This window comes from Biomphalaria glabrata, chromosome 2 (assembly GCF_947242115.1).
Source record: "Biomphalaria glabrata chromosome 2, xgBioGlab47.1, whole genome shotgun sequence".
Taxonomy (NCBI): domain Eukaryota; kingdom Metazoa; phylum Mollusca; class Gastropoda; family Planorbidae; genus Biomphalaria; species Biomphalaria glabrata.
Genome location: NC_074712.1, coordinates 19,699,045 through 19,820,940, shown reverse-complemented (window position 1 = coordinate 19,820,940; position 121,896 = coordinate 19,699,045). Strand labels below are relative to the sequence as shown.

The 121,896-nt window shown below is 36.5% G+C and overlaps 6 protein-coding genes across 10 annotated transcripts in view; 3 read left to right on the top strand and 3 right to left on the bottom strand.

Annotated features, from left to right (window-relative positions):
* Nucleotides 1-7,290: 7,290 nt before the first annotated feature.
* On the top strand, nucleotides 7,291-7,914 carry LOC106070315 (uncharacterized). The gene has a single exon (XM_056021114.1). It carries the CDS (start codon nucleotides 7,291-7,293, stop codon nucleotides 7,912-7,914), a length of 624 nt encoding a protein of 207 aa, XP_055877089.1.
* A 3,495-nt stretch (nucleotides 7,915-11,409) lies between these two features.
* LOC106055562 (centrosomal protein 20-like) lies at nucleotides 11,410-17,254 on the bottom strand. Its single transcript, XM_013211865.2, has 5 exons — nucleotides 16,944-17,254; nucleotides 14,232-14,429; nucleotides 13,784-13,868; nucleotides 12,827-12,957; nucleotides 11,410-11,989 (listed from the first exon to the last, which is right to left on the bottom strand). The coding sequence occupies exons 1-5, from the start codon at nucleotides 16,969-16,971 to the stop codon at nucleotides 11,937-11,939; spliced, it is 495 nt and encodes a 164-aa protein (XP_013067319.2). The 5' UTR covers nucleotides 16,972-17,254; the 3' UTR covers nucleotides 11,410-11,936.
* Nucleotides 17,255-19,998: 2,744 nt separating this feature from the next.
* Nucleotides 19,999-31,287, bottom strand: LOC129924517 (essential MCU regulator, mitochondrial-like). Its single transcript, XM_056019598.1, has 3 exons — nucleotides 31,105-31,287; nucleotides 21,932-22,050; nucleotides 19,999-20,245 (listed from the first exon to the last, which is right to left on the bottom strand). The coding sequence occupies exons 1-2, from the start codon at nucleotides 31,270-31,272 to the stop codon at nucleotides 21,940-21,942; spliced, it is 279 nt and encodes a 92-aa protein (XP_055875573.1). The 5' UTR covers nucleotides 31,273-31,287; the 3' UTR covers nucleotides 19,999-20,245; nucleotides 21,932-21,939.
* Nucleotides 31,288-40,484: 9,197 nt separating this feature from the next.
* Nucleotides 40,485-67,818, top strand: LOC106050105 ((E3-independent) E2 ubiquitin-conjugating enzyme UBE2O-like). Its single transcript, XM_013208611.2, has 20 exons — nucleotides 40,485-40,745; nucleotides 47,531-47,704; nucleotides 49,117-49,214; nucleotides 49,358-49,418; nucleotides 50,157-50,318; nucleotides 50,404-50,519; nucleotides 50,853-51,051; nucleotides 52,968-53,267; nucleotides 54,014-54,116; nucleotides 54,211-54,316; nucleotides 55,079-55,199; nucleotides 55,785-55,916; nucleotides 56,154-56,263; nucleotides 56,356-57,608; nucleotides 58,338-58,438; nucleotides 59,024-59,086; nucleotides 59,373-59,540; nucleotides 63,766-63,859; nucleotides 64,543-64,744; nucleotides 65,851-67,818. Exons 1-20 carry the CDS (start codon nucleotides 40,533-40,535, stop codon nucleotides 66,434-66,436), a joined length of 4,362 nt encoding a protein of 1,453 aa, XP_013064065.2. The 5' UTR covers nucleotides 40,485-40,532; the 3' UTR covers nucleotides 66,437-67,818.
* Nucleotides 67,819-72,649: 4,831 nt separating this feature from the next.
* LOC106071156 (uncharacterized) lies at nucleotides 72,650-102,816 on the bottom strand. Of its 2 annotated transcripts, none has more exons than XM_056019596.1 (14): nucleotides 102,653-102,816; nucleotides 100,174-100,402; nucleotides 93,655-93,778; nucleotides 92,465-92,563; nucleotides 90,446-90,511; nucleotides 85,575-85,640; nucleotides 85,274-85,365; nucleotides 84,062-84,159; nucleotides 81,334-81,521; nucleotides 80,425-80,499; nucleotides 79,386-79,505; nucleotides 78,007-78,138; nucleotides 77,442-77,572; nucleotides 72,650-75,644 (listed from the first exon to the last, which is right to left on the bottom strand). In XM_056019596.1, the coding sequence occupies exons 2-14, from the start codon at nucleotides 100,272-100,274 to the stop codon at nucleotides 75,536-75,538; spliced, it is 1,401 nt and encodes a 466-aa protein (XP_055875571.1). In that variant the 5' UTR covers nucleotides 100,275-100,402; nucleotides 102,653-102,816; the 3' UTR covers nucleotides 72,650-75,535. The 2 variants fall into 2 exon arrangements, with proteins under 2 accessions (XP_055875571.1, XP_055875572.1); XM_056019597.1 differs by having other exon boundaries at nucleotides 102,657-102,816.
* Nucleotides 102,817-106,598: 3,782 nt separating this feature from the next.
* LOC106055865 (uncharacterized) overlaps nucleotides 106,599-121,896 on the top strand; it is a 133,379-nt gene continuing 118,081 nt past the window's right edge. For 2 of the 4 annotated variants that reach the window (XR_008776469.1, XM_056019591.1), the window contains exons 1-8: nucleotides 106,610-106,711; nucleotides 107,615-107,686; nucleotides 108,716-108,846; nucleotides 109,353-109,447; nucleotides 113,810-113,968; nucleotides 115,508-115,648; nucleotides 118,402-118,451; nucleotides 120,278-120,400. Coding sequence is in view for 1 of the 4 variants with exons in the window: in XM_056019591.1 (XP_055875566.1) it covers nucleotides 107,641-107,686; nucleotides 108,716-108,846; nucleotides 109,353-109,447; nucleotides 113,810-113,968; nucleotides 115,508-115,648; nucleotides 118,402-118,451; nucleotides 120,278-120,400 (745 nt within the window). In the remaining 3 variants the exon portion in view is untranslated. Of the gene's footprint in view, nucleotides 106,716-107,614; nucleotides 107,687-108,715; nucleotides 108,847-109,352; nucleotides 109,448-113,809; nucleotides 113,969-115,507; nucleotides 115,649-118,401; nucleotides 118,452-120,277; nucleotides 120,401-121,896 lie in introns of all 4 variants that reach the window. The other 2 variants (XR_008776467.1, XR_008776468.1) reach the window with 2 other exon arrangements.

Genomic DNA, 121,896 nt, shown 5'->3' with positions numbered 1-121,896 from the left:
AACCCGCACTTTCATAGGATCTGTGCTAATTCTAGGTGTATAAATTATTAAATTGAACCATTTTATAACTTACAACATATTTCCCGCGGCCTCCTGTCGATTTACTAGGAGCTCCTTGAAATCTCCTGAAATTGCAAAATATACGAAAAAGTCCTGGAAATATCCAGAAATTATTAAAATCTTTTGAAATCTCATACAAATCAACTGAAATATATAGACAAAAATTGTCATTTGGGGTGCCATTCAATATGGAAAACGCCTATGCATTAGCCGTAATTGTGTAATCTGGTGAAAAAAGCTTCTCGCGCCTCAAACTAATGAAGAATTACTTGAGGTCAACAATTTTCGTAGATAGATTGAAAAATTTGGTAATTCTTGCTATTGAGCGTGATCTATGTCGGTAATAAAGTTTTTTTGACATACTGTATGACTTCGCTACACGCAAGGCTCGTAAAGTAGTTATGTACGTAGTAAAGTATGAATGAAATGCGAAGACGAATTTATTTTCTAATACAAATTCCTAAATTTCACTTATTATCCGTATCCTTACCCAAACTTGGCCCCGCGAAATCCGTTTCGCATAGGGCCCCACAACGGTTGAGTCCGGCCCTGCTATTTAGTGACGGGTGAATACAGAGTAAATTACTTGTTCTCCTCCCCCCTTCCTCTTTTTTTTTTAGCCGCTAAAACTACGTTGGGTAGAAATAAAAAAAAAAAAAGAGTGATCTTTCCATGAATTCTTGGTCACAACGGTTAAGTCCGGCCCTGCTATTTTGTGACGGGTGAATACTACTTGTTCCCCCCCCCCTTTTCCGTTTTTTTTTTCGAAGGATAACTCTATCCGTCCGACTTGCAGAAATAAAAGAGTGATCTTTCCTTTACTTCTTCTTCTTGTCCAAACTGTTGAGCCATGAAGAGAATTATATATAGAGATAGTCAACCCACGGCGTAAGATACGCCGCTATTTTGCAGATTTGGCATTAGGCCACTGCAACCTATGCGACCATAGTGGCCCCCACACTTTCATAGGACCCGCACTTTTATAGGATTCGAGCTAATTCAGGGTGTATAAATTGTTAAATTAAACCATTTGATAATTTAAAACAGATTTTTCGCGCCCTCCATGTCGAATTACCAGGAGCTCCTGGAAATCTGCCGAAATTGCAAAATATACGAAAAGTCCTTAAAATATACGGAAATATATGGACAAAAATTATCATTTTGGGGTGTAATTCAATATGGAAAACGCCAATCCTACGCGCTAAATAAAAAAGACATTATGCATTAGCCGTAATTGTGTAATCTGGTGATAGAAGCTTCTCGCACCTCAGACTAATGAAGAATTACTAGAGTTCAACAATTCTCAAAGATAGATTGAAACATTTGGTAATTCTTGCTATTGAGCGTGATCTATTTAGGAAATAGAATTATTATGATATACTTTATGACTTTGCTACACGCAAAGCTCGTAAAGTAATTCTGTACGTAGTAAAGAATGAATTAAATGCATAGACGAATTTTGTTTTTCGTATACAAACTCTTAAATTTCACTTATTATCCTCTTCCCTACCCAAACTTACCCCCGCAAAATCCACAATGGTTAATTCCGGCGCTGCTATTTAATGACGGGTGAATATACATAGTTGATTACTTGTTCTCTTGCCACGACTTCTTAGTCACAATGGTTAAATCCGGCGCTGCTATTTAGTGTTTGTAAAATGTTTGTTTGTAAAATGTTTTACATGTTTCGGATGTTCCTTCAGAGTTGAAGATAGTTTACTTCCTAGTCCAAACCTCCGCAGGACGAAGGAGGATGGGAGGGGGCAGGGTTTGATAAATCCAAACGACAGTCCAGCGCGCAAACCGCACGACCAGGCAGCCATCCGTAGTGACGGGTGAATACTACTTGTTCTCCCCGCCCCTTCTTGTTTTTTCGTGGGATAACTCTATCCGCAGAAATAAAAGAGTGATCTTTCCTTTTCTTCTTCTTCTTCTCGCCCAAACTCTTGAGCCATGAAGAGAATTATATATAAAGATAGATATTCAACTAATTTTGTTCACAACTTATGATTTATCCATAAAAATAGGACCCCCCCCCCTTTTTCAGAGGGCTAGAGTGGGGAGGGCAGTACATGTATCGCCACTGAATCGGCCAAGATATCAGAAGGGGAGCGACATAATATCAAATTTATATATTAATTAAAATAATTATTTCACAAACTATTATTTCTCCATAAAAGTAGGACCGCCCCCCCTCTCAAAGGGTTTAGGTGGGAAGGGCAGTAGAGGTATTCGCCCCCCCCCCCAATCGGTCAACAGGGGAACGACATAATATAAAGATCGGTAAAAAAAAATCCATAGCAAGTTTTAATCATATAGACACTTAATTGATTCTGTTAGCAAGCTGTGATTTCTACAAATAAATTGGACCACCCCACCACTAGAAAGTTTACGGGGGGGGGGGGGTCGGGATTGATGACATTGCCCCCTCCCGACCCCACCAAATCGGCCAACATACTACAAGGGGGGGCGAAATAATTTAAAAATAGGTCAGTATACAAATTGTGTGAATTCTATACTAAAATTCGTCCGCCCCCCCCCCCTTCGGATCGCTCCTACCGCCCCCCCCCCTGGATCCGCCAGTGATCCCTTATCAGTGTTCCATGAAGAATTCTCTTTTAGGTTGGCACCTCTGCAACAATGCCGCCCTCTAATTAATAACAAGAATCTTCTAAGGAATGTTGATATCCTCAAAACTGTCTGTGAGGTAATCACCACCCATTCAGCTGATAGCGTGGTTTGGTATATTGGTGTCTTATTTACCTGTCATTATCTCCAAACGTAGGGTTTCATGTTTTGTTCATTTTCACTGATAACACCCCCTCTGGCACAGTATCCAATGAGGCATCACTATCTAGAGAAATAGGCAAACGTCAGGTTAAGGCCAACAGCTCTGTTGAGACGAAATCGGTCTTTCCGCCTACCCAGCTAACGTGTGTATGGATCTGAGACCTGGGTGTTCTGCAGGAGGGAGCTGAAGCTCCTCTAACGCTTTTAATAGAGATCCCTGCGCATACGCTGGCAAGACTACACGTTCTGCTGGAAGCGGGTGTAGGGTTCCACGACAATTCGTTCACTGACATTTCGTTCACCGACAGATCGTTCACGACTTTTCTTTCACACGACAGTTCGTTCACCAGACATTTCGTTCACCCGACAATTTGTTCACGCGACTATTCGTTCACCCGACATTTCGCTCACCGACAACTTGCTCACAGATAACTTTCTTACCGACAGTTGGTTTACGACAAATCGTTCACTGGATAGTAACATATTGTTAATATTATATATTCTCGTTGCGTGTTTAATTTGTTTGCATTGAAACTTTTGTAGCCATTATTTCCACACAAAAACCAGTTTCCTTATTAATTTGTTGTTGTTTTTTTTTTGTTAATTCTTTATTCATTGTTTACTTTATAGTGAAAATGTCCAATAGGTATGTTAAGTTTGGTGAAAAAATGTAAACAAATAAATAAATAAATAAAATAAATAAATAAATAAAATAAATAAATATTTAAAAAATATTCAGATAACAAACAAAAACTTTCACCAATGTTTTGCAAAGGCGTAGATGAATGTAAAAAAAAAACAACCAATGACTTGTCAATGAACCATTTCTCCTTTTATAAGCTCTGTAGGTTTTAACTAGAGTATCCAGCTGAAGATAAAGAGTGTTGACCATAACGGCATGATGGAACAGGTATGTTAATTAAACATCTGAACCGCTATTAAGAAGATAAGCAAATGTGGGTGAGGTGAACAAGACTACATAACGGACATGAGTGTAAAAGAAGGCCGACATGATGAAAGTAAAAATTTTGCCTATCGTTCAGTGACGGCCCATTACAAATTTTCAGCTAGCTTGTTGTCAGATCGCATTTTTAGCGGCCCCCGAAAGGGGAAAAGACGCTATTATTTTGATGTGGAATGTCTGTCCGTCCGTCCCGTTTAGATCTCGCAAACTAGAAAAGATAGTGAAAATCCGATAGCATAATATTTTAGACCATTCAGAGTTCTGACGCAACGGCTACTTTTTTCTTTTCTGAAAGTGAAAAATCTAATTTTTAAAATCACTTATACAAGCAGTTTTTCATAAAAATACACCACTTTTACAACTATTCACTATTAATAGTTACAAACACGGGAGGCTCCTTAATAGGGGAGATGAGAATCTATTATATTTTTAACAAATTTATGCAAACAGTTTTAGATTTTTTGTGAACATTTTTTTTTTACATTTGTATTGCTAAGTTAAGTAAGTTCTGTTATAATTACTACTACATTTAAACAAAACAAAAAAAAAAAAGAGAAAAAATCTATTTTGTATGCATATAAGTTGAACATAATTTAAAACAGCAATTGATACGTAGTTTTTCATATTATCGTGTGAAAATTAATGATGGCACATTGAACTAAAATTATTATTTTTTTTTACGGAAATGTTTTTTTCTTGAGGAATAATAGATTGTCCCTTTACAAAACAATTAGAGCAATTATATATTTATTATAAGATATTAGTTAGGCCAGGTTCACATCTAACTTCACATTCACTTTCACCTATCCTTTGGTCTGTGGACCGCTGGGGCACCACACAAGATCCGTCAACCTTCTTTCTCTATTCTTCTCTGTCCTTTGTCTTTGATAGAATTTCATTCTGATGTTCTTTCTGAAAATATTGAAACCTGCCTTTTTTACCTGTCTAGGTGGACCACTTCGGGGGCCGAAATTGAGTTTGTGTCACATATGGTCCTCATTAACAAAGAATTAACAAATAAAAAAAATTAACAAAGAAACTCAGATTACGCCCGATATCAAGCAAATGTTTTTGTTTCATAGCTTTATATGCAATAAAACAAAATATTTAAATGTAAAAAAAAAAAAAGCGGAGCAATAAAAGTTTATATAAACATTTTAATGGGTTTATTCAAATATTGTGTGTTTCTTATGAAATGGGAGACAATACGAACCAATTATAAGGAGTTCTTTCCTTTGCCTCCCCTTGAATTTCATTACGCAACGAGTTTCCGGCCGACGGTCTCGTCCGAGATAAGAGCGAGGCGAGGAAGGCACTCGTTGTCAGTAGGACGAGAAGGGGGTAGGTGGTGGGACCTTAACTGTATTACGCAAAAATCAGGCCGCCAGCCGACGCCAAACAATGAAGCAAAGGGGCGAATCTCTCCACCCCCTGCTACTTAAAGGCCCCATTCATCGAAAGGAGTTTTTGAATGGGCCCAGGACGGGGTAGGAAATTATAAATTGGCCCCGCACTACTATCCGGTTCCTCATGCGGGCCCCTAACTCAGCCCGGGCCTGAACAGGTAGCTTTGCTGGCTGGGTGTTCTCCCCCCCCCCCCTTCCCACGGTCCCTTAAGTTACGTGGGGTAGAAATAAATAAAATAGTGATCTTTCCATGACTTTTTGGTCCCAATGGTTAAGTCCGGTCCTGCTATTTAGTGACGGCTGAATACTACTTGTTCTCTCCCCCCCCCCTCTTTTTTTTTCGTGGAGTAACTCAAGTCCGACTTGCAGAAATAAAAGAGTGATCTTTCTGGTGCATTAATGTGAATTATGCAACCAATTATAGTGCTATGAAGCAATGTGAATAAATTGCAAGACAGGACCACATTAATGTGAATTATGAAACCAATTATAGTACTATGAAGCAATGTGAATAAATTGCAAGACAGGACCACATTAATGTGAATTATGAAACCAATTATAGTACAGTGTAGTGTGAACTGTGAAGCAATGTGGATATATTGCAAGACAGGACCACAAAGTAGATAGAAAATCACATTGGAATACAAAATTCCCCTTATGGACCATGCGGTCTATAGGGCAGATGATGTAAAGGTCATCTGTTTCTGTGGCCTACGGTTAACTAGGGTGTCATGTGGCCAGCATAACGACCAACTGCCTTTACTTTTCTCAACTTATGTCAGGCTGGCTGGACTCAGAGGCGCCCTAAAGATGCCGAAATTCAAAATCGCAGACATTAGAATATACATCTTTTGAAACTATTTCATTTGGCTTTAAAAAAAAAAAAAACAACCAACAAAAAAAACAACCAAAAAAAACATGCTTTATTAATAATTTTATTCCCCACAGCAATGTTAGCAAACTGTAAAGCCATAACCATGAAACACATTTTAAAATATCAGCATAGATCGACTAATATTAGAGACACAGGCAGTTCATCAACATATGAAGAACGTAAGACGAAGGTAGGCCTAAATCAAACCGGCTTCAATGTTTTTCTTGAACAGCGTACTTTGATGTTTGTGCTATTGGTGTTTTATTTGCTCGCTGGACCATGACCAGATAAAGCAATAGGCCTATTTTACCATTAGTAAGAATTATGCTGATCTTTGCTCAATGTAAACACATTTAACGAGTTAGTTGGCTTTGGACATTGCATAAAATTATCACTATTTACTTTATAAAGCATCCACATTACCTATAAGAATTTAATTACTCCTATAAACCAATGCTTGGTGAGCCAGTTGTTAGTAAACCATTTGTACAAAAGTAAAGTTCCCCTTTCAGACCTATCGGGAAGATGATGTAAAGGTCGTCTGTTTCTGTGGCCCACGTTTAACGAGAGTGTCATGTGGCCAGCACAACGACCACTCGCCTTTATGTTTCCCCAACTAAAACCAGGTACCCATTAGAGCTAGGTTGACTCAGAGGCGCCCTAATGATCCTGAAAGTAAAAATCTTAGTCTTCGCCAGGTTCGGAAGCAAAGCGCTTAACCGCTCAGCCACCACGTCTCCAAAACCAATAGTAGTGGAAACCATTTGTCATGAACCAGATGTCGGTTGAACCATTTGTCGTGAACCAGATGTCGGTTGAACCATTTGTCATGAACCAGATGTCGGTTGAACCATTTGTCGTGAACCAGATGTCGGTTGAACCATTTGTCGTGAACCAGATGTCGGTTGAACCATTTGTCGTGAACCAGATGTCGGTTGAACCATTTGTCGTGAACCAGATGTCGGATGAACCATTTGCCGTGAACCAGATGTCGGCTGAACCATTTGTCGTGAACCAGATGTCGGTTGAACCATTTGTCGTGAACCAGATGTCGGTTGAACCATTTGTCGTGAACCAGATGTCAGTTAAACCATTTGTCGTGAACCAGATATCGGTTAAACCATTTGTCGTGAACCAGATGTCGGTTTAACCAATGTCGTGAACCAGATGTCGGTTTAACCAATGTCGTGAAACAGATGTCGGCTGAAACATTAGTCATGAACAAGATGTCTGTTGAACCATTTGTCGTGAACCAGATGTCGGTTGAACCATTTGTCATGAACCAGATATCAGTTGAACCATTTGTCGTGAACCAGATGTCGGTTGAACCATTTGTCGTGAACCAGATGTCGACTAAACCATTTGTCATGAACCAGATGTCGGTTGAACCATTTGTCGTGAACCAGATGTCGGTTGAACCATTTGTCGTGAACCAGATGTCGGTTGAACCATTTGTCGTGAACAAGATGTCAGTTGAACCATTTGTCATGAACCAAATGTCGGTTGAACCATTTGTCGTGAACCAGATGTCGGTTGAACCATTTGTCGTGAACCAGATGTCAGTTGAACCATTTGTTATGAACCAGATGTCGGTTAAACCATTTGTCGTGAACCAGATGTCGGTTGAACCATTTGTCATGAACCAGATGTCGGCTGAACCATTTGTCATGAACCAGATGTCGGTTAAACCATTTGTCATGAACCAGATGTCGGTTGAACCATTTGTCGTGAACCAGATGTCGGTTAAACCATTTGTCGTGAACCAGATGTCGGTTGAACGATTTGTCGTGAGCAGATGTCGACTGAACCATTTGTCATGAACCAGATGTCGGTTGAACCATTTATCGTGAACCAGATTTCGGTTAAACCATTTGTCGTGAACCAGATGTCAGTTAAACCATTTGTCGTGAACCAGATGTCGGTTGAACCATTTGTCGTGAACAAGATGTCAGTTTAACCATTTGTCATGAACCAAATGTCGGTTGAACCATTTGTCGTGAACCAGATGTTGGGCGAACCAGATGTCGGTTGAACCAGATGTGAACCAGATGTCGGTTGAACCATTTGTCCTGAACCAGATGTCAGTTGAACCATTTGTCATGTAATGTGTGATCAAATGTTGTTAGCTGAAAACTTGAACCATTTGTCGGGTACAATTAGTCGGTTGAACCATTTGGCTGTAAACTATTTGTCCTAACTCCCAGGCCCAGCTTATTGTGTATCATGGGATACTGTTTCTTATGCTCTTGTCAAGTCCAACATTGAAAGATGGACATGTGACCAATCTCAGACTTACAAAGCAAATTATTTGATACCCTGATTCACATACTAGGCTTTGTGTTGGGGTAACTGCAATGTATTTAAAGGCATGTCACTTTTATCTGGTTAATTAACAGAGAGATATCAAGCAAAATAAAAATAAAAAACTTTTTAAAAAAAGGTTATAGAAGGAGAAGAACGGAAAAATCACTGCCACATCTCTCTCAGTACTGCAAGCTTTAATTCCCTTTTAAAATAAAACACAATTAATTAATTACCACTAATTGATTAATTAGGCCTAATTGGTTTATGCTTTTTTTATTCATTCATGTATCGTCATCTACTATGAATAATTGTGAAAGAATATCACAGAATAGAAGAGCAAAGATTGTTCCCAGGCTTGTGTCCTAAAGGCAGAACACGAGCTCAGTGGCGTGATGATGCAGAGACAGATCTACAAAAAATAAAAGAGTCCGGGCAAGGAGATGCAAAGCCCAGGATAGATCAGAATAAAAGGATGTGTTAGAGAAGGCCAGAGCCCTCCTTCCATGGCTGCAGTGCCACTGGGATTGATGGATCGTTCACGGCTTCTTATTGAAATAGTTAGCCTCTTACATGAAATTGTGTTTAGATGCTTTTGTTTATTTGTTTTTTACGATCTATTCAAACATTTATTTTTGTGGATGTACTTTAGTGTTCTATTATATAGCTACTCCGTCGTCGAAGATGAGAACATTTCTCATTTCCTATGAACTCAAAGATGGCTATTAAGTCCAATTTCTGCTTTTAAAAGCTGGCCACGTAGGTGGCATGTGGGGTAAGTTGTGGGTCAAAGCAGATAAGCCTGCTGCTTCTCAGTTGTTGTTTTTTATTTAGCTTTTTATTTATTTTTTTTTAGCTGGCTTTGAGGTTAAAAACCCTTTTCAATATCTATGGCCTCCTTCAGTCGCAAAGCGATTATGGATTATCTCCTGGAAAGTTGAATGCCTGGGCATTACCTGTGGTCGGAACGATGTCGTCCACACATCAGTTCCCGCCTCTTCACGCTGCTGATGTATCGAAAGGAACGGCAGTGCCTATACAGTTTGGGGTCAGTGGCGTCGCAGGTTCTGTCAGGGTGTAGCACTGAGTGCTGCAAACTGCCGTAGGGTCGCCAGCTCCTGATTTTTCCTCAGGGTTGACTCCCGATCAAGCCTTTACTATGATTGGGTATAGCTGCAAGGCCACAGAGGTTTGAATTCAGAGTTTACTTTCTCCTAGGTGGGTAGCCAGCTATGGCTAACGAGCCCCTCCTGCCCGAAGCTTACTGTTAGTGAGAACAGTTCCGCCGAACTCAATATCTGAGCCACCCCGAAGTCCAGGTGTTGAACTGGTTGTTAGAGGCTATTTGAGACGCCATTAGGAAGCAGTTTAATTGTAGTGGAGTACTTATATCCTTTTCAATATAAAACTAAAGCAAACTACAGACATCAAACACTGAGTGTAAAGAAGAGGGTTTTAAGTAAAAAAAACAAAAAAAAAAAAACCCTCCTCTCTAGAGGATTAAGTTTAAAACCCCACTCCAGATGGTTTTGACGGTAAAACTCACCTTTTCGAAAAAAAATAAAATAAAGCAAACTACAATCGACAAAAAAAAATCCCACACCACTTCTAAAAAAAAAAACTTGCTACGCCCTTGACGAAGTCTATTTGATGCCAGTGCTTTGATCCGGGATGCATCCACGATGTCTTTTTTTTGTTGTGGTAACTGGATAAATGTATTTGTTACTGTCATTTTGTGGGCTGCGCACATTTCTAACAACAGTGCGTCTTCTAACTGAATGGGAACGTTGTAAAGACTTCATTGTTCCCACTCGAGTGTGTAGCGAATACCTAGTCTGTAGATATAGTTTTATTATATGGACAAGAACTCATGGAACCAGTTTTCTCTAAACAATTTGCCATGATTCCTGATAAGACTTTTCCACCTGCCTGTCCAGATTCTTCTTTTCGTCTCTTTAAATGAATAATTTTATATTCCAGAAGATATTCAAAGGTGAAAGAAGGGTAAAGGGTGATCTATTCAGCTGTATGGCCTCCTTCAGTCGCGAAGCAACTAAAGATCATCTCATACAAATGAGATGCTTGTGTATTAGCTAAGGTCGGAACGATGTCGCCCACACATCAGTGCCCCCCCTCCACACAAATGATGTGTCCAAAGGCAGGTGCCGATTCAGTTTGGGATCAGCTGTGAGGCAGGTTCTGACATGGTCTAGCACTAATTATTTTCAGGGTTGACTCCCGAAGTCATGTTTGGGTATAGCTATCTTTAGCACTTTTATTACAAAATCAAACTGACTTTTTTTTTTTTCAAGTTTATATCAAATCACTCTGTCTTTCTGGTAAAAATGTGTACACATTATTTCTGACAACACAAGAATCAATTAAAAAAAAACAGCTAATTAACTATTGGTAATTAATTATTTTGATTGTGCTTGCTATCTCAAACAAGGGAAAGAAATTGTACTTGATTGAGGTGGTGGTATAAGCTGAATTAGTCACCTTCATAGGTTGCCGCTTTAAAGTAAGTTTAAAAAACAATAGATAACTATACAATCTTCTGTTTTCATACACACCATGAAATTGTGCTAAACAAATATTTTAAAGAAATATTTCAAATTACAGAGATGTATTATTGTTAGTTTAGATCTAATAGAAATTTAATTACATGCTGATCAAAACTAATTGATACAATTACACTTTATATAAGCTTTTTATTTTTCTTTAAAGTATTCAATTTACAATGTCAAGAACAAGATCAAAGAAACACTAAAAGAATGAAATTTAGATCAAAATGTTAGAAAATGAAATTAATATTTTTCTAAAATAGCATTTACGTAATGAAAGCAATACTATCACTTTCTTTTAGCCTGTCATCTTTTTTAAAAAATCTTTGTAAAAATGTTTTCTTTTTAGTTTTCTATGAGCCCTACATTGTATAATGAAATTGTACTCATGTGAAATGTGAACAGAGAAGATGAAACATGATACATTTTAAACAAAATTTTGAGTATAAATGAAATTTTTAAAATTTATTTACATTTTAAATATCATTTACAATTCAGACTTCTTTATTATGAAATTTGGTATGTTTCATTCAGTTATACCCAAGTATACTTTCAATTTCAGAAGAGTGCATTCAGTTATACCCAAGTATACCTTCAGTTTCAGGAAAATGCATTCATTTATACCCAAGTATACCTTCAGTTCAGGAGAGTGCATTCAGTTATACCCAAGTATACCTTCAGTTCAGGAGAGTGCATTCAGTTATACCCAAGTATACTTTCAGTTCAGGAGAGTGCATTCAGTTATACCCAAGTATATCTTCAGTTCAGGAGAGTGCATTCAGTTATACCCAAGTATACCTTCAGTTCAGGAGAGTGCATTCAGTTATACCCAAGTGTACCTTCAGTTCCAGGAGAATGCATTCAATTTTTCCAACCATCACACCTACTTTCTATATGATCTAAAAGTTTGACTGCTCTGATTTTATAAGTGAATTTACATAATTGTACAAAAATAAATAAATGGTCCAATAATTATGCTATAATTTGCCTCCTTTCACTATTACAGCAACAGGTTCATCATTCTCTGATCCTTAAAAATAAAGGAAACAAAAATCTTATTAACAAAACAGAACAAAACAAGATTATATTTAATTATATTTGCAAGTGATAATGAAAAACAAAATAAAGAAGCATATCAGTAGAACTAGTCTCAAGCATTTTTATTGCAAATACTTTAAAGGAAAAGCTAACATTAAAATATTAAATTTTTGCAATAATCTCCACTTTTTACTATTCCTCTATTCAGCTTACAAATTCATCAACAAAACGGTGATAAAACCTGGTGGAATATGGACACAGGGCTCAAAATTGAACTAATATGATTTTCCTAGAAATTAGACTTTTAATGTATATCTTTGAGAAGAGAATTACTAGCTATTTGGCCACACTGAAAAAAACATGATGAAAATATGGTAACAATAAAGAGATACATTAAAACAATTATAAAAACCATTAAAAAAAAGGATTAAACCCAAAAATATAATCAGAAATTTATGGAGGGGAAAAGGCATGTTGGCTGAGTGGTCTTTCAAACCAAGGGGTAGCAGGTTTGAATCTCTATGAGACTGGGATCTTGAACTTCTGGATTTTCAGGATGCCCATGAGTCCACTCAACTCTAATGGGTACCTGACATTAGTTAGGGAAAGTAATGGCGGTTGGTTGTTGTGCTCTGGACACAAGACACCCAGACAACCTTTACATCATCTGCCCAAATTGGTATGAAAGAGGTACTTTCCTTTCCTTTATTACATTCATCACATCTCATAATTTTATTGCATACTTTCTTTATCATATTGATGTTCTACTGTTATAAGTTAAATAAACAGACACAAAAGGTTTTATAAAATGAGTGAGTTTGTGTATTACCATACTGAAGTGTGGCATTATACTGATGGCTGTTTCCTAGAACCTCAGTAACATGTGAAGGTTTCGATGCACTGAATCTATTTCCATTTTTACTTTCTTTATAATTGGCTACCAAACTGTACAGTAATGGCCTGTAATTTAATGCAAGATGTACCAATTTATACCAATTAAATCTTGAAAAATAACATTGGAGAAAAAGTCTTTGTTTTTAGTAGCTATGATAACTTTGCAAATGTAGTGTACACTTAGAACTAGTGTTATCTTCACCTTGTAATTTCAATAAAAAGACATTAGCAATGATTTCCAACAAATTTTTAAGTCAGAAAAAACAATATTAAGTGCTTAACTCATTGCTATAGCAGTAGTCTCTACTTTTTGGCAATGTATTAGTAAGTCAATTATGACATTGTTATAACACTGAGTCCCATTAGAAATTGCTATTTAGTGAACTTCTCAAAAGTCTCGGATAACAGATTTCCATTAAGAGTAATTAAACATTTAAATTAACAAACATTCAGAAACCTTTTATAAAAAATGCAAAGTACAATTTACTCTTGATAGTCCAATGATTACAGGACAATAGGAATGTCAGATTAACGGTATAAAATAAACAAAAGACAAAAAAGAAAGAGCTTTTTCAAATTGTGGATATTAGCTCCATATAAAGTCTACAGACTATTTTCTCAGAATGTCCTATTTTGTCACTATTTTCATAATGTTGTAAATGGTAAGTCACCCAATGCCATTATTTGAAAAATAGTGGTGGGAGTTTCACCACATTCATACCTCTTAATAATTCTCCATTATTCAGGAAGAGATAATGTTTTATGCTTAGGTTTGCCAATATTGCTTGCCATTATTCAAGACAAAAAAAAATTAACACTAAAAAATATTGCAGGTGAACTGTCATATATGGTAATCACAGAAGGACAGCATTGACTCAAATTATTTACTTACACTGATTTAGAAGGTGCATCTTCAACTACATTCAGTTCATTTCTTAGAAATTCTCTATCAAGAGGAACATGAGGAAGACCCGCTTCTGCAAATAGAAGTAAGCTTGTCAATATAAAACTTAATGTTCAGATGTTAAAGGGGTGGGCAAAATATGTGTATATAAATTTCTTTCATTTCATAATATTTCGGAGTAATACATTTAAAAAAATAATATATTACATCATCATAATCACACCCTCAATTGGTGAAGGGAAACAAAAAAGTTTTTTTTTTAGTTATTTCTATTGTTTAAAATATAATCCAAACTCTTAATTTGACGTCATTTACACCTCCCTGGCCCTTCAAATTAAGTGTATACATTTTATACTTTGATTTGAGCGGCATCAATTAATGAAAAGAAAAAGGTTATAGATATTTTAATAAACAAAATTTAAAGGAGGATGCATACCTGATATTAACACAGAATTTGTATATTTACATTTATTAAAGTCCAAAAATTCCCTAATTAATTCATATATGAGCACATTTTCACTATTCATCAACGGTTTTCTCTCTGATTGGTCATTTAAAGCTGTAAAGACTTCTGCTCTGATTCTGGCTTTAATCTCTCCAAGCACACCCCTGCTTTCTAAAGTATCTTTTAGAACTGTTGAAAAAACAAAGTAAAACTTGTAAATGGTCTTAAAATAAATTGGGCTCTAGCACCAAGTGATTTCTTGCATTTTGAGCTTCAAAAATGCATTCATCTAGTGTCTACAGCACACATTTCATCACAGTAAAAATAAAGCAAATCAAATAAAGAAAGGATGAATCGACATACAAATTATTTTGCCCTGTAGAACAATATTAAAGTGTGAGGTAGTTCACACAGATATAGGTCATTAATGAGCTTGATAGTCATAAGATCTTGTGTTAAGCAATACTTCCCATAGAGGGCCTATTGGTCATTCAAGAGACATTAAACAACCAAATTATTGTAAGACAATAATCAATGATAAAACATAGTAAGAACAAAAAAAAAACCTAGGTTAAACAATACCTAGGACTTATTCCTACTAAACGGACAACATAAAAATTAAAGCCATATAAATCTGTGCGTTAATATATATATATATATAGTCATTCACCCTAGACTACTAGGTTCATGGTAATTTCAGGCAAACCTACTCCATGGTGATGCAGGGTTTATTATTGATGAACTGTACAAGACTTTCCTATTTGTGTATGCAAGCACAGTATGTAAATTTATAATGCATTATAGTTTAGCTCTTGTGCAGAGTATACAACTTATAGCTATTTCTGATTTTAAATAGATCTAATTATTGCAAGAATAAGTTGAATCAAGCCCAAACCTAAAACTTCTTGGGTGCTGATTATAATTTACTTTTCACAAAAGAGTTTGAACAAAATATCTTCATAGACATACAATTATTACAAAATGACATCAAATTATTAATGGTTATCTTCTTCTTCTTCTAGCCAGCTTTATTGCTGCTGAGCTGTGAGCTCTTTTGCAGACTGTGCCAAGGAAAAATAGTGTGCTGTTTTCTTCAGTTGTTCAGCACTGCCGTACAGGGTGTTAGTTATGTTGGGCTGTAGTGGAAGTAGGGTGTGCCTAAGGTGGATTAGGAAGGGGCATTCAGAGAGGATATTGTTTACTGTTTCATAAGGGTGGGCGCATTGTCTACAAAGGGGGAGTTGTGTGGAATTTATTTTGTTCACATGGTAATTTAACAGAGGTGTGTGTCCTGTTCTTAGTTGGAAAATTGTAGATTGTTCTTTGCGGAGGAGGAAGTTAATACTGTCCAGTTTGTAAGGCATGGTAATTTCTTTGTACATGGCTCTGCCTGTGTTTCCTGATGCCCATTGGTTGAGCCACTTCTCTTTGTGATTGCTGACTAGCATTGACTTGGGGTGAGGTAGTTAACAGGTCTATCTGGTTGTTCCATAGATGATCCTGCCTTTGATAGTTTATCTGCCTTTTCATTTCCCATGATGCCAATGTGTCCAGAGATTTATTGTAGTGTGATATTGATTAATGGTTATAAGCATCTAATCTTTAATCATCAAGATGATCAATCTAGAATAGATTTATAACCATGACATGCTAAGTAATTTATAATGTAATATATTTAATAATCTACTAGATTTATCTTATAGTCATAATAGAATCTAGATAGATTTCTAGTCTTAAACTCTAAATTTAGTGCTAAACTATTATTATAAGTAGTATAATTATTATACTTATTTATAGATATATATAATGTACACCTATTACTACTACCACTAGATCTATAGATCTGTCTAAGTTTATTCTAGTAGTATTTTAATAGTTAACTCTATATCTAATTCATGTATAGGATATGCTAGATTATTTGAGTATATTATAATAAATAATAATATTATTTATAAATAGTATTATTATTATTATAATAAATGTAAATCTAGGAATAGAACAAAATTTGTTTACTTTATTCAATTTACTGTTACTTTTTTTTTAGAACTTCTATTTTATACTATAGCTTTAGTCAGATCTTGAAATATCTATATGGGAAGAGTGGTTAAGAGGCTAAGTACGCTTGAATTTGGCTACCTATGAAGGAGGCTCACGGTTCGACACCCGACTCAAGCAGAGTTGTGTTTACTGAGCGCCTAAAGGCAGCATGGAAATCCTTCTCCCAGATAACCCCTCCCCCTACTGGTACACAAATGAGCATGCTATAAGCATTAGTAGCGTTATAATATATATATATATATAATTATAAAAAACTTAAAATTAAAAGCTATAAATATAATTATAATAATTGTTGTCCTAGATAAAAAATAAACTAATGATAATACCAATGACTATAATTATAATATTATTATTACTAGGTCTAGATTAGATCATCATCTATTATCTAGAATAATGTAGATCTAATTATTCAAGAATAATCATAATTTAAGATCTATTATAATTATAATCTATAGTTTGTGTATAACTATAACTAGTTACTAATTAATTTTAATTCATCTAGATCTAGACTTTGCTTTTGACTTATAACTTTAACATAATCTACATGTAAATGATTAAGTCTATTGAATATTTAAATTTTTTTTGTTGTTGTTAAAGAGATGCTGTAGAAGTATAAAGAATTGAAATGATTAATACTAGATCTACCTTCCTTCAAGTCGTGACTTGACGCCATTTTGACGCTTTTAAAAGTTGTTGTTGGAGCTAGAAATATATAAAACAATAACTAGATCTCGGTTCAGCTACGAAAGAAAAAAAAAGATTTAGACGGCTATAAACCATTGACAGCATACTTGAGGTGATTTTAAAAAATATATGATGACGTTTGAAATAGATCTAAAAGTAAAAGCAGTTTAAAAAATATCGAGTTTGCAATCCTTAAGTCCCTGCCTAATGCTTTCCGCAACTTTCTAGTTTCTATTTAAACTGGACTTGCGGTACCGCCTACCGGGTATAGGGCCTACTAGATTGTCACTAGATTCGGCCTAACACGTCACATGGAATGCGTAGGACGTATATCTAGATTCAATTTATCTTCTGTAATTAATAAGAATATAGATCTATATATAATTCAGATATTTAGTTTACATAGCCTACTGAACTTTGATCATACTACATTACATTTTTAATTATATTATTGAAGAATGGGTCATCCTAAAAATGCAATTTCCTCACCACCCCCACAAATCAATAGCTTCGAGTATCTAAGAGCAGGTATTCAATAGTGAATGTGTGTCAAAGGAAATAGATAATTTAATTCTCTGGCTAAAACTAGTAGCGCTTTTCTTGCGACATCAAACGACAGTTAGCTTATTATGTTTTTCTACAGTCCGCCAAAACTTCAAGTCAATCACAAGCGGATCCAGAACTTTAAAGGGGGGGGGGGGGGGGAGGTTTTTTTCCAAACCCTAACCCTATGCATAAACGTGCGTACATCACACACACACATATATATATATATAAATAAAGCGGTGTTTCTCAACTTTGTGTGAAGAAAAAAAAAACTGTCATGTCGAGACCTTTCTCTTGATAGCTTGGGGGTCTGGGGGAGCGCTGTAAGCCTCCTCAGTGGGGTTCGGAGCAAAGCAATTTTTTAATTTTGATTCAAGCATAAATTATGAGCTATAGTCCCAAATTTATTTAACTAGAAAAATAGCAGATAGAGTAAAGGTTGGAAAAAGGCGACTAGGAAAAGAATGTTTGGGTTCAGAACTCATCTCAATCGTTACTCTTCTACTGAATACTTAGGCTATAATTGTTTGACAGCTACACTGAAAAGGGCTTTGCAATTATCCCATGATGGAAATGACAGCATTCTTTTTTTTTTTTTTTGGCAAGCTCTAATGTTAAAATAGGTCCCCTCGCCCCGCCCAAGTCATAAGGCCCTCATAGGCATAAAGAAAAATACCTGGCAGCAAATAACTCCATAAAGACAGCTGGAGAACTATTACAAAGGTCATAGGAAATACACCTGAGACCAAAGAAAAAGCTACAACTGAGGACAGGTGCAGCATAAGGGGCCGACAGACAAAATAACCTCTGGCAGACAAAATATGTAGGTCACAGCTGGTTCTGCATAGTCATGTAGCCTTCCGTAATATTCAGACCCTCTATGTAGCCTTCTCTTCAGACCATCTAAGTAGCCTTCATTAATATTCAGAACATCTGTGTCGGCTGGTATTTATAACCATGTGGTACTACACATTTCATTCAAGCAACCTAATGAAATACTATTTCTAATTTAGTGATGATAAATGTACTTTAATACCAAATTTATTAATATTTAGTAGTGTAACTGTAAAATAATTGTTGAATTTTTATTTTATACTAATCCTATTAATTTTTTTAGTCATTTAAAAAACTTGCATATGTTTTAAATAACCCATACACAGTGATATTTGGGGCTGAGTACATTTTATTGGGTAACTTCTGAAACATAACTTTTGTTTTTCAAGGTTTATTGTTAATGGGAACACACATATCTGGGAAGCATCATATCAATTGATGCATCACTTTTAAGGGAAGTTGCTAACAGTCTGGCTAGAGCCAGTATTGCTTTTGGATGCCTCCAAGCAAAACCTGGCAGAATAAATTGCTTCACCTCCCTACAGAAATCAGTGTCTACCAAACAGTGGTTCTTGACCGATCTTTTGACCCTTCTAAATGGATCTGAAACATGGGTACTATACAAACAGCAGGTTAGACATTTTTAACACTTTCACCCAAAGATGTCTGCACTCCATCATGGACATATGATGGCAAGACCATACAAATAGAAGCTGTTTTTTTGGGGGGTAAAAGCTGGTATGGACAGTACAAGAGGGACTGCTAATAGTTCAAGTTACCCTGTGCAGGTCACGTCTGCTATACAGAGGACAATTGTATATCAATGGCAATCTGTTTAAAGCTTTAACTGACAAGGAGAGCAGGCAACTTCCCAACAGCTGGAGATTTATTACAAAGGCAGCGGGATACTTTCTTCTTCTTCAACTGTCAGGTAGAGTTGAGCCCTCGGCTCTTGGAACTCTAGGCCAGCAAAAGTGAACAAGAGCTCCCTCTCACCGGCCTGAATGAGAGCAGTGTACACTGTTCTGTCTAGAACAGTGTGCACTGTTCTGTCTGACAGGTGGGTCAGACTCGCGGCAAGAGACAGCATACACTAAGACCCCCGCCACTTTCCTTTTCTATACCAGGCTAATTGTGCGGGACACGCCATTTATGTAACGGCCCCATGAGGAACAACGCCTGGATTGTGACAAGGTTGTGGGAGCTTTTTTACAACTCCGCACAGTGCAATGAGGATGCTCTCGCACCCCCACGTGAGTCTTGTTTTGCTACCCTTTAGCCTAATCGTTTCCTCTTACGATCGTTTCCACCCGGGCGCCACTATGAGGCAGGGTAGCATGCCCGGGCAGCGGGATACATATTTGAGACTTGAGACAAAGAGAAAATCGACTGCAGAGGACAGATGTAGACAGTGTAAAGAGAACATAAATCAACCAACATTGGACAATTGTTGTCTCTGCTGTAGTTCACAACTGGGACTGCATAGCTATGTGAGATACTGCACTCCATATTAATATTCAGACTTGAGGACATGACTTATTATTATTTCAACAACTAAGTTGTAATGTCTTTTTAAGTTTTTTGAAAATTGTTTATGTTTTTTTTGTTTTGTTGGTTAAAAAACAACAACAGAAAATGCATTTAGATGAATGTTTATTTTGAAAACCATTATTAAAAATATCTACAATAAACAGATCCTGAAATATAAAAGGGCGAAAGTACTCAGAAGTCTGTTTACAAATAACACCTACAAGAATGTGTGTAAATATTATAACCGATAGTGAAGTAAAAAACTTGTTTTAAAAAATTTTAATTTAAAAACAGGTATATAGGGAAAAAAAATCACAAATAAGGATAAATTTACATCTTGTGTTTCAATCATTCTGTAGAGAGAAAAAAAAATCAATTAATGTCAATGATAAGAAAAGTTTCTTTTGGAGGGGGGGGGGGGGGAGGAATTCAAATAATGTTATTCACTCATTCCTAAACCAATTTACTGATTTGTGATTTAATATAACACATCTCAAACCTACTACCTTATTGCTAGTCAAACATTTCTTACATATCATAATCAATTTTAAATATATACAAATATAAAAACTATTATTTTAAAAAATTATGAATTCCTTTAGAAATATCACATACCAGTATATAGATACCGCACATTGAAAGCAGGTTTTGATTGCCTTTTTTAAACTTAAGCAATAAATAGGTGAAGAGTTTTAAAAATTCACAACTCTACTCGACGTTTTTGAACTTACATGAACATATATCTGTGGTTTAATTTCAAAATATGTTATTGCTTTAAGCATGTATGTATTTTTGACATTCAGATTTTACTACCTTAATTTAGAGGTACATAAAATGTTCAGGACATAAAGAAGACATTACCTATAAATGCCAGGCAAAACACCTGAAACTAAGGTTAAGTGATAGGATAAAAACTGCACAAGATTATGACAAGAGCCATCAACATATATAACTTGATTTTCCTCAGAAGTGTAATGACTCAATAGTAAAACCCATAGAAGTTGGGTTTAATTGGGTATTTCCATAGTGACGCAACTGTGCCCTTATTTCTTTAATAAAGTGTTGTTTATTTAAAAGGCTGAATTATCTTATTCTATATTGTTTATACTGTTGGTGATTGGTATTTAAGAACTTGCAGATAACATCTCAAGTCAACAGATTGTACAACAGCTCCATCAACCACCCAACAGAAATGTTATCATCATCCCCATACAATAACACAGTGCCAAATATGGCTGCTACCTATTCAATCCCATAACGGCTGAAAACAACAGCTTAGCACTTGGTCTGCAATAGCCAATGAAATTAAAATCTCACTAGAGAGCTTACTGTAAAAAATAATTTGAAAAACAATGGTGGAAAATAATTTTAAAAATCATCCATAACTCTAAATCATGGCATCGAGTTGTAATGTTGAGTTCAAGATTATTAATTATTTTAAACGGGTGTTACTTAGCCCTATGGGGTGACTTTGTCTACTGAAAACTTTTAACTCTTTTCATCCTAACAAACGATACCAACGTTGATTCCACCAGAATGTGGTAAATAATTACGGAGAGAAAGAGTTAAAATGTGAAAAGCTTTAAAAAATTGTGATTCCTGAGTGGTTTCCCATGAATTTTCATCTAATTTTCAAAGAATATAAGTTAGTGTTTAGAAATCACAATATCTCTTTCCTGTAAGTAGCAAAACAAGGCAATAAACAAAATATTTATTTATTTATTTAACTCTTTTATTGAATATATGCAGGGATCCTTACTCATGTGTTTAAAATAAAAAGATGTAGGCCATATTTAATTTTAAAATGATTATATTTGGAAAATTTATAACAGTCAACCAGAGATTTCAGTGTGGCTAATTAGCTAGTAATTGTTTTCCCAAAGATATATACTGTCAAATTTGTAGGAGAATCGTTAAAGCTGTTTTTGAAATATGTTAAGCTCCACCCATGAAGAGTTTGCAAGCTTATAGGAATTGTTAAAAAAAAAAAAACAGTGGCTGAAACATTTTTAAAATCATTTCAAAATAAAATCACTTACATTCTAATCTAATCATCATCATCATCTGGTACAAACAGTTCATGCTCTTCTAGCCAGGCTGCAAATTCACGACTTAATGTTGCTCCTCCAAGTAAAAATGGTGTTATAGTTAAAGCTACCTGGAAAGAACAAAAAAATTGAAAAATGCATTTTAATTTTGTTTCAAATTGTTAAAGTAAAAAATATTTGGCAATGTTTCTTTCAAACTAAACTTGGTGTTAAGTACTATATTATTTGTAAATGTTCTTTATCTTCTGAACTATTGTTCGTACCATAGACCTGATACTCAGGTTTAATGACACAAATGATTTATTTATATAGAAGAACAGCTCATTTTTTAGCAACTGACATATTTTATTACACTTTTCACTCTTATTAAATCTATACTGCAGTTCCTGCTGCACACTATACACTTTTTTTGTCTAGTTGTGTTTAGTTGTCACTTGCTCCTGAGTTACCAGCTTGACCACTGGACCTGTGTTGTAAACTGTATTTTTTCTGTTCGTGGTCATGTGTCTTGGGGTACTCGGGAGAAGTGTGCCCTGCTCTGGAGATCTTTGGGCTAAGTATATCTTTAGTCATTATTCAGTTTTATATAATGTATTAATTAGTAGATATAGCCTCAAATGATTTCCAGGCAGTATATTTTACCCTGATGTTCTGCATCCTGGGGTACTCCCAAAGGGGACATATTTTTGTAGCCTTGTCTCTGAGGGATTCAACCTGTATTGAATCATCAGATGGACTTTACCGAACGGAGTCTATAGGTGGGATTCTATGAAGCTTGTAGGCTCATAGGTTTCCCTGAAGCTCATAGTTCATCATGACCCTTTTGTTTTTTGGGCTAAAAGTGGCTGTGTCAGCCTGAAGCCTGTAACCCCAGAGTGGCCAAAAGTGGTTGTGTTTCGACCTGAGGCCTGTGACCTTCAGTTGGCTGTGTAAGCCTGAAGTCTGCAATGTCTGCAACCCCAGAGTGGCCAAAAGTGGTCATGTGTTGACCTGAGGCCTGTGACCTTAACTTTTCTACACTGATGTGTGATTTCCAGAATGTGACGATAGTGTATATATTATATGACTAGGGCGGTGTGCCCAGGGCCGGTTTTAGGCCACTGCAACCGGCCCCGCGCTTTCATAGGCCCCGCGCTAATTCTATGTTAATTATTAAATTGCAAAATATTATTTACTTATTTACTTTTATATCGCAATTTCGTACTTAGTAAAGTATGAATAAAATGCAAAGTCGAATTTTTTTTCTCATACAAAATCTTAATTTTCACTTATTATCTTTATTCCCACCCGGACTAGGCCCCGAGCAATCAGTTTCGCATAGTATCCCGCAAGTGTTAGGACCGGCCCTGGGTGTGCCATACAATTTTTGAGTGTATCTTTTGTTTATTTTGTATTGAGAAGGCCAGTGAGTTGATGGCTATTTATTTACATAGTTGTAACATATGACTAGAGCGGTGTACCATACTATTTTTTTATGTGTATCTTTAGTTTATTTTGTATTGAGAAGGCCTGTGAGTTGATGGTCATTTATTTACACATTTATTTGACTTTTCTTTTGTAAATAAACTAACTGACTAAGGCACTAAGCCGTCCAGTCTAAGTCTAACTTACTAATGACTAAATTCTAAAAAAAGGCGACTATTCGTAGTAACTAGTAGTAAGTAGAAGTAGAGTAGAAGTAGAAGCCAGCTACTGACCTGAGCTAGATCTAGTTTAAAAATTGTTTAGTTTAGAGTAAAGTTTAGTCAATATACTAATATAGAATATAGACTCATTATAGAATATACTATATAGAGAATGTAGAGAGTAATAAAATAAATAATACTAAGACTAAGTATTTAGAGTGAATGAATAGTCAATAGCCTACCATACCGCCATCTATCGTAGATTTAGACTCTATAGATTCTAACTCAATGTCACTAAACTTCGCGGACTTTTAACGGCTGTGAGAGAATTATCTTCACTAGATTCTAGTGATTTAGCGTAAATCTAGAATCTAGCGTATTTCTAGAGCAATCTAGACATTAGATGTACCTGGATCTAGATCCTTAAATTAACTAAAATTCACGGAGTTTTCAGGTTAAGCGCGAATTATCTTCACTAGATCTAACTTAGATCTAAATCTAGATACTATTTCTAGCTAGATGAGAAGGATGTATCGTGAGAAGACTCAAAATTAAAGTACCGGTAGCAATTATACTTAAACACTGAATCATAATCTCCAAATACAAAATCTAATAAAATACTCAGAAAGACACAAAGATTAGATGATATACGGACTTTCCACGCGAAGTCACTCTTACTGTTACAAGAAAAAGATTTTCGGCGAGGGAGGGCCCGGAGGGGTGTAGCCTTCACATTAGGCTGCTAATTGCTCTAGTTATAGACAATAGTCACTACAGACTAGATCTAGCGCGTCTTCAGTAGTAACAGTGAAAGGAAAATAGTGCTAAGTGAAATGCTTGCTTGAGCCAAGGTCGTTTTCAATCACGAGGTCGCCCTTCACAAGTGGGTGAAAGGCGGTGTAGACGCGTCGTCACTGGTCAGCTCAATGTAACCGAAAAAAAAAAAAAAAATAAACACTAGGTATCGGGAGGGAAAGAACTCAAGGTCCAGTTTTAAAATTCAAGGTTTTTTCACCGTTTTTTACGAAATTCAAGGCTTTTACAAGGCCTAGAATTTAATATGAAATTCAAGGTGTTTTCCAGGTTTTCAAGGTGGCTACGAACCCTGTATTTCTCAATATACTATTATATTTTATTTTTGTGTGTGTTGGTGTAGATTGAGTTTGTTAAGGATTCATGTTTTTTTGTGGTCTATTGAATGTGACAAATTTTATTAAAATATTAAAAATCTGTTCTAATGTTGTTGTTTTTTTCTTATATATATATATATATATATATGTATGTGTGTGCGTGCGTGCGCGCTTGCGCGTGTGTTTTATATGAAATTATTGAGAGTTAAAAAATACTTAGCTTACCAGGTATCTTATTAATGGCAAAACAATTAATGAGGCATATTAATTCCACCCCCCCCCCCCCTCTTTTCTCATCTCATTCCAGACAGGTGACTAAACTAAGGTAGATTAACCAGTACTAGCATTTTAGTACATTTTAGTTTTGAAAACGATTTTAAGGCGGTAGAGGAGACAAGTGCACACTGATACAGTACCGCTAAAGCTTAAAATCCGTCAATGTGCACATTACTTAGCTAGTCTTTGGTTTGGGTTGGACATAGTTGGCGCATAAGCAAACATTAGAGTTGCATTAGAGAATAATCCATTTGGTTTATTGGCTTGACCACATAACAGACGTTGAACTCCTTGAGTTGTTACAGATAAACAGTACCCATGCCACAGCAACAATTGCGTGGGAGGGTCAACACAAACGTTACAAAGACACTTTTAAGAGTTCTCTCAAGGAGTGTGAGGGAAACGCTATATCTCTGGATTCTTTCTTATTGCCTGAGGCCGTGAGTGTCGTGTTTCATGATATGACGCAAGGAGCTTGGTAATCAACAAAGAACGTAGATCTAAGATTTAAAAAAAGGAAGGTGAGATAAGAAGCAGGCATATCTGCAGCAACCCATGCCATCTATGTGGTCGCTTTTTAAAAGAAAAAATGGACTTCAAAGCCATCTTCAAATTCATAGAAAATGGGAAATAATCTCATCTTCAGCTACGAAGGAGGAGCTAGCTAATCTGCTCATTAATTGATTAGCTACCGGTTACGTTAATGTGCAAAATCGACATTTTTCCTCTAGATATAGGCCTACTGTTCATATTAACTGTTTAGGTACCGTTAAGGTTAGGGTTAGGATAGAGTTAGGTTTATCTAGGTATGCAAGCTCCTGCAAATAACTATAAAATAATAATTTAATTTATTAAGTGCTGTTAACAAAGCACTATAAACCTTTGCAGAGCTGATTATTTTGTGTGTCAAAAGAGTTGAGTCAAAGATAATTACAACAACGTAGTATCTGGACAAGTGGATCCTGATAGTTGGTGATAAATACGAAATTAGTCGTATTCTAATTCTGTTCTAAAGTTGCTGCTCGGCGGTCTGTAAGTTCAACAAGAAAACAGCGCACACGTCCAAATACCCATATTGTTCATATCTCACAACCATCAAAGACATACCTCATTTACTAGGCGTCCCATTTTTGACCACTGGAGCAATACACCACAGGTGTGTTATATAAGTCACACTCATACAATACGCCACACACGCACACCAATTACCATTCACAAGAGGGGAGGGGAGTCATATATGGAAAATGAAAGAATGTCAAGAAGAGGGGAGGGAAGAGAAAGTGGCGAAAGAAAACTAAGTCTTACGGGGGGGGGGGGGGGGGAAACAGAAGTTAGCAAGACATCCAGGATGACGTAACATCCAGACGATGGCGTTTTCGGCTAGCGGCTCATGGGTGTCCCTCTTTGCTTTAACAGTGATAAGGGGAGGGAAGCTAAACGACCTCTGTGACCCGAGGCTGAGTCTGCCTTGGTCCAATGAATGGAAAACGGTGTGTGTGTGTATGTACAGTAGATGGACTGGGTGACAAACTCAGCTCTGCTATTAACATATGATTTTATTCTTTCTGACTCACAATCGACTGGTGTCTGGAAATATTTAAGCTCCCAGTAATTTAAGCACCCGGGACCGGGAAATCGGACACTTTTTGACAAGGCAGAAAATTAGGCACTCTTCAATAGAGACTTAATTTTAGAAGATAATTGATTTTTTTAGCGCATGTTTTATTCCGAAAATACCAACAATAACTAATTTTCAACAGAATGTTCATGAATCAAAAGAAAAGCTGACAAACGGAAAAAAAAGTACAATCACAAGAATGCGGGGGAAAATCACATTATATAATTTAGGCCTGCACATCAAAGGATTCTGTGGAGGGGAGGTAGAGATGATTTCCCGCTTAATGCTTCACATCCACCACCAACCCTTTAGATTAATTGTTAATATTATTATTTTTTAAATATATATTATGTCGCTACCTCTCTCTAATGTAAAATTCAGCCGCTCATAAGTCAGTAGTAAATGCAAAGTCAAGTTTGAGGGTGTGACAGGTGGGGAAATGTGACGTGTGTTTGGCACGTTTTATGTCTAGGGGATGATTATTTTTAATGCTATCACACCCCCACTTATCAGCATATGAATCGGGAGCAGACACGCAACGAGACAAAGCAATGAAAGATAGATACAAAAGTTAAAATAAAGGATATTTATTTACATGAATATACATATAATAATAAAAAGAGGGAGGGTTTGCATCTATCTCTAGTATATTCTATGTTTAATCATCACTCTTGCACATAATAAGAGAGTATGTCACTTTGTCCTCTGACTTAGCTGGTATTCCTGTTGATGTCGCAGCTGGCTGTGTCCTGGCTTGAGGTTCTGCAGCTGGGGGTGGCGCTCTAGCGGATAGAGGGACGCCGGCGATATAGCTCTTGTGGAGTCTCAGTCCCAAGTTCTAGTATCTGTAGTGGGCACAGTATGGCGGGTGGCCGGATACCGTGGGCACAAGGTTACTGCGGGCAGAGCTGATCTGCCGTGGGCAGTGTGAGTAACAGGATATGTCCAGTGAGTTGCAGAGGGTTGGCGTAGCTATGACGTCTCGCACAGATCTGACTCTATAGGGACGTCGCGCCTAATAGCTTGACAGGTGGGCTGTCGAATAGGCGGGCAATGCCGATAGCGCCAAGTAGTAGAGTTGGGTAGATCTCAGTAGGCAAATGCAGCGCTGAATAGCACTAAGCACAACTGCAGGTAAATGGATCGTTGATCCAGTAACTAGGCAATAGGTGATTCTTGATAGCAACTAGGCAAGTGCAGCGCTGATTAGCACTAAGCACATAGATAGGCCAGTAGGCAAATAGGCAGACACCTGAGGGAGGCTGCGGATAAATAAAGACAAGTTAGGACATGTCTCTCATACATCTTATCGATGCCCTCGACTGAGGTGCATTCGTCAGATTGGTAAAATTGCTTTAGAGCATAAAGGGGAGATGATGACAAATGGGATTTGGAAAATAGATGGCAGATAGTAGCAATATAGAAATGTACATAAAAGGGGAAATAATAGTCTCAAATAAACAACACAGGTGGATAGAGAAAGAAGGGGGGGGGGGAGAAGGGCGGTGGTCAGCGACCCAGACGATTTGTTTACATATGACCGTGGGTCGAGAACAATGGAGCGTGCTTGAATGTAGAGTGTGTCCGTTCAAGCGGGGTAACTCTTATAAGAGTAAAATGAGTAAAGCGGAGATAATTCATATATCTTCTCTAAACGCAGTATCAGTGCGCTAGTAAAATTATCACGGTTGTCAGCCGAGATAAAGGAATAACATAAGATGTACAAATATATACATGGTTGCATCAACGATCAATTGAGCAACCTAGCATTAATAGATTAATGCAATACTAAAATACAAACATAGCACATGTTTATGTTTTCTACTTACGCCAGTGAGAAATACACAATGCACTAATTAAATACAAATGAACTAAGCAAAATACACATGATAATATCCAATGGAAATAGCACAAAAGTAGTTAAGATGGAACTTGTGATTAAGTTCGGCTTACCACCAGGTATTCCTCTAGGAGGGAGAATAAATGATATAGTCCAGACTCGATCGACAGCGATAGAGGAGTGAAAGGGTCTGGCTTGATTTGAATCTACTTATATACAGGCCTGGAGAATGTGGGCGGACACAGGAAATGTCCAAGGCTAAGATTTATCTTACACGTGGGTGGATTTGACTCGAGGTGGGAGCCGCACCTTGGAATATCACGCGGTGTGTTAACCAGGGTAATCCCTTAGATCAAAGAGAGACGTGAGAGAAGGGGGGGAGAAGGATTAGCTTGCATTCAAACCAAGGTGGTGTCAACCGCGACCGTCAGTCAGACATCCGGCGGATAAGACAAAAGAGATAGTGTGATTATCTTTCCCCGATCAAGGGCAGATAAATGAAAGGACTGGCCTAGTTTTCTCCAAGGTGGTCAACTAAGTCTAGCCTGGAGGAGAAAAGGTGGTGCGGGTGGAGAATTCAGGGGTAGGATGGGGAAATAATTAAAATAAAATAAATAAATAATGAAAAATAATAATTAATGCTGTGATAATTTAGAGTGACTCTGACAGCGAGTTTTTGACTTGTCACAGAGGGTAGAGTATTGAATTTTACCATTTCAGCCCCCACCCCTTTTAAACGATAAAGCAAAAGATTCTGATGATTGATACAGAGTCGGATCGGTTGTGATGACGATAAATATAATCGCCTTATCCCCAACTACCTTAACCTTTAAGATGTGCTTGTGGAAGGGAAGGCAGAACAGAATGATAAATTAGCGCGTCAGATATTTACTGATTTACACAGCTAAAACCAACCTGACGGTAAATCTCCTCACATCTCAAACAAGACTAAACTAAGAATCTTTAACTCTATTGTCAAGGCTGTCCTATTGAATGGTTCGGAAACATGGAGAACAACTGAAGCGACAACAAAAATAGTACAGACCTTCATCAACAGATGCCTGAGAAATATCCTAAAAATACACTGGTACGACAAAGTAGAAAACACCAAACTGTGGGAGATGAGTGGGCAGAAAAATATAGAGGTGTAGATCTTAGAGAGGAAGTGGAGATGGATTGGTCACAAGAGAAAATGCCGATAGAGATCTAAAGACTGTTTTTGACAGTAGAAGTTCCCTGTAAGCAAGCACTGATAGTTACTTTCATTGGCCTACAGTGACAGGATTTCGCAATGCATCTGGCCCTATTCGCACCTTCCAGCACCTTCGACATGCCCTATTACAGTAAGACCTGGACTTCATCATTCTCTGGTCAATCTGTTTTTCCCGATCAAAGGATCCAGCTATACACACCCACCCCTCCCCTCCCAGCCCCATGCTGCAGTTTCACCCCTCCCCTGACCCCTCCCTGTCGCTCCCACATTTTCACCTCACAGCCCTGACCACCCTCCCAGCCCACTCCTGCTGTTTAACCCCACCCCTGACCCCTCCCAAAGTTTCAACCATTTCTTGAGCCAGTCAGTCAGTTTCAGTGACCTTGGTTACCTAGCCACATTCCTTGACTCTTGAGGCTAGATTAGAGAAGACAGTCATTTTACCTGGGATATTTCTATTAAATGAATAAATATTTATATATGAAATTCTTTTCTATAAGGACTTCAGTTGTTTATTGCATGTATCCTCAAGCACATTCTAGATACAATGCAACAAGTCTCATAACACACAACATTACACTAGACTAGTCCACTAGATTTAGGCTTAGATCTATTTAAATTCAACATTCATTTCAGCTTTATTGAAAAATGTTACAAGCTGTCAGCACCTTAAATCTTCATCAAATCATTTAAAATATAACTTCATAGATCTATACAATAATCCCATCATACATAGGGCAATACCCCTAAATCTATTTTAATTCAATTTCTATGGAAAAAAAAATAGGTACCTAAATTTACGCTTTATTAATGTCATTCCAATTTTAAATAATAATATTTTACCCCCCCCCCCCCATTCCTTTTTTTAAAGTACTACTTCTACTGCAATAGTAAATATTCCTATTATTTCTATTTGTTTTATTTTCTCTCTCTTGCAATCCGCTATAAGTTGGCGATATTTATATAGGTCTGTGAGTCTGCTCTACAGCGATTTAATTATATTATTTATATATGTTTTTATTTTCTCTCTCTTCGAGTATGGTTTCAGCTGGCGATATTAAAATCAACTAGGTTATCTCCCCCTGGAAATAATTTTTTTTAGCAATGATTCAGCGCTGAGACATCGCAAAAATCTGGCCAGTGGATGCCAGCTGCTGTCTAGAGATGTAAATACGCCAGCTAAAAAGCGGAAATTACCTTTAGTTTAGTTATAGTATTAACTTATAGTTATACTAAAGTTATAGTGATAAATACCATTATTAGTATTATTATTAATATTAATACTAATAATAGTAATACTAATAGTAATAGTAATAGAGTTTCATGTTTGTCCTAGAGACACTATTCACTATTGTCTATTGTCACAATTGTGTCACTCAAGTCACTGTGACTATCCTATCAGAATAAATTGAATAATGTTATAATCAGTACTATCACTAGAGTTAGAGATTGTAAATCTTACTTTGATAAGCCCAAACCGAACTTGTGTTGGTCTTGGAAGAAGTGCTCCACTTTCATTTTTGACCATTGTTCTCACAGGGTTTATTACGTTGTGCTGGCATAATCTATTAGCATCCAATATTAATTTGTGAGCTTGACTAGCCAGCAATCGAGAATTCATCGCAGCCATTGTTTATTTCTGTGACTGTAAATTAAAAACATTGTCAGATTTTTTTATCGAATGAAGTAAAGAATTTTTTTTTTACTGCTTCTAGATCTAGATCAGTGATGCCCAACGAAAAGATACGAAAACGAAATGAAATATGTATAGATCTAGAAGTCTGGATCTAGATCTACTTGAAATTATTTTATTATAAGAAACCATTTGATCTAGATCTAGAAATTAATTTAATGAATAATATATATGCCTTTTATTATTTTTTACGCGCCGGAAAATGGCTTCATTACATTTTTTTTAAACATTGTTATTTGTAACTTGCAGACTCGTTTTCATAAATATTTTGTTTTGTTCATTTAGTTCGCAATCTTAGAGTTTTCTTTCACTCAAGGGCCCGGGTACGCTGTTCTGCCTCATCGTGCACCCGGGTGGAAACGACCATTAGAGGAAGTGGTTAGGCTAAATGAATAGCACAACAAAACTCCCGTGGCGGTGTCCACGGGTTGGCGAGAGGTTTTTTTTTTTACTGTTTGACGCTCAAGCAGGTTTTTTTTTTCAAACTTAATAGAGCTCGAAGTGCCTTCGGCCACTAGCGGATCCAGAACTTTGGAGTGGGGGGGGGCGATTTTTTTCCAAACCCTAACGCCCAGTAAACCCTAACCCTATACATAAACGTGCGTATAGCGCACACACACACACACACACACATATATATATAAGAATAAATAAGCAGTATTTCTCAGTATTTTCATGCATTCTTCACTACAGAAACGCATTCTCCTGACATCTACAGCTCTTTATCCATCAGTGGAGTTCGGGGCGAAGCCCCGACGCCAAAAAGCGTTTTCTTGCATTTTTCACTGCAGAAACGCCTGCTTCTGACATCTACAGCTCACTATTCATCAGTGAGTTTCGGGGCGTAGCCCCGACGCATAAAGCGTTTTCATGCATTCTTCACTGAAGAAACGCATTTTCCTGACATCTACAACTCATTTTCAATCAGTTGAGTTCGGAGCGAAGCCCCGACGCCAAAAAAGCGTTTTCTTGCATTTTTCACTGCAGAAACGCCTGCTCCTGACATCTACAACTCACTATTCATCAAACGCATATAGCGTTTTCATGCATTCTTCACTGAAGAAACGCATTCTCCTGACATCTACAGCTCATTATTAATCAGTGGAGGTCGGGACGCCAAAAGCGTTTACTTGCATTCTTCACTGCAGAAACGTCTGCTCCTGACAACTACAGCTCACTATTCATCAGTGATTTTCGGGGCGAAGCCCCGACGCTAAAAGCGTTTTCTTGCATTCTTCGCTGAAGAAACGCATTCTCCTTACCTAAAGCTCATTATTCATCTTATTAAAAAAGGACCTTTTGAATAATGTTGTACTTGAAAAATATTCTAATTTGAATGTATACGCCCTTAATACATTGCAAATAAAACCGATTTGTTCCTTGAAAAGATCAGATACCCCACATATTTAGATTAAGGTTTTGAGGATCGCTGCCGAAAAAAAAATTCGATAAATAATATTCAATAAAATTCAAGCATAAATTGTGAGTTATAGTCCCAAATTTAACTAGAAAAATATTAGATTGAGTAAAGGCTAGAAAAAAGGCTACTCATCTCAATCGTGACTCTTATACTGAAAATTTTTGTTTGAATTCTTACTTTTCCAAAGCAAAGTCTTTCTTAAAATAATTATGATAAATTCATGTGAAATTACATAAACTCTGTCTGGAAATGGGAGGGGCGGTAGAATGAAAACGATTTATCCTCGCTGTGACAAGTCGGATTAAGATTTGGCCGTTTTGGGTGTCTAGGGGATTTTTATGGTTTGAGAATCCTTACTTGCACATATAAACTACAAGCACAGCGTTAAAATGCAGGCAACAAATACTATATTTAGATGCAAACTTATGTACAGTTTATTATACAAAATCAGATAATGAAAGGTGACATGCTGTACAGTTGCTAGTATGGGATCTAGCGTATTTACATATATAGGACTATCATCATCAGATGTTAGAACCAAGGGGTCTGAGTGTCATTAGGCTGCTTGCTTTGCTTTAGGTCCGGTGCTGCACTGATGAGACGGGTGTGGCTAGTACTGATGCTGTCTGCTGGTGGGCTGGTGTAGGGGATCCAGGCTCCGGTTGCAGTCCAACTTGTATGGTTGCAGAGCTAAGCTGCGTCTACCAATCAGTCAATCCAGTGACGAGTCTGTGGCTAGCGTTGTTACTTGGACTCTTGAACGATGAGTAGGACTGATGTCTACAGATCTGGTGTCAGCAAATCTGTTATCAGCTTTAGGTTGCTAAGATTTCAGGCGGATGTGGTCTATAGATAAAAGCTGCAACGATATGATGTATGCGTCGGTTTAGCCATAATGATAACACTGGGAGGTAGATGCCTTTCCGTGAAGGACATCTTCAGACTGATGTATAGAAACCATAAGCTAGTTTCATATTTATCAAAGGGACCTAACAAATGAATATAGTGTCCCATCAAGGGAGATAACAATAATAATGGGGACTCCCATAAAGGGAAATAACAAACAGTAACAAGTGATATATGATAAGTAATATAAGTGACGCTCACCAATCACGGTGAATAGCAAGTACATACATCACTAAGATAAATGAGATGAAAGGGAAAGGGGAGATCAACGTCTGATACTCGCCCGTGCTCTCACATAAGTAAACATAGAGCATAAGTAAATACATACTCAGTAATAAGACATGTTTACAGAGGTGTTTTGATAATTCCCTGCCAAGGAATTGATAATGATAATATATTGAAGGCTCGTGCTGAGCGCTAATATATCAGAGATAAATTAATAATGGTTAAAGAGCTAAATACATTTGGTAAGAATCGTTAATAAATTCTAGTCCAGATGGTTTGAAATTTAGCCACAAAAGTCATGATATAAAATATAAGTATACAGTAATCTAATTAGATTATCCATGATAAGAATGCACAAATAAGTACGGTACACAAATAATGTAGTAATAAATGCACAAATATATATTTACATTACTAAGTAAAATGGTTCTCAAGCACTTTACTAAGTTACATACCACCAATCCAAGTGAAATAAGGGAATGAAAATAGTCTAGAGCTCAAGCAAGAGATAGATGTGCTCCCTGTGGGCTCTCCAGCGTGAATGAGATCGGACGATGAAGTTTGTCCATATACACGTGGATAGAAAGATGGGGGGGGGGGGGTGAGTGGCGGGAGATAAGTGCAAAGGTGGTCTAGACTATCTGGCGTCTTTGACAAAGAGATCCTCGCTTGACCGTGACGGCGTTTCCGGGAGATAGACACCGCGCGAAGGCGCGAGTTGAAAGTCCAGGGAGTTCGCCAGGTGGTCAGAGGATAGAAAGGATGGGGGTATCAGAGCTCGGCTGGATCAAAGGAGATTATACCTTGATAATGGCTAATGTTTGACGAACAGCGTTGCCCGAGGCGTTGAGTTGAATGGGCACTTTGAAGTGACCAGCCGCTCCCGGAAGGGGGGGGGGTCAACGGATGTTTGCCACGATAGATGGAGGGAGTGTACTCTTGTCAAGAGTCTAGTGTGACGCGTGTCAAGGTGGGAATAGTAAAGTGTGACATCGATGCCAAAGGGGTGGGGTTGGATTGGAGGGGTGGTGGCTGTGTTTTTAGCGCTTGATTGGCTAAATTAATAAAAGTGATGATTAATAGCGAGTAAATAAATTAATTAAATGCTTAGACCTGAGTGATACCTCGAGTGAGCTAAAACGGTTCGTCACACTCGCTCCTTTTTATAATTTCTGCTAATGATTGTGTGAGCGTGCGACCCCAGGTCTATTTGTTATCTATTTTTATCTGTATTTCGATCTATTTGCTTTATATAGGCCAGGCTAGAATAATTTAATCTAGTGTCTTTTCTTCTTGCATAGGTCAGTGCTGTGTGTTTGTAGTTTCCGCTATTTATAACTTCTGCTAGTTTTAGTCTTTTTCTGTTATTTGTGTTTTGCTCGTAGAGGAAAAGTAGTTTTAAAAATAGTTAACTAGCTTTAGAGTTGTTGGCACTGTTTCCATTTCTTTGTCCCTGATTAGTTCTATGTATTTTTGTCTTTAGCGCTTAGGTTAGGTTAGTAGTTATTTTCTGATTTCAGTCTAAGTGCTAGTCTAGAAGCTGTATAGGGTCCCTGTACGAGTTTAGAACATAAATATCTTTCTTCTTCCTTTTGGTATTTTTGTAAGATTTAAATTTTAAGGTTCTCGTTTTTATGCTGTTTAGTTTGGTATATAATGTTGTGTAGTCCGTGTCTTTAGTAATTTTCTAGATTTTATTATAGCGTACGGCTAGGTACAAATTAGGGGAATCAGTAGTCCAGTTTAGTTTTAGGTAATTAGCGTGACGTCATGCTCTCCGATATGTTCGCGCTGACCAGTTATAGCTGGCTCCAGAACCACGTTGAGCCCTCTTTTGTCTTGACCAGTGGTCAGTGCCGACAGTAGTGCCGGTGTAGAGTTAATTGTGTGTAGTGTAATTTCAGCTGGGACCGCCTGCTATCCTTACTGCAGTACTGCTGTTGTTAGTCTACTGCCTGTAGGCTGTTGTTAGTCTACTGCCATTAGACTGCCATTAGTCTGCCATTAGTCTGCCATCGCCTCCCTGTACCTTTTTTTGTTATATTTTATTAATTCTAAGCTTAGGTCTAGGGTAGTAATAGTTAGATAGTTGGTTTGGTTAGTCTGTTAGTGTTTGTAGATTTAGAGGGTTTTAGTTAGTTGCTGAGTTCAGTTGTAGTGCTAGTGTAGCTCTATATGTTATATTTTATTATTGATTTATTTGTGTGTGTAAATAAAGTTTCTTTTTGTTTTATTTATCCTAAAGTAAAAGTTTCGTTATTGCTTTCTTTTAGTTAGCTAGATTAGTTTAGTTTAGTTCAATTGTGCTGTCTGGTTGCTTAGGCGACTCTAGCCCCTTGGTCGCAGACCGAGGTGCACAGATTGGGCCCACCCGGTAGAGCTACCACCTGCCTACTGTTGCTAATGAATTTAATGTTGAGCAGCAGAAGAGAATAGGCCACCACAGCTCGCGCCTGCCTGACCTGCTCACAATTGCATTTGGCATTAAAGAATAAGGGTGGGGCCACTCGATACGAGAATTTAATTTATAGCATATATAAATTATATTAGTGGCTGATTTTTTTTTTTACATTTTGTAATTTCTTAACTATAATACAAAAAGAAAGAGTATTGCTTTGTCCGATGAGGGAAAGAAGATGGCAAGTATCGCCCCTGCCACCTTTTTCTTTTTATATTTACTAATCATAAAATTTGAGATTAGAGTGTGGTGCGACATAATATAAAAAATGGTCTCACATATTAATTATATAAAAATTCAACTATTTTTGTTCACAAACTATGATTCCTCCATAAAAATATGACCGCCAGTACATGCAATCGCCCCCCCCCCCCTTTTACCCCACCGAATCGGCCAAGATACCTGAAGGAGAGCGACATAATATCAAATTTATATATCAATGCAACTAATCTTGCTCACAAACTATGATTTCTCCATAAAAGTAGGACCGCCCCCCCCACTCAAAGGGATTAGTTGGGAAGGGCAGTAGAGGTTTCGCCCCCCCCCACACCAATCGGACAACAGGGGAACGACATAATATAAAGATCGGTTAAAATATCAATAACAAGTTTTAATCATATAGATATTTAATTGATTCTTTTGGCAAGCTGTGATTTCTACAAATAAATTGGACCGCCCCCCCACTCAAAAGTTTATGGTTGGGGGGGGGGCGGATTGATGCTATCGCCCCCTCCCGACCCCACCTAATCGGCCAACATACTAGATGGGGGGGGGCGAAATAATCTAAAAATAGTTTGAAATATAAATAATTAGTATATATTATAAACATAAGTAATAAATTCGTATACAAATTGTGTGACTTCTATACTAAAGCTCGTCCGCCCCCCCCCCCTTCGGGGGGGGGGGGTCGGCCGAGTGGGGGGGGGGCGATCGCCCCTACCGCCCCCCCCCTGGATCCGCCAGTGCCTTCGGCTCAGCTCTTCGGTCTGCAAGGGTCTTTATTTCAATATATTTGCAGTTGCGCGGGTCGGGCGAGATTTCACGACGGAATCAACAACAAAAAAAAAAAGCTAGCTGTAGCATTCATACTCTCCTGCCTTGACTACTGCAACGCCATTCTAGCAACTAGCAGGTATTTCTGATGACAAAATCGCCAAACTGCAGCACGAATAGTGCCACTGAAAACAAGACGAGATTCCTCTACAGCTCTCTTGCACACACCCCATTATTTGGCTTCATGTGAAAGCAAGTATTAACTACAAGGTGGCCACACGTCATCAGTGCATCTACAATAAAAAAAAAATGCCCTTGTACCTTAGTGAACTGATCATTCCATATTTCCTCAAAGAACACTGCGCTCCATGCGCTTCTAGAATCTAGTGAGTTCTACTTTTCTCCCTCAAAAGTTACGGTTTGTGGGATTTTTCAAAACACGGACCAAAGATTTGGAACTCGATCACTCCCCATTGATCTCAGACACACAATAAAATGCTTCACTATTGCATTCAAGAAGAACATTAAGACATCTGTTCAAAACCTTTCTAGATTAGTTTGTAGGCTAATTTTAGCTCTAGTGTTAATGTTTGTAATGTTATCACAGCTCATTGAACCTACATTATGTTTGTTAACAGCCTCTATAAATTAAATTATTATTATTAAATATTTCCATCGATCATCCAATCTCAAGGTATAGTTTTAACCATGATTTAACAATATTTTTATCTCAAAACAAGAATGACGTCATATTTGTTTTATAATGCCGTTTAATTGTTTTTTTTTTAAACAACCATACTTTCTACTTTCTTTATAAAACAAATATAATGGTTTATTATCATGTTCCACAAAAAATAAACATCCTTTCATTTTTCCTGGTAGATTCTACATTCAGTCACATTCTAAACAACAAATGTTAAAGGTTATGGTACCAATCGATCAGACAAAATTGTGGCCCTACCCCTAATCATCTAATGTTGATCAAGAAACATGTTTCAATCTTGTCTTTTGGAGGGGGAGTTTTTACACTTTGTACTGGCGTTTAATTTGGTGGGCCGTATGGAACCACGTCGCGGACCGGATCTGGCCCGCGGGCGTAGGCCCTATATTGGGCATCACTGATCTAGATCTTGTCTATAATTTATATATAGTTCCTGGTATACTATTTAGTATAGATGTAATAAAACGGGACCTCAAATCAGTGAACATCAATACTGACCATTCGGAAGACATAGCTCTAGACCGCACCAGACGGGAGAGACAGTGACCAAGAAAGCTATGGACAGCGAAAGAACATGGGCCTCATTTATCATTAAAATATTACCTACAATAAACAAAATTAAAGAAAAAAAAAACAGTCACTAAATTCCATCCATCACCCCCTGCTGGGGGGGGGGGTGAACACCAGATAAATAATTATTATTATGTAATCTATCTTTTCTTATCTTATAAATTACAGACTTAATGATAGGCATAGCCTACATCTACGTCGCACGGTTACGTTGTTGTTTACTATAGATAGAATTTAAGTACAATTAGGATAGGAAGATGACTTATTGTTTAAATCTACATATATCATGGGCGTAGCCAGGATTTTTTTCGGGGGTGGTGGATGGTTGGGGGGATTTCTCCCCCCCCCCCGGCAAAAAAATGTGTGTGCGCGTGCGTGTGTGTACATAATTAATCTTTCTTTCGGAAGACGTTTATTGTACCCTAGAATAGGTTCTTTCTGGAGTTAGTGGAAAAATTGTAAAGTCCCCACCATTGCCATTGAGTTCCCTCAGCGCGGGGCTCCGCCAAGCACTATTTCTGGTATTGAAAGCCGACAAAATGCATATTCTGAGGTATCTACAGTGCTTTATCCTGCTATTCAAACGTTTTATTTCAAAAACCTAATGTGCTATTCTTACTGACTTAGATCCTCCCGCGTCGTTCGTCGCATTGGGCGGCAAGCTGCTTCCACAAAAACCTGTCACTGGCAATGTCTGAAGCCTCTTCCCACCTGCTATGAGGACCTACGTGAAAGTGTGGCGCCAAGTTGTACTAAGATGTCCTTGTTTGCGCTCTCCTCGTAATGGCCTCCATGTCATCGCAACTCATTATGCGTAATTCATTTGTCGGAGAACATGTCCCGCAAACCTCACGCGACGCTCTGTCACATCCTTAGGCCTACTAAGGGGTCGACTCCTAGTTCGGCATAGGATTTCCTTGATTGAGACCCGATCTCTATAAAATCCATCTTAGCCATCTTTGTTGAGCCACATTTAGTCTTTTTCGATTTCGGCAGATGATTATCTTATCTTATCTTATATAATACAGACTTTACTTCAAAAAAAAAAAAAAAAAGAAGATGATGACATCCAACGCGTCATGCATTCAGTCATGCATATTAACCAATGGCTTAAATTCTGCCATGTCACTGGTTTTCCTAGCTAGCTCAGGCAACCCATTCCATGCTCTAATAGCACTAGGGAAGAAGGAGTAGACACCTATTTGTACAAATTTGTCATAGCACTTTATTAATGGAGTGTGTAATTTGCTTTTTTTTTATATTGAAGAGGTATTTTTTTTTAGCTCTAAACCCCGCTGGAGGGGGGTTTTAAACACAAAAACCCTCTTGGCTACGCTCATAGAATCTGGTGACTGATGTATGGATAGTTTTATCGAAAATTTCGGAGGGGGTTTTGAAATCGAAATCTTCCATAGCTATGCTCTTGGAATTAGGGAATGGCCGTTTGCATTCTTTTTATTTTTTGGTTTTGTTTAGAGAAGTGGGGAATTTGACTGCAAACTCCCCTGGTAGGGGAGTTTAAACTCAAAACCCCTTTGGCTACGCCGGGGCAAGTGATGGTTTAGTGTTAAAATCTCACTTAAAATTAAAAAAATCAAAGCAAAAAATCAGTCACTAAATTCCGATCCCCCCTGCGGGGGGAGATATATCATTGGGGGGATCCCCCCTCCCTAGCTACGTCCATGCTATATATACGTCTTCTTCTTGAATTAACGTCTGTAATAAGATAAGACGTTTTTTTTTGTTTTTTTTTTTTGTAATTTTATTGTTTTCTTCGTAGGTTTATTATTCAACGTCTAGTTTTGATTATTTAATGACCTTTTTTGCGATTGTATTTGTGTTTTTCTAAAAAGTTGGACTGACAATAGCTTTCCACCAATCAATCCATCCATCCTGCAACCAGTATGGCTACGTGCAACCTTTTTGAGGAAGATGAAGTTTACATTGAAAATCAAGGCAAAGGAATAAGCTTCGGACTAGTTTTAGAAAACGGTGATTTTTTCAGTAGCAGCGACGAAGATGAAGCCGATAATAAAATAGATGAACGGATTCAGAAAGGAACTGTTAGGGTTGCTTGGCATCCAACAGGCAAAGAAACAGTTGTAGCCGAAAATAAGGTTCGGTTATTTAGAATCTATTCTAGACTCTGACTAGATTCTTGATCTAATTAATCTAATTAAATTTATTTTTTTCGAGATATCTATTCTAGATTCAGACCTAGGCCTAGATAGATGAAATAGATCTAGTCAAATCTAGTCTAGATATCATACATTTAATATATTACTAATGATAACTAACATCACAGTTTAAGTTTAATGAGTTTATAGATTCTATTTATAGTTTATAAACAATAATTAAAAACAAATCAATAAATAAAAACATATCAAAGTGAATCAATCAATGAATTTTCAGATAGGTCTAGATCTATATACTATAATATAGATATCTAGATCTATTTATACTATTTTACTATAAGTATAATATATTTAATTTTAATATTATGTAGATCTAAATCTAATATCATCTATGACTATATTCTATATATTCAATATTGGATTGTGCTTGAGGGTTTCCTGATCTGATACTGTGCAGTGTGATACTTTCACACTTTGAATTTGATAGGGAGAAAACAAATACAAACTAATCTAGATTCTAGAGAGATTATTGATTATAATAATAATTATTTCTATCTAAATAATCTAATTCTAGACTGTCACTATAGTCTATACTACTATTACTATAGATTATAGATCTAGATGTAACTGTAGTTTTATATTCTATATAATATTCTATTTTTAATCATTAATGGCTCTCTCTGAATCAACATGACAACACCAAGAACAGTAAATTGAGTAAAATCAGGTGTAGTTACAGGCCTTCCTCAACTTCAAGAAACAATCTTTGCCCACAACAGTGTTTATATTTTACATAAATGACCCACTAGAATGACTAGATCTAGGCCTGGCATTCTAAAACTCCAGGCAAAGTGAGCAATGATTTCTCCATTTCTTACTTTGACTAGAACTGCTTCGGGCTATGTGTGAAATGTAAATTTATCGCAGTAGTATTTCTTTCTTTTTTGTTCACATAGTCAAAATAATTAAATCTTTTAATTTCTCATTTTAGTTGAGTTATAAAAAACTAAGCAATTTTATATTTACTAATGTGTATTATTACTATTTTTAAATATGATTAGTTGAGTTAAAGAATTATGTAATTAATTGAAACTTGAAATTGCACCTAGCATCTAGGGTATAAAAGACATAGGCCTACAAAGTTATTTTTAGTCTTAAGAAATCTTGTATATATTCTTTTGTAATTTTTTTTATACTTATTATTTAATTTATAAATATTTTTCTAATAAAGACATTTTGTATTTTGAAAATGGCTCCTTTTTGTCTTGGAAGGCAATGGATGTGCCCAGATGAGTCACTGGTTTTGGTTTCGTCTTGAAACAGGGCAGAATCTGGTGTGGCTAATCAAGCTATTTCTAGAGCGGAAGACTTTGCCACTATTCGTGCATGTGTATGCATCTGATTCAGGGTGGCTTTCTTTTTTTCCTCTTGATTAAGGCCGCTTCGCTTCTTTTGCTCTCAGCGAGGATTGTCCCAGCACGCACAGTCTGTCTCCATGCACTTTGGTCTTTGGCTATTTCTTCCCACGTACTTTCGTTGATATCTGTGGCTCTCATGTCTCGCTTGCAGACATCTCTATAGGTTAGTCTTGGGTGGCCCTTGGGTCTGACTCTCTCCACAAGCTCAGCATATAAGATATCTTTCGGGATTCTACCTTCTGGCATGTGGGTGACATGTCCGAGCCAGCGTAGTCTTCTTTGTGTCAGGAGAGCATACATGCTGTTCATATTGGCCAATCTCAAAACTTCCTGATTGGAGACATGGTCCTTCCAAGAGATGCGCATCATGCGTCTCAGGCAGCGCAAGTGGAAACTATTCAATCTGTGCTCTTGGTACATGTATGTTGACCAGCCAGTCAGTTAGGTGCTGATCCTTCACAGCCTGCCTGCTCTAATGGGTGTTTAGAGCTTAGTTTAAAACGACTAGTAGGCTGGAAACTTGCACCAAGCAACAAAAGAAGAAAAATTAACATGAAAAAGAAAATCCCTGTCATGCGACTGGCCACATGGAATGTCAGGACAGTGTGTCCTGGTCTCACTGATGATCTTAGGCAGGTTGACGACGCAAGGAACACGGCAGTCACAAATAACGAGCTGAAAAGGCTACACGTTGATATTACAGTCCTGCAAGAAACCTAACTGGCTGAAAATGACATGCTCCGCGAGGCTGACTACACTTTCTTTTGGAAAGGGAAAGCACAGGATGAGACTCAATACATGGTGTGGGCTTTGCTGTCAAGAACAGTTTTCTTCCCATGAGAGTCCCTCCAGTTGGTGGCTCGGAAATGCTACTAAGCATAAGTATGTTGACAGTATCTGGAAAAGTCACTCTAATTAGTGCCTATCCCCCACATTATGTTCGCTTCAGGAGGACAAAGACAAGTTCTAAGAAGATCTCAAAGAAGCCATTTGCGAACATTCCTCAAAAAGAGCTTATATATGATCCTTCTAGGTGATTTCAATGCCAGAGTAGGATCAGATCATACTACCTGGCCAGACTGCCTTGGGCTTTTTGGAATCGTAAGGATGAATGATAACGGACAAAGACTGCTTGAATTCTGCACATACCATAAGCTCTGCATTACCAACACATACTTCAGAACTAAACCACAGCACTGTGTCTCATGGAGGCACCCTAGGTCTGGGTACCAGCACCGGTTGGATATGATACTGACACGAAACCCTAACACGAAAAATGGAAATATACTGCTGACACGTAGCTGCCAAAGCGCAGATTATGATACTGATCATTTTATACTTTGCCTTACATAGAACTAGTCATTCTATAGAATGCCTAGTCATACTATAACTAGAATGGAACATGAAATATAGCTAGTGTCCATATACATCAGGCTCATAAAAGTATTGTACCGATATCCATTAAAGCGGGCTATCTTAAGCACTTATAATAGCATAAAGAAATTATCTTCCCTGAACATCCATGGTAAATTCCCATGTCCCCAAAAATTGTAATTTAACACAATATTTTTGCACCCCCACTCTTAACAATCAGAAAGGACTAAAACTAAGTCAGTAAATTCATAAACTCAGTAAACATCTGTAGGCAGTGTCAACATTTTGTCTTAAAAGGGTAGGTTAATCCCTTCTGACTTATTTTGGACACACCTTTATAAGCTCAAATTTGATGGAGGAAACTGCTGCCCTGATCTCTCTGGATGAAAGAAGAGAAATAAAAATCCTTTCCCAATTCCCAATTCACTAAATTGGAAACCTTGGAGAGGCACCCACTCAGAACAAAAATCCACAAAACTGGCACAAAAAACCGTCTCAAAAGGACCAATTTCATACAGGAATCTCTAAACCTAAAAAAGAAACACCAACTTGAAAAAATTACTCTGGAATCCTCGATACACTATAATGAATCTCCACCCTGGGACGAAAGCCCTCTTCCTACTATAAGGGACCATATTGAAAACATAAAAAGAAAATCTGATTACAGACCAACAGAGCTCAAGGAAATAGTGAACTGTTTTCTACATACCAATTACCCTAGCAATCAGTGGATCAGAGTTTACACGGATGGCTCATCCCATAAAGCCACCACAAATGGAGGAGCTGGAATACTTATCGAATGGCCAGATGGAGGAAAACTAGAAAAATCCTTTGCAACTGGAGAGCTCTCTGACAGTCACAGAGCAGAAAGGGAAGCACTAGCACTAGCTGCTACCATGCTAGCAAATCATCCAAGTTCCCCTCACAGTCAGATTGTCTTTCTAACAGACGCAAAAACAACCCTCCAAAGCCTGCAAAACTCTGATTCCCCTTATATTAAAAACCTCAGAACAGCACTCACAAAGCTCAACCACAACAGCAAAAAAACTTATTAAATGGATACCAGCTCACATACAACTAGCTGGAAATGAGAAGGCTGACACACTCGCCAAGAGTGGGAGAACAAACTCACAAGTAAACTCTGCACTCTATCCAGAAGAAATGAAGAAATTAATTGTAGATAAAATAAATGAGAAATGGACGAGCTCTCATCCAAATCACAAGAAAGATGACGCTTACTATAAGCTATCCCGACAAGACCAACGTCTAATCTTTCGACTCAGGACCGGACACAACAGAATGCGACAACACATGTTCCGGAAGCTCAAAATTGGAACCAGTGAAATCTGCCCATGTGGAGTATCACCAGAAAATGCCGACCACGTCCTCCAAAACTGCTCTCTCTACCAAGAGGCCCGTATAAGACATTGGCCCCAAATCACCCCAATAGAAAGAAAACTATATGGAGAGCTCCCTGATTTGGAAACCACTGCGCAGTTCATCTCATGTATTGGTCTAGTCATATGAACACTCCAACATAACAATGAGAACGAAGAAGAAGAAGATGGACTAAACCAGTGATGCCCAAAGTACTGCCAACGGGCCAGATACGGCCCGAGACGTAATTCCCTCTGGTCCGCCGAAATGTTGGCACAATGTGTAGAAAATCCCCCCCCCTTTTTTCCAAAACTTAAAAGGTATAAAAATGTATCTTTTTTTTACGTTAGAGCCCTAGATTTTTCTCCTGATTGATTGGTTCAATGATATTTATTTATGAAATAGGTATCTGAGTGTAGAATGTACATTTTGTACCAAGAAAAGTGAACGGTTCTTTATTTTTTGTGGAACATGATTATAAGCTAACATATTTTTTTTTGTATAAAGAAATTGTGGCTATTTAAAAAACAAAAACATATAGCCGATATTATAAAACAAATATAACGGCATTCTTGGTTTGAGCCGCAAAAAGAAGATTGTTAAATTACGCCTAGAAATTGGAGGATTAATGGGAATATTTACCAAAAAGAGACAGGAGAATGACTCGGTTGTAAAGCTAGCTACAATGTTGCTCATATTCTAAGTAGAGGAATGAAGCCCAATGTTGCTGATATTTTAAGTAGAGAAATAAAGCCATCTTCTAACGCGGGGAAAAAAAAGATAAATTTCTAATATCCCATCTATGGGTTTCAGGTCAATGTCGTTTTTGTAGGCCTACGTTTTTGTTCATGTGGCCCACGACACGAGCGTCGGAAATAAAAATGGCCCACAGGTCGAATTAGGTTGGGTATCACTGGACTAAACAAATAAAGGGTGTTGTTCAGCTCTCTCTCTGGAGCTAACTCTGCACCACTAGAAAGTCAGTGTCACTTGGAATCCTCATATTATATTGAAAAAATAATTAAAAAATCAAACAATGCCAAAGGGTTTATTAAAAGAAATTTTTATATAAAATGCTATTTAACCATGGCAAGACCAACATTAGAATATATAGTATCTGTCTTATATTTGGGATCCCTTACCTTGAGAAAGCATAAACCAAAAAAAAAGGCGCTTTGGCTTCTAAACTGAGGGGTCTCTAGTATGAATCCAGATAAAGACTGTGATTTTGAACTTCAGGATTTTTATAACACCCCTGAGTCCACCCCAGCTCCAATGGGTATCTGGCATAGATTGGGGAAGTAATGGCTGTTGATCATAATGCTGGTCACATAACACACTCATTAACCTCGTTAACTGACTGTCATAGTAAATGACTTAATACCATTTACCTCCATAGATCAAAGGGCGTAAAAATCATAGATCAAAGGGCCTAAAAATAAAAGCATTCATTGTGCTAGATTTTTAAAAAAAATTCTTCACCTTGAAATTCAAGACGGTCAAAAGTATCTTTTCAATTCTATTCTCTTTGTGATATATGGCTCCTTTTGTCTCGAAAGGCAATGGATGCGCCCAAATGAGTCACTGGTTTTGGCTTAATCTTGAGACAGGGCAGAATCTGGTGTGGCTAATCAAGCCAATTCTAGAACTGCAGACTTTGCCACAATTCGTACATGTGTATGCCTCTGATTTAGGGCTAGCAGACAGGGCAGCTTTCTTTTTATCCCTCTTGATTAAAGCCGCTTCAATTCTTTTGTTCTCAGCAAGGGTTGTCCCAGCACCTAACTGACTGGGGGCTGCCCAGGTTGAGGCGGGCGGTAGCTGATCAGTGAGGCGCGAAGACCTCTCCCACCGTCAGAGACAACCCGTGGCGTCCATACATTACACCAATCAAGTTGGACTTATAACCCGTAACTGTTGTCTCCCGTGTTGTTTTAGCCGCTTTGCAGCAGCACCAGAGTTTCCTCTCCAGGGCGCATTCCTGGGCCTTGGATAAAGGGGTCATGGGTGGCCCATGCGTCATGATCCCACTCTCGACCTTGCTAATGTGATCCAAAGGAACGCATCGCATTACATTTGGCACCAACTCGGTTGCAGAAGCTGCCGGAGGGAATTTCGCAGCTGATACTCCCAACGCCTAAGGGGCTTCACTCCTGATTTCTCCCCGAGGTTGTCTCCTGAAGCCTTAGTACCGCAAGGCAGCGGGGGTTTGAAGTCAGAGTACCCCTCTCCTAGATGAACTGCCTTACTAGGCTGACGAGCTCCATCTGCCCGAAGCTCCCGGTTTTGTGGCGCCAGGTATCCGCCTTCACCCCTTCACCTGTTAGTAAGAGCAGTTTCGCCGGGCTTAATATCTAAGCCACACGAGCAGGCCAGGTGCTGGACTTAGCTGTCAGAGGCTATTTGAGACGCATGCCATTAGGAGTATTTTATAGACAATGGGAGCTTAACCCCATTGACACCCCTGGCCATGACAACCTTTGTGATACAGTAATATATATTCATATATTGAAAAAGGTAGTGTTTTGTTTTTTTAAACCCAGTAAATTGTATTTAGTAAATAAAATTTAGTAAAAACTCTTTATTGTTTGTGTTAAGGTTCATTTAGTTGACAGGTCACTTATGCCAGGAGACATTGTTCGGCATCTTATTCAAGGTCAAGAAACACAGTGTGGATTTGTAACTGATGTAGATATACGGTGTAATGTTCATGTTCTTCGCACCAATAAATATATCTACAACATCAATTCTAAGGATTTACAACCCATACAGGTAGATACACACAAAATACTAAATTACAAAGTATGTTGCAAATGTTGCTTTTTTTCAATGTTGTAAATTAATAAGATGTTCAAATATACATTATAAGATATAATAATGTTCAAATAGAACACATAAAATACATTTTTAGAAATTTTGCTTTTTGGTTTTTATTAAAGTAGTACAGAATCTTTTGATTTTAAGTGATTTCAATTATAAGCATAACTATAGTAATCCTTTTTTGTCTTTTAACTATAGATGTAAGTTTAACTAAAGTAGGAATTTGTAATATATTTGAACTGAAGCCCAAAAATCTTTTACAACTAGCTTTTTTTTCTTATTGAATGCAATTATGTTTATTTCAAACAAGTGCTATTTAAACTAATGCCAAGCACCATGACAATATATTGATTTTAAAGACATTTTCTTACTGAAAAATTTACATTATAACTAGTTACATAAAGCTAAAATAAAATCAAGATGTTTGAGAAAATACCCAAACCAATGTATGCATTATGAACAGACTATTAGAAAGTTCAAATTTTAATACATCTGTTGCACATAATTAGGTCCTTATATTATTCATAATTGGGGGGCAGGGGGGGGCTGTCACATTTTACTTACTTTATCTATAGTCAAGCAGATTGCTGTTACTAAATTATTGTGATGCTTTTCAAGAAAGATAATTTATATACTTTGTTAAAAACCTCAGAACAGCACTTACAAAGCTCAACAACAACAGCAAAAAAACTGTTATTCAATGGATACCAGCTCACATACAACTAGCAGGAAATGAGAAGGCTGACACACTCGCCAAGAGTGGGAGAACAAACTCACAAGTAAACTCTGCACTCTATCCAGAAGAAATGAAGAAATTAATTGTAGATAAAATAAATGAGAAATGGACGAGCTCTCATCCAAATCACAAGAAAGATGACGCTTACTATAAGCTATCCCGACAAGACCAACGTCTAATCTTTCGACTCAGGACCGGACACAACAGAATGCGACAACACATGTTCCGGAAGCTCAAAATTGGAACCAGTGAAATCTGCCCATGTGGAGTATCACCAGAAAATGCCGACCACGTCCTCCAAAACTGCTCTCTCTACCAAGAGGCCCGTATAAGACATTGGCCCCAAATCACCCCAATAGAAAGAAAACTATATGGAGAGCTCCCTGATTTGGAAACCACTGCGCAGTTCATCTCATGTATTGGTCTAGTCATATGAACACTCCAACATAACAATGAGAACGATGAAGAAGAAATATACTTTGTTAACCAAATCTCCTTCAAGGAGGCTGTTTTTTTTTGTTTTTTTTAACCTTTTCAACTGCATTATACCAGTTGTTTAAAATACCTGTCAAAATAGACGACATAACATTGGCTACTGATTTCATAAACTTTTTTTTTTTTCCTCAAGAAATTCTGCAGTGATCAGGAAGTGCTATTCAATTCCTGGCTTGGCAGAGTGGAAAATGTCAACTATGAGCTGGTTATTATCTTTCAGGATGGAGCAAAGTAAGATAGTTTTATATGTATGTCCCTTTTTATTTTCATTATACATACAGGTTGTTTTGTTAGAGTTGTTAAAATCCTTTTTGAATGTTGTTTGGTTTCATTATCTAGTGTACATTTTGTATCATTTCTCCTTCTACATCTAGGTGTCAAGTAGATGAGGATGACTTGTTTAACTTTGAAGATGTTAGTGATAAAAGGTCCAGGGTAAGGTTGCATTCTAGTTATTATTCTTTGACCAAAGTGGATACCTTTCTGTTTTTATACACACCTCTCTTAATTCACAGCAGTGATATTATTTTTAAGGGAGATCAAGGTGGTTTTGTCTGTATAGTTTTGTAATAGATTTAGTATTTGAATGAATTTTGTGTTCCTAATTTTAACCAGCTATCATTTATGTTAGATCCTAGTTGTTAGGTTGAGGATGGCTGCCTTGTTGATATCATGATAGCACCTAGTTCATTTATGTTAGATCCTAGTTGTTAGGTTGAGGAGGGCTGCATTGTTGAGTGGTAGCACTTTGGACAGACATTACGAAAGCCCCAAGTTCAATGAGGTTTAGGCCAGGGCATAGTTAAATGTTTATAAATGAAAGGGCATCTGAAAAGTAAAGTTTTGATGCATCTTAGTCTTTATCATTTCTTTAGCTGAAGTCTTGAATAATTTGGCAAAACAATTTAGCTACATACATTGTAATTATTAGTGAAATGTGCTGCTTATTTCAAAACTCTCGCTATCAATGTATTTATGAGTAATAAACATGTAGTTGGTTTGATATTGATATGGTTTGCATAATCTGGCCAACAACCCTAGAATTGCTCTCGTGAGCCTTTCAAAATCCTGCTTAGTTAAATAAGTGTGTGTGTTTAAGTTTTTGGACATTTTTATTTTATTTTAACAGTTGAATTGTTAGAGACTGAGATTGTATGTATTTGTCTTCCTCAGCATGGTGAATTTAGTTTCTGCCATCACTATCCTGGGCAAGAGTTGAAAGGTACAATGGATAACTTCAGTGATGCTAAGTGGCTTCACTCTACCCCACGTTACTGTAGCAGGGTGGCCAACAAAAAAGGAAAAACTTTCAATGTTCTTGTTACAGTAGAGAAGGTTAGTGGCTAGTTAAGTCTAGAAAATAAACATTGCCGTTATTAAAATGATCTAGTATTTTAGGGTTCTGTTTTGATTTTCTTAGATTGTCACTAAAAGTGTTGAAATCCAGTGGGTGTTTCGTGGTTATGAGAAAATGGATAATACCAGTGGGTCAGTTAATCCACCACCAAGATTTATTGAGGGAGAAAATGTTGAAAAGTGAGTCATTTTTATCAGACCTTTTTTTTTTAGTGTAGACATCATTTTAAATTAGACATAAGCTCATTTATTTATGTAAAATGTTTGTTTGTTTGTAAAATGTTTTACTTATTTCGGATGTTCCTTCAGAGTTGAAGATAATTACTTCCTAGTCCAAACCTCCCGCAGGACGGCGGGGGATGGGAGCGGGCAGGGTTTGAACCCGGGACCATCGATAAGTCCGAACGACAGTCCAGCGTGCAAACCGCACGACCAGGCAGCCATCCTATTTATTGTAGTAGTAATTGTTGCATTTACTCCCATAGAATATATTTATATTTGAACTTAATACAGGCTTCAAGTTTTGGATTGGTTTAGTCATTGTAACATCCAGATTGGTGACCGCATGAGATACACAATAAACAATGATGATGTTGTGTCGGATGTCACGCCCAGGAAAGCATTTGATCCAAAAATGACTTTAGTGAAAGATGCACCATTTAAGATAGACGAAGGACTAGATAACAAAAACCAAATTAGCTTAACAAGCACAGTAAGTTATATTTAGCATGTTGTGATATTTACATGTGTGTGTCTGTCTCCCCCACTTACTGTGTACTATTGTATATATGTTTGTGTGGCACTTATTTTCTTAGATAATATTTTATGTATTGATAATGCTTTTTTTTTTTTTTTTGCGATCTAAGACTTTATGGGGAAGATGAACTCAAGTTCACTTTTTTTTTAGACTTAGACATTTCCTGAACAAATTTGATGTACACATGAGAATTGCTTGCCTTGATAAGCCCCCTTTTCTATAGGATTTAGCTCATGACTTCTGTTGTCTGAACTGAAGCAGTTACTTGCTGAGTGTGTCATTGGCTAACACAAGGATTGTTTTCCAGTACTTTCCCTAACAAGATTGGATTTCCTTTTGGAGTCAGGTCAAATCAGAGACAACTGATCTTTTGGGTATAAAATTCTTAGTTTCTTGAAAGGGACTTAAATCCAAAAACTTACAGATCTGCAGCCAACAACAGAAATCCAAGTCATTTTGGTTAACTAATTTGATTATTTTGGTAAAGAATAAAGGCATTTTATTCCTGAGAACTCATGAACAAATATGATATATTTTACAATTATTTGTATTTCCCTCTGAGTAATGTGTTATGTTATTGGGTAATAATATCACTAACTAGAAGAAAATATAAATTTCAACTATTAGTTTAAAAAGTAAAGTTCCCCTTTCAGACCTTGCTATCTATAGGGCAGATGATGTTAAGGTCACTGTTTCTTTAAGACTATGACTGCTTTATTGATCCTTACGGAAATTTGTTGTGATTACAAGGACTCATTTCTCATATAAAGACAACACAACAGAAAAATACACATAAATACAACAGACAACATAAAGAGTTCATTCAGCGACTACACACAGGTATCTTGGTGCATTTCATGTTCCCTGATCAATGAGTGGTGGTGATAAGAGTCTGACCGAGTGAGGTTAATGAGCAGGGTGTTATGTGCACAACGACCAACCGCCTTTACTTATCCACAACTAATGACAGGTACTCATTAGAGTTGGGTGAATTCAGGGGTGCCCTAGGAATCGCAAAATTCAAAATCTTGGTCTTCACCGAGATTTGACCTTAGGTTTGGAAGACAAATGCTTAACCTTTCAGCCACTTCGCACCAAACTATAAATTAAATTAAAAAAAAAGTATTTTGCTAATCATATATATAGATCAGGACGTCAATGTCTTGAAATACATTATAGATTAGTGATTAGATCTACCACGAGATAGTATTGCTTTTTTATTTAGCATGCGCGAAGATTTAAATGTTTACAAGATTTTACTGATCTAAATAAAGTGGTCTTTTCTTTGCGTCAGTTTATCTGAAGTCTTCAAAATGATTGGGAATTAATTGATTAATTACTTCTAATTCATCTAGGCTGGATCTAGAACTAGAGATATTTTACGGTGTCAGGCACCTAAAATAGATTTAACGTAAATCTAGATTAGAATTAAGATTTAGCTCTAAATAGATCTAGATTATTCAAGATCTAGAATAATCTAGATTTAGATCTATGTATTTATATATATCTAAATCTTACTCTTGTCTAGATCTAGATGTGACCAGGTGTGTACTATTTATATTTAGAACTAATTTAGATCAAAGTACATCTAATTATAGATTTAGACTACTGACTAGGTCTAGAAGCTCAAGGCTCTAGATATCTTGTAAAAAGGTGAAATAGAGTTTACTTATGCTGTTATGTAGTAACCATTTGATAATATTCTGCAGATTGTAACATCCAATCTGCCAACTAATTTCCTTTTACCCAGCTAAGATACTGTCTTCTCCTGATCTGTGCATTGCACTTATTCATTTGTTAAATAAAAGAGGTGGTCATATGTGTGTGTCCAATAACTTGGTCATTTCTTGTCTATATTTAACTCCATTTAGAGTCACAATGGTGTAGAAAAGGAGTTGGACGAAACAGATGATGCTGACCTTGAAGATGATGACTTTGAGTCAGAGAGTGATGAGAAATTAGGTGCCTCAAGTGGTCGCAACACTGGAAGCAGAAAAAAGAAGAACCGTGGCCATAAAGGTGCACTGCGGCACAAACCTGGCAAGGTCAACCAGTCATCCAGGCTTACATGTGGCAAGAAGCGAATACAAAAAGAACGTTTGGTCAAACCGGATGAGACAGTGGAAGTTGAAGTAGAGTTTACCATGTCTTGGGTGACAGTCATGTGGCAGGTATTCTAAACAGTTTCCTCTAGCAACTATTTAAATATCTAATAGAGCTAAAAAAGAATTTAAGCCAAATAACTCATGTAGTATTCATTAACATTTCATATTAATGATCTCCAAACAAATTCAACAACATATGAAATATGACTCTTCACGATTGGGTTGTACTGCACTTGAGCTGATCATGACAAATTTGAAAAATGTATAAATAGATTAGTATAATAAGTAAATAACTCTCTGGGTTTGAGTTCTTATTTTTCAATTGTTAATTCAGCTCACACTTACACTGGTTTGAAAAGCAAAATTTCAAACTATTTTTACACCTAATTTTTAATAAATACAATTTAATATCTCTAAGCATACAACTTCATGCATCAAGTTTAACATTTATGGAAAAAAAACAGGTTGTCTTTTCATAAATAAACCTACATTTAATTTTGTCCTTAAAAAAAGTATGATTATATGCCTTTCAAGTTCAATCTATTTTTTATGCTCGTAAAATTTAAAGTTACCAAAAAGTTAAATAAGAAATCCCACAGAAATCACTTATAACTCAATACGCTGTCTTATTCTAAAATGGTTTTTCATTCTTTAACTTCAGAGTGTTTTAAACACTGCTTTAATTAAACTAAAAAAGAGATGTTTAAATGCTGTTATGACAAAATTTTGGTGTAGCTGTAGACGTACATAGGTTAGGGTTACATAGGTATCTTCGCTTCTCTGTGCTCTATGTTGTTTTTTTTAAATTTCAGGATGGATCAATAGAAAAAGACATACCATCTTTTCATTTGTTTCCTGTTCATCATTTAGATGATTTTGAGTTTTTTCCTGGGGATTTTGTTCTTTCTAATATAGGTAATAATGTTGATATTGTCATATTAGGTCCATGTTATAGTCAGAGAAATTTGAAAATAAATATCTTTGTTGATTTATTAAAATGTTCTGTCAGAATTAGCTGAACCAGTGGACTATGGCGTTGTGGTAAAAGCTGATCACCACGAAAGAACCTGCATTGTACATTGGTATAAGGCTTATGATATAGGCAAGGCAAACAAGTAAGTATAGTGTATGTTCCTGATCAATGATCATATAACTTTTAGTGTATGCTTATATACCACTAATAATTACGTGGCGAATATAAACATTACACAGACTAGCTACCAAATGTAATGACGTGTTTGTTATCAATAAGCTGAATTAGTCTCCTTAATATGTCACTGCTCTTAATGAAAACAAACAATATATAACTATGCAATCTTCTTTAGTCATAGGTGCCTCACTAGCTGAGTGGAAAGCTTGTTGGCCAGAGGAGACATGAGCCACAAGTTTGAATTCAGGTCATTCCCCCACTTTTTTTTAAAAATGCTTTTAAAAACCAGTTACGGTAAAATCCATAAAATCCATCAAGATATCTCCCCTGAGCTAAACAAAAAAAACAATAGGTAAAAATATTATTAATCATTGTTGTCGTTGTAGATTATTACAAATTGAATGACATGACTGATCCAGTTAAATATATACATCTACACTAAGTATATTTTTTTTTGTTTTTCTTGTTAGCTTTTTGTTTTAATTACTTTTTTTTTACCATGCTAATTTTTTCTTTTGAATGGTGAGGCACCTCATATGGTTCACCACAATACCCAGGGATACATTTGCCTCAGTTTGAGCTATGCTACTTTATATCTTTGTAATCCATAGCCACATTTATTCAGCAAGCCCGAACAACATTTTGCAAAGAGTTAACACCATTCACTGCTCCCAAAGCCACTTATTTGTTTTCAAACAGCATAATTACATTGATCTTTGTTTTCCAGGCCCACTCTGGTGGAGGGCAACAGTGAAATAAGTGTCTATGACATCAAAGATCACCCAGATTATAAATATCGCCCAGGACACAGTATAGTTCGTGTTGGTGGCTTTGAAAACACTGATCTGGTATGTGCAAAAAAAACCCAACAATTTCAAATCTTTTTTTTCAATGTATTGATGTTTAAAAACAATTTTTTGTACAATTATTTATTTATTTTTGGCTCTTGAAAACACTTAAAAATAATTTTCAAAAGTAAGCTCAGAGAGAACTATTGGACAATGAAAAGGAAGTTCATCATATTTAGAACACTTGTAATTTTGTTTAACTCAGTTTTTAGTCGGAAATGAAACAAGGCCTGCCTTTATCATATCTAAGTAAGCTTATCTTCATCTCAGTAAAAATTGCTTGATCTCAATAAGCATTGCTTGGCGCAACCATCTCTTGAAAAAGGGAAGTCTATAATGATTTTTTTTCTTTTAACCCTGCCTGTGATAAAAGGCTGTCCATCTTTACCATGGTGATTGTTGAGAAATAAGGGTAAGGAAGAAACAGAGTATTATGAAAACATTTTAAAGGTTCTATTATAAATCTTGTATTCTTTTTTTTATATTAAAGTTTCTTTCATTGTTACATCTTTTCACACATATGGCAAAATTAAGTTTATATCATAGCTCAGCATAACTGAATTGTAACAAAATTTATATTTTAAGGATGAAAATGAAACTCTGCAAACTATTGGACAAATTTTACAGTTGGATCCTAATGGTCACTTAATTATCAAGTGGGCAGATGGACGAGTCAGCCAACATTATCCACAAGAAATTTTTGTTGTCACTGATGAGGTAGGTATTCTAAAATTTACCTTGGCAAACAGTTTCGGCTTGTCAATGTTTCAGTTTTGTAGATTTTTTATCTGGCAGGTTTCCTTCTTCAAAGCTACCTAAATCCTTAAGCTCAAATTTGTCACTGTGTAGGTTTACAAATAGGAATAAATCATATTTCAACAGTTATTGCTATCAAGTTATATGTTTATAAAAGTCTTTTAGTTTGATACGAATTCATATATATTTTTTAACAAGGCTGAAAATGTTAGCGAAGACAGCTGGGATTCTGAAGAAGATTCTAATGATAGTTCTGAGACTTGGGAGACTGAATCAGAGCATGAAATTTTTGGAGAAGAAAGTGCGAAGTAAGCACAATACTTTTTTTAAAGTTACAAACATTAACATGTAGTGTTGAAAGAAAATAGAAATAAGTAATTTTGTGTGTGTTTGTTTTCAGGCTTGATCCAGAGGATGGTACATTGGATCAGGATATACTGTGTGAACATAAACAGGAGTTGGATTCTCTTCTGGGTCGAGCTGAGACTGCGTTGAGTAGACTTCAGAACCATTTGAACAATTTTGGTGTAGCTGTGCATTCCCCAGAGTGCTTTCATGATATTATACGAATCTATCGCAGTTGTCATGACTTAGACAAGATATTGCAGTCTTCCTTTTTTAATGACCCCGAGTTACAGTCTCTGATTTCTCAGGCTAAGGCTGAATTGAAACGGGATAAGGTGAACAAGTTTTCCAAACATCTTTCACTCTTGTTTGATACTTGGAGTAAGAACTTACCTCTTGGGTCAAATGACAATGTTGGCACTGTGGCTGTGGCTGGGAAAACAATTAAAGTTGGAATGCTGAAAGGGAAAGAGTTTGAGATTTCAATTGCTTTGCCTGTTGAAAAAGAGGCTAGTGCATCTCAGGGAAATGGCAGTGATCCTACTGAGGATTGCATTGCTGAAGGCAGTCTCAAGGCTGAGTCTGGAGCTTGTTCGCTGGAAGATACTTCTGCAGCCAACATCAAAAAGGAAATGAGTGAGCCAGCTTTAAGTAAAACAAGCAAGGAGTTAGAGTCTTCTAATAGGAGGTTATCAGATCCTTTTAGTGACCCCATTGCCACCAATGGTGCCAAGATCAAGAAGAAATATCAGGATGCTTTGGTTGGAGAAAACTGTGTTTCCAAAGCTTCCAAACGCACTAAGTCTGACAATTATGATGATTCTGGGCGTGAAGCTAAAAAGAGTCGGGATGAAACAAAGTGCGCCAATCTTATTGCTCAAGAGCTGTGTTCTTTAATATGTCAGAACCTCCAGAAACAGATCTTACGTATTCACGAAGAAGTGAACAAACGAACAAACAGGCTGTTGTCCTCTAGTAAAGCAAACAAACAGGATGCGCAGACATCACCTTTGGTCAATGGTGAGGTTAACAACCCAGTAAATCCAGAGTCTGCTGACATTGTGCCAAATATAGACAATAATGACATTATTAAGGTATCTGTTTCTACAGAGGCTGTAGTACCTGCTAAAACTGTTAGCCATCAGTCCAACCTAGAGTTTTGTGCAGTTGATAATAATTGTGCTGTGAACCAAAAAATTGGTTCTGAAAATGACACATCCAATATTATCCTGACTTCAGAAAGCTGCAGCTCTTTGGAAATGGAGGCTTTACCTGATGAGGTCGAATCAGCACAGGTACAAAGCAAAGGTACATCTAAATGTTTTTTTGTCACTCTATGGAATCATTTATTTCTATGTGTGCACTTCATTACAAAGCTTCTATCAACTCTGTAATTTCTTTACACAAGAATCAATACAAAAAAAAATTAACCAATTAGATAATTAACTATTGGTAATTAAGTATTTTGTTTGATATCTTGAACAAGGGAAAGAAATCATACTTGACATGTAGTGGTATATCCCCTTGAGGACTATGAGCTTTGAGTGAAAATTTTTTTTTTTTTTTTTTGCATTTAAAAAACAATCAAGTAAACATTCACCAAGTTACCCCCTTCTTCCACCCCCCTTCCACAACTGGTCCAGACAAGTGATAAGATCACAGCCATTGAGAAAGCTAAAAGCTAAACAAAAACAGTTGGTAAAAATATTTCTAATCGCACAGATTTATTATAACTAGGCCAGTCATACATATAATGACATGACTGATCCAATCTTATTGATACAGTTACACTTAATGTAAGCTTAGTTTTTTTTTTATTTTTTTTTTTATTTTATGTTTTTATTGTTTTTTTATTATGCTGTGTAGAAAAGTGTTATTGGCTGAAAAACAACAACTGCTCTATGATTCACTTGAAGTTGGTGGACTTAACCTGTAGAAAATATTTGAACATTCATTTCATTTAGATTATTTTAATATCAAGAAATATGCATTTTTCAGTATGCTAGTTGTATTGTTATAAAATAATGATTTATTTAGGCTTTGAGATGCTAGGAGAGGTTCAGCCTTGCCAGAAATATGTCAGCCAAGAAAGTCAACCAGCTAATCCAAGATCTTTTAGAACCGCTGTTAAAAAAGAGGTACGAAATTACATTCAAGCATTTCAATGGAAAAGAAATTTCTAGGCCCATGTCAATGGAGTTTGGTTCATTTCATTTCAATAATTGATTTAACTGTAAAAAAAAAATAATAATATAGATCCTTTTTTTTTTAAATGAAAAAAGTATTTTTTAGAAAATAATTAAAATAGAATAGAAATTGCAACTGCTTTGAGTTGTCCAACAAACGTTGAACTAGGACTTGATTTAATAGCTTTGTGTTCTCCAACTCTCTTCACTAGTCCCTAGGATTAGTTGTATGTATGCTGATGCCTGGTCTCTTCAGACTAAGAGGCCACACTCAGAGACCTTTTTTTCACTAATTATTTATCATGCTAATTTCCTGCACTGTGGGCTGTGTAGCACTGTGTGCTGGATAGCACTGCATCATGGGCCATTGTGTCCTGCAGGTCTTTGATTGAGAATTACCAGTTTATTGTACACTTTCTTTTTTTTTTTTAACCACCTTTTTACTGATGAGCTGTACTATGCCACAAAGAATGAAGGGTACAAAAAAATATGTATTTCTTGTGTCATAATTATTTTCTGTTTTCTCTTTCTTTTCAGCTCAAACTGTTCCAGACATCATTACCAGATGGTATATTTGTCAAAGGTTTTGAGAATCGTTTAGTAAGTTGTGTTAATTAGTTTGTTCTAAATAAAACAATTCAAAATGTTCAAAGCAAGCTCCTTGATTAAGTTTTATACCTAAGTAAGCAATAGATCTAAGAGCTTATGTTTTGTACTTCTATTTCTATTCTCTTTTTCTTTATTTACTCTCTACTAACTAGATCTGCATCAGTATACTATTATCTGGATGTGCTATGTGTATATGTATTTAATTAGGGGAACTTTTTTGTTTACCCAGTAAGAGGGAAACTTTTAAAATGCATTATGCTATTATTTATTTTTCCAGGATTTGTATTCTGTCATGATCTTAGGGCCAGAGGGCACTCCCTATGAAGATGCAGTATTTCTATTTGACCTGATGCTACCCAATGACTACCCAAGTGCACCACCTCTGTGTTACTATCATTCATTTTGTACAGACAGACTCAACCCTAATTTGTACGAAGATGGCAAGGTAAGGTTGTTGGGCAGGACATTGCAGTGTTATGTTTGACTAGAGATTATTTCAGTCACCATTCAGGATTGGGATTGTTGCTGTAAGTTTAAAACAATAGTCATCTTTCTGTAGTGGGAAAATGGCCATGGGTGGTATGAGTTTTTTTGTTGTTGTTATTGTGGTAAACGAGGTTTCCAGATTCTTGTGTAGAGAAGGGAGTCGCGTTGACTGACTGGTAAAGCGCTGGCTTACAAACTGATGGGTCCAGGGTTAAAATTCTGATGAAGACTGGGATTTTTAATTTTGGGATCTTTAGGGCACCTCTGAGTCCACCCAACTTTAATGGGTACTTGACAATAGTAAAGGTGGTTGGTTTTTGTGCTGGCCACGATACTGTAATAGACTAAAACAACACGAGCTTCAATAAACACAATGATTTTATTCGTCCTTATTTATGCTCTCTACTCCAGCCACTTGTTCTCTATACTCTGACTTCCTTTTACACACAGTCCCTGACACACTGCTGTTCACTCAAGCATGTACACTCAAGGTCCACTGGTCATTTCATACACAGGCACACACACTGCACTACCAGCCACGCAAAACACATACACTTACTATCACATCTCCCTTCTTAAAAGCTTTGAGATATCAATTGACTATACAAATGATTTGTGTCTCTACTATAAACAAATGAGTAAACTGAATACATGTTTAACACAACAGAATGTTCAATTGTTAATATTATCAATAGTAACAATATAAATTATAAAATGTGTAGTAAAAAAAAACAACAGTCTAGGTTTACAAATAGACATTAATTATATACAAATTGCATAATAATAAAAAGATATACATGTATCTAATTATCTGCGTCAGGGTAACGTACTGGTGGCCGAACTTGCCTACCATATCGAGTTATTACAGGCGGCGGATTGGTAGTGTTAGTCTGTTCCTGTTGCACATTTGTATCGCTCACGTTCTCTGGCTGTGTGGTTTGACCATTAATGACTGTCTCTGGGGTGTCCATTTCAAAAATATCAGGCATGACCCTTGATTTTGTACATGTGTCTCTTAACATCCTTCTATTTCTTCGGTAAGTTATCCCATTCGGTGTTTTTACCCAGTATGATCTCGGGGTCTCCGCTTCTGAGATGACCACTGCTGGTTCCCATAAATCGCCAGGCTTCTTTTGCATCCACACTTTGCTCCCAGGCTGAATGTGTGGTCGCTCGGTGCGCCTCGCTGTTTTGTTGTAATATTTTGCTTGATTACTTGTTCTTGTTTTCCAAGCTTTTTTTTTTTGTCTGGGATTTGAGGTCTGAGATAGGCCTCCGTTGTCGGAAGATTTGTCCTCAGACGGGGGCCCATGAGCAGCTGTGCAGGTGAAGGTCCATCAGGGCATGGAGCATTTCGAAATTGCAAGAGGGCCATATATGGGTCTTGACCCGACATTCTAGCTTTATTTAGAAGCTGTTTCACTGTTTGTATTGCCCGTTCTGCCATACCATTAGATTGTGGAAATCTGGGGCTAGACGTAATGTGCTTAAATCCCCAGCTTTTAGAAAATTTCAGAAATTCTTGACAAGCAAATGAGGGTCCATTGTCACTAATTACTTCCCTTGGAATACCAAGTCGAGCAAATTGTGATTTCATATGTATGATCCCATCTGAAGCCTTTAGTGTTGGGATAAGATTTATCTCAAAAAAATTACTATAGTAATCTACAAGTAGCAAATAGTTTTTACCGAGATACTCAAAATTATCAGCTCTAATTTTTTCCCAAGGAAGTACAGGAGTATCATGTGGTAACAATGGCTCCTTTTGCTGGGACTTCTGGTGTTCGTTACACACTGCACATGTTGATACCATGTCTATAATCTACTTAGACATTCCAGGCCAGAAGAACACCTCCTTAGCTGTAACAAGACATCTATCTCGCCCAAGATGACCTTGGTGCAGTCTTTGAAGCATTTCTTTTTGCAATACTTTTGGTACTATTAATCTTTCTCCTTTAAAAAGTAAACCATTGCTTTCACTAAGTTCTTCTTTAAATCCTGAATATGCTCGAATTTCTTGTGGAATTTCAGCTCTCTTGTTTGGCCAGCCTATCATGATATTATTCTTTTTAATTGAAATCCTTGCTGCGTGTACAACAGGTTTAATATTGGAATTGACCTTTATAGTATATTCCTCTTCCATGCAGCCTAAGCCAGTAAATACATCTGCGTAGCCTGAGAGTGTATCGTCCTCTATAAAGTCAACTCTTCTGATTAAATTCATGTGACTTGTTTGTTTTCAACAGTAATGAGTGAGTTCCATTCGTTGCTTAGACTATGGGAGCCAATACTGCCGATGAAAAATATTTCCTCAACGGAGTCATCTCGACCTTCTGACTTCACTATACTTACAGGCTTTGATCTGCACACTGACGAAAAATGACCTTTTTTATGACATTTGTGACAGGTTTCCCCATAAGCTGGGCACTGACGTGGTCTGTGTTCCTTGCCACAATAGCTACAACTCACATTTCCTTTTGTTCTTTTAAAGCTATTGGTAGCTAAATTCACAACTTGTACCCCGCTTTCTTCATTCATGAGCTTAAGCTGCCATTCAGTTGCCTCAGCTGCCCGACATATATTTTCTGCCTTGTTAAGGTCTAGATCTGGTTCTCTCAAAAGTCTTGCTCGGGTGTTCTCATTCCTTATGCCACCAACTATCCTATCCTTTATTAGGGAATCTTTAAGCAAATCAAACTCACATGTCTTTGCCTTGAGTTTGATGTCAGTGACAAAGTTGTCAAATGACTCTCCTTCATGTTTAGAACGCTGGAAAAAAACATGTCTTTCAATGGTAAAATTTTTTCTTGGTAGACAGTACTTCTCGAACTTATTAAGAATGCAGTGAAGTGTATGGAAGGACTTGCTAATCTCACATTCATTACATTCATTGTCCGTCCATTGGAAAGTGTTATAGACTTGCACTGCTTCTTGGCCGATCACATGCAATAATGTCATAGACTGTACTTCTCTGCTTTTTGTATCCAGTCCACTTGCTATCGAATATATCTGAAAGGATTGTTTGAACCTTTTCCAATTTTCTGCTACGTTGCCATTTAATTCCAGCGGTTGTGGCGGGTGGAGTCGGCCCATCTGACACCATGTAATAGACTAAAACAACACGAGCTTCAATAAACACAATGATTTTATTCGTCCTTATTTATGCTCTATACTCTGACTTCCTTTTACACACAGTCCCTGACACACTGCTGTTCACTCAAGCATGTACACTCAAGGTCCACTGGTCATTTCATACACAGGCACATACACTGCACTACCAGCCACGCAAAACACATACACTTACTATCACAGATACCCTCGCTAACTGTGGGCCATAGAAACAGATGAATATCATCTTTCCTTTAGATCTCAAGGTCTGAAAGTGGGGAACTACTTTGTGTGTAGAGAAGGGGATATAAAAGGAGAGAATTTTTTTTTTCTGGATGTATCCAGTGTGTTAGGAATGTACCTTTTTATTCCCATTTATTGACTGCCATTTTGTATTAATTTTATACATGTTCTATTATTATTCACTGTGCTGGGATAGAACAATTTTCTGTATCAGCCAGGAAAAACAACGACTTAAGAGTTTTAAGTATCTAATTAACATGCATGAATAGATTGACAGATAAAATGTGTAAGTTTGAACTCTGCCAGCATTCAAATCCCTAAGAACGTTTGCAACAACCACCCTAGAGCAGTTGTATAGGTGTTTAGTGACATCTTAAATGAAAGTGGCTCCTAATCTTGTCAATTTCTTAAGCTATGTGAAATCAATGTGCTTACATTTTTAGTTGACTTTATATTGCCATAATGTTTGAACTCCTAGCTAGAACATGATGAAAAGAAATTGAATTATTACTGCATGGAAATAAGATGAATGTATTTTTATACTGGTCCTGTAGGGAAAAGCTGCAATTGGTTTTGTGCTAAAAGAATTATAAGAAAATCCTATTTCTCCATCACCAGTATTGTGCTAAAAATAGGTACAATGGTTTCTTTTGGTATCTAAAAGAAATTTTTTTTTTTTTTAAATTAAAAGTTACATGTAATTTCTCATACTTATAAGTCTACACCATTTAAAAAATAAGAATATCCACCCATTTCCTTTATTATCAATAAAATCATTTGTTGTTTCTTTAATTCAATATTTATTTTAGTGTGTTATACTCTATCATGAACAGGTGTGTGTGTCTTTGCTGGGTACATGGACTGGTAAAGGGACTGAAGTCTGGACATCTAAGTCAAACCTTCTACAAGTTTTGCTTTCTATTCAAGGTTACTATTTGTTACAGTTTCTGTTTGTTTCATGCATTTGAGCCTTGCCATACAGAATTTAGTTTCAATTTATATTGAATTTATTTTATATTGAAATCCTCTTCTGACTTGGCAGTACCAGTTGTATTATATTCTTGCTTATAGTGAGCTATTGAGAAAAGCTGTTTAATTGCTTGATATGGTGATGAGACTAAGAAGTTTTCTAACAGTGGATGTGAATTCAAATTTGTGTGAAAGTTGGCATTTTAAAATTGCAGTTTGAAGATGTCCCATATTCCACTTAGAGAGGTCCTCATACAACTTAATGCCACACTTTTATGGAGGACCTCAGAGCAGTAGAAGCCAGGTAAGAAGAGGCTTCAGAAATTGCCAGTGACAGATATTTGTGGAGACAACTTGCCACCTAATGCGCCGAACAGTGTGGGAGGATTTAACCAAACCATATTCCACTTAGTCTATAGGCTCCTACAATTGTTGGTAAAGGTGGCCAATCATTGAGCTGACCTAATAACGTGAAACTAGTCAACTATATTTTTCGTGCAGCATACATGTTTAGGTGTTGAAGAAGTCTATTGCAGTATCTTATTTTGTATGGATATGACCTAAAATAATGCATGTTTATAAATAAAAAGGAACAAATGTTTAAAAGTACTTCAATTCCAATAAATTTGTTTTATCTATAGGTCTCATTCTAGTCTCAGAGCCCTATTACAATGAGGCTGGCTATGAAAAACAGCGTGGAACCCAAGTTGGCCTTGAAAACAGCAGAATGTACAATGAAATGGCAATAATTAAGACTATCCAGTCACTGATCAAGATGTGTGCCAAGCTACCAGTTCTTTTCAACCAAGAAATCTATCATTATCTAAAAGCTCATGGTCCTAAGTAAGTCAGTGGACTAATGATTTTGTTTATAGGCATGAACATACATGAATAAAAAAACATGAATTCACCAATCAGAATTCACAAGGTCTAAAACTGGTAGGAGGGCACCAATAAGAGTTGAAACAAAAATAATGAATACTTTTTTTTTTACAAAGCTTGCGTCAACTCACTCTGTCTGGCCAAAAGTTTGTACACATTATTTCTCTGACACCCAATCTTGAATCAAAGCTGAAATTCTGCACAATTATTTCTTTTACCTGGTGACACAACAATTAATATTTACAAAAAACAATCAATTAAAGAAATAGTACTTGACTGAAGTGGTGGTATAAGCTGAATTAGTCCCCTTTATATTAGGCTTAGTGAACACAAACATGAAATAGAAACAATAGATAACTATACAATCTTCCATGTTCATAGACTCTTACAGCGTTGGCTTCCAGATTCACCGTTCTTTGTTCCCCTATCCCTTTCCAGCTGGTCCAGACAAGTGATAGGATCATAGTGTATTGAGAACGCTAAAAGAATGAAATTGCGCTAAACAAAAACAATTGGTAAAAAATATTTCTAATCGCACAGATTTATTATTGTTAATCAAGATATATTACAAAGTTAATTACATGACTAATCCAAACTAAGGGATAAACGTAATACAAGTTTTGTTTTTCAAAAAGGTTTTTATTTGTGTTTTACTTTTTGTTCATTTTAAAAGCATTTATATAGACATCATTGTGTCATGGTGCAAGGGAATAATTGGGTTGGCCTAGAAGAACAAAAAATCTATTAATAAAGTTTAGAAGTTACTTTAGTTTAGTTATAGTTGTAAAAGTAGTAATTTTTTCATTTAATTATTCATTATACAATCAGTAACTGATTGACTTTTAATTTTTTTAAATAAGAATTTAGTTTCTAGTACTAAATAATTTTCAGAACTTAGTTACATTTAAAAGGGACTTTTTATATATTCTGCTTTTTTTGGTCATAAATTTATAACATTTTTCACTTTCAATTTAAAAAATTGGACTTTGAAACATTGCAAGTCTATCCGAGTCACTACTTGCCAATAAAAAAACTAATTTAATTTAACTTTAATTTGTCACTTTCAGAATGATTGCTCGCTTGAGGAAATGGACAGAGGAGAGTGAAACCCAGAAATGCAAAGCTACTACAGATACTGACTGCAATAATATCCCAACTGATAATCTCTTAACTGAGTCCACAGTGGGTCAATCCAATCAGCCACAAGAGCAGCTCACTTCCTGCCTTGCTTCTGCTGACAGTGTGATGTCTGGTGATATTTGCAGACAAACTGTGCAGGAGACAAAGAAAGCCAACACACATTGTCAGGAACACAGTATAGGGGATTGTAACAACCTGCAGGTTTGTGATGAAAACATTGAAGCTTCTGTCGTAAAAGAAGCTTTGCCATCGTCTGTGTTGCCACCATCTCAAATCTGTGTGCAGGAGTCTACAGAAGAGAAAGCACCCTCTCAGAGTGAAACAAATGATCAAGAAATGTGCGCTACTGACACCAAGCCATTGTCCATCAGTAAAAACTGTGAGGCCAGATGTAAACCTCCCCAGTTCCCCCTGTTCCCAATGTCTAAAGGATTTCGTCTAACCTTGCAGAAAACTCTGAACTTGTATGAAAAGGTATTAGACCAACTGGAGGCTCCATCTCTCCTGAAATAGCTTTCAGTTGGCTTATGATATTTCTGTAAAAAGAATAATTATTTAACAGTGTTCACATTATATTGTATACCATAATGTCTAGAATTGTGTTGTTATACTAATGGGGTTAAGGCTAAATTATTTCTACATTAGTATAGAAAGCTCAGAGTCTGTTTAAAAATAGTAAGTTGTACATTATACATTTTCTTTAATTCTAGGATTAATATTTTTTTGTTCCCCCCCCCCCCTACCTTTTTGAATATTAATTATTTGTATTAATAAAATACTTAAGTTCTTGGTATCAGCCACATTCTTTGGAGCTACAAGTTTGTCTCAATTCATTTTAAAGTGATCACTTTCCTCCAAAAACTTTTTTCCGAGTGTCCCAGAAAATATTTTTGAATATTTTTTTTTAACCACTTTTATTAAAGTATGACTTGAATATTTGAACAGCTTGAAATTCCCTAGCTGCAGAATGATTGTTTTCCCATTGTAAGAATTCATTGCATTCCTAACTCACTTTGAGCCCATAGTGCAATGAGAAAAGAAAACTCAGACTGAGTACAAGTCTTTCTTAATATTACTTGTTCATATTTTTTTTCCTTCAAATAATTGATTGACTAAAGAGTTGTGATATTTCTTTAACTTTATATATACATGTTTTTTTTTTGTTTATATTTTTTTAAAGCATTTCGCTAATGTGTGTTGAAAGATAAATGTTTTGCTGTTTCAAGAAGCTTGTCTTTATGTGTGTTTTATTTAGTTGACTTGTGCCATTTACTACTTATGCAGTGCAAGTTTTGCCGGGTATCCATGCACTTATCCATGCACTGCTTGCCATTTTTGCTAGATGTCTGAGAAATGTTCTCTTCAAGTGGTTATTGCAATCCTTAGAAGTTTTCATTTTAAACAAGCATTGGTCTTTAAAACAAACACCTGAGGATTATCTGAACAAGATATTGTTTTCCACAATGATTTTGCTTCTTTTTCTATAGAGCTTTACATTTTTGATGAGGTTATAATTCTATTTGAACTTACCAAAAAAAAAATAGTCATGATGACATTATAAATGTGTTCTTTATTATGGTTTTAATGAAGATAGTATTAATTATGCCTGAAATGTTGTTTTTTTGTTGTCCTATACAAAAAGTTGGTTAATTTCAACTTGAACCACTTTGAATCCTGAAGACCATCTCTGACTGGAACTTGTGTGTGTCAGTGAACTCCACACTGGTGTCTGTCTTATGCTTGACTGTTTCCTGAGGCTGTGTTGTTCCCCATTCTCCCCACACCCTACTTTTCCTACCATTCAACTCGCCAAATGAGCAACTTAATGTTTCTCAATTCCTAGAGGTCAAACTTGATGAAAGACTCAGGGAAAAGTAAAACAACCTTGCAACAAATGTGTTCTTGTTTGTTTTTTGTTTTACTTTTGTCAACTTGCCGTTTCATAAAACAAAAATGTAAACCCTACTACTAGTTAGGTCCTTAGTATAGAGGAAATGTTCACAGATTCATTATGGACAGAGTAATATAACTATTCCACTGTCATCACTTAATAAGAAAGTAATTTAGTAATATTAATTAATAGAAGTGCATGCAGTGTTTAAAATGACAGTAATATGACAATGAACTTCTCTAAGTTATCTGATAAGGATTCTGACTTATAGGGACACTGAGTTCATTAAGCTAAATTTCTGTAAAATAAAAGTGCTTATATGTTTAATATCTATATTTGGTGAGTACTTATTCTGAAAATTCCCTGTTCAATGTCTTTTATGATTAAAATGTAAATTGTGTGTAGGCACTTTGTCCAGAAAGGAGGATGTTTGGGAAAGTCAGGGAAAGAAAATGTTCAGCCAGAGAAAATTGTTTGTCTTAAAACTTTTGTGACCATCAACATTGATGGTGCTACTTGAGAGTGCAACTTAAGAAATGATCTTAATCCACTTGAAGTATGCACAACTACCAGACTCAATGAAAACAACACACTGGCAGAACCAAAGAAACATTTTAAAGTTTTGAGTCTTTCTCTGTAGTAGATTTACAACTTACTGACATGTACAGCTTAGCCAAGAAAACTTGCATGCACATTTAGCCCTTGTACATGAATGCAGTGTCATAGCTATAGGATCAGAAGATCTAGTTCTACTTAGTCCTTATCTTCATTTAATATTCAATCTAGACAAGATCTCAATATGTTCAACCTGAAAGCAAATTGTTTTACTGAAAATACTTATTTAACCTAAAAATGCTAAATAAATTCTTGCTTTAAGCTTTATAACAACACATAAAAATTTGACACCCAAATTTAGCATTTTCTTGGGTGCTGTTACTTCTATTAAGCACTAGTGCTTGTATATATCAGAGGCGTAGTGAGCAAAACATGCTCCCGGGGACAGATTACTTTATTGGGACTTTTCCATGAACACCACATTGAAATATATGCTGCGTGTGGCGCCCCCGCTGAGGGTGGCACCCAGGGCATCATGCCCCCTCACTTATGCCTTTGAGATATAGGCCTATATATATATTTACCTTAAACCTTGCTATAAACAACACAATTTATAGTGTTAGGAGTGAGGACTTTAAGCCTAAGTCAAATTATTCAAATTAAGTAAAGGTCAAATCAACTAGGCCTACATTTGAAATAACCAAATGAAAAACTCATTCTTTACCAAAGTTAAGGGCTTGGACATTACACTAGTAAAGGGTTTTTTAAACAAGTAACATGTAATGTTATTTTAATGTTTCATTTCGGCTTGTTTATAATAATCTAAACTACATAACCCTAATTGACCCATGATCTATTTAATTAATCTTTAATAAATAATTAAATGCATGGGCGCCCGCAGGATATTTTGCACGGGGGAGGGGAGCAAGCTGCCACCAATGGCCAAAGACGTAGCACCAACTCTCTTGTTACGCAGAATATTAAAGAAAAAAAAGGAGCCCCCCCCCCCCCCCCTTTATCCATATACGATATTAAATGCCCTGAAAAAAGTTATTCAAATATCGGTATATTGTAGCGAATGTTCGGATCTGACTACATACATATATATATGGCTCCTCCTGTCTCGGAAGACAATATATATAAATCTATTGTTTCATGACTTACAAAATACCCAACATGTGAACAAACTGTTTACTCCACACGTAAAGTTTATCCGTGCTCCCTACGGTCAATCAAACTAAAGACTGTAGCTGCCAAAACTGCCATTAACTTGACTAATGCTTCTCGTCGCGATGGACAAGCTGGTGATGAACGCTTATCATGCACAGTGCTGAGAGTCTTCTTCCGTTCCAGTTCTTACACCGTTTTAGGATGCAGACAAACCCAGTTGAACTGAGCATTAGTATTGCGAGACGTCACTAAAAAAAGACTAACGAGTCAAGGTACGAATGTAAAGCCGTTTGTTTTGTAATAGTTTATAACTCCCAAAATCCAAACATGTGGTTTTTGCTCGGTGTGTCTTTCGACTGCAAATTCTAGGCAGCACCAACTCCATACCAAATGTGTCTGCCAGCAGTCTGGCCTTACTTGGCATGTCATCCCTGAAGTGTTCCTCAACATGGTCAAGTTTTGGTTATGTCAACGAGATCGCTGATGTTTTGTTTTGTTCAGTGGCGTTTATGTTTTAAGTTGGCCAGACTGCAACATCCGGGAAACTGGTTCAAGATCAGATGAAATAATTGATGACACTGAAAAGACAAATCAAAACCACATGAGGTACAGGCACTTGTTACACATGTCTGCAGTTTGTCAGGTTTTACGTAGCCGTTATTTTAAGATCCGCCAAACAGTCAAAGATCCTCTCAAAGTAGTGACTTAAAGCGTGACTGGATTCGTATTTATCGATCGATCGTGTCCCACACAAAAGCGATAATTTAGCACCAAAGCTCTCGCTTGGGACTGTTATGTAAGAAATAGTCTTCTTTCAGAATTAAGTATACCTGAAACGTCATTTAGTCAGTGGCGTATCATCCATGGCACGAAGGGGTTCAATGAACCCGGGCCCACGACCCTTAGGGGCCCACTGTGCTTGGGACCATGACTCTTGACTTCTTGAGAACTTGGGGATGACACCAAAGTGAAAAAATAAATTCACTTTTTGTAAAAACTGATAAAAATAGAATTTAAAAAGCTTCCTCAAAATATCCTGATCCTTGTACCAAAATTAATATTAATTTCAAAACCAGTGTTTTAAGCTTTAATGTAAGGATTTGCTTTGCATCAGGTTTTGTAACTTGTAATGGTGGCTAGCCCTAATCGTGCATTTCAGGCGACAAGCGTTTCCATTTTGTCCCATTCTTTTTGTTCCTGTTCATAAAACTATTGGTAGTAGTACAGGGATGGGGTGGGGTGGGGGAGAGTTTGGTTAAGTAACAGGAATGATCCTGATTGTCACAATTAAAATTTCCATACAGCTGCAAATTATTCTTTTTTTTTCAAAGCTTAAAATGTTTTTATTTTGGTTTGTATTTAAAATATGTTATAGCAACTTTCTATTTTGATAAACCTCAACTTTCATTTTTCCAATTTTACTCTGACACAAAAACAAAACAACAAAACAAAACAACTATTTATCCGATGAAGTTTATATTATGAGATAGTGTAAGACAGTCAATTAAGACGATGCGTCCTCGAAGAGCTATATCGCATTTTTTTGTTGTCTTCTGTATTGTATTCAAAATGTTAATGAAGGTGCTTCCAATATGACTGTATACTAGAATAACCTTCGGGCATTGTTTCTTCAGAAGAAGCCGCTCGCACATTTAGAAATAGATGCACTGGTTTCTTACTTCGCTACTTTACTTAAAAGGCCAGAGAAATGTTCAGTAAAATAAATATTCGATCTATTTACTGTAAAATAATGGACGTAGAACTAGTTTGTATCAATGTTTCAAAGTTTGACACTTAGAAGTGTTTTAGGAATGTCAATGTGTAGAATGGGAACTTGGACTCCTAAAACATTTCTTTATATATTTGAAACTCTGTTAACTCGTTTCATTCTGTTCAAAAATTGTACAAACATTGACTTTTAATTCTTGTTGGAGACTTCTAACAGAGTCAATCGTAATAAGATGATTAAAAAGCTACTCTACTTGCATTGGAATGTCTTTTGGTCAATGTACTGATACATTCACATGACTCAATTGTTTTGTCATACATTGCATTCGTCTTATTGTGGCAATATATTCTTGAACCCGGGCCCACGGGTATCATACTACGCCACTGCATTTAGGTTATAACAGACAAATCCTGCTTTTGGACATTTTCCACGAATTCTGGCCTGAACACAGTTCTGAATGTTAGTCTTCACGGACAGCCATCGTAGCCTTTGCCTAGTAGTTTGTCCATGTCTAGACTATACATAATTCTTTGCTAATGCATCTCTCTGAACAACAGGAACAAAACCCCTGAAGTCTGCTCGATTACAATCACCATCAAATGCAAGTGAAAATAATTGCAAGCCTATAATAAAGCGAACATGGTCGGCCATCAACTTCTGTTGAACTATTCTATTTTATTACAATAAAAGCTTATCCTTACAACTGTACTTCAGTGGAAGCACTACTTGTTAAATTTCTACTTAGAAGTTCAAAGATTTGAAGGTGTAAAAAATTTGCTAAAATTTGACTACTCAGAATTTAGAGAGGTTAACAAACATTGTCGGCCATCAATTCATGATAAGCCTGAGGCTAGTCTACTACATTAGCGTATCCTTACAACTGTACTTCAGTGGAAGTACTACTTGTTCACTTGCTATTGAGAAGATAATTCATTTTATGGTGCCAAAATTGGCTAGAATTTGACTACTCAGAATCCAGAGTGCAAGTGCACCACCTTGCACCCCCCCTGAGGGCGCCTATGCAAGTGATTAAAGAAATAAACGGGAAACTTCAGAAAAGCAGTGTTGCCATATGAAGCTTAGAGATCAATATACGGAACTGTATCTAAAGTACTTGTTGCAACTTGCAATGCTACAGGTTTGTCTCATAGGCACTGCAAGTGTCAAGTTTTGTTAAATAGTTGGCTTTTTAAAACTCATTTAATGGTATCCTGGACAAATTTGAACTCATCAAGTGCATTATGAATTGACAACACTTACGTGTTACGTAACTGTGACTGTGACAAATGGAAACTGGAAATGTAGTCATAGGTCCATGTGCATGTTGTTGTTTTTTTTTACACACACAAACAAATAAAAAACAATTCGTGAAACTAGTTACTTATTGGATCTTTGTCACTACTAAGTCTTTTAATTATCACTTTTACATTTCTTATATTTTTATGCAACGATAGACTATACAAATATGAAATAATATAAATGTGATTGGTATAAGCTAAGAGGTGTCTGCGTGTTAAAAAGAAATATAAAACATACCACTCAGCTTTTAATTAAGAAAAACTTCAAAATGACCAGTGCTTTTATTATTATCTTATAATTATAATGAGATCTGAATGCACATTTATAGACATAAAAAGGTTTATAATTATTATTTAAAAAAAATTAAATGTTTTTTTTTTTATTTTTGAAAAACAAAAGCAGTACAAAATATACATTTTATTTATTTATATTATAAAGATCGCTGTGCTTTTTTTAAAAACATGTTTGCACTATTATAAATTTAGAAACAATGACTTTTAGAATTCAAATGCAAATGAAGTGAAGTGATGTTGGGGCCTCTGCCTGGGGCCTCTGGGGCAGGTCAAGAATAAAGCAAAAATAACTAGAAAACTGTTTCTTGACTGAAATACACAAAATGCTGGTCTTGGTCTAAGCAAAATAAACTTTACTATAGTAATACACTTTTATTGAAATTAATAACTTATAACAAATTATATACATAAGACAATTTCATGTTGATGCTCTCTTCTCTCTATCACACACTCTGAAGTACGCGTGAACTATGTAAAAAAAATAATTAAATAATATAATAAAGTATAATTTATCTTGAAATGGGTAAAGCTTATTTTAATGTCCACTTGTGTATAAGATACAATTATTATAGTGAAGTGGTGCACGTCTATAACAATATGTATATATATGTATGTATGTATGTATGTATGTATATGTGTGTATATATATATATATATATATATATATATATATATATATATATATATATATATATATATATATATATATATATATATATATATATATATATATATATATATGTGTGTGTGTGTGCGCTGGCATGGAACTTACAACTCCATTTTAACCCTTAGAGTACTTATACCCAAAACGATAATTACATTAATTACATAAAATACATTTGGCTGTGATTGTTCTGCAGCCTAGCATGTGGAAGACAAAGGGATTCGAGGAAAAACATACGGCCTTCCTGTCTACACTGCTCTCTGCGTCATTTGAACTTAATCCACCTTAGGCATAAAGACATCTATTAGGTTCAAGATTTACCCTTCGCTAGACAAGGGAATAGCAAAACGTAAAGATGACTTGCCTAAAGATGATTTGCCTAAAGATGACTTGCCTAAAGATGACTTGTTGAAACGTTTTAGGCTCTGTCATGACTTTTGAGCTAGGCATAGAGGCTATACTTTGAAATGCTTCTAGTCTCAGACATTGCCTCTACTTGTGCACAGACTGACTTAGGCCTTCTTTCTATTTACAGCGTTGAATAATCAGATTGAACTAACTTGTATAAGGTCAGCGCTTATAATAGTAAGAACAACGTGCTTTGAATCTCTACCAGCTAGAGCTCTCATTCTTTGGTTCAAGTCAAAGTGATGCAGATATTTGAAGCAAGTCTCTGACATGTTCTCATCTCACGCGGACTGTGAATTTAAAATATCTAGGGCCTACAAAATGTGCCAGCAATGCTTCTAATTCCTTTGTTTAGAGGTCTACTTTAGTCTGAAAGCCCATTTGAACAGAAGACGATTATGTAGGATTTTCTTCAAATGTAGGACTATATAGACATTTAGATGTAATCTGTATTGTAATAGTCACTCAAATAGCAGTTAGGCCATCTGTCCTTAGTTTTAAATTGACAAAGACATTTTTAGTCAGAGTGATGATGATAGAGGGAGCGGTTGCCGACTGGTTAAGCGCTTGGCTTTCGAACCTGGGTTCGAATTTCGGTGAGGACTGGGATTTTGAATTTCGAGGTTTTTATGGTACCCTCGAGCCCACCCAACCCTAATGGGTAGCTGACATAAATTGAGGAAAGTAAAGGTGGTTGGTCGTTGTGTTGGCCACATGATACCCTGCTTGTAAACCGTTGGCCAAAGAAACCGATGCCCTCGTCAGGTCTGAAAGGCAAATTTTACTTTTGTTAATGATGCTAAAAAGTGGCATGTTTTCAAGTGCTAATGTTTTGCAGAATTTAACGTGGCTACTGGGACTTACATATATGATTACAGCCGCATCAGAATTTAACGTGACTACTCGGACTTACATATATGATTACAGCCGCATCAGAATTTAACGTGGTTACTGGGACTTACATATATGCTGACAGCCGCATCAGAATTTAACGTGACTACTCGGACTTACATATATGATTACAGCCGCATCAGAATTTAACGTGGCTACCGGGACTTACATATATGCTTACAGCCGCATCATAATTTAACGTGGCTACTGGGACTTACATATATGCTGACAGCCGCATCAGAATTTAACGTGGCTACTCGGACTTACATAGGCCTATATGCTTACAGCCGCATCAGAATTTAACGTGGCTACTGGGACTTAAATATATGATTACAGCCGCATCAGAATTTAACGTGGTTACTGGGACTTACATATACAGCCACATCTGAAGCAAATGATCCTATTGTTTTCTTTAAGTCCACTTAAACGCACTGAAACGTCATCCGCGGAAAAAAATAGAGCTGCAGAGGATGAAGAAGTATTATATGCAAACACATGTACACCAAGTTAATGTGAATTATTTTGATGCAGTTGAAGCGCTAAACGAAAATTCAATGAATTAAAAGAACACATAATGGACAGAATAAATAAATAAATCGTTGTTCAACCCTGTCAATAAATTAAGGTATTGTTACAGTTCAACTTTGTTCATGAAAGGTTCAGTTTGTTTGTTTTATGGTATCACCGCAGTGACGTGTCCACCGTTCAGCTGCTACAATGGTTTGGCTATGGCAGGAGCATCGTTGGCCAGTGAAGTCTGTACAGCGTCCATCAAACCATTCAGCTGACCAAGTTGAGTGAAGAATGTAGTGCCTCCTTCACTGCAATAGAATAGCACGCATTTGGATTAGCCTCCTGAGTGAGGGAGTATCTTTTTTTTCTTCTCTCATACTTACTGGAGGTATATGAGAGAGAGAACAAAAAGTTATCAAATAAAAAAAGAAGGTTCAAAAGTAGGATCACTCTTTGATAATAAATAAGCCTATGTTCGGATCAAAATGACGCGAGGTTACAAATATAACACAAGTGAAGTTTGAAGCTTTAGCGCATTTAGGCGATGTTGCCAAGTCGGAGGTCAAGGTTTGACCTTTGTTTCGTGACCTTGACCTTTATCTGTCAATAGTGCTTCTCTTACGTTGTATATCATGTTTGTGTATCATTTGTTTTAGTATAAGACCTTCAAACTTTACTTTGTTTTGATTGGTTCAATTACTATGAATTATGAAACGATCTAGCTGTAAACATGTATTGTGGCGTCCTGTAACTGCAAGAGACAGACAGAGAGAGAGAGAGAGAGACAGATACGAATCCATGTTTCACCATATTTTTCAAGCTTATGTTAACTCACTGTTCCAGTACATATTGTGAGTGAGAAGTCTACAGTGCAAGATTCTGCTACTCTTCTATTAAAAATATTGTAGGTCAAATATAAAATTTGCCACTAATGGAGGCCAGCGTCTGGTAGAAAAGCAAATCAAAGTGTGAAATGTTTTATTTAGGGGTAAGGGTGAATCTCAAATGATTGAAGTTTACTTTAGTTGTTTTTTTTTATGTCTGTTGATTGATTTCACATAAATTTACTTTTTTTTAAACATGTGTTCCAGCATCTAGCAGAAAACCCCCCATTCCTAGGCTCAAATGGTAACCACAGTTTTGGCTACGCTCATGGAATTTAGTGATTGAAGCTTTGCTTTTCTCTTTATTGGAAGGGGGTTTAACATCAACACCTCCTCCCCTTTGGCTACGCTCACGGAATTAGTTGACTAGTTTTCATTTAGTCTTTTTTTTATTGGAGTGACTGTAGCTTTGCTTTTTTTAAAAAAACAATTGGAATTGGGATTTTAACATCTAACCCCCTTTGGCTATTCTGTGCTTCAGTCACTGTAGCTTTGCTTCAGGAGGAGGGGGAGTTAAGCTACACCCCACATGGCTACACTTATGGAATAGGGTGATTGTAGTTTACTTTAGTTTTTTCTTTTCGAAAGTGGTGGAATAACTTCAATACCCCTCTGGAGAGAAAATTTAAAACTCAAAAACTTCCTTTGGCTACGTCACTACGATTAGGGAATTTGTTTGACTGTAGTTTACTTTAGTTTTTTTATTCAATGAAGAGTGGGGTTTTAAACTCAAAACAACGTGGAAGGGGTTGTAGACTTAAAACCCTTTGGAAGGGGATTTTAGACTCAAAATTCCCATGGCAACGTTTATAGAATTAGGCGACTGTAGATTGCTTTAGTTTTTTTTTTATTTATTGAAGATGAGGTTTTTAAACTACCCCCCCCCTGGAATATGGTTTCAAACTTACCCTCCTTGACTACGCTCATGAAATTTATTGACCATAGTTTGCTTTAGATTTTTATTGGAGAGTTTTTTTTAACCTCAAAACTTCTTGTCTAAACTGGGTAAGCGATGGTTAAACATTAAAATCTCCCACCCAATAACAAAAATTAAAGCAAATATAACAGTCACAAAATACCTACCCCCTCCCGGCTACGCCCATGTATACAATACAATAGGGGCCTACTATACTACTTTAGTTTAATTTAATGATCGCTAGTTGGTTTAGTATTCTATTTGTGTTGGTTTTCTAAAGAGTTTAATGGTTATTAGATATTTACCTAATGAGTAAAGAAGCCATCCTGGCCGGTGAAGCAACTAGCAGACTGAGCAGCAATCTCATACTCTGTGATTGGACAGGTACTGTTGAAGACTTCAGACCATAGCGAATAATATCCACGACATAGTTAATCTGAAGCAAAGAATTGAAAACAAAGTCAGTGATTTGTTTGTTAAAGGCAGCGTCCTCGCAAATACTCAATAATGAATTCTAAATGCGTCTAAATAAAATTAAGACGCAATGGTTCCTATTGGAAGTCCTACAGTTATACACCAGTAATGCGCTGACAAAGAGAGGGAGGGGTGTTATGGAGTGTGTAATGCGTGTTTCTCTTTCAATATGTTTTCTGATGTAATCTCTGAGAAGGACTTATGAAAATTAGCGGATAAAAAGAGGTGAGGGTTGCTAGCGATAGAAAAAAAAAAGGGGCGGCCTACATATATTCGTCAAATAAAGGATCTTAAAACAAAAGTTTGAATAAAAAAAGGATTTTTATAAAGCAATGAGAGTTAAGACCATCAAGTTGGAAAGAAATGTTATTTTCCCATTGCTGTGAGTCTACTTACCAGATAACTTAAATTAATTTTATAAATTGCAAAGTTGGCAAGAGCTCTAGTAAGATGACACAGCAGCTCAGTGTTGGCCTCAGCAGACGGCAACTTTTGACATGCGACAAACATCATGCCTTGAAGTGATGCCTGTAACAATAACACACAACTCAGACTGTAAGTGGGTGTAAATCTTAAAATATACTGCCGTAGGGAGATCATAGTTGCTGTTTGAAATGTAAATGTACCTCCTCCCCCTTTTCACTTTCACTTACAAAACAACTAGTCACTTTATCTAATTACTTTCTAGTATCATTTAACCCTTAAAGTGCCGATCTGTTTTACAAATAAGACATGAAAAATGAAATAACAATGTTCATGTTTAGAGGCTAAACTACCACACGCATCTTAAGGGTTAAGGCAATGTATAGTCCCAACATGAAACATTCTCTACCAGTCAGAATACAACCTACATTATAAAGAAAAGAACGATATTTTTATTTATGAACGAAAGCACACACACACACACGTACGTGTTTTCAAAAAAACTTGTTTGTATTTTACGAATTTTGATTCAACATTTTTTAAAAATACATTGAAAAATTTTGTTTCTTTCAATTCAAAGCCCACTCTAAGAAGATACGGAGAGTTGTTGAGGATTTTCTCAATAAAATCATTCACAGTAATCTGCTTTTTGTTGGCCCGTTGATTTTTGATAGCTGTTTGCGTTCTTTAGGCAAAACAATTCAGTGATAGAGAAAAATAAAGAGAAAGTGAAATGGAGAAATGTCGTGACAATGTAATGGAACCTCAAGAAAAAAAGGTAGGGAGCCTGGTGGCTGAGTGGCTATGCGCTTGGTTTCTGAACCTAGGGGTCTCGAGTTTGACTGACAGGGAATTTCAATTTAGCCCCTGAGTCCACCCAGCTCCAAATGGTACCGGTATCTGAAATCATTTGGCAAAGTAAAGTCGGTTGGTCGTTGTGCTGGCCCCATGACACCCTTGTTAACTATCGGCCACAGAAACATATGACCTTCATATTATCTGCCCTATAAGATCCAGAGATCTGAAGAGGTATTTTACTGTTTTTAGAAACAGGAGGATTATGAGACTTTGAAATTAACAGACAACAAAATAAGTCTGGTTAATTTGGTCACAACAAGAAAAAACAAAAATAAAATATGAATTTTTACAGAAAGCAAAATAGATTTTAGAAATTTGACTCTACAGTGTTGAAAAGTGCCAAAAAAGTATATGTTGTTTTTTTTTTTTCTAAATATAGCTTATCAATAATTTCGCATTATGTACGCCGGATACACCAAAAAGATTGTAATTTAAAATTTTCATCCATTTTTGAAAATTTAAATACGTTTGTAAATGTAGACAAGAGTTCTCACCTGGTCTTCACTATTGGTTGCCAAATTGGCCAACAGACAAGCCATGTTGCATAATATTTGAGGATTATTAGGATTGCTCTCCAATACTCTAAGCAGACAATTCTCTGCGTTGATATTTTCCTATTATTGAAAAAAAAATGTTAATGAACCTCTACTTAATGAACTAAATGATCTACTTAGTGAAAAAGATGATCTACTTAGTGAACTAAATGATCTACTTAGTGAACTAAATGATCTACTTAGTGAACTAAATGATCTACTTAGTGAACTAAATGATCTACTTAGTGAACAAGATGATCTACTTATTGAACTAAATGATCTACTTATTGAACTAAATGATCTACTTAGTGAACTAAATGATCTACTTAGTGAACTAAATGATCTACTTAGTGAACTAAATGATCTACTTAGTGAACTAAATGATCTACTAGTGAACTAGATGATCTACTTAGTGAACTAAATGATCTACTTAGTGAACTAAATGATCTACTTAGTGAACTAAATGATCTACTTAGTGAACTAAATGATCTACTTAGTGAACTAAATGATCTACTTAGTGAACTAAATGATCTACTTAGTGAACTAAATGATCTACTTAGTGAACTAAATGATCTACTTAGTGAACTAAATGATCTACTTAGTGAACTAAATGATCTACGTAGTGAACTAAATGATCTACGTAGTGAACTAAATGATCTACTAGTGAACTAAATGATATATTTAGTGAACTAAATACTTTACTTAGTGAACTAAATGATCTGCTTAGTGATTTAAATGATCTACTTAGTGAACTAAATACTCTACTTAGTGAACTAAATGATCTGCTTAGTGAACTAAATGATTTACTTAGTGAACTAAATGATCTACTTAGTGAACTAGATGATCTACTTAGTGAAACACTTTTGTTTAGTTTCTGCCAATGTTTCCACCCGAAGTGTAGGCAATTATAGAAACATTAGCAGTTTAACTCAATTTTGTCAAATTCAAACTTACTGTAATACTTGTGGCTAAAAGAAAAAGCCATTTATTAACCACTGACCTGTACAATGCGATGTTTGTGTTGAGGTAAACCAGTCGACAAGATGGCTAACGCTTTGAGAGCCACTTCCTGAACCTAAAGACAAGAGATGAATGCGCTTGAAAGTAAATCCTAGAACACAAACTACCTCTGGCTATAGCTATTGAGACGAAAAAACAAACATTTTTTTCACTACACAACTTGCATCAACTCACTCAATCAATTATTTCTCTCACACCTATTCTCGGATCAAGTTGAAACTTTACACAATTATTGATTGACATAGACAAGACATGAACCAATAAAACACATGAACAAATTAGTCAATTAGTGTCTGGTCATCGATTATTTTGTTTGATACCAACAGGAGAAATAAATTCTTCAGTATTCACAGATATGGCTAACTATGTAGGGTTGGTGCCCTTAGATTCGTTATTTCTCCCACATCCAAAGCTTATATTAACTCACTCCGTCTGTCTGTCTGTAAGTATGTCTGGGCAGAATCTTTTACCCTTTTTTCTCCCATTTCCCATTATCGGATCAAGTTGATATTGTGCGTAACTATTTAATGTCCATGACAACGCATGAGTCAATCCAAAAATTAACCAATTAGTTTATCAATAAGTAGTAATTCATTAATTTTGTTTTACATAGCAAAATGGGAGATTAATCTTGCAATAGTGAGATATATTCTGCCGTTTAGCGGTATTTTCACTTCAATCAATATAAGCTTTTATTTTAAAATATTTGTACATTTCGATAGTTTTGTATCTATGTTTAAATCTTTCTATTTGGTTTCTATTTCTCTCTCTCTCTTTCTCTAGCTCTCTGGCGCTCTTTCTTACTATTTCTTTTTTTTGTTTGTTATCTCTCTTGCTCTCTAGCGCCCCCCCCCCCTTTTTTTTTTCAAACTCAAACAGTTCAGCCCACCTGTTCATCACTGCAAGACGACAGCTGCAGCAGACGTGGCACTATATTCATCTTGCTGTCAAAGATTGCCGGGTGTGTGTTGGTATTATCTGCTATCTGACTGAGTGTGTGCACGGACATGATGACCACAGAGTCGTTCCTTGACCAACACAGGTTGAGAACTGGCTGCATGCCACCGTCACTCAAAGCTACATGGAGATATATATCGCGTTGTACTTTAAGGTAAGCGAATAGGGTCTCAAGTTTTCTTCATGTTACAAGTTTAAGCTTTCAACAGTAGTTGCTATACCAATCATTGTTACTGAAGAAAACGAATGGCATGGTAAAAAAGTAATAACCCCCCCCCCCCACAACACATACACACATAAAATGATATACTGGTCATGTAACTGTGACAGAGTGGCTTGGCTTTAGAACCGGGGGTCCCGGGTTCAAATCCTAGTGAAGACAGGGTTCTTAATTCGGGATCGTTAGGGCGCCTAAGAGTCCACCCAGCTTTAATGAATACTTGACATTAGTTTGGGAAAGTAAAGGCGAATGGTCGTTGTGCTGGCCACATGACACTCTCGTTAACCATAGGCCACAACAGAAACATATGACCTTTTACATCATCTGCATTTAAGATAGCAAGGTCTGAAAGGGGAACTTTGTATATATATATATTGTGACGTATTTCTGAATCTTCTGGCTAAATGTATTAGTAGGCACACAAATAAAAACACTGCAAAGAACTTGACGACTCAATTTTCAGCTTCATATAACTTTATTGTCTATTAACTCTAACAATTTGTTACAGTAACATGTAGAAAAGCGTAGAAGACTGTACAATATCTGTCAGTTTACAGTTAGCTATACTTCGTTGCAATTCATCTCTTTACTTCGTTGCAATTCATTTCTCAACTTGCATCGAGCCGTATTCCACAGAACAGACCAACGACACACTTCCCAGTGTCGCTCCAGGTCTCCCAAAGCTGAACCAAGTCGTACTCAAGTCTACCGAATCAGAGCCAAACACGTCTTACATCGACTGTATCGACTGTAACGGCTCAAGTCCACTGTAGTTCGCTGTATAGACTTTAACGACAGTAGTCCACTCCAGTTAACTCTACCCTAGTTAACTTGCATCGAGTCGTACACATCTCTCTTCTACTAGTCTCGCACAGTAGACACCAGTACCGACGACTCACTCACGACTCCATACGACTGACTTTCACATTAACTCTCTGGCTTATATAGAGTCCCTAATCGCTTGTCCAAAGTTGCACAAACACGGCTAGTATCCTCTGGAATAACACGTAAGGAAACGTCACATCATGTCTTTGTTTATACATGTAGATTCCAGAAAACATTGGCTGCAGTGTCATCTTGCCGGGGTCACAAGTTGTGACCTCTATCTGTCACTGGACATTGCTAGTACCTTTTGGAATAACATGTAAGGACACGTCACATCCTGTCTCTGTTTATACATGTACATTCCAGGGAACACCCGCTGCTGTGTTATCTCGTCGGGGTCACACGTTAACCTCTTCCTGTCACTGGTCATTTGTAACAATATATATATATATATATATATATATATATATATTGATAGTAATAATAATATATATATTGATAGTAATATCTCAAATATAACATACAATGAGAAGGGTTTTCCCAATTTGTTAAAACGTTAAAAGTTTCGTTCTTTAATAGAGATACATTTATTTGTTTATTTAAGGAACTGAAGGTTGTGGGAGGGACAGGGACGGAGGACTGGATGTCCAAATCGACCCGAGCATTTCTATATAATCGGCCCAAAAATTGTATATAATATGATGGACATCCAATTTTAATCTACCTGTCCTCAAAATCATTATTTTAAGTTTGATAATGTATAGATAGTTGTGAACACTATATCCTTATAAGGAATATAGGCCTTAAGTTGCTTTTTAATTTCAAAGTGTTCAGGCCCTAAAAGGATTAAGCCTACTCGTAGCACTGTCTACGAATGTATCCTATTACATTATTGCGGTAAATGTGTTCGATGAAATTAGTCAGGCTCGGCTAGGACATGTCCGCCGGATGGAGGACAATCGCATCCCGAAAATCATTCTGTACGGGCAACTTGCGTCTCGCTCAAGAAAAACTGGTCGCCCTCACTTCCGTTAGGTGGAGGTGATAAAGCGGGATTTAAAATCAGTGAACATTGATACTGACCATTGGGATGACATAGCCTTAGACCGCACTAGTTGGAGAGAGACGGTGACCAAGAAAGCTAAGGACAGCGAGAAAACATGAGCCTCAGCTCTTGAAGAAAAGCGAAAGCCACCTTGACCTGCAATATATGTGGACGGGAGTGTCTCTCCAAAATAGGGCTCCACAGCCATATGAAAAAGTGTTCGAGATGAACCATAGTCGTTCTTTGACTGAAGGAGGCCAATGGACCGGCCCATTTGGATACCGACCCACCGGGCATTTGCCCGAATGCCCATATAGTCAGTCCGCCCCTGGGGAGGGACATTAAACATACACTACTATCACGTCATGATCAATGGAATATTTATGTTAAATTTGATCAAGCTTGATCATACTGTTTTGATTCATACACATACATGCATAGTAAATACATACACACATTTTCCTAACATTCTACTTTATATATTAGATACATAAAAAGAAAAACGAAAAAAAAAAAAAAAGCTTATAACAACCCCCCCCCCACACACACACACACACTACATTGTGTTACCTTTAGCTTTAAGGTTGGCCACGCTACAAAATGTTTTCAGAGAGCTGATACCATCCAGTGCTATTTGCTCATTGCTGTCACCCACTGTACTCAGAATTCTGCATATTCAAACATATACGTCTATGTTCAGAGGACTACAATTTGATTTTTCAATAAGTCATAGAGTGCAAGAACAAAAAGTACGAAAAAAAAAACGAAACGAAACAGGTTAAATTAATTTAAAAACTTTTTAAAAACTCGCAAATGTTGAGTGACATTGCATCAATGAATGTGAATACATTAGGTTTTCAATCATCTGGAAGCAGGTTTCCGTGCTGCATTTTCAAATACAATTTTAAAGAAAGGTTTTCTCGAGTTGGAATTTTAACTCGAACCTTCATAATGGGAGGCCAACTTGTTTAGCCACTGAACTATTCAAGTACTTATACAAATTGAAGGTTTTATTACTTCATTGATATTTTGAATTTGTGTCTAACGATCTACATTAGCCTTAATTTAGTACATTTTCCATATGAATCAAATAATTTAACCACAACTAATTGATTAACTAATTAGGTAATCATTTTTTATTCAAGTGTTGTCATCGACAATAAATAATTGTGCAAAGTTTCAACTTGGTCCGAGAATGGAATGCGTGCAAGATTTTGACCAGACAGACAGACTAAGTCATATAAGCGTTGAAAACAACTTTCTGACATGTATATTGCACCTATTGAAAGCTTTGCACTAGCAAATACTGAGGCACATAATTTTTTTTTATATTCTCTTCAAATCTGATTCGATGAAAATGTCAAATAGATCGAATATCTATTAAGATAAAAAAAACACGAAAAAGTTATGCGTCCATTAAAGACTTTTATAAGGCGGGTCAAGAAGTGTCAAACTAATAGTTAATAGTGGACGAAATTAGGGGTGACCATCACAAAGATTAAAGACTTTATTTTTTTCCCGAAAAATATTTTTATTAATAGTGACTCAACCCTAACAATCGAGTCAGCCACTCTGGCGTTCCGCCAACCAACTCGTTTAGGGTAAACTATCAAAGTTGAAACATTTCATGTAAGAGACTTCATAACTCTTCAGCGTAAAAATTCAGAATTTTGAAAAAACACTTTGTTTTTATAAGACTTCTTTTTACAATTGGGGGAGGGGGGGCAATGTTTTCATCGCAAGGCCTTTACGTGCTCAAGCTGTGCCTGAGGCTTTAGTTACTTGCAAATAGCTTTAATGGCTCCTGCGTCTGCTAAATAGCGATGTAGAACTGTGTGTGTGGATAGAGACTGGAGACCGGATACCACGTGACTCTGGGGAACAAAATAATCGAGAAAAGAATTATTTCATCCATTTCATTGTGAATGAGTGAGAACATTGACTGGTGCATATTTGATATTATAGTGAGCCAATTCTTTGAGGTATCCACCCAGACAGACTGACAGACAGACGTAAAGAGAAAGTTAATATAAGCATTGTTAAAAAGTTCATGACTCAAACGTTACCTTCTCTGTATACGTACCAGAACGTTGCTATTGTCTGTAGATGCGAGTGTGATGAGAGCCTGCATGCCTCCGAGTTCAATCAGCTAGACAAAGAAACACAAAGTCAACACAACTTAGCCTCATGCACAGAAAGATTAGGCCTTGAAACTACTATAAAGTATTAGTCTTGAATATGAGATACAATCAGTGGCGTAACTAAGGGGGGGGGGGATGGGGGGGGGAGAATTTTAAAATCCCCCCGGGCCCCCACCTAGGGGGGCGCCCCCAAATGGGTGTCCGAAATTTATTTGTAAATACATAAATTAATATGTTTGATTGACAAATAGTGTCAACGGGTGTCTTTTTTTTTCAACATTTATGGATTAAATTTATAACAAAGACTAAACCTAGATCTAGGTCTATCAGTACGTTGACTTTGTTGACATTTTAAAAAATATTTTTTTCCCACAGAGATCAAATTTAAAAACTAAAATTAGTCTTACATTTTAAACTTTGTTGCCACGAATAAAACTGCATGATATACAGCGAATTCCAGGTATCTTGTTACCTTTACTAATAATAGATCTAAATGGCGAGTATTATATGGCTACACTAATTAACCTTGAAGCAAAATTTACAGAATCAAGTATAACAGATCTAAAAGTTATTCTTAATAATGCTAGAATAGTCAATTATTCGGGTTTGGCGTCTATAATTTCACAATTAAACTTCACACTCGAGTTATTACCCCTCTATTCATCTTTCCTCAATCCAATGGAAACTCTTTTTATTTCCATCTAATCCTTTTGCTTTCGCACAAAACATAAACAAAAAATAATGACGTAATATCATATAATATTAGCACATCCTTCCTTTTGAAGTTATTATCACACCCTTCCTTTTAAAGTTCTTAAGAGTGATATCTACTAGCAGGGCCGGCCCTAGCATTTTCGGGACCCTATGCGAAACAGATCGAGCGGGGCCTAGTCTGGGTAGGGATAAGCATAATGTCAAAATAATGTTTTTTTGAATTAGAAAATAGGCCTACTTTCGTCTTTGCAATAAATTTTTATCAAATGAAAGCTCGCAATGTCACTTTTTATTTATTGTCACCCCAAAATGTCAATTTCGTCTATTCTTCAGGAGATTTGAATAAATTCAAAAAAAGTTCAGGACTTTATCGTATATTTTGCCTTTTCATGAGATTTCCTGGAGCCCTGGAAAATCAGGAGGTCGCGAAAAACCTGTTATTTTATATACGTTATAATGGTTTAATTTAATAATGTACACTTGGAATTAGCGCGGGGCCTATTAAAGCGCGGTTCCCACTGCGACCGCATAGGCTGCAGTGGTCTAAGGCCGGCCCTTTCTACTAGGAACTTTAAGAATTCGTCCATTTCTGGTTGTCTTGACTGGCACAACAAGTTCTCTAGACGTTGGTCTATAACTGTCTGTTTCGTTTGTTCCAACAGTTTGCAGTTCATTGTCTTCATCGGTATCATAGTACCCAGAGATGTCTTCATTGAAACTCTTATTCAAAAAGCGTTGATTTCTTCTGTATGTTTTTCCACCGTTTGTCTTTATGATGTAAGATCTGGGTGATGAATGTTTTTTTATGACAACTGCTTTCTGCCATGTTTGAACTCTCCGACAGAATAATCTTTAGGTAGTCTTGCTTTTGCATCGTATTTCACTTTTCTTTTCATCTGTCGTTCGTTGAGTAATGTCTCTGCATTTTGAGCTACCGATGGTTTCAATAGTTTGTGATCAGTTGGAATCATTCCCTGAGTCTTCTACTCGTCAGCAATTGTGATGGTGAATACGGCAGTCTACTTATCGGAGTATTTCTATACTCGAGCTTAACGAGATATGGATCTTTCTCACTTTTGTATGCTCTGAATCCTTTTGCTTTCGCACAAAACATAAACAACCAACAATGACGTAAAACCATATAATATTAGCACAGAATCTTCTTCATACAGTGGAAAATTAAGAATTTTTTGCCTATCTTGAATTCTGGTCAAAGCTCCTGCGCCCAATTAATATAGTTCGGAAGAAGCTACAAAAGTATGGACTGCATATACGGGAAGCTGCTAAAGAAATTAGTACCCTTTCATGCTTTCTGCAAAATGATGACAAACTGATAAAAACCCAATCCATCGAAAAAGCAAAAGAAGGTAGTGAATACTATGGATTCCCAGTAATCAAAACAACCAGAAGAAAGAAAAGACTTGATGGAAAGTTGAGTTCTAATGTAGGACTGTCAATAGAACTGCAATTCAAACGTAATACGACAGAAGTGCTGGACAAATTTCATATGGAGATGAAGGGCAGATTCCAAAGGCTGGAAAGAAAATGAATACCTATGGGTTTCTTCTTGAACCAAGACACCTGTTAGATGAAGACACGCTTGTGACAAACTGTGCTACTTTTCCAGTTTGTATGATGAAATAAATGGAAAATCGCTTTTTCAATGATGTCATTGATGCACGAGCATATTTCATTAACAAACCAGTAATACAATCACCAATAGACATATTGAGCTCAAACTTTGCAACCTCCTCCGAATACCGCTAACTCAGACCACTTCCATTACGTCATGTGAGAGATCATTCTCAAAGCTCAAGTTCATCAAAAACTATTTCAGGAGCACAATGACGCAAGAAAGGCTTATCATGGTTTTAATGTCAGTGAAGTCACAAATACTAGAAAGTATCGATGTAGTTGATGTTTTAGATGTCTTTGCTGCACAGAATGCACGACGTGAAGCGATATCAATTTAGATTTGTCACTTGTGCATTATTTAACTAATAAACAACGGTATTATTCATTAAAATAGTCTTGATGATTACTTTTTGTTAAGTTTACTGATATACTGAACCAATTTGATTTGGGGCTTATTTATTTTTGCGTACATTATCTCATGTCATATGTCGAATGTCAAAATGCAAGGGGCCCCCAAAGAGGTCAATCCCCCCGGGCCCCCAAATCCCTAGTTACGCCCCTGGATACAATTTACAAGCACAGAAACAGATTGACTACAGAGACAGTTACTATCAAACGTTTGTTTTGGATTCCGAAGATAAAGAATAAATAAAGAATTTCCCATGATTACACAGAACTAGGTACGCCCGGGGGGTTTATTTAAGTTTTCTTTTCGTCGCAAGTTATGTAAACATTGATTTAAAAAAACATCAATTACATATAAGTTTGGTGGCTGAGTGGTAAAGCGTTTGGCTTCTGAACTCAGGCGGTCCCTGGTTCTAATCTCGGTGAAGACTGAGATTTTGATGTCCCTAACCTAAAGATAGCAAAGTCTATAAATAGGACTTCTAGCGATTCCATTGTACTCTGTTGCAAATTTCATCTTCATTTGCACGATAGTCAATATTTACACCTTTTGAGAAGATCCATTGATTTTAATACTTTTGGATGGTCGTGCTTCGTTGCGTTAAAAATGGGCTTTTGTTTTTGGTTGGAGTCTTCTTCGTTTTTTTTTACCACCCAAATGAAATGACCGCTTTATAGCTCTACCCCTGCACATATGTTTCGCTTTGTGACTTTTAGTGTTAGGTATAATTATTTTAACCCACACCAACCTCCCCAGAAAAAAAAAACACCTCTGCATACACAAGAAGACTAAAAGGTTTCCGCCATATTGATACCCAAAACGAGACCCATCGTAAGATAATACCATAGACATAAATAAATATAGACTGGAAGTAGGAAGTTATTTTTATTTGGGGGAAGTCAAATATGTTTTATGTACTCTATCTATGTGAGAAAAAAATGGCGGCAATCGAGCTATAAATTCTAGGACTAACATTTCAGCCAATATATAATTATGATCTTTAGTTTTGAAAAGTACAAAACTGCCATATTCCCAATATTTTGCCTTTGTTTCATAATCATAGACATAGGCAAATATATATAGGTTTGTGATGTGGATCTATGTTTGTTGACATGGCTTCTTTATTAATGTATGGCGGTCGTCTTATCGATTCAAATTGTTAGAATTAGTTTTTAGTCAAAAAAGTCAAAGAAAATGAGCAGAACGTGTTCTAATGTTCGTAGTACGATAGGCCAAGGATAAATTCTAAAGGTTGAAAAAAATTGAATATTATACACACACAACACATTAACTTTCAGTTTCAGTAAGTCAGAATAATTCAGTATCACTGACACTGTGACTGTCACTGGTTTAATATTGATAGATCTAAATCTAATAAATATGACTAATATTTGTAATAACTAGGTCTAATACTTTTCATACTTTTTACTACTAACTATTAAACTAGTCAGTCTATCATCTATGCATGCAGACTATAGACTAGATCTAGTATAAGTATAGATTATAGATTATAGATCTAGTGACAATCTTGAATCTAGTCCTAGACTATCTATATACTAACTATAGACTATAGACTAGACTATACAGATTACAATTATAGTTTATAGTAAAGTATAGTAGTATAGTACTAGTAGTAAGTAGTATTTTTTTTACTATAGTATTTATATAGACTAGATCTAAATCTAGCATTTAAAACTATTTATAATTAGGCACGATTAGAGATATAATAATACAGAAGGGGTTCTATCAATTATATAGGTTATGGCTGAAAAACAAACAAACTATAAATACTTTTAATTGTACACTGCTCATAACTGCTGTATAACTCATACAAACGTATCTTTTCCCAAATGTTTCCCATAATAATTTTTACTTTATCGTCCAGTCTATATATATATGTCTATGGATAATACACACATTTGTTACCTAGGGGCTAATGTTTCGTTGTCTACAATGTTCTACAACGGAAGTGCTCGCATTGCCTCGTTCTGGAAAAGATGTATGTTTAAAATATAATGTACAATCGCCATACACAAATATAGTGTTTAAGCCGCTCACCTTTTTCAAATGTTTGTCGTGTTTTGCAAACGAGGCCAAGCCTTTGGCCGAGTCTGTTAGATAGGTCTGGAAGTAAAGGAAAATGTCCATCACTGAGCCAGAGACATACACAATCAAGACATTAATGGCCAAAACAGAAACAAAAGAAACCACCCTAATATTTAAGCACATTTTACGAATCCTAAAAAAAAATAGAGAGAGAAATCTGGCTACATACGATTATATTGCACTAAAGGTTTTAGTATTGTGACACAAATAGGTCGGATTGTCTTTCTACTACTGGCAATTGATCTACTTGACATTTGCATACTAATGAGAGAAGCCGCAACAACAACAATCTGGTCGATTGCTATGCGCCCTGGACTGTTGTCTAGATGGTCCCTGGTTCGAACCCTGCCCCTCAGCCCCCTCCTTGTTCAGGAAGTTTGGGCTAGGATGTGAAAATCATAAATTCTGAAGGAACAACCGAGACATAGAAAGCAAACCGCTCTATTGAAACTCACATTTCATGTCGCCTATACACTAAATGGAATACCAAAAAAGATCATTCAGATTTATAGCTGCTCCCGAAAGGTGAAAAGCCGCTATTAGTTTTGTGTGGTCTGTGTGTCCGTCTGTCCCATTTAAATCACAGAAACTAGAAAAGATATTGAAAATCCGATATTATGACATTTTAGATCTTGCAAATTTCTGGTGCAATGGCTGCATTTTAGTTCCTTAAAACGAAATGTTTAATTTATAATTTTAAATATGCAAGCATTTTTTTTCTCATAAAAATACACCACTTTTTTAAATGAAAAAAGTTTGTGGAGGAAAGCTTTTATAATAGGCTACGTATCAGTGGAGGCACAAGTTAGAATTCTGACATGAGCAGAAATATTTTTAAAAAATTACTTTTGTTATTAAAGCACGGAAACCTTCTCCCAAATACTTTTTTTCCAAGATGGTCTATTTAAAAAAATTGCAGCATTGCTATAAGCATGAATGCTGTACAAAAGCAGAAAATAAATGTGTCCAAACGCACCAAATGTATCATTGTATGACTAGATGTAGTAGAACTTAGTAGAAGCGGAGATAGTCATTATTTAAGGTCCAAAATTTATTACACAGTGGTTTGATTAGTGGCGTGCCCTCCCTGTACAAGGTGGGCTATGTTAGTCCCCCAGAAGTCTGAAATAATCTGTATTTTTGTAGCGCCCCCCCCTCCAAAGATAAAAAGCCGAAATTACTTTTGTGTCGTCTGTCTGTAACATTTAGGTCGAAAAACAAGAAAATATACCGAAAAGCTAATTCCTTCCTTTTGGGTAAAAAAAAAAATTAATAAATGTAAGTCAAAAATCTCACTATCAATAATAGTTTTCAAGTGAAAAAACAACGCCTAATGATTCTTTGAAATTTTTATTACTTTAGAAAAAAACAACTATCGATAATCAAAACAAGCCTATGGCTTGAATATTCATTGTTCATGGGCGGATCTGGTGAGGGCCGCCTCTGAGTTTGTATTCTAAGACAAACTTTCTTGCAATCTTGTTTTCTGTTAGCGTGCATTGTATTGACACCTAAAAATCGAACATAATCGTTTCAATATCTACAAAGATTTAGTTATCTGAAAAACAGTCACAGAATGTAGTATTCTCTTCATGCCTGATTCAATCTGAAAAAACAAATTCGAATGAAGTTGGCTAAAGCAGCTCAACCATGTAAGGTTACTTTTTGGTCATGAACATTGTAGAACATTGTGACCGAAAACAATAGATTTGAAATGCACTCAATTTGGAGCTGGATCTTTCTTGACCTATTAGCTATTCTTCTAATTGTTTATTCAAGCTTTTTTTTCTACTTTTAAGAATGTCCAATAATGATGCTATTTAACTTAATTTTGAAATTGAAGAAAAAATTTATAGAGTGGAAGGCATCAAAGAAGATGGATCTATTATCCAAAGATTTTTTGAAGATTAAATAGAAGATGCGACGAAGTGAGTCAGTTATCAATGTGAAGTTAGCAGACGTCAATCTTACTTCAATAGATGACCTTGACTTTGTTACAAGCTCTGTCACGGTCCTACAGGAGTCACAGACTCTTTCAGCATCTTCAATACCAAGTTGTGGCAAAGGAATCTGACAGAGAAGGAACAAAAAACGGAAGAATCAATTCATAATAATAATAATAATAATAATAATAATAATAATTATAGTATACTTATAGCAAGCTCAGAGCGCTATATCCAATCTCATTTGTGGACCAGTTGGGGTGGGGGTGGGGTGGGGAAGAGAGGGGCATCTGGGAGAAGGTTTTCCGTGCTGCCTGTAGGCGCTCAGTAAACACAACTCTCCTCAAGTTCCCTTCATAGCTTGCCAAGCTAAGTCAAGTTCAAGCGTACTTAGCCTCTCGACCACGCTTGCCACTAATCATGTATTAATGATGTATAGGTACTATTACTAGCTGTTTGTGGTGCGTTACTAACATATTTTCTATAGACAGATACGGGGGAGACATGAATCAAAGACATAACTGAAACGTCTTTAAGTAGGAAAAGTCAAGTTCCTCTTTCAGACCTTGCGATCTATAGGGCAGACGATTAACAATGGTAAACGCGCCGGGTGTCATGTGGCCAGCATAACGACCAAACGCCTTTACTTTCCTCAACTTGAGTCAGGTACCCATGGACTCAGGGGCGCCCTAAGAAATCCCGAAATTCAAAATCCCAGTCTTCTCCGAGATTCGAACCCAGGACCACAGGTTTGGAAGCCAAGTGCTTAACCACTGAGCCACCCCGTTTCATTTAAACGTTTTTCCGAAAAAATAATCCTTTCCAGTGTCGGTACTTTGAGCTTGTGACATTCAGTTCAACAGTTGGGTACTTTGAGCTTGTGACATTCAGTTCAACAATTGAGTACTTTACTAATTGTTGTTCATTCCTCTATTAAATGACACAAAGATAAAGGCACATTCCTTGTTCCATATGCTAGGACAAATTTGTACAATCGCTATTTTTTCCCTAGTGCTATTAGAGCATGGAATGGGTTGCCTGAGCCAGCCAGGAAAACCAATGACTTGGCAGAATTTAAACCATTTGTTAGCATACATGACTAGATGCATGTCGCGTAGGACGTAATCATCTTTTTTTTTTTGAAGTAACGTCTGTATTTTATATGATAAGATAAATTGATCGGAATCATTTCAATGTGGTTAATGTGGTTGTCCTCACCTTCTCATTGCAGCACTTGCCACACCTAACAGCACCACACATGCGGCAGTGATGACGTCGTTTTAGCTGAGTAAATTTGGTGGAGCACAGTTCACAGTGTCTGGCGTTGTCGTCTGGGACCCAGCTAGAGACAGAAGAAAGACGTGAGCGTTCAACAAATAGTTGTCATTGATCCTAAACATTTGATCCACGAGTAACGCCCCCTTATAGATAGAACATGTGTCAAGTAATATTCTTATTCTTTATTTAACACTTTTATAACCACCCTGTTCCGTCTTCAGTGTCCTGTATGGCTACAAACAGCGCAAGGTAGGACTACAAGAGACCAAATAAATCAAAGACTACAGTCACGACACTATTATCCTTCATCTAATTCTAACGGGATAATATTCTGGCCTAACGATAATGAGGCCAGAAATTCCAATTAACCATTTTTTAAAAATAAATGAATTACTTTTTATAGGAAAGTATTAGTTTCAATACCAAACATTAGGAACAAAATCCTCTGGTAGATCCAAAGAACTACTACATCAAAAGTTATACAATCAAATCTTACATGCGAAATCTAGCGCAACACCATTCTACTTAGTGACACAAATAAACGAGAACATTATCCAAGTAAGCAGCTCTACCTGGAGTTTTCAGTGCTTCACCACAGACCTATATATATATATCATGGGCGTAACCAGGATTTTTTTCGGGGGTGGGGGTGGTGGGGGGAACCCTAAAAAAATTCATATGTGTGATTGTGTGTGTACATAATTAATCTTTATTACATTCTGACCCTTCAATCTTTTGGAAGACGATTATTGTACCCTAGAATAGGTTCTTCCTGGAGTTAGTGGGAAAATTGTAGACTCCCCCCCCCCTTGCCAGCAAGGGGGTCTGGGGGAGCGCAGAGAGCTCCCCCAGAGCGGGGCGTAGCCCCGCCGCAAAGCACTATTTCCAGTATAAAAGCTACGCTCTCATAGACTTTTTAGTGTGAAATTTGCTTTTTTTTATATTGAAAAGGTATTTTTTTAGCTTCAAATTCCAGTGAAGAGGGGTTTAAACTCAAAACCCCCTTGGCTACGCTCATAGCATTTTGAGTGCGTAATTTGCTTTTTTTTTGTATTAAAGAAGTATTTTTTAGCATCAAACACAATACCTCTCTTGGCTACGCTCATAAAATCTGGTGACTGCATAGTATATGTATGTGTATATATATATATGTATGTATGTATATGTATATGTTTGGATAGTCTTATATAGAAGAGGGGCTTTAACGTAAATTTCGGAGGTGGTTTTAAAATCAAAATCTTACTTAGCTATGCTCTTGGAATTTGGGGATTTTTTTTGTTTTTGTTTTATAGAAGAGGGGGATTTGACTGCAAAAGCCCCTGGTAGGAGGTTTTAAACTCAAAACCCCCTTAACTGCGTTGGGGGAAGAGATGGAGTTGTTTTAAATCTCACCTAAAATAAATAGAATCAAAGCAAAAAATCTGTCACTAAATTCCGATCACCCCTTCGGGGGGGGGGATTTCATTTGGGGGGGGGGGGGGGTTAACCATTTTTAGTGCACTTAAATACTTATCAGAAAATGGGTGTGGGAGAAAAAAGGTGTGACACTTATCTAACTGTTCTAACAGCACATAGTGAGCCATATCTGTGACTACTGAAGGAATACTCTTCCTTGGTGGTATCTAAAAAATAATTAATTACCAGTAATTACCAGTAATTAATTGACTAACTGGTTAATTATATTTTTTTTTTTATAGATTCATGTACTGTCTTCACCAATGAATAATTGTGGGAGAAATAGCGTGTTCAAACATTTGACCAGACAGGCAGACAGAGTTGCTTCTCACGACTGTAGGAAACTGAAGAAAATAACGTTCGATTTTTTTTTTATAAATATTGCAGCGAAACACATTTTGAGAAACACAGGATTACATTTTAGGATAGAGTATACAGAAATGACGCCATGCTTACATTAAAACTTAAATGACATAAGCTAAAATGTTCAGACAATTCTTTCAATCTCATTTTTACCATTAGGGTTCAAACACAATTTAACATTTTTGAAAAAAAAGTAGCAGACAACGAAAAGAGAACTTAAACAGACCCCTATGCGAACATCGGCTTTGTCTGCATCATTGGGGGCAGGTCACGTCTGGGTCTGTGTATTAATGTGAAATATAGCACTTATCTTTAATCTGTGTATACATGAGAAATATAGCACTTATCTTTAATCTGTGTATCCATGAGAAATATAGCACTCATCCTTAATCTGTGTATACATGAGAAATATAGCACTTATCTTTAATCTGTGTATACATGTGAAATATAGCACTTATCTTTAATCTGTGTATTCATGTGAAATATAGCACTTATCTTTAATCTGTGTATACATGTGAAATATAGCACTTATCTTTAATCTGTGTATACATGAGAAATATAGCACTTATCTTTAATCTGTGTATACATGAGAAATATAGCACTCATCCTTAATCTGTGTATACATGATAAATATAGCACTTATCCTTAATCTGTGTATACATGAGAAATATAGCACTTATCCTTAATCTGTGTATACATGAGAAATATAGCACTTATCCTTAATCTGTGTATTCATGTGAAATATAGCACTTATCTTTAATCTGTGTATACATGTGAAATATAGCACTTATCTTTAATCTGTGTATACATGAGAAATATAGCACTCATCCTTAATCTGTGTATACATGAGAAATATAGCACTTATCCTTAATCTGTGTATACATGAGAAATATAGCACTTATCCTTAATCTGTGTATACATGAGAAATATAGCACTTATCCTTAATCTGTGTATACATGTGAAATATAGCACTTATCCTTAATCTGTGTATACATGTGAAATATAGCACTTATCCTTAATCTGTGTATACATGAGAAATATAGCACTTATCCTTAATCTGTGTATACATGAGAAATATAGCACTCATCCTTAATCTGTGTATACATGAGAAATATAGCACTCATCCTTAATCTGTGTATACATGAGAAATATAGCACTTATCCTTAATCTGTGTATACATGAGAAATATAGCACTCATCCTTAATCTGTGTATACATGAGAAATATAGCACTCAACCTCAATCGTCGAACTCGTAGGCATAATGTTACAATTTTCAATGATCATATCGAGATGCATTGATAGTTGTCCATGGTTTAACCCCTATGGTTTAACCCCTATGGTTTAACCCCTATGCAGTAGAGTTAGTAGTTGGTAGATTTGAAAACTATTGTAATGAGTACTTATAGTTGAAAGCGCGTGTTTTTCTCAGTCAGATCATGTGTCAGGACCAAATGTTTCCCAACGTTCATCTGATAGCGGATCCTGACAAAGGTGGACATCCTGCCAATGTGGTCCCTCTATATTTTCATATGCTAGACATTTGTGAGAGTTACCAGATATGTTGTTCGTTATTTTTAGACCTGATAACTCTGTCTTCCATGGTAAACTCTTGTTTTGGGATATTGATTTCAGCAGCCTCGTTAAGTATGCCGCCTTGACGACTTTGTCACATTTGGGAATCTCGTGGCGTAGCCCATGTCATCAAAAACAATACCACCATTTGATATTTTCCACATTCAGAGTCATACTTCCCGAGAAATGAAAATAATTGTTGTTGCTGGAGGAGTGCGGCTTTCTTGTTATTTTCACATACTATTATTATTATTATCTAATGTGCCTTATTTTTTGGGGGTGTGGCTGACACTAACCGACCCTAGCTACGCTGCTGACACTGATATGAGAAAGTTATCCATGTCAGTGGTAGAAGCAGCTGATTTAGAAACATTCCATTCGACTAACTGATAAAGTCTGTCGAGGTCACTTATTAGACACACTCCTACGTTTCAATGTAGATGTGCCTTCAAGTTTAAATTGTTCCTTTTCATTCAAGTGTTGACTGTTTTCAGCTTGCACTTTGAGAAGCAGCTCTCAATTAGTGGCTGCCACTGCAGTGGGAAGGAAGAAAGATTAGCAATCGACAAACTAATGTAAATGTAAATGTGAATGTAAATGTGAATGTAAATGTGAATGTAAATGTGAATGTGAATGTAAATGTAAATGTAAATGTGAATGTAAATGTAAATGTAAATGTGAATGTGAATGTGAATGTGAATGTGAATGTACATGTGAATGTGAATGTAAATGTGAATGTAAATGTAAATGTGAATGTAAATGTAAATGTGAATGTAAATGTGAATGTAAATGTGAATGTAAATGTGAATGTAAATGTGAATGTAAATGAAGAAAACATAAAGAGCTGTTTAGTGAGCTGCTAAAAGAACAGTTCCTACATGAGCTCAAGATCTGTAAGAATGGAGGGAGTTTTAACAAATAGATTCAGATTGACCAAGAAGCTGATAGTATCTATAAATAGATGTATGTTTACCAACAAAGTCGACGCTTTAATATAAAGCAGTGAAAACAAAAAGGAAGGCACTAGATCCTGATGATACTCTGGCAGTAGTACAGTCATACTACTAAACACTTGCAAGAAAATATTTTAACAAGAAAGTTTCAATGAAATGAAAAGAAGGTGTGATCTTAGCTTATGTAATAACTATGTATGATTAAGTGATAATTCTAATACTTAACCCCGAAGTGATGAATGTTGCATATCCAGAACTATAAGACCAACAATAATGCGAAAAGAAAAATCTAGCTTCAGCACTGACTAGAACAATTCTAGCTTCAGCACTGACTAGAACAATTCTAGCTTCAGCACTGACTAGAACAATTCTAGCTTCAGCACTGACTAGAACAATTCTAGCTTCAGCACTGACTAGAACAAATCTAGCTTCAGCACTGACTAGAACAATCAAAATGGCAGAGTCGTAGTGTATTGCAAGTCAACAAATAGTCTGGAAACACAAAGCTACCAAAAACTTTGCAGACGACATAGATCTAGATATTCTCTCCCAACCAATGTGGGTCAAAATAGCGAGGGTCCAAAGCAAGGAATAGCAAAGCAAAAGTCGCCTCATAGAGCTCAAGAAATTCTGGACTTCAAGAGAAATTTCATCGGTAACAAAGATTCGCTTCTTTAGTTCTAGCGCCATTTTGTCTCTATAGAACCGAGCTCTGGAGGACAGCTAAAACTGCGATTAGAAAAATAAAAACTTTTATTAACAGCTGCCTACGTTGAATCCTTCACACCCATTGAGCAGACAACATCAGCAACAGAGAACCAACCAAAGTTCTTGTAGAACAAGCAAAGAAGAAATAAAAGGATGAGGGGTTAGATTGGGCACACTTTGCGTGAAGGATCAACCATCATCACAAGGTAGGCATTGAAGTGGAACCCACAAGACAAGCATTGAAGTGGAACCCACAAGGTAGGCATTGAAGTGGAACCCACAAGGTAGGCATTGAAGTGGAACCCACAAGGTTGGCATTGAAGTGGAACCCACAAGACAAGCATTAAAGTGGAACCCACAAGACAAGCATTGAAGTGGAACCCACAACACAAGCATTGAAGTGGAACCCACAAGACAAGCATTGAAGTGGAACCCACAAGGTTGGCATTGAAGTGGAACCCACAAGACAAGCATTGAAGTGGAACCCACAAGACAAGCATTGAAGTGGAACCCACAAGACAAGCATTGAAGTGGAGGCATTGAAGTGGAACCCACAAGGCAGGCATTGAAGTGGAACCCACAAGGCAAGAGAAAGAGGGGGTGTCCAGGAAAAATAAAAATATTAATCAGAATTGAGCAGAACTGGAAAAACCTTGACATTGAAGGTTCTAGAGAAACAAATGTACAAGACACAATTGTGCAGCGTAGTATCCAATAGGATCGGATCATAAACCAGATTAGATCGGGTTTGATTGGATCAGATCATTACTAAAAAATTGGCCAGTATGGGATCGAACCCATGACAAACGCGACTTTCAACTCAAAATTTTCCTAACATCCTCCTAGAACCGAAGAGTGCATACTAGTAGAAGGAATTGAAACATAAAATCCTTTGGTTATAAAAGAACAAACAAAATATAAAACAATCATAAAAAAGAACAAACAAACAAAGCTGATCTAAAGGGGAAGAAGTTAAAACCTTAAAACTAGATCTACCAATAATGTACAAGCTATTTCCTTTGTTTGATATCAAACAAAATAATTGATTACTAATAATTAATTGACTAATTTAGTATGTTCGCTCATTGATTCATGTTTTGTTAGGTACAATAAATTATTGTTTAAAGTATCAATTTGACTAAACCCCAAATATTTAGCCATATCTGTATGAATTATAAGTTTCCTTTGTTGCTATTAAACAAAATAATGAATTACCAGTAATTAATTGTCCAATTGGTTACATTATTTTATTGATTCATATTTTGTCTATGTCAATGAATAATTGTGCGAAGTTTCAGCTTGATCCGTGAATGAGTGTGGGAGAAATAACGTGTACAAACTTTTTACCAGACAGACAGATAGACATACAGAGTTAGTTGATATAAGCTTTGTATAAAAAGTTACTGACCTTGGTTTGACTAGAGTAAAACATGGACATTGAAAGACATCAGGTGACCCGTCCACTCTAGCAGGAAGTATCAGGACACCTTCGATCCGAATGTAATCCATTGAATACAGAATGATTAGACTGCACTTAATCCCAAGTTCACGTACACCCCACAGATTGGTTTAATTCTGAGCAGGCGAGCTCACAGGTGGACCTAACCAAGCGTCAATGTACACCATTTAATCTTGACCTTTTAAGAAAAGAATTGAACGGTAATTAAGTGTACATATTTATAATTTAATGTTCAAATAGCAAAGGTTTCAGTCTAAAAGTGGCTGAATATAAAATGTTTAACATAAATATTTGTGTATAAGCCACATTTTCAATTGCACAGACTAATAACTCAAACTATCTAGGTTTTATAATAAAAGAAAGCTAAATATATCTCGAAAATCATCATATAGAAGAAATGATTTACAAATCAAACAACGCATTAGGTTTTAATAAAAGACATCTTTACAAATGAAACAAGAAAATAAAAACTGAAATGATGAGACACAGGAAAGAGAAGGGCGCATTTCTTATTCCGTATGCAAGGACAAATTCGTACAAGTGCTTCTTCTTACCTAAGGCCTTAACCATTACGACATAATCATCTTCTTCAACTCTTTTTTATTTGTTCTTTTTTTTTAATTTTGGGTTTTAAGAGGGGGGGGGGGTGATGGAACAGAAAATGAACGCGGCTACTTTGTAGCTATATTGTAGTTGAAACATTTCCTTTACGTTCTTAAAGCACTAAAACACTGTCAGGGAGAGACTGCAGGAAAAGCGATATGAAGGAATATGGTGGCGATATAGTAGCACCTAAAAAAAACGAAAAGAAAAAAAAAGAAGAAAAGCTAAGAAATGACAATAACTAGAAATGTTAACATGTAACGTCTATGTGTGTCCTTGCATGTGAGTTTATACGTTTTTGCGTATGTGTGCGTCTAAAAAAAAGACAGTATCACCACATAGAGTGTAGAAAAGAGTTATCCATGTCCTACTCAAAGCGGGTCAATACGACACTCTTGTTTACAATGGCACATTTCTTATTCCATACGCTAGATTAAATTCATACAAGTGATCCTTCTTCCCTAGTGCCATTAGAGAATGAAATGGGTTGCATGAATCAGCCAGGAAAACCAACAACTTAGCAAGGTTTAAGTCACTGATGAACATGTATAGCTATATTGATAAATGAAATGCGTAGGACGTAATCATCTTGTTTTCTGAAGTAACGTTGCAATTTATAAGATAAGATAAGAAGCTTATATCCACTCACTCTGTCTGGCACACATTTTTTTACGCGTTCTACCGCCCACACCAATTTCTCAAATCAAGTTAAAATTGTACACAGTTATTTACTGTACCTAACAAAACATGACTCAATCAAAAATTATTAACCAATTATTTAATTAATCCTTGGTAATTATCAGGGACATAGCTAGGAAATCGCGTAATTTGGGGGCACGGGGGCTTTACCTCTTTAGGACCCTGCATTTTGCGTAATATTTAATATAAAATTCAAATAAAACCCACTGATTTGCCCCTCCCCCTTCTCTTTTTCAAGTCAGCGGTTAATTTTTTTGGGGTCTCGAAAGAGGCAATAAATCCAACAGTATTGGTATTGTGAGTTGTGGCTTTAAATGTGGAGTTATTTTCCCTATTTCACTGTGTACACGTTTTTCTCCCACTTCCCGTTGACATTTTGTAGAATTATTTTGAAACTTATTAAAACTGAAGATCACATTGTAATTAGCGGCTCCTGCAAGGGCAAAAGTCGCTATTATTTTGTTATTATTATTATAATTATTTTGGTAAAGAACGAATTAACACAATTCTTATTTTCCTTACCGACAAATATTCTTTTTTTTTTTTTCCCAATCGCTGAGGTAACATAATAAAACGAAGGAGTCCAAATGTTCTCGTTGGCCTGTCTATCTAGGCCTAATTGATTGGTCTCTGCATATGATATAGTCATTGTCAACTAAACGGAATTTGTGACATTCGCTCATTTAGTTCTTAAACGTTTTTCTTTCTACCGAGAAATAAAACAAAACAATAAAAAAATAATTTCTAACAACCTTTCCTAAAGAAAAATTGTGCGATATAAATCTAGATTCTCTAATGAAGTCTCTTCGTCACTCAGTGACTACAGCCACAAGTCAACATTACCCGCGACATGACTTGACTACAGCCACAAGTCAACATTACCCGCGACATGACTTGACTACAGCCACAAGTCAACATTACCCGCGACATGACTTGACTACAGCCACAAGTCAACATTACCCGCGACATGACTTGACTACAGCCACAAGTCAACATTACCCGCGACATGACTTGACTACAGCCACAAGTCAACATTACCCGCGACATGACTTGCTCCCATAGATCTTGATGTTTTTAAGAAAAACTCTGGCGATCACATGTCTAGGCCCTATATAATTGTACATACCTACTGGGATCTAGCTTGCAAGTGGTAAGGTTGTAGTGTACAGTGTCCAGTGTGTCCAACTGTTTACAGATATATGAGTTACGTAACACGCCACGCCTGATCTTTTAAACTTCACAAATCAACGAAAGGTGGGCGTTGTGCTTGTGGATGAAGCTAAATAATAGATTTATGCAAATAACCAGGGCACGGTGTTTGTTGTGACATGGTGTTGAACTGACCTTTGACCCAGTTATCTGTTAAGTCGAGAGAACATCTAGATAACTGTTGACCATAGTTTTTTTTAATGTGTGTGCGTGTTGATTGTGTGTGTGTGATAATTTCTGTTTTTTTTTTTAAAGTATAGCAGGAATGTTAGTAATAACTTTGTAAACTTTTATTATAGATAGTGCATTTAACTAAGACATTCTCAATTACCAGCAAAAGCTCCCAGATGTTTATACCAGCAAAAGCTCCCAGATGTTTATACCAGCCAGGTCTCTCAGATGTTCATACCAGCCAGGTCTCTCAGATGTTCATACCAGCCAGGTCTCTCAGATGTTCATACCAGCCAGGTCTCTCAGATGTTCATACCAGCCAGGTCTCTCAGATGTTCATACCAGCCAGGTCTCTCAGATGTTCATACCAGCCAGGTCTCTCAGATGTTTATACCAGCCAGGTCTCTCGGATGTTTATGGACACTTACGAATGGAATTTTTTTTTATAAAAAAAGTATTTAGACCGTAAGAAGTTTTAGACTAATTGAATTCTGACGTGAAACAATTTTGTTTTGTTTTTCTAATATTTTTTGTTGATCAAGACCGACACAGTAGGGCCTACACCAGCACTGATAACATTGCCAATCAATCAAACACTGCGGATCGATCGGATCGATATAACAAGATTGAACATATTTCAGTGATAGGTTCATTATAAAAAATGTTTTTGAAATTGTGTAACTTGTCTTAATGGCGATGTCTTCAACTTGCCTTAATGGCGATGTCTTCAACTTGCCTTAATGGCGATGTCTTTGATTTGATGGGGGCAGGGGGGGGGCTGCAAATATAAATTCAATTATGCCTAAAATTAATGTAATAATTTAAATATAGATTGATCAATTGAGTTTTAAAGTGCGCAATGTTTATTAAAGATAAACGACCAATAAATCGAGAGAAAATAAAATGTGGGAAATTTCAATATGATATGACCCAGTAATGGTCACTCAAGTCACTGCTATCGTGGCACCTTCAGACAGGGCTTAGGAGGAAGAGTTCCCGGTCCACGCCTGGTCACTGGATCAATCCTTTTCAAATACTAAACCGAATAATGGCGCCTATTGCGCGGATTCCCTACTGGACTCAAGATACCAGCTTAGTTTCATTATGTGACTAGACTCTCAAGCATAGACATATATATATATATAGAGAGAGAGAGCCTATATATATATATATATATATATATATATATATATATATATATCATGGGCGTAGCCAGGATTTTTTTTCGGGGGGGGGGGGGGGGGTTTGGGGGGGTTAATTTTTTTCTCCCCCCCCCTCGACCCCCCCCCCCCGGCGAAAAAACAATTATATCTATTTATGTGTGTGTGTGTGTGCGTACAAAATCTTCATTACATTCTGACCCTTCATTCTTTTGGAAGACGTTTATTGTGCCCTAGAATAGGTTCTTCCATGAGTTAGTGGAAAAATTGTAGATTCTCCGCCATTACTAGCAAAGGGTCTGGGGGAGTGCTAGGAGCTCCCCCAGCGCGGGGCGAAGCCCCGCCGCCAAGCAATATTTCTGATATTGAAAACCAACAAAATGCATATTCTGAGGTATCTACAGTGCATTTTCCTGCTATTAAAAAGTTCTATTTAAAAAACCTAATGTGTTATTCTTACTGACTAAGATCCTCCCTCGTCGTTCGGCGCATTTGCCATCAAGCTGTTTTCATAAAATTGTAGACTCCCCGACATTACTAGCAAGGCGGTCTGGGGAGCGCTAGGAGCTCCCCATCGCGGGGCGAAGCCCCGCCGCCAAGCACTATTTCTGGTATTGAAAGCCAACAAAATGCATATTCTGAGGTATCTACACTGCATTTTCCTGCTATTAAAAAAGTTTTATTTCAAAAACCTAATGTAATATTCTTACTGACTTAGACCCTCCCACGCCGTTCGGAGCATTTGACGTCAAGCTGTTTCCATAAAAATCTGTCACTGGTAATGTCTGAAGCCTCTTCTTACCTACTATGAGGACCTCCATGAATGAGTGGCGTCAAGTTGTACTAGGATATCATTGCAACTCTTCTTATGCTTAATTAATTTTGTCGCAGAACATGTCCCGCAAACCTCATGCGTCGTTCTCTCACATTCTTACTAAGGGGTCGACTCCAAGTTCGGCATATGATTTCCTTGATTTAGACCCGATCTCTATAACTGACTCCTAAAATCTGTCTTAGCCATCTTTGTTGAGCCACATTTAGTGTTTTTCGATTTCGGTAGATGACTATTCACTGCAGTTTATTAATGGAGCCCTGCCACAGGTAAAAATGTGTAACCTCTCTTTAATACGCTCTTGGAATTAAGTGACTGTACTTTGCTTTAGATTTTATATCGAAAAGAGAAGTTTTAACGTCAAAATCTTCTGTTGGGGGTTTTCCACCTCAAAATGCCCTGTAGGGGATCTTAAACTCAAAACCATTTGGAGGGGTTTTAAACTTTAAAAAAAAAGCCATCTGTAGAAGAAGGTTTTAAACTCAAAACCCCCGATTGGCTTGGCTACTCTCAAATAATTTTAGTGTGTAATTTGCTGCTTTTTTTTATATTGAAGATGTATTTTTAGCACCAAACCCCTCTGAATGGGGGTTTAAACTCAAAACCCCTTTCGGCAACGTTCATAGCATTTTGAGTGCGTAATTCGCTTTTTTTTCTTACACTAAAGATGTATTTAAATTTATCCTCAAACCCCACTGGAGGAGAGTTTAAACTCAAAACCCCTTTGACTACACTCATAACAATTTTAGTGTATACTTTGCTTTGTTTTTATTATTAAAGAGGTATTTTTTTACCTTCAAACCCCGCTGAAGTGGGGTTTAAACTCAAAACTGAGTCAAAACAATTTAGCTACGCTCATAACATTTTGAGTGAAAAATTAGCTGCTTTTTTTTTATATTAAAGAGGGGGTTTATCGTAAATTTTAGACGGGGTTTAAAAATCAAAATCTTCCTTAACTGTGGTCTTGGAATTAGGAGATTTTCGTTTGCATTTTTTTTTTTTTTGTTTTTTAGAAGAGGGGGAGTTAACTGCAAAAACCCCTGGTAGGGGGTTTAAAACTCAAAACCCCTGGTAGGGTTTTTAAACTCAAAACCCCTAGTAGGTTTTTTTTTTAACTCGAACCCCTCTGGTAGGGGTTTTAAACTCGAACCCCCCTGGTAGGGGGTTTTAAACTCGAACACGCCTGGTAGGGGGTTTTAAACTCAAAAACCCCTGGTAGTGGGTTTTAAACTCAAAACCCCTTTGGTTGTGCTGGGGCAAGTGATGGTTTAGTATTAAAATCTCACCTAAAATAAACAAAATCAAAGCAAAAAATCAGTCACTAAATTCCGACTCTCCCCCTTCGGGGGGGGGATTTCATTTCGGGGGGGGGTTTTGAACCCCAAACCCCCCCCCCCTGGCTACGCCCATGATATATATATATATATATATATATATATATATATATATATATATATATATATATATAATCTTTATTATCCTTATGGAAATTTGTCTTACAATTTGTGTATTACACCAATATATATATATATATATATATATTATAGACATTTCACATATTTTATATATGTCCAGAGACTCTCGAGCTTTTCATTTGCTTCTTCATTTGAGATGCACTGTCGCTGTAGCTCTGAAGATGTCAATAAATTGTATACTGCATTGCACTGAAGAGCACTATAAAACAACATGCTGTTTAAGATTTCATTTCTAAGAAGTAAAACCCAATCCATTGAGTTGAACTTTGATTGAAGCATAAATCTTGATCTACTCATTCAGTTTTATACATTTTTATAGATCTAGATATTTTGTTCACGTTAGTACGTCCTTACTCTACTAGACTTGCAAAGTGTTGAGAAGGATTAAATTGTCCTTATTAGAAGTCTATATTATATATAGATCTAGATCTAAGATTTTGACATTTTGAGATCTAGATCTAGATATCTAGAATCTAAATCTTGGTCTAGAGATTCTCTATAATGTATATTTACAGTCAAATGAGAAAATTCTTTTCACGCAGTTAATAACAAAATAAAATCCCCTTCCCTAGGTCCGCAAGTGCTGACAAATGTACGAATTACGAATAAAGTATTGTAGACCTAGTTCTTAGTTATTTGGCGTAAAGATTTGTTGAAAACAATCTGACATTTAATTTTTAACAAAAGCTGCGAAGAAGATAAATCATATCGACAGGTGATCGAGTAGTTTGGTTCCTGAATACTGAACTGAAGGTCGGAGGTTCGATTTTTAAAAAAAAACTATTCTTAAGTATATCAGCTTGAAAAATAAATACTCATTAATGATGAGCATAGCATAGCCCTTTCAGATGTGAAAGTTCTTAACATGTGTTCAAACAAATGAAAGAAGAATGTTTTTCTTCTAAAACATACAAAGTAACTTGGTTTTTGTAAAGCTTATAGTCACTCAGTCCGTCAGTCTGTCTGGGTGGTTACACGTTTTGTTTCTTCCCATTTCCTATTCTCGGATCAAGTTAAAGTGTGTGACTTTGTTGAAGACATTACACGGATCAATGACCAAAGGAATAAATTGGTTCATCAATTTAGTGGTCATTAATTGTTTTATAATTGGGAAAAGGGAGATAAATCTTGTTATATTGGGAGCTAGTGGCAATGATGGTGTGGTGCTTTTCCTACAAAATCATCTAAAAAATTATTAAATTACTTTTTTTTATATTTGCTTGTACATCAATTTCCACCAGGTGTTTGATGACAGAATACATGAAAGATGTGTATAATGTTCATCTGGATTGTTTTAGCATTTTGTTGGCGAGGTGAGACTCTTGTAGCATCTGTTTAGTCCCAATAACTGTTGAATTACTTCGAATAGGTTGACATAGCGGTTCACAAAATTGAAGAAACATTTTATTTTATATTGAAGCGATCCTCCATTCCGCTGAAATAAATTGTTTAATAGAATAATTTCAATATTTATATGTAAAATTAAGGAAAAAATTATTAGATCTCAGTAACTACAATAACTATTAGACATTTTTAATACATGGAGGACAAATCATAAATAGCAAAGCTTTTTGTGTGTATTCGGAGTACAGAATGCGGAAGTATTGGTAAACGCATAATTGAAAAAAAACTAATAATAATTTCTGTGCACTTTTTTAGCACGTGTAGAAACAAAATGTTCACTTCTTTCGCTTGCAGTAAAAGTCATGTTTCCATTGCCGCTAATCAATTCGTAGCTTCGTGGAAACAAAAACCTTAAACCTGGGTGGAAACTTCTGGACGTGATTCATGAAAACGGCTCTAACAATTTTCCTAGAAATTCGACAGTTTCTGTATATTGTTTGAAAAAGAATTACTAGATCGTTGGCCACACTGGAAAAACTCTAGTTTGTCCGTTATAATTTTTCAAAGTAAAAAATAGAACTACATTTCAATTTGGTTAGAGGACGTGAAAATATCTGGAGCAGACTCTACAACTTCGGGTTTTTCCGCATGTAGGCATTATATAATTCAAGATTTGAACCAATAAGTTTTCAGGACTATTGTAAGTCTAGATCTCAAGGCCTTTCGTGTCCACGTTAGTTCTCCCACTTCCCATTATCTGATCATGTTGAAACTTTGAACCATTGTATAGAGTCTATGACTCTCTACGTGAATCAATACAAAAATTAACCAATTAGTTCATTACTTAGTGGTAATTAATAAAGTTTGTTTTACATAGGAAAAGAGGAGACACATCTTGCAGTATTGAGACATATGGCTGTAATTGTGCGTTTTTTTCCCGTATTTAAGCTTTTTTTTTGTTTTTGAAGTATTTGTTATTTTTTCTTATATATTGCTAGTCCAAGGAAGGACAAATACTGGCAAGTCATACATAGTTATGGTCCCTGCGTTCACCTCTAACTACAACAACGAAACCAGTTTTCCAAGACTTCTGTTTTACTTATACACCATGACAGAACATATGACTGAGGTAGAGTGGGCTGTCTATCTATCTATCTATCTATCTATCTATCTATCTATCTATCTATCTATCTATCTATCTATCTATCTATGAAACGGCCGAAAAGATTTGCATGAAACTGGACACAGGTTTGCATCACCTTAAAGGTGCTCACTATCAAACGACTTTGAGAGATTTTAGTTTTAGTTTGACCTCCGGGAGGGAGAGAAAATGCGCGACTGGCGAATGCTACCGATCAAAAAGTTTATTTAATGCGAATCTGAACGGCCGGGTGGTTCAGTCCCATGTTGCTGCTAGGCGGAGTTGTTGAATCGGATGGTCTTTGGTTCGTGTCCTAGTCCAGTCTGTCCATCATTTTGTTATACCTAATTCACGATTTGGTTTTAATACAAAGGTGTGTGTGTGTGTGTGTATGTGTGTGTCTGCCCCTGTGCTGCGTTTCAATATGTATCCTACGTTCATCTTTCATTGTCTATCATCATGCTGTGATCATTCTGATGTGGACTTGATGGCAGGTGAAGATAACCACAGAAGGAATGGTGAATGTGGAGAGATACCACCACATCTTCATCTTCCACAACATGGAGTGCTGGATACCAGAAATCTATCAGTAGGTAGATAACAGTCCAAGAGGAATTTGTTTTTCTAGAGTGTGTGTGTGTGTGTGTGTGTGTAGAGTGAGTAGAACTACTAGACTCACGTCTATCATGCCCATTTAATTAAAAAAAAAACGGATTAAAAAAAAATATTGATTCTAGCAGGTAAAATGTGTTTGTATGTGAGAGAGATGAACACTACATCTAAGCTCAGAAAAGTTACCCCACTGTAGATTTTATTATGTTCTTAAATTGTTTCAAATCAAATGGCACATACAACCACCTTGTAACGAGACTGTAGTATTGTGAACGTGGGAGCTTCATGATATTGATTTTGTTAGTTTTGTCCATCTGTTCACATTGTTAAGAGACAATGTGAAAGTTAATGTGTACAAACTATGAAATTAACTAAGTGGTAAACAAGAAATAGAATAGTGTTCTGTATTTATGCCCAAACTAAGGCCCTCGGACTATATTTAACCATTGAGGCGGTGCTATCTGGCAACACTTTGGCCCACAGTGCATAATGAATTGGCCGGTACTCAGTTACTTAGTACTCAACGATTTGTAGTGATTCGGCCTGCAGCACGCGTGTCGGAAATTAATTTGGTCCCAAAGACGAAAACAGTAAAAATACAAAATAGAAAACTACAGTTTAAACCAGTGATGCTCAACCTAATTCGACCTGCGGGCCATTTTAACTTTCGAAACGCGTGTCGCGGGCCACATCAACAAAAAGGTACGAAAAATGAAATCAAAATTCACCTGAAACTATTTGAAACTATTGTGACTGGTACTTACATTTATTAATGGGATAGTTAAAGTCTATAATTTTTAAGCGTCTTAAAATGGTTTCATTTCTCTACTTTATATGTAAGAAACATTTTAGCCACCTTTACCACCAACTTATTTTCTTGTTTCTTTTTGGTAAATATTCCCATCGATCCTCCAATCTATAGACGGCTCAAACCAAGAAGGCCTTCATATTTGTTTTATAATGCCGCTGTACATGTTTTGTTTATTTTGTTTCAAACAGCCAGGCTGTTGTGACACGGTTACTATGTGTGGTCAACCGTGACACACGGTCAAGTGTTGGGTATCGGAGAGTTAGGGGACTTGCGGGAAGTGACGAGTGTGTTGAAAATATGCAGAACGAAGTCATCTAGTGGAGTTGGTTATCTGTAGATAATGTTAGCCTTGTAAATATGTTATTTTTGAATGCTTCACAATAAAAGGCAGTTTATACTTAAAAAGGACTTGTTTCTTCACAACGGGCTACCCCGACGAGATTTCTTTACAAAACAAATATGTTGGCTTATTATCATGTTACACAAAAAAAGATCCATTCCCTTTTCCTGGTAGATTCTACATTCAGAGTTCCATTTCATAAACTCATAATCGCACACTCGTTAAAGGTCATGTATTAATCCATCACAGAAAAGTGAGGGCCCTAACGAAGGTAAAAATACATATACAACTATTTTAAGGGGGGAAGATTATCTACTTTTTGTGCCGACGTTTCGGCGGGCCGGATAGAACCACATCGCGGGCCGGTTCTGGCCCGCGGGCCGTACTTTGGGCATCACTGGTTTAAACGAAATAGTTTCAAACCTGGGTTTTAATTTTAACTAATTTTTGTGACTGTCGCTAACTTGACGATCTTGTAGTCTTAAACTTTCATTATGTCTTTTTCCCATTTTTTTTCAGACATTTACCCAAATTTATTGTTCCAGAAGTAAAGTAATTGGTTTTTGTGATATATTTTTACAATTTTTAGCGGTCCCCGAAAGGGGAAAAGACGCTAATAGTTTTTGTGGAATGTCTGTCAGTCTGTCCCGTTTAGATCTCGTAAACTAGAAAAGATAGTGAAAATCCGTCATCATAATATTTTAGGCCATTCAAAGTTTTGATGCAACGGCTACTTTTTGCTTTTCTGAAACCGAATAATCAAATTTTTAAAATCACTTATGCAAGCAGTTTTTTTTTCATAAAAATACACCACTTTTACAACTATTCACTATTAACTAAAACTTAAGCGGGCGGCTCCTTAATAAAGGGGAAAACAGTTTACCATATTTCTAACACATTTATGCAAATGGTTTTAGATTTTTTGTCAAAATATATATACATATTTTCTTACATTTGTATTGCACAGTCCAGTAAGTTCTGCTACCAAAACGACTTCATTTAGACATTTTTTGTTTACTTTTTTAAAAAATCTATTTAGTATGCATATAAGTTGGACATAATTTAAAACAACAATTAATAAGTAGGTTTTCATATTATCGCGTAAACTACTCAATCACAATACATCGGGTTATTCTGCAGGAGTTCAAGGGGCAGCCATCTTTGTTACTATTTTGTTATTGTATATGTTACGAAGAAATCCCAAGATAGTGTCTTTAAAAATACCAAGAATTAACATTACTTCTGTGTTTTCAAAGCAATGCTATTTTTTTTTTTATTTTAACCCGGTGTCAATCAATACAATACGTTTCTTATTGTTCTGTCTTCTTTTTAATTGTTAAATATTGTCTGTATCTATTCTGAATTATTCAATTATTCAGATTTTTTTTTACCACTATTTAAGTATTTTTATCGTCCTTTATAGATATATGTTGTTATCTTTGTTGTTTTTTAACAAATGTTTGTATGTTTTAATGCTCATTTTTCTATTAACTTGTTTTAAATGTAAATCGAAGCCTATTAGAATTTCGCCTTATGCTAAAAAAGGGGGAGTTTGGCAGATTCAGCATATTTTTTAGCCACAAAAATAAAAACAAACAAAACCCAAATCTGAGAGAAAACCCAAGATATAAGATTACAGTCTAAACAATAACAAAGAAGGCTGCCCCTTGAAATCCTGCAGAATTACCAAGAATTGTTTAAATTTTCTACAGAAATGTTTTCTTTCACGAGGAATAAGAGATTGTCCCTTTACAAAACAATTAGAGCAATTAGATATTCATTATAAGACATTAGTTAGGCCAGGTTCACATCTAACTTCACATTCACTTTCAACTATCCTTTCGTCTGTGAACCGCTGGGGCACCACACAAGATCCGTCAACCTTCTTTCTCCATTCTTCTCTGTCATTTGTCTTTGATAAAATTTCATTCTGATGTTCTTTCTGAAAATATTGAAACCGTCTTTTTTACCTGCCTGGGTGGACCACTTCGGGGGCCGATTTTGAGTTTGTGTCTCCACACAAACTTTGTAACCTTGTTTTTTTTTAAGTGTTTTTTTTTAAGGATTTCATCTTCAATAATGAGATTCAGCTTTAATTAAATTTAAAAAAATGCTCCAATATAATGCCCTTGTAGTAATTCTTCCTGTTTAGTTCGTGCCCCTACGTATTACGTCTATGGAGTATCAGTCAAACCTGTGCAAGCTTTACTTTAAAACGAAGTGAAACGACAAGTAAATAATATAGACATAGCTTTTCATAGCCCAGAGAAATCTAATATAAAATTATTCAAACTAGCAGTGGCGCTGATAGGGAGAGTGCGAAGGGCGCGGACCGCGGGGATTGACATCAACCCTAACAACGCCTCTGCAGTATAGAATCAATTTTTTTTCCATATCAAGTCAGGTAAGTGATTAAAATTCATTTATACTTTAATTACATATCGCGCCTATTTCAGATGAAAATGGCAGCGTAAAAATGAAGCCAATACGTCTTTCAGAGTATGTAAGAAGCTCAGCCATTAGTCGTGTCTAACAGGAGTCTATTTAGAGTTATACAGCAAAATATTGCGCCATTTTTTTCACTTTTTGACAGATTCATACACATTTAAGCTTTAACCCTAATTCTAAACTATATAACAGTTGTTCATCTCTGAATATGTTACATGACTAAATGAAATGTATTACGTGACTAAATGAAATGTATTACGTGACTAAATGAAATGTATTACATGACTAAATGAAATGTATTACATGACTAAATGAAATGTATAACGTGACTAAATGAAATGTATTACGTGACTAAATGAAATGTATTACGTGACTAAATGAAATGTATTACATGACTAAATGAAATGTATTACGTGACTAAATGAAATGTATTACGTGACTAAATAAAATGTATTACGTGACTAAATAAAATGTATTACGTGACTAAATGAAATGTATTACGTCACTCAATGAAGCGTGGTCGAGAGGCTAAGTACGCTTGAACTTGGTTTGGCTACATTTGAAGGGGGCGGAGTTGTGTTTATTGAGCGCCACGGAAAACCTTCTCCCAGATACCCCCTACCCCCACTGGTCCACAAATGAGATTGGACCAAAGCGCTCTGAGCATGCTATAAGCATGAAAGTAGCGCTATATAAAAGCTATAATTTATTTAATTTATTTATTTAATTATATTTCACAGACACAAGGCCATGATTGGACTCAAGGGCATCTTCAAGTTTGAGGGCAATGACGTGTTCGGAATGAACGTCTTCTCCTCTAATGACGTCCACTCTGCCAGCATGATATCTTTAATCCCTACGGACAAATGGGGAACTAAATACATCGTCTTCACATTGAAGTAAATTTTAAATGTTAACATTCAATTCACCAGTACTGTAAAGTGTAAACCCTTCATTAATGTATTCAACTGATGTTAAATGTAATTCATCAGTACTGTAAAGTGTAAACCCTTCATTAAAGTATTCAACTGATGTTAAATGTAATTCATCAGTACTGTAAAGTGTAAACCCTTCATTAAAGTATTCAACTGATGTTAAATGTAATTCATCAGTACTGTAAACACTTGATTAACTATGTTCAATTTAATTGACGAGAGTATTGAGCTCCTCCTTTGAAGCTGAAGATGAACATAGTTCTCGTTATCTATGAACTCGAAAATGGCTATGGGGTTCAAACACCGCTTTGAACAGCTGGTCGCGTACAAAGTACAGGAAGGTTGAGTCTGGCTGCAGATCTTCCCTTAGTTTTTTTTTTTATAATTTGCGTTCTTTGCTGTTGGCGAAGTAAACTATGAAATAAAGTATAAAGAAACAGCGAAAAAAATTAAATAGCGCAATTTATTAGAAACTAGAAATTAGGATGGCTGCCTGGTCGTGCGGTTTGCGCGCTGGACTGTCGTTCAGATTTATCGACGGGAAGGGTTCAAACCCTGCCCGCTCCCATCTCCCGTCGTCCTGCGGGAGGTTTGGACTAGGAAGTAAACTATCTTCAACTCTGAAGGAACATCCGAAACATATAAAACATTTTACATTTTACAAACAAACCTGCCTGTATCTATATCTAAATCGACAAATAACTGAAATTCATATCTGGTAATTTCCGTAGTAGAGACTGGTCAGCATAGAGTGATAGTCGCTCTACTATGTTTGAGATCTGATCCAAGTCTCGCATTTTCTTCTCTATTTTTGTTTTTCTAGTCCTGTGCAAGGTCCCGCTAATTGCCGCCTAGTTGACCTATGCCTAAGTCCGGCCCTGCTCATCTTCTTGCCTCCTATCTTAAGATTCAGATTACAGGCACGACAAGGCCTAAATTGTGCCAATGTGTCTAAACTCAAAAACTCAAACTCTTAAGATTCAAATACGGCTTCACTTCTCCATACAAACATTCTTTGTGGAGGCGATTTACAAGCACTCGGACTACATGTACTGTTACCGATGCACAGTCCACCGTAGTTGTGCTTTATTTTTTGCCTGTGACAGCTGTAAGATCTTAAAGTCTGGTATGTTGTCAAACCTAATGCGCTATTCTTAGACAGCGTAGGTTGAAGGAGCTTATGAGAGTAACGTGTGAGCTAATTGTTAGATGCCCATACTCAGATGCCCATACTCAGATGCCCATACTCAGATGCCCATACTCAGATGCCCATAAAAATTAAAGAGAACATTTAAGTGAGTGGTGTTGTTCTGAAAAAACGTTGGACAAACGGACCGACAGACATATCACACAAAATCTTTCCTTTGAAGAGACGATTGAAAAAGTGACGAACTAAGCAAAAACAAATTATTTTTAAAGGATTCCATTATCATAGTCATTATTTTGTTGGGCATTATAAATAGATGTTTTGTTGTTTGATTGACTAATAATTCTGACCAATAGGAACAACCCGTCTGTTCACGTGGTAACAAAGTATGGACCCAATACTATCACTTTTACCATTCCAAGTGACAGCAATGTGGAACTGCAGGCCAATGGCGTGACCTATGAACTTGGACAAGCGAATTCTGTAGAGCTAAAAGGGTAAGCTACAAACTCAAGCAACTAGGACCTTTGAGAAGTCCAGAGAGCCTGCCACATAACTAAGCGTCCGGCAATCTAATCAAATTTGTAAAAAGTGGCTGATGATTCACGTAACGTCCACGCCAATGAAGAATTGTGCAAAGTTTCAACTTGATCCGAGAATGGGTGTTGGAGAAATTACCTGTTCTAACTTTGTACAAGACAGACAGAGTTGATAGAACCTGTTCTAACTTTGTACAAGACAGACAGAGTTGATAGAACCTGTTCTAACTTTGTACAAGACAGACAGAGTTGATAGAACCTGTTCTAACTTTGTACAAGACAGACAGAGTTGATAGAACCTGTTCTAACTTTGTACAAGACAGACAGAGTTGATAGAACCTGTTCTAACTTTGTACAAGACAGACAGAGTTGATAGAACCTGTTCTAACTTTGTACAAGACAGACAGAGTTGATAGAACCTGTTCTAACTTTGTACAAGACAGACAGAGTTGATAGAACCTGTTCTAACTTTGTACAAGACAGACAGAGTTGATAGAACCTGTTCTAACTTTGTACCAGACAGAGTTGATAGAACCTGTTCTAACTTTGTACCAGACAGAGTTGATAGAACCTATTCTAACTTTGTACAAGACAGATAGAGTTGATAGAACCTGTTCTAACTTTGTACCAGACAGAGTTGATAGAACCTGTTCTAACTTTGTACAAGACAGACAGAGTTGATAGAACCTGTTCTAACTTTGTACCAGACAGAGTTGATAGAACCTGTTCTAACTTTGTACAAGACAGACAGAGTTGATAGAACCTGTTCTAACTTTGTACAAGACAGATAGAGTTGATAGAACCTGTTCTAACTTTGTACAAGACAGACAGAGTTGATAGAACCTGTTCTAACTTTGTACCAGACAGAGTTGATAGAACCTGTTCTAACTTTGTAGCAGACAGAGTTGATAGAACCTGTTCTAACTTTGTACCAGACAGAGTTGATAGAACCTGTTCTAACTTTGTACCAGACAGAGTTGATAGAACCTGTTCTAACTTTGTACAAGACAGACAGAGTTGATAGAACCTGTTCTAACTTTGTACAAGACAGATAGAGTTGATAGAACCTGTTCTAACTTTGTACAAGACAGATAGAGTTGATAGAACCTGTTCTAACTTTGTACCAGACAGAGTTGATAGAACCTGTTCTAACTTTGTACAAGACAGACAGAGTTGATAGAACCTGTTCTAACTTTGTACAAGACAGACAGAGTTGATAGAACCTGTTCTAACTTTGTACAAGACAGACAGAGTTGATAGAACCTGTTCTAACTTTGTACAAGACAGATAGAGTTGATAGAACCTGTTCTAACTTTGTACAAGACAGATAGAGTTGATAGAACCTGTTCTAACTTTGTACCAGACAGAGTTGATAGAACCTGTTCTAACTTTGTACAAGACAGACAGAGTTGATAGAACCTGTTCTAACTTTGTACAAGACAGACAGAGTTGATAGAACCTGTTCTAACTTTGTACAAGACAGACAGAGTTGATAGAACCTGTTCTAACTTTGTACAAGACAGACAGAGTTGATAGAACCTGTTCTAACTTTGTACAAGACAGATAGAGTTGATAGAACCTGTTCTAACTTTGTACAAGACAGATAGAGTTGATAGAACCTGTTCTAACTTTGTACAAGACAGATAGAGTTGATAGAACCTGTTCTAACTTTGTACAAGACAGACAGAGTTGATAGAACCTGTTCTAACTTTGTACAAGACAGATAGAGTTGATAGAACCTGTTCTAACTTTGTACAAGACAGATAGAGTTGATAGAACCTGTTCTAACTTTGTACAAGACAGATAGAGTTGATAGAACCTGTTCTAACTTTGTACCAGACAGAGTTGATAGAACCTGTTCTAGCTTTGTACCAGACAGAGTTGATAGAACCTGTTCTAACTTTGTACCAGACAGAGTTGATAGAACCTGTTCTAACTTTGTACAAGACAGACAGAGTTGATAGAACCTGTTCTAACTTTGTACAAGACAGACAGAGTTGATAGAACCTGTTCTAACTTTGTACCAGACAGACAGAGTTGATAGAACCTGTTCTAACTTTGTACAAGACAGACAGAGTTGATAGAACCTGTTCTAACTTTGTACAAGACAGACAGAGTTGATAGAACCTGTTCTAACTTTGTACCAGACAGAGTTGATAGAACCTGTTCTAACTTTGTACAAGACAGAGTTGATAGAACCTGTTCTAACTTTGTACAAGACAGAGTTGATAGAACCTGTTCTAACTTTGTACCAGACAGAGTTGATAGAACCTGTTCTAACTTTGTACCAGACAGAGTTGATAGAACCTGTTCTAACTTTGTACAAGACAGACAGAGTTGATAGAACCTGTTCTAACTTTGTACCAGACAGAGTTGATAGAACCTGTTCTAACTTTGTACAAGACAGACAGAGTTGATAGAACCTGTTCTAACTTTGTACAAGACAGACAGAGTTGATAGAACCTGTTCTAACTTTGTACAAGACAGACAGAGTTGATAGAACCTGTTCTAACTTTGTACAAGACAGACAGAGTTGATGTAACCTTTAAAAAAAAAAGAAAAGACCACGATAATGCGCTTTAATTAATAGACTTGATCATATTTAGAAGGATTGCATATGTTGTAGATAATGCATTATAATGTACATAACGTAGGCTATAAACATTTGTTCAACTTAATGCTAAGAATGCTAAGAAGATCTTTGTTTGCAGGGGTTCAAGTCTAGAAATATCAAATTGTCAATCTCCAGGCAGTTTGACTGGTAAGATTCACTAAACAACACGTCCTAGTGACAAAGTCTGTTCATTAACACATTCATTAACGCACAGATCTGCACACACACACACGCCTAGCAACCAAAACAACACTCACACACACACACAAAGTAAATGAATGAATTTTGAAGTCACAACTTCCAGTCCGCTATTTCAAGATGAAAAGCAACGTTACAGATTTAGTAAGACCAAATATACACCATACACCAGATACACCATACACCAGATACACCAGATACACCATACATCAGATACACCATACACCAGATACACCATACACCAGATACACCAGATACACCATACACCAGATACACCATACACCAGATACACCAGATACACCATACACCAGATACACCATACACCAGATACACCAGATACACCAGATACACCATACACCAGATACACCAGATACACCATACACCAGATACACCATACACCAGATACACCATACACCAGATACACCATACACCAGATACACCAGATACACCATACACCAGATACACCATACACCAGATACACCAGATACACCATACACCAGATACACCAGATACACCATACACCAGATACACCAGATACACCATACACCAGATACACCAGATACACCATACACCAGATACACCAGATACACCATACACTTTGCGCAATGTCATGGGCACGAAGTTATGTGCGACTTCTGACACCGACACAGCAGTCGTGATTTACATCAGTGATGCTCAAACTACGGAGCGCGGGCCATATCCGACCATTGATGTTATAGTTTCAGGCTCTTGCAGACAGGGCCGGTCCTACAGGTTGCGGGGCCCTATGCGAAACGGATTGCGCGGGGCCTAATTTGCGTTGTAATAAGGATAATAAGTGAAAATTAAGAGTCTGTATTAGAAAAAAAAATTCGTCTTTGCGTTTTATTTATAGCTTACTAAGTACAAAATCACTGTTAAATTAACTTTACAGTAGATAGTAGTTTTCCAACAAAACGCCGATAAACATTCAGATCTGCCTTTTAAATTTACTAGCAAAATATTGTTGTTTTTTTTTCGAAGAGGTCAAGATAGATTTAGATCTATATTTGTATGCCAGTGACTATTAAAGTAAATTAAGTATTTGAACTTCTTGTTTTGGTTAAAATTCGGCTTATTTTTACATTTTTATAAAATGAAAGCTGACAAAACTGTTTCGTTTTGTTTTGTTTTTAATCGCGAGTAGGATTGGCGTTTTCCATATTGAATGACACCCCGAAATGACAATTGTGTCTGTTTTAAGGAGATTTGCATCAGTTTTCAGAAGATTTTAATAATTTCAGGAGAATTCCAGGAGCCCTTTAATAAGTTAAAATGGTTTAATTTAATAATTTACACATAGAATTCGCATCGCGCGGGGCCTATGAAAGTGCGGGGCCCACTGCGGCCGCATAGGCTGCAGTGGCCTAAGACCGGCCCTGCTTGCAGACAGCGCAAAATGAAACCTCAGAGACTCGGTTCCAATGAATTCGATGTGCTTTTTTTAAAAACTGTGTGACGTGTGTTCCATGACTCGAGTTTCCCCATGCCGATAAAGATTTGGACATCACTAATTAAAAGTTTACTTTAAAATGATTCCATCATGTTTGGTGACAATTTTTTTTTCTTACATAACTTCTTGAGACGTTCACTGTCCTCCCATTACCTCCCATGAATAGTAGCTCCAGAAACACACACACACAACACACACACATACATACACAGTTATAGTCTATCAAAAAAAGTTAATGAACTGGAAACATTTTTTGTTAAACCAAAGATTGTCACAGTGTCACAGTGTTGCATATTCACCACAGGTACAGTAATAGAGAGCAGCTTATCATTTGGTGTCATTGCCGGCAACTGTGAGACATCAGCAGGCACCTTTGAGTGTGGCAGCACGAATGATGTTGAGAGTTCTTCTACTGACAGCGCTGCAGGTTAGTCATTGGAACTATGTCATCAAGCTCTCTTGATGCACAAAACAAAACAGGCGCCAATTCACAGTAGCTCGTGGAATGACGTCTGCCATGTGGAAACAAACTATCTGATCATCTCTTTTGTTATTTGTCTCGTGATTCGCGCGACGTCTGAGAACATAGATACTCATTAACCACATTCTGACCAAAAGACTTGTGCTTAGAATTGGACAAATTCATACAAGTGCTCTTTGTTTTCTCTAGCACCACTAGAGCGTGGAACGGGTTGCCTTAATCAGCCAGTACAACCAATGACTTAGCAGAGTTTAACCATCTGATTCACTTGCTCGTTTAGATAAACTGGTGGACACGCGTAGATCGTCATTATCTTTTTGTTTAAGAAATGTCTGAAATTTATAAGATAAGTGTAGATGATTGCTACTAACCAGTTTCCGTAAAACGAGGCAGCACCAGCTCTTATCTTAAAATTCTATTTACTTTTTTTTTTAACCGTCCGTTTTGGTACGGCCGTTTTGATCTAGCGAACGTTTTGGTCCTAGACTTTTAAATCTGTATACTCTTTTAAATGTCTTTCGAAAATCGATAATTATTATGTATATTATTATTATATTAGGCTATTTTGCATTTTTATGCGTAGAACCTTTAATACTAAGGAATGAAATATTTGCTAAACTAATGACGTTCAAGTACAGTTCCCCTTTCAGACCTTGTGGTCTATAGGGCAGATGATGTAAAGGTCATCTGTTTTTGTGGCCTACGGTTAACGAGGGTGTTATGTGGCCAGCACATCGACCAAATTTACTTTTCCCCAACTACTGTCAGAGCTGGGAGGACTCAGAGGCGCCCAAAGATCCCGAAATAAAAATCCCAGTCTTTCACCAGGAAGTTATTATATGTGGAGACGAATAGAGTGAAAGGGGAATTTTATGACCCGTATCATTGACTGTGGTGAGGTGAACTAATCCAGTGGACCATATTATAGGGACATGAATGTTACGTTGGTGTTGGTCACTACTCTAGATAAGATGTACTGATGGATAGCCTAAGTAGGTATAGAAATTGACATGTAACCATGTAGCCCATATTAAAGACGATGGTGGCAGACGTCAATCTATGAGTGTGTTTGTGTCGAAGTTTGGTGCCTAAGGATAGTTTTGATTAAAAATAGTAACAAAATAAGACACTTTAGTTTATCCAGTAGAAATTACTACAATATTAAACACACTCTATTAAACACACACTATTAAACACACACTATTAACATAGCTTTTAATTATATTTAGATAATAGATTCACAAAGAAGAGTGTTAACATAAACCTTGTACATTATTTATTGATTCCCTTATTGTCTTTCCTTGTATTTATATCCTTTCTAAAATTAGCTTTCCCAGGAGACCAGAAAGAACCAAAACCTTCCATTTAAACGATCTCTTATTTAATTTTTAACTCCTTGTCTATTTTTAGTACTATTTGAAGATTACTGTTATTTCTCGAAA

Excerpts from the sequence above, each read along its gene's own strand:
- LOC129924517 (XM_056019598.1), bottom strand. The coding sequence starts at position 31,272 with ATGGCTGCGATGAATTCTCGATTGCTGGCTAGTCAAGCTCACAAATTA. Across the intron at positions 22,051-31,104 it reads TTCGGTTTGGGCTTATCAAA|GTAGCTTTAACTATAACACC; the intron begins GTAAGATTTACA and ends TGTTCTTTCCAG.
- LOC106055562 (XM_013211865.2), bottom strand. The coding sequence starts at position 16,971 with ATGGCGTCAAGTCACGACTTGAAGGAAG. Across the intron at positions 14,430-16,943 it reads AAGTCACGACTTGAAGGAAG|TTCTAAAAGATACTTTAGAA; the intron begins GTAGATCTAGTA and ends TTTTTTCAACAG. Across the intron at positions 11,990-12,826 it reads TAATGCCACACTTCAGTATG|GATCAGAGAATGATGAACCT; the intron begins GTAATACACAAA and ends TTTATTTTTAAG.
- LOC106071156 (XM_056019596.1), bottom strand. The coding sequence starts at position 100,274 with ATGGATTACATTCGGATCGAAGGTGTCCTGATACTTCCTGCTAGAGTG. Across the intron at positions 85,366-85,574 it reads CAGACAATAGCAACGTTCTG|AGTCACGTGGTATCCGGTCT; the intron begins GTACGTATACAG and ends TTTGTTCCCCAG. Across the intron at positions 77,573-78,006 it reads AAATTAATTTAAGTTATCTG|ATTAACTATGTCGTGGATAT; the intron begins GTAAGTAGACTC and ends TCTTTGCTTCAG.
- LOC106050105 (XM_013208611.2), top strand. The coding sequence starts at position 40,533 with ATGGCTACGTGCAACCTTTTTGAGGAAGATGAAGTTTACATTGAAAAT. Across the intron at positions 49,215-49,357 it reads ATCTTTCAGGATGGAGCAAA|GTGTCAAGTAGATGAGGATG; the intron begins GTAAGATAGTTT and ends TTCTACATCTAG. Across the intron at positions 58,439-59,023 it reads GAACCGCTGTTAAAAAAGAG|CTCAAACTGTTCCAGACATC; the intron begins GTACGAAATTAC and ends CTTTCTTTTCAG.
- LOC106070315 (XM_056021114.1), top strand. The coding sequence starts at position 7,291 with ATGTCGGCTGAAACATTAGTCATGAACAAGATGTCTGTTGAACCATTT.